General features: G+C 40.9%; 28 protein-coding genes and 1 non-coding gene across 29 annotated transcripts; 11 read left to right on the top strand and 18 right to left on the bottom strand.

The window, feature by feature from the left end:
- Positions 1 to 1094: 1094 nt before the first annotated feature.
- BCR41DRAFT_401653 (hypothetical protein) lies at positions 1095 to 1561 on the bottom strand (the record flags this gene model as incomplete). Its single annotated transcript, XM_022029236.1, has 2 exons — positions 1095 to 1238; positions 1313 to 1561. 2 exons carry the CDS (start codon positions 1559 to 1561, stop codon positions 1095 to 1097), a joined length of 393 nt encoding a protein of 130 aa, XP_021875929.1.
- A 3829-nt stretch (positions 1562 to 5390) lies between these two features.
- Positions 5391 to 8880, top strand: BCR41DRAFT_363765 (hypothetical protein). Its single transcript, XM_022025941.1, has one exon. The coding sequence runs from the start codon at positions 5581 to 5583 to the stop codon at positions 8833 to 8835; it is 3255 nt and encodes a 1084-aa protein (XP_021875930.1). The 5' UTR covers positions 5391 to 5580; the 3' UTR covers positions 8836 to 8880.
- Positions 8881 to 10906: 2026 nt separating this feature from the next.
- Positions 10907 to 12519, bottom strand: BCR41DRAFT_379252 (glycoside hydrolase; the record flags this gene model as incomplete). The annotated part of the gene is made up of 5 exons (XM_022027202.1): positions 10907 to 11044; positions 11147 to 11310; positions 11400 to 11504; positions 11608 to 12159; positions 12342 to 12519. 5 exons carry the CDS (start codon positions 12517 to 12519, stop codon positions 10907 to 10909), a joined length of 1137 nt encoding a protein of 378 aa, XP_021875931.1.
- Positions 12520 to 12860: 341 nt separating this feature from the next.
- On the bottom strand, positions 12861 to 14628 carry BCR41DRAFT_314085 (glutamate 5-kinase; the record flags this gene model as incomplete). Its single annotated transcript, XM_022021166.1, has 4 exons — positions 12861 to 13552; positions 13639 to 13909; positions 14029 to 14139; positions 14341 to 14628. 4 exons carry the CDS (start codon positions 14626 to 14628, stop codon positions 12861 to 12863), a joined length of 1362 nt encoding a protein of 453 aa, XP_021875932.1.
- A 1335-nt stretch (positions 14629 to 15963) lies between these two features.
- BCR41DRAFT_426381 (hypothetical protein) lies at positions 15964 to 18380 on the bottom strand. The gene is made up of 3 exons (XM_022030725.1): positions 18043 to 18380; positions 16727 to 17859; positions 15964 to 16590 (listed from the first exon to the last, which is right to left on the bottom strand). Exons 1-3 carry the CDS (start codon positions 18366 to 18368, stop codon positions 16040 to 16042), a joined length of 2010 nt encoding a protein of 669 aa, XP_021875933.1. The 5' UTR covers positions 18369 to 18380; the 3' UTR covers positions 15964 to 16039.
- A 729-nt stretch (positions 18381 to 19109) lies between these two features.
- Positions 19110 to 21412, bottom strand: BCR41DRAFT_363769 (mannose-1-phosphate guanyltransferase). The gene is made up of 6 exons (XM_022025942.1): positions 21265 to 21412; positions 21060 to 21163; positions 20567 to 20696; positions 20213 to 20355; positions 19477 to 20034; positions 19110 to 19357 (listed from the first exon to the last, which is right to left on the bottom strand). Exons 1-6 carry the CDS (start codon positions 21287 to 21289, stop codon positions 19226 to 19228), a joined length of 1092 nt encoding a protein of 363 aa, XP_021875934.1. The 5' UTR covers positions 21290 to 21412; the 3' UTR covers positions 19110 to 19225.
- Positions 21413 to 22694: 1282 nt separating this feature from the next.
- BCR41DRAFT_363772 (hypothetical protein) lies at positions 22695 to 23152 on the top strand. Its single transcript, XM_022025943.1, has one exon. The coding sequence runs from the start codon at positions 22822 to 22824 to the stop codon at positions 23011 to 23013; it is 192 nt and encodes a 63-aa protein (XP_021875935.1). The 5' UTR covers positions 22695 to 22821; the 3' UTR covers positions 23014 to 23152.
- Positions 23153 to 23346: 194 nt separating this feature from the next.
- BCR41DRAFT_214399 (hypothetical protein) lies at positions 23347 to 23821 on the bottom strand. Its single transcript, XM_022019974.1, has one exon. The coding sequence runs from the start codon at positions 23683 to 23685 to the stop codon at positions 23386 to 23388; it is 300 nt and encodes a 99-aa protein (XP_021875936.1). The 5' UTR covers positions 23686 to 23821; the 3' UTR covers positions 23347 to 23385.
- BCR41DRAFT_401659 (hypothetical protein) lies at positions 23792 to 26965 on the bottom strand (the record flags this gene model as incomplete). The annotated part of the gene is made up of 5 exons (XM_022029237.1): positions 23792 to 23806; positions 23934 to 24118; positions 24254 to 26071; positions 26282 to 26557; positions 26695 to 26965. The coding sequence occupies 5 exons, from the start codon at positions 26963 to 26965 to the stop codon at positions 23792 to 23794; spliced, it is 2565 nt and encodes an 854-aa protein (XP_021875937.1).
- A 2594-nt stretch (positions 26966 to 29559) lies between these two features.
- BCR41DRAFT_314023 (pseudouridine synthase) lies at positions 29560 to 31308 on the bottom strand (the record flags this gene model as incomplete). Its single annotated transcript, XM_022021165.1, has 5 exons — positions 29560 to 29829; positions 29953 to 30162; positions 30268 to 30804; positions 30895 to 30988; positions 31088 to 31308. The coding sequence occupies 5 exons, from the start codon at positions 31306 to 31308 to the stop codon at positions 29560 to 29562; spliced, it is 1332 nt and encodes a 443-aa protein (XP_021875938.1).
- A 942-nt stretch (positions 31309 to 32250) lies between these two features.
- BCR41DRAFT_363775 (hypothetical protein) lies at positions 32251 to 35429 on the bottom strand. The gene is made up of 7 exons (XM_022025944.1): positions 35183 to 35429; positions 34882 to 34996; positions 34290 to 34685; positions 33914 to 34188; positions 33520 to 33803; positions 33336 to 33397; positions 32251 to 33230 (listed from the first exon to the last, which is right to left on the bottom strand). The coding sequence occupies exons 1-7, from the start codon at positions 35324 to 35326 to the stop codon at positions 32395 to 32397; spliced, it is 2112 nt and encodes a 703-aa protein (XP_021875939.1). The 5' UTR covers positions 35327 to 35429; the 3' UTR covers positions 32251 to 32394.
- A 1721-nt stretch (positions 35430 to 37150) lies between these two features.
- On the top strand, positions 37151 to 39993 carry BCR41DRAFT_401662 (hypothetical protein; the record flags this gene model as incomplete). The annotated part of the gene is made up of 3 exons (XM_022029238.1): positions 37151 to 37201; positions 37299 to 37436; positions 37561 to 39993. 3 exons carry the CDS (start codon positions 37151 to 37153, stop codon positions 39991 to 39993), a joined length of 2622 nt encoding a protein of 873 aa, XP_021875940.1.
- Positions 39994 to 41300: 1307 nt separating this feature from the next.
- Positions 41301 to 41373, top strand: BCR41DRAFT_t150. The gene has a single exon. It is a non-coding gene; the product is annotated as a tRNA-Lys (tRNA).
- Positions 41374 to 42824: 1451 nt separating this feature from the next.
- On the bottom strand, positions 42825 to 44363 carry BCR41DRAFT_390386 (DDE superfamily endonuclease-domain-containing protein; the record flags this gene model as incomplete). The annotated part of the gene is made up of 2 exons (XM_022028217.1): positions 42825 to 44044; positions 44219 to 44363. 2 exons carry the CDS (start codon positions 44361 to 44363, stop codon positions 42828 to 42830), a joined length of 1362 nt encoding a protein of 453 aa, XP_021875941.1.
- An 878-nt stretch (positions 44364 to 45241) lies between these two features.
- BCR41DRAFT_314008 (NUDIX hydrolase domain-like protein) lies at positions 45242 to 45630 on the top strand (the record flags this gene model as incomplete). The annotated part of the gene is made up of 2 exons (XM_022021164.1): positions 45242 to 45304; positions 45472 to 45630. 2 exons carry the CDS (start codon positions 45242 to 45244, stop codon positions 45628 to 45630), a joined length of 222 nt encoding a protein of 73 aa, XP_021875942.1.
- Positions 45631 to 46413: 783 nt separating this feature from the next.
- On the top strand, positions 46414 to 48145 carry BCR41DRAFT_342748 (mRNA capping enzyme-domain-containing protein). Its single transcript, XM_022022304.1, has 5 exons — positions 46414 to 46903; positions 47042 to 47139; positions 47268 to 47446; positions 47573 to 47904; positions 48005 to 48145. Exons 1-5 carry the CDS (start codon positions 46429 to 46431, stop codon positions 48040 to 48042), a joined length of 1122 nt encoding a protein of 373 aa, XP_021875943.1. The 5' UTR covers positions 46414 to 46428; the 3' UTR covers positions 48043 to 48145.
- Positions 48146 to 48292: 147 nt separating this feature from the next.
- BCR41DRAFT_214495 (Fms-interacting protein-domain-containing protein) lies at positions 48293 to 50029 on the bottom strand. The gene is made up of 3 exons (XM_022019975.1): positions 49783 to 50029; positions 49279 to 49517; positions 48293 to 49125 (listed from the first exon to the last, which is right to left on the bottom strand). The coding sequence occupies exons 1-3, from the start codon at positions 49942 to 49944 to the stop codon at positions 48615 to 48617; spliced, it is 912 nt and encodes a 303-aa protein (XP_021875944.1). The 5' UTR covers positions 49945 to 50029; the 3' UTR covers positions 48293 to 48614.
- Positions 50030 to 51761, bottom strand: BCR41DRAFT_214497 (oxidative stress survival, Svf1-like protein). The gene is made up of 3 exons (XM_022019976.1): positions 51677 to 51761; positions 51153 to 51393; positions 50030 to 51004 (listed from the first exon to the last, which is right to left on the bottom strand). Exons 1-3 carry the CDS (start codon positions 51687 to 51689, stop codon positions 50116 to 50118), a joined length of 1143 nt encoding a protein of 380 aa, XP_021875945.1. The 5' UTR covers positions 51690 to 51761; the 3' UTR covers positions 50030 to 50115.
- A 284-nt stretch (positions 51762 to 52045) lies between these two features.
- On the top strand, positions 52046 to 53226 carry BCR41DRAFT_375386 (COQ9-domain-containing protein; the record flags this gene model as incomplete). The annotated part of the gene is made up of 4 exons (XM_022026946.1): positions 52046 to 52404; positions 52521 to 52707; positions 52850 to 53059; positions 53200 to 53226. 4 exons carry the CDS (start codon positions 52046 to 52048, stop codon positions 53224 to 53226), a joined length of 783 nt encoding a protein of 260 aa, XP_021875946.1.
- Positions 53227 to 53389: 163 nt separating this feature from the next.
- BCR41DRAFT_390391 (surfeit locus protein 6-domain-containing protein) lies at positions 53390 to 55712 on the bottom strand. Its single transcript, XM_022028218.1, has 6 exons — positions 55499 to 55712; positions 55243 to 55338; positions 55052 to 55135; positions 54144 to 54782; positions 53605 to 53961; positions 53390 to 53462 (listed from the first exon to the last, which is right to left on the bottom strand). Exons 1-6 carry the CDS (start codon positions 55529 to 55531, stop codon positions 53406 to 53408), a joined length of 1266 nt encoding a protein of 421 aa, XP_021875947.1. The 5' UTR covers positions 55532 to 55712; the 3' UTR covers positions 53390 to 53405.
- Positions 55713 to 58192: 2480 nt separating this feature from the next.
- BCR41DRAFT_363783 (hypothetical protein) lies at positions 58193 to 60887 on the bottom strand. Its single transcript, XM_022025945.1, has 8 exons — positions 60781 to 60887; positions 60117 to 60491; positions 59802 to 59962; positions 59564 to 59667; positions 59383 to 59453; positions 59061 to 59265; positions 58625 to 58933; positions 58193 to 58507 (listed from the first exon to the last, which is right to left on the bottom strand). The coding sequence occupies exons 2-8, from the start codon at positions 60447 to 60449 to the stop codon at positions 58266 to 58268; spliced, it is 1425 nt and encodes a 474-aa protein (XP_021875948.1). The 5' UTR covers positions 60450 to 60491; positions 60781 to 60887; the 3' UTR covers positions 58193 to 58265.
- A 358-nt stretch (positions 60888 to 61245) lies between these two features.
- BCR41DRAFT_390392 (hypothetical protein) lies at positions 61246 to 63584 on the bottom strand. The gene is made up of 5 exons (XM_022028219.1): positions 63234 to 63584; positions 62997 to 63068; positions 62732 to 62914; positions 62475 to 62587; positions 61246 to 62339 (listed from the first exon to the last, which is right to left on the bottom strand). Exons 1-5 carry the CDS (start codon positions 63354 to 63356, stop codon positions 61265 to 61267), a joined length of 1566 nt encoding a protein of 521 aa, XP_021875949.1. The 5' UTR covers positions 63357 to 63584; the 3' UTR covers positions 61246 to 61264.
- Positions 63585 to 67001: 3417 nt separating this feature from the next.
- Positions 67002 to 71341, top strand: BCR41DRAFT_329064 (hypothetical protein). Its single transcript, XM_022021718.1, has 7 exons — positions 67002 to 68007; positions 68353 to 68521; positions 68604 to 68720; positions 68861 to 69253; positions 69420 to 69847; positions 69980 to 70196; positions 70338 to 71341. Exons 1-7 carry the CDS (start codon positions 67168 to 67170, stop codon positions 71333 to 71335), a joined length of 3162 nt encoding a protein of 1053 aa, XP_021875950.1. The 5' UTR covers positions 67002 to 67167; the 3' UTR covers positions 71336 to 71341.
- Positions 71342 to 71696: 355 nt separating this feature from the next.
- BCR41DRAFT_363788 (WD40-repeat-containing domain protein) lies at positions 71697 to 74176 on the top strand. Its single transcript, XM_022025946.1, has 4 exons — positions 71697 to 71762; positions 72621 to 72692; positions 72883 to 73301; positions 73605 to 74176. Exons 1-4 carry the CDS (start codon positions 71726 to 71728, stop codon positions 74028 to 74030), a joined length of 954 nt encoding a protein of 317 aa, XP_021875951.1. The 5' UTR covers positions 71697 to 71725; the 3' UTR covers positions 74031 to 74176.
- Positions 74161 to 76948, bottom strand: BCR41DRAFT_363789 (hypothetical protein). Its single transcript, XM_022025947.1, has 5 exons — positions 76539 to 76948; positions 76366 to 76407; positions 75537 to 75845; positions 75084 to 75188; positions 74161 to 74958 (listed from the first exon to the last, which is right to left on the bottom strand). Exons 1-5 carry the CDS (start codon positions 76594 to 76596, stop codon positions 74285 to 74287), a joined length of 1188 nt encoding a protein of 395 aa, XP_021875952.1. The 5' UTR covers positions 76597 to 76948; the 3' UTR covers positions 74161 to 74284.
- A 536-nt stretch (positions 76949 to 77484) lies between these two features.
- Positions 77485 to 79085, top strand: BCR41DRAFT_363793 (hypothetical protein). Its single transcript, XM_022025948.1, has 3 exons — positions 77485 to 78486; positions 78581 to 78847; positions 79000 to 79085. The coding sequence occupies exons 1-3, from the start codon at positions 77672 to 77674 to the stop codon at positions 79025 to 79027; spliced, it is 1110 nt and encodes a 369-aa protein (XP_021875953.1). The 5' UTR covers positions 77485 to 77671; the 3' UTR covers positions 79028 to 79085.
- A 13002-nt stretch (positions 79086 to 92087) lies between these two features.
- Positions 92088 to 94407, bottom strand: BCR41DRAFT_363802 (Alpha/Beta hydrolase protein). Its single transcript, XM_022025949.1, has 4 exons — positions 93753 to 94407; positions 93402 to 93525; positions 92917 to 93010; positions 92088 to 92795 (listed from the first exon to the last, which is right to left on the bottom strand). Exons 1-4 carry the CDS (start codon positions 94090 to 94092, stop codon positions 92094 to 92096), a joined length of 1260 nt encoding a protein of 419 aa, XP_021875954.1. The 5' UTR covers positions 94093 to 94407; the 3' UTR covers positions 92088 to 92093.
- Positions 94408 to 95333: 926 nt separating this feature from the next.
- Positions 95334 to 104965, top strand: BCR41DRAFT_214877 (hypothetical protein). Its single transcript, XM_022019977.1, has 22 exons — positions 95334 to 95784; positions 95929 to 95967; positions 96099 to 96416; positions 96624 to 97201; positions 97319 to 97851; positions 97974 to 98202; positions 98304 to 98821; positions 98923 to 99126; positions 99241 to 99721; positions 100225 to 100317; positions 100439 to 100765; positions 100881 to 102080; positions 102194 to 102341; positions 102467 to 102535; positions 102694 to 102821; positions 102917 to 102985; positions 103098 to 103184; positions 103278 to 103346; positions 103466 to 103549; positions 103676 to 103948; positions 104065 to 104295; positions 104624 to 104965. The coding sequence occupies exons 1-22, from the start codon at positions 95616 to 95618 to the stop codon at positions 104855 to 104857; spliced, it is 6081 nt and encodes a 2026-aa protein (XP_021875955.1). The 5' UTR covers positions 95334 to 95615; the 3' UTR covers positions 104858 to 104965.
- A 126-nt stretch (positions 104966 to 105091) lies between these two features.
- BCR41DRAFT_363809 (60S ribosomal protein L2) lies at positions 105092 to 106679 on the bottom strand (the record flags this gene model as incomplete). The annotated part of the gene is made up of 4 exons (XM_022025950.1): positions 105092 to 105241; positions 105351 to 105729; positions 105876 to 105910; positions 106474 to 106679. 4 exons carry the CDS (start codon positions 106674 to 106676, stop codon positions 105094 to 105096), a joined length of 765 nt encoding a protein of 254 aa, XP_021875956.1.
- Positions 106680 to 112633: the final 5954 nt, after the last annotated feature.

The following is a 112633-nucleotide window of genomic DNA, read 5'->3' on the forward strand; positions in this document are numbered from 1 at the left end:
ACTGATCCTGAGCTTCATCCCCTTGGACATACTATCCAGACCAGGATATATCACATGCTAATGGAGAATATGCCAGATGACAGGTATCTATATTTCTGTATTTCACAAAACGGACAAGTATGCTTCGATCTGCCCCATTTCCCCGACTCCTCTCAAAATAAACTACTTGATTAATTCCATCAGTGTCTAAAAGTAAATCGCATCGTAAGATCATGATTTTGGGTGAAAATAAGATCTTTTAGAGTTCGTCTTCAGCTTGATCGATAACGCGTTATACGGCACACCGACGAGGGTGGAAGGGACGCGATGTCCAAGCAAAGGGGCGAAACAGGCAAACAAAAAGGGGGAGAAGTAATAAAGAGTTAGACAACGGACAAGAAGTAAAGATGACACTATTACAGGACAATCACCATATCCGCCATTTTGCGTAAGCAATAATTGGAATAGGATGTTTTCAGATGAACCAGATGAATACACATTTCTTGCAAGTTGCATTAGAAAATAAAAGTATATTTTTCTAGGATACTTCGGTGTGGCCTCAACCATTATGAAATTATAACTTGAGAGTCCCAGAAAGCTAGCCTTCGTGATAAGCTGGCTAGTGACTTCATCGCAGCAGACGACATTCATATCAAAGCATATTGGTCTTTCATGCGCCCGTTATAGCATTTTTGATGGTCTCAGGCTCGGGATTTCTTTCTTTCTTTCTTTCTTTCTTTTTTTTTTTTTTTATTCTAGAAATGGTTTTCAGATCTTCGAGTGATGGAGTAAGCGTTTCGCTGTTGGTTCGAGTGCACCAGCTAGGATTCCAAAAACTCTGTCGTCTGCTGTGGGGTTTTCGATGTCGTTTACCATCCTTAGATCACTTTTTTTTTTTTTTTTTTTTTTTTTTTTTTCGCGATGGTAATTTATGTACTTGTGTTTCAAATCCCTCGAACTGGTTTCATCGTTATTGGGTGCCTGGGCGCGCGGCGGGCTGACGACTTTGAGCGAGAGAATTTACCATTGACGTTAGAGTAAGGGTGATTGCCTTCAACGTCGGGGTTATTTCTTTATCGGGTCGTATTCGGCATAAAGCCTTAAATCGCTTCCTGTCACCATGAGATTCCAGTCTTGATATCTTTGGTGGTGGATTTGAGTGTATTCCAGTGCTCTTTCGAGATATATTTGGTCCGTGCAACATTAGATCTCTTACCAATAGAGATTGACAGTGTGGATAGCACAGAAGTTGTCGTGGACTGAGTAACCAGCTAATAGAAGGTGATACCCAAATGTGAAAACTAATCTTGCTCCTACACTCAAAATAACTTACGACGTGGGTATCATAGACATTCTCATAGATTTGTTTATAGCGCAACTTGTCCAGATAGGACTCCGAGATTGGCCGTTGTTCAATGTAACCGGAGAATTCATTCATTGCTACATCCTTGGACATATCATGAGGATCGGCCGTTTTGGCATCCATTGGATGGCGATAAAGGAAGGAAGGTAGGACTAGGCAGCCTATGTGGTGCAACGACAGCCGAAGGATGAATAAGGTCATCATGATCTGGGGTGTCATGAGAAGTTTGTTCAAATGGATACAGACATACATACACAAGAACAAATTGATCTTTGACATAGCATCTATTCCTATTTTTCCACTTTATTGTGACATTATCAAGCATAAAATACACACATGTCAAAAAGAGATTAGGGAGATATTGATACAGAAACGCAGCGTAATTGGGTCCATCTCCGGGAAAGATTGACAATGATGAGCAGGTGAAAATATATAACATACAGAAGCACGCGCTTCTGTTACTCTTTCCACAGACTTTGTTTTTCTTGACACCCGAGTACTAAAAAAGAAGAGTTCGAGCATTTCGCTGTTAACCCTGATAGCCATGACTACCATGGAAAGTCAAAAAAAAAAAAAAAAAAAAAAAAAAGAATCGGTGAATGGGCTAAATGAATAGAAAAAAGTTATATTGTAAAAAAACCAAGCGGCTGGAAGACAGAAGACAAAGAGTGGCAGGAGATTTCATAAACAAAAGACAAAAGTAGTCTGTTCATGTCGTCCTTCTTTTTGGATGTCCCAAGCGTCATAAAAATAAAAAAACAACGGGACGAAGATCCCTCCTTCCTCTGTCTCCTTCCCAGGCACACTCGACAAGCCTTTTGACACAATAGACACGCAAATACATCTTTCTCTCTCTCTTTTTTTTTTTTTTTTTTTTTTTTTTTTTTAAGACAAAAAGAAAAAAAGACTATATATTCATGTCATTGAACAATCGGCTATTCGGATGATGCTCAGAAGTGACTCCCACTAAAGGTGGTGAAGGCTCTTGAAATATATTCAATCATCTTATCTTCCTTATTGTCGTCCTTGAGAACAAAGCTATGATTAGTAACTTGGTTGGAGCATTCTTGACGCGTCTCATATACTGAATGACGTTTTCTCCTCTCGGCAAAAGATCAAATCGCAACTCTTTAACCTTGATGGCGTTCAGCTCAGGGTTGACAGCAATAAAATTGCTTCACTCTGCGGTCAACAACCTTTCGTTGTTGTGTAAAGATGCGGAATCCTCCAACTAGTGATGGCTGAGGCCTTTGGAACTTTAGGACAACAAAGACCTCTTGCTCTTTAGGCGGACGCGGTAGAACTCGATGCGGTTGGCCTTCTGGCGTGCACGATCGCAGTTGATAAGAGTATCCTTAGCAGCTCGAGTCGAACCTTAGAGTAACTGGATCAAGTTCAGCTTTGGCCTCCTGACGTGCGTGTTTGTATTTTCCAGCTCAATAGAGCTGCAGATAGGTCTGCTTGGGATCATTCTCGGCATCCAAAAGGTCCTGCTGTGTGTTTCTGAGCTCAAGCGTAAGAGCATCAAGCCTCGCTTGCACTCTCTCCATATCAGACTCCTGCGCTATTTCTGACAATAAAATGAAGTGACCAAAGGCCATGCCAAGTTGATTGGTTTTTTTTTTGTTATTAAACTGAACATATTGGTGAACCTGGTGGACTTGAAGGTCATGGTTCAGAATTCGTTTTTATAAAGGAAGGAAGGAAGTAAATTGGATGTGGATATAATTGCAAAAGGCCATGGTCTAACTCCCATGAAATTCGAAATATGATAAGGAAAAGTGACAAGATATGGTATGCTTTCAATGGATGAAATGAAAGCGGCATGACCCATGAAAGACTTTCCTGAAAGCGTTGAGGGATCTTTTTAATTTCCGGCCACGTGAAAGAGCCTTCCATCACGCTTGGCGCGCATCACTTTTTTTCTTTTCATCTTCACAACTTCCATTGAGTATTCAAAATTTGGAGCCAGCCAAATCAATTCAATACTAATATGCTTTAGAATATGTTCATGACCAAATGACGAGGACAATAGCATTGTCCCTAGTCTGAATCTTTTATAAAGTTCGCTTTTTTAAAAATACCATGCTGCGTGAGCATATCTATTTGCTGAAACGATGCCTACACCAGTGCCTGGGAGGCCATCATCTGCATCACAAAAGGTGCTATTTCAATCGCCATTGTCAACCCACTCAAGTTTCCATTCATTCATAGCTATGGGAGCTGTTCTGTTCAAAACTGTGAATCTATTTCATTGCTCCACCTGGATGTAAGACCATGCCCCTAGGTGAAATATTTATCGCTTTTCTATTGAATCAGACACTCCACAGTGGTCTAGAATTTTAGCAACCTCGTGTCCATGCTGCATTATCTCTGCCATGGTCTCACCCTGGTGTCTAATATGCTGGGCTGTGAAATAGGTGCATATGGAAATACCTCTTGTAGTTCCATGAATTAGTTTGACTTGATGCAGGGAGCTTCTCATAAGCAGCCTGATATTCATTACTGCCTGGGTTGTCAAATGTATCTTGCATCCTGGATATACGATGAAACTTATTGCTGGTCACGCCTCCTGGATAAACTTCCACTGGGCCTAACAAGGTGTGCATATTCCTCAGAAGCGGCACTCATATAGATTATACTCGAGACGCTATTAGATAGAAGCACTTTATCACAACTCTTCTTTATTATTCCATGTATTCACCTTATTTGAGGCCTATCTCTGTGTATGCCATAAATTCACTTCATTTGCAATCCATCTGAACATGACGACTGTCCGAATCTGAACACTACCACATGCTATTGACTATCCTGCGCTCCTTGAACAGTACTTTTAACATATTCCTGCGCTTCCCCAAGGGATGTTTCAGTGTTGACAAACATGTATCCTTTGATGGCTATGTCACAGCCCTTGGATCGAGAGAGTGCTGGGATTAAGAGAGTAGCGGGACAATATGTATTTACTTATAACTGGCGTAACTTCAAAAAGCTTAGCTCAAGGAATAAACTCTGCATCTTCCAGTATATTTAAGAGACGAGTATATCTATTCTGCGTCTCAGAAGCTGCTGTAATTATATTGAAGTGTCTTTAAGCGTTATTTTGCATCACATTTTGAGAGTTGGGCTAGCTACCAGTCGAATTTTATTCTTTGGACAATGGAGTGAGCTCCTGCGATTCTAACTAGTTGCTCTGGATGGTAGTCATTCAAGAGAAACCAAACAATTCTGCTAATTACTGCAAAGTTCAGGTAGATATGGCAATACAACAGGCACCAAGCAATCGCCGTTGTTTATAAAAATATACTTTTATTTTCCTAATGCTGTGCCAGGAACTAAAACACACAACACCAGGCTAGGGCTTATTGAGGGATCTAAAGAAAGGAGACAAAAGTTATAGAAATGAGGAGAGACTCTACCAGAAGAGTGAATAAGGGAGGGAAAGGAAGTATGTAAGGATATCCATTTTTTTTTTTAAAAAGAAAAAAAAAAGCGGAAGCGGTTATCATGGAATGATCTATTATAAGTTTGATTTTGAGAGAACCAAAAAAAAAAAAAAAAAAAAAAAAAAAAAGGTACTCCGAGGGCAAAGGTAGAAAAAAGAAACAAAGGGAAAGATAGCCATTGCAGATTGTTCAGGCCAATGCAGACCATGCAGACTTTTCCAACCATGGAAGCCATGCAAAGCTGAAAAAGTCCTTTGATCTATACTCACCAATTCATCCCAATCAATTAAAAATCACATCAACAGCATTTGCAATAATTTAGTCCGCATGGTCAATCTTTTTTTTTTTTTGTCCTCTTTTGGTTTCCCATTCTTTCTTAACCTTTGCAAAGTTGATATATTTGATCACTTTCACTTCTAGTGTGACATTGGTTACTCACAAAGAAAAGGAAAAAGCATTCAATCCTTTTCTTCATCTTTCTCCCACTCTCACCCATCTTCATTCATTCTCATTCTATTTTTTTTGTTTATTTATTCATCTTTTTTCTTTTTCTTCACTTGCTCTCTTTGTTCTCAACTCCTACAGGGGTGATATATAACCATAGGAAAAAAAAAAAAATACATAAAATAAAAAAATATCATTTTCACACCTCACATTCTCTCACACTGTCACACTCACACCCTCATACTCTATCCTCCAAAACACATTCTCTCCCTTTCCTCCCTCTCCTCTTTCATTCTTCACATCTTTGCATATCAAGTCTCTAATACCCCCGCGCACCTCGCGTCGACCGTAATGGTTACTACTTCTTTTACTTCCACTTCAGACACAATTTCTTCTTCAAAAGCCGCTACAGTCGATTCATCTGAGCACTCTGACCAAATTTTATCGCCTACAAAAGCACCATCATCATCAATGTCCTCAACGCCAGCCATGTCGACGATAACAACGCCTGCAACAACAGCAACAACCCCAACTGCCTTAATTCTTGCTCAGCACCCTAGAAATCTTATGTTATTACCACCCGAGTGTCTCGCATTAATAGTCCAATGGGTCGCTATTCCAACAATTCAAGAACTCTATCCTCTGATGTGTGTCAACAAAGCATTCTTTGGTCTTGTTGTACCACTGCTCTATCGAGACCCCTTCCGCCTGTCAGCCCGATGGGTTTGGAAACGATCAGTTTACAAAGGCGTGATCGAGCGTCAGACGAAGCTGATTCGGACTCTTCTTTTATGCTGTACCAGAACTATCAACAGGGTCACACCCATTGTTGATCCCCAGATGGAAAAAAAAAGGCATTCTAAATACAGCAATAGTGGTGATAATAATAACAGTAACAACAACAACAGTAGTGTCAGTCGAAAGCTTCCAGGACCATTGGGTCGAGCAATCACAGTAGTACGGCGTAGTGATAAAGACTTGCCAAACGATTCCATAGCAATAGCAACAGCAACAACAATGCCCACATCGACATCTATCATGAACAGAAATGACATATCCGTCGTTATCGCGGAGGCATCTGTAAACCAACAACAACAGACATATTCTTCTGATACATCTCTGCGAGTAGATGAAAGTGAAAGAGCTACTGTTTCTATTCTTCCCGTCATCCTTCCCAATCCTCGTATCAACGTCAGTGCACATCAATCCACCAGTGATCGCTCCATTCTCAAATCTCTTTTCCACAAACTAGGCAACAGCTGTAGTGGGGAGTTATCATCAACTTCCTATGCTAAAGGCAATAAGAGGCTATCAGCTCAACCACCATCATCAACACCTACCCAAACTCGGATCGAGCAAATTCCTATTGTTTGGGATGCTGAGAATCAACGACCGGAGACGCGAAAGATCCCGGGACTAGGGAGACCAAACACTTCCAAGCTCAAGTTCCCCCCTGAATTGGCCAAAACCGTCATCCGTCTCGCCAGTGAACCGCCGCCCATGGTCAATTATTTGTCGTACGTTACTCACACAGACGTACGCTCTTGGTCTGCAGCCTCCAACATGACTCTAGTCCATCAAATCCTTGGTGATGCACGACCGTCCTGGCATGCCCGTCTGCAAGATTTGGTCAAGAAGACATCAAAAAGAATCATGGGCAAACATCCTACTTTCAATCGACAAGGAGAGGCAGGAGACTTTGATCAAAATGGTGTCAATTCAACCTTTATATCCGACACTCGCCATGACTTGATGGATGACCTTGAAGATGATGATGAGGATGGAATCATGGACATGACCTTTAGCCTTCGACACGGTGGGAGTAACAACGGAACTGGCTCTAATGGTGGCAACACTGGTGGAGGGCGATTCCGACGGTGGAGACGAGGTCGTACCAAGCGAAACAGAAATCTTTGGGATCTTCAGGATGTTGATTTTCTGGAGTTGGTCTTGCTATTTTACACATCAGCCAAGATGGAGACACTTTCACTAGGTATGAATTGCTCGCACTGGTATCATCCATCACTCAATGTCCTCCTTCCGGGCATTCCAGAGAGACTTTCAGGTCTTAGAAGGATTGTGATTGATCATGCGGACACGATTATGCACAATACCGTGTCTGTGCCCCAAGTATTTATCCAACGCCACCAAAAGGCTTTCCCGGGTCAGTTGCGTGAGATTCAAGTCCGCCAATCGTACCATTACTCATACGACATGTCCAAGTCAGTGCTGCAGATCATCAAGACGATGGACCGGATCGAGGTGCTGGATCTTTCTATCTGGACAGGAGTCTTCTCAGGATTAGAGTCGATCTGCACAGATCATCTACGGAAACTCCTGATCTGCCATCATATGGATGTGCCTCGACCTGACATGTTTGACGAATTAGTGAAGCGATGTCCGGTTCTTGAGGAACTATCTATCATTGTGCCTCATCCAAAGTTGTTTTCCTGGGCTGTCGAGAGGCGAAATGCACTCATGGGTATCACAGGATCATCATTGCCAATGGCTTCGACCATGAACGACGCTTTCGTTCCAACAACAATGACTCGATCGCGAAAAAATTTGCTCTCGTCTCGGACAGCCTCACTTTGGTCAGATAGGCAAGCAGAAGGAGGTCATGGTGAGATTATCAATTTGCCTCCGTTGAAGAGCCTGACCTTGTTTGGCCATACACCCGATGTGGTCGCTGCTTTTAAAGATGTGATCTACGCTTTCCAGGATACATTGGAATCTATCCAAGTCTCCATGTATTCGGATATTACTAAGCCACCGGATGCTCATTTTGAGGTTCCTCCGCCACACTTTGCCATCACAGACGATCCTCCACAATCGACCTCGTTTTTTGGAATCAGCCTTATACAGGACCCTTTGCAGGTGAATCACTATAACACAGCACCCACAGGATCACAATCGACCCTCGATCCCTTCAATGCGCCCCCAGAGTTGTCTTCAATGTGGCATCAGGAGATTCTGACGGGCATCCATGGTGCAGGTGGTACAGGTGGTACTGGTAATAATAACCTTCAGGATTCAACATCTTTCTCTGGTCCTTCTGCTTCAGGTCATATGGTTTCAAACATTTGGACGACTCATTCACCTTCATTCCTAACTTGGAACTGGCCTTTGCCTCGCCTACGTACAATGTCGCTCCGAGGTCCAGTTGTAGCTTATTTTGACCTGCAGTTGCTCCGATTCTGTCCGCAACTCACGGATCTAGCTCTCTCATATCATTGTTCACGTCTCCCTCGTTTGGTTTACCCGGGTACAGTTGCTGTGGCCGCCGCAGCCGCAGCTGTATCCGCCACCGTATCCACCACCTCTGGCTCCACAGCGAGTCCCGGAACAGGATCATCATCGTCGCCATCATCATCTTCGGCTTTGAGCTTTGGAAGCCTGGCTGGGTCCAGAAGTAGAGGAGCGTCCTTATCAACAACTAATAGCCCATCTACTATGGCTACTGATTCCACCCTTATTCCCACTGCTACCGCCGTGACAATGACTCCGCCAGTTTCTCGATTCCCAAAGATCATGGTGTGTGATTCTTTGGCATACAAGTGGGGGATCCATCTTCAAGAGGAGCATCGCAGTCTTGTAATTGTTTAAATGCACTGAAAAAAGCTATTTTGTTTTTATTTTATTCTTTTTGTTGTTTATCTCTATTTCTGTAAATATATATATATCTATATAATAAAAAATTTGTACATATTCTCTTCAACAAAGTTTGACCTTTCCCCACATTGAAATATCATCTGCTTGTCCATCTCGGCGAACACCTTGAACCCATGCCCATAGTTCCTTCTTATCATCTTTCAAAGCAAGCAATGATTCACGGGTGTCTACAGAGGAACAATTGTCGTAGTTGAGAGCCAACTCGAAATTGGAAATCCGATACCGATTAGTGAAGGCCGTGCCCACGAATACCCAATGAATGGGCTCGTCCATGTTTGTACTTATGTAATCCGTTTCAACTTCATCCTTGGTTGTTTCAGCCACTGCAGCAGCGCTTGGGTTTGTAACAGGCTTTTCGGATATATTGTTGTTATTTTGATTTTTCTTCTTAATGTCATTCTTTGAAGGCTGCAGGGATAAATAAATACAGTAATGACTGTATTCGCCGGTCGAAATAGAATCGGCGTCTTCATTTGTTGCAAAAGTGGCGGTAGTGTTGAATATAGATGTGCGCGCGGACATTATAGTGCTGACTGTCTCCAAAGGATAGCTTTCGATTCCGAGGTCATTGCCTGCCATGCTACTAGATGAGCTTATTCGATAACCAATATCCCAGATGATTGCCGATGAGATCGAGATTAGAGGGGAAAGTTGAAGGGAGGATTCTTTGGCTTTATCGGGTACAACGACTGCTTGTTCTTGTCCTAGGACGCAGGATTTTGAACGCTCTATTGATTGAAGCTGAGTCTCCTCCGCTCTTACTCCTTGTATACATGATTCATTAAATCTACTTTTCAGTGTCGGCATCAATGAGAGCGACCCTAAAATGATCAGTGGGCGTGACTCTTCTTGCTTTTCTTCGAATGAAGCGCTTAAGGTTTCATCTCGTAATAGTGTGGATGATGAAGACGCTTTATAGTTGAGGGTAATGCCCAATTGGGACACAACAACAGACGAGGCTATTGTCTTGCTTTTATCCTGGCTTTCATTGTGAAGATCAAAAATGCCCGACATATGAAGTGTCAAACGCTGCCAACCCTCCTCAAGAGGCTCCACAGAGTACAACATGTCACTATCAGTACTGTTTCCAGAATTCAGAATAGAGGGTGGGGGCAATGCAATAGCGAATGCAGATTCAGGAGCGTCACTATCGGACTGTTCAGAATCATCTAAAGTCAACAGAGCTCCAAGTACTGTTCTGGTTGTTGATGACGATGGTGAGGATAATTCCGACGACACGTTTGAGGGAGTAGAGTGGCCTTGGCCGATAGCTTTTACTTCATGCTCCTTGACTTTAGGACGCAGTATGGGGTAGAGCTCGGATCTGGCGAGCTTGCGGCCGACTTTGATACTGGTTCTAGTTGGGATATCTTGCTGTTGGGCTTTCTTTGTACCACCACTTTCATCATCGTTACTATTTTCATCCTGTGCTATTACGGCTGAGAGACCTAAATGAATTCCGACTTGGAACGTGTCCAGACACGGCTTGTAAATCAACTCTACAGCTGAATATTGTGCATTAAGCAAGGGTATCTGAGTGTTGAAAAGTGGGACCAAGATGGTTCTTGATGATTCCTGCTGCTGTAACCTAGGGTTTACAGTCGAAAGTCCAGGTTTCACAGATGGCAGTAAGGATGGTGCTGGCGGATCCGGCAAAGTCGGGATGTTGCCAAAGGTAGTCAACTCTTGGATTAAGAGAGATGTCCCTCCATTATAGGCAAGCTCCGGTGACAGAGCCCAGCAAAGGATTTTACGGCTGGGATCCAACAATGGGGTAGCATGGATAATGTAATCCTCGCCAATTTCAAAGATACGTTTAGTCATGGATGGCGACAATGATTGATGCGACAAATGTGACCAAGGCTTATTCGAAACTTTCTAAATAGTTATGAAGGCAAAGGCAAAAGTATATACCGTCAATAATGGTACTGATGGTATAGCTACTGCTATTTTTGTATAAATGACAGGTTTTTTTTTTTTTTTTTTTTTTTTTTTTTTTTTTTTTTTAGATTCTCACCTTGCCGTTGACCCAGAAACCATGTCCAAAACCTCGATCAAAGTTGGAATAGAACCAGCTCGAACATCCGGAGGGTCTTGCTGGGATGTAGGCAGAGATTGGCAGGAACGCCTTATTATCCTTATCCTTATCTTTGTCATTAGGGTTTCGTCCAAGGTCACCAGACAATAATCGGTAACTGGCTTTGTAGAACGATGCCAGGGGCAGATTCTCAATATGATGGCCTGCCCCATGAAAGCCAGTCCAGAAAAGTCGATCGTTAGTCAGAAAGTCCTTTTTATCGAGGAACTCATAGGTCCAGGCTGGTGCAAATAAAGCACATGAGGTTTTGTCTCGTTGAATTACTTCCAGAGCTTTGTAAGCTGTGTATCCTCCACCACCGAATGTGTTGCCTATTATACATACAATATGTCAGCACGGGGATTTTTTTTTTTTTTGTCACACTGTACAGAAAAGAAAGTAAAAAATACAGATGACTTACGTCCCCAGATATCAATTCCTGTATAAACATCTCTATTCCGGGAGCCTGCCAAGGCAGCAGATTCGGCCACATAGCCTTCCTTCCACGTATAGTTGGTAAAAATGCCTATCAGAAAGGAATAGGATAAATAAAGATCGACTCAGCAATGATTCAGCTTGTTCACCTGCTTAATTTTTTTCCCTCCTAATGTTCCCACTTTCATCTTTACCATCGCTCTGTTCAAAGAATCTGTAATTCTCCGATGACAATTTGTCTTGCCAAGCGACTTCGCCTGTCGAAGAAATGACACTGTCATACCAAATCAACTCTCCACCATTGGGGATAGCCTCATGAAGTCGTTTTCTCAGATAAGCCAAAAAAGCATACATCTGCTCAGCTTGTTTGTTTCCACCTCTCAAAATGCTTTCAATGTTGATAAACCATCCATCAAACTTGAAATAGACTGCTAACTGGACCAACTTGTCTGCATAGGCCCGGCTGAAAAACCGACGGTCCACTATGTCGTTCCCTTCTTGGTCTACAAACGCTTGACCAGGCCCACTGACCATTTCATCGGTCACCAAGACACCAGGTAACCATTCTGTGATGATGGTACCTAAACAACGAACGCCATTTCTATGCGCTGCATTCGTCCATACTACAGGCGGGATCGTGATCAGGGAATGCGAAAAGTAAATGAACACGTCAACGTGGTTCCAGTATTGGATGCTGTATAGTGTGCTGTAACTGTTTCCCTGTGGTGATGCATCTTCCGCATATCCTGAAAGATTTATCAGATAACGTACATTCATGCACAGGTTTTCACACGCCAAAAAAAAAAAAAAAAAAAAAAAAAAAAAAAATGGAGGGAGGATTAGACGTTTAATTGCTTTTTTTTTTTTGTCTGTCCTGGAAACAGGCTTCGAAAAAAAAAAAAAAAAAAAAAAAAAAAAAAAAAATTACCTCCAGCCATATCGTGGCATACGATAACTCGACAATCAGAGTAAGGGCTGGCTGATAGTGTTGGTGAAGGCCGTAGATGCAAGGGCGTATTCGCAACATTGTATTCATCCTGTCCAGGCTGCCACGCCAACAGTTCTTTTAGGCTTTTGATGGGTTGACTCTTTGGTATGGACACCATTTTTTTTTTTTTTTTTTTTTTTTCACTTTAAGAGTTATTACCCTTGAAAATCAAGAAACAATATTAAGAAAGAAAAAAGAAGTGGGAAAGGATTGAAGAAAAGAGACAAGGAAGAGAGGAAGAAAGAAAGAAAGGAAGAAAAGACAGAACGAATGAGAATTAAAAGGTCGAATTGATTTCATGCATGAATGAACGCGCGTCTTCCTTTTTCTTCCTAAGAGCGTGATGTTAGTACAGGGTCTAATGTCAATTTTTAAATGCAATTTTTTTTTTTTTTTTAATAGTGTGTTCTCAATTTTTTCTATGGTTATAAATGAAATGCTGTTTTTTTTTTTTTTTTTTTAAGGCTTGGTGAGCTTGGTTCGCGTCATGTTCTCACGATGGATGACACATTCAGCATCTGCATATCCCAGACGCTCAATGATCTGACTGCTCTGGCATCCCATGATCCTCAGGATCTCGTGGCTGGCATAGTTGACTAAACCTTTGCCCACCTCAATTTCTTCAGGTTCATTGTGATCTCCTTCTGCTTCTGATCCTTCTGCTGTTGACAATCCATTACCTCCCCCATCTCTCTTGATAAAGTCTCTAGGTCTATAAACAATTCGAACACTTTGTTGAGCTACAAAGCTGCCTTTGCAGTCCACAATACCCGCTGCGAACAGTGACGACTTTTGAGTAGCCTTTGTGATGGCCTTGTAGGCTCCACTGTCAATGTAAATAGTGCCTGCAGCATGCAGTCCATGCAAGATCCACCATTTGCGGTCTACCAAAGGATTATCCTTGGCAAGGAATCGGGTATGAAGTGGAATGGTTGAATCATATGCTTGAGTGATTAATGAATCACCATCAAGCTTGGGCGATGCTGATCCTGTACGCTGAATAGGTAGAGTAATAATGTCAAAAATACGTTGAGGTGTGGATCCACGAGCGATCACAGTCGTCACTCCTGCTGCAGTCGCCAGTTCTGCTGCAATGAGCTTTGTAATCATTCCTCCTGTTCCAAGTGATGATCCTGGTGTAGTCACAGACACTAATATATATTTAAAACAAGTATTTTTAGTTAGGGATCAGTTTTTTTTTTTTTTTTTTTTTTTTCTTAAAAAAAAAAAAACTCACCTTTTTCCTTCAATGCTGCAATGTCATCAACAACCAAGACCGGCTTGGCATCTGGGTTGACACGAGGATTGTCTGTGTAGAGACAGTCAACATCTGTCATCAGGAACAGATAATCTGCATGAACCATACCCGCTGTGATCGCTGACAGCGTGTCGTTATCACCAAATCGAATCTCAGAAACACTGATCGTATCATTCTCATTCACAATTGGTACCACACCCATTTCCATCAAGGAATCCAATGTATTGCAGGCATTCAAGTACTGTGTTCGCTATTATGTTTGATAAAGAATAAGGATACAGAATTGTTTTTAGATCAAATGCAATAGTACATAATGAACAGCATAAAAACAACAATTTTTTTTTTTTTTTTTTTTTTTTTTTAACTTACGTCTGCAATGTCGTTCTTAGTCAACAAGATCTGGGCAATAGGCTGATTGAATTGGCTGAACAAGTCATCGTACATACTCATCAATCGTCCTTGACCTACAGCCGCAATAGCCTAAAAAATGAATAATATATTTTCGGTTAGGAAAAAAAAAAAAAAAAAAAAAAACCTCCCTCTTCCTCTTTTTTTTTTTTTTTTTTTTTTTTTTTTTCCCTATCCATTTACCCTCATTTATCATATCTTTAAGCTTCTTAAAAATATGCCTCCTTTTATGCATGACCATACTTCGTTAGCGCATACTTCACCATCCATTACCTGAACTTGGGCAAGATCCTTTGGTTTGGATGGCAAGTTCAGACGTCGTAGACCAACACCAATGGCACCACTGGTGACAAGAATCACTCGATGTCCCAATGATTTAAGTTTGAGGATCGTCTCGACGATCATTGAAAGGGTCGAGAGCAAAGGAAAATGTGTAACCTCATCGCAGATGGAAGATGTGCCCAGCTTGATAACAATGGTCAACGAGCCGTTTTTTTTGCATTGATTGTATACGGGCTTGATGCTGTTATTGGTTTGTTGTTGCTGCTGTTGTCTGGCCATGTTGCTAGCGAAGTTGTGATTGATATTATCAATGGGTTTCACTGTTTCCGTTGTTGATGCTGCGACTCCTGTTGTTGTTTCTACTTTGGCTGAGGACATATGACGCCTGGCTTTGAATGAGAAGGTGAGAAGATTTAAAGTCGAGTTTGAATGAGAAGAAAGTTGGGAAGAAAAACGCTGGGTTGCATCTCTTGCCCTTTTTATAAGAGATTTGGGACAGCAGTCCGAAAAGTCCAATGATCCAATAGGAGAATTTTCAACCCGGATGGATGGCAGTTGAGTCATTCTCTATTCAAAATGAATTGAATCAATAAATGGTATCCCAATTTGTCGATGTTTGATGATCATTTGTTTACATTAATCAATACAGTCCGTCTTTGTTCTAGACTGAGCTCTCCCTTCAGCGTTTATCATTGATATATGTCTAATCTACGATACATTCATTTACTATCCCCTTTACAGCAAGGCTGTTTGATCTCTGGAACCCTTTCGCGTCGTCCTGTCTGCCCTTATAGTCGAGTCTCTCTTTAACAGATAAAACATCTGTCTTGGAGAAGCAACATTTTTAAACTGGATAAGGTAAATTACTGTGCTTCTCAAACAGAGGCAAAACACCGCTCTTAGAGAGACATCACTGTACGTGATCTTCTACATCATTTCTTCACCAAGCCGGTCTACGGCTTAGTGAATCCACTTTGATTCAAAAATCATTAGTTCGTCTCCCATTACTGCTATTTCTTGATCTCTACTTCTGGTATCTGTGAGGGTAGCTGTGGCTACACTGTATATATACAATAGAGTATAGACTGGATACCTAATACAATACACTAACTGTACATCTGTACATTAATACTTACACGTGTATCTTGTTCCCCTCATCTGAAAAAGGAAAAAGGTAGTGTTTAGTTACTCTAGGCTTTTCCGGAAAAGAGCTAATTAGTAAAATGCTTTGAATATCACAGAGGATAGAAAGACTAAATATGTACGTGTCGTGTACATAAAAGGAGTCTGTACAATTGTGTATACATGTGCCTGTACTGGTACCCAGCCAGTTGCCATCATCCAAACAATTATGTGTTCCTGAGTCGGGACCATGAAAAAAATAGAAAATGTCATCACCTTTTGGAAGGTTATTCACTAAGGCTAAGGTATACATTTGCATCTCTATACACAAATGCACTAAAAAAAAAAAAGAAAGTGCATTAATATATATATATATATTTATATATTTATACCTATACACTACCGTTATCACAGCAGCATTGGCGCACATGGCGCTATAATATATGGTTAGTATAATTGACAATGGCATTCACATTGGCATTGTAAAACTATCAGTTGAATATCTTATCTCTTTATCTCTTTATCTCTTAATAATGAAAAATTATAAAATAGGTTTGTTAGAGTCTTTTTACAAGTAAAATCGTTCCGTATGAAGGTTCACGCGGCACCCGAAAAGTTCTTCTTTGGCTGCTACCGCATTGTGCAGCTCTGCCAACATCAAGGAGGGCCCGCACCCAACAATATCAATCGCTCGATCACGTGGAATACCCTCGATCTGCTTCTTGATATATGACTTCACATCCAATCGCGATCCCACCCACTTCACCCGGTCGTCCCCTGCAAACGGTACATTGAGCGATCCCCTGGTTGATGTTGCTAATGATGTCATCTGGCTTACATCTGAGACCTGTTGTTGACCTTGCTGTTCTTGTTGTTCTTGGTGCTCTTTCACATGGGATGTAGACGAGATAGGTGCGGGTACTACAAGCGATTCTTGATTACCAAATGCAACGGTTGTATAATGGATCACCATTCTCAACCGAATATCTATTGATCCTGCAGTTATCAAATCCACATCCTCATCCTCCACATCATCTTTCTCCTTATCTACATGATCGAAATGCCCTTGAGCAGCATCCAACGCCATCTCCAGTTCCGATTGAAACCACTGGACCTCGTCTATTAAGCATAAATAACCATAAGAGATAAATAAATGGTAATGCTTCTACTTTTTTTTTTTTTTTTAAAAAAAAAAAAAAAAAAATAGAAGGGGGTTTTTTTTCTTTTTTCTTTTTTTCTTTCATTCTTTCTTTACCTGGATCACGAACACACCAAATGATTTCAACGGAAGCATCATTGTTACTACTGCTGTCTCTTAGCCACTCCAGACGTTTTCTCCTTTGTAGCAGGTCCATCAGAATAGGGACAATGTAAGCCAAACCTGATCCAGCAGCCACAAAGACCACTTTAAATGTATCTTGCCCTTGACCTACGCTCACACTTTGACCATATGGCCCTGTCAAAATCACCCGTCGCTGTACATTCTCTGGCCAACGACATAGCTCTCGGGTGAAGCCACCCACGGCCCTGGCATGGATTGTCATCATGGTGGAGTCATCATTGAGAGTATCTGTATGACGACTATTACCAGCACTCGAGATCGTGAAGGGATGCCATTGAATCATGGATATCGATGGAACACAGACATAAATATGTTGGCCTGGACCATGGTTCACCACTCTATCCATCCTCAACCTTGTCAGTCGTCCTTGGAAGACTGTCGCTTGTGCTTGTGCCAAATGGGTCTTTATACACCACCCAGTAAGCCAATTCAGCACATAACAAATAATGCCCGCAGCCGTAAACCGCATCGCATAGGGCGTATGAAGTCCCACCAGGACCAAAAACACCAAGAACAACGTGTGGCTGACTATGAAGACTTCATAGGCCCATTGACGAACTGGCCATGCAGCTGTCACTACGATCAAACAGAGCGTTGTATACGTTGCAAGACCATACCGGACCCTTTCTGTCTCCAATTGCTGTTGCAACAGTATCTTCCAGGGCCACCACACATGAAACATGCATCCCATATGGACAGAGGCCAGGATAAAGAGACATAGGCCCAAGAACTGATGGACCTGGTTAATTCGGTGGTGTGACATTCCTGTTATCAAAGAGATGATCGAGTTCTTGCCCGTGAATGCAAATAGGAAAGGAATACAGGATAGGCCCAAATAACCTGCTCGGTTTGAATTCAACATCAGATCTCCATTGATCAGCAGCAAGACTGCTAGAATGGAGAGAAAGATCAGAGCCAGTAAGGTCGCACCAGCGACCAAATGAACAAATGATCCTAGGTATAATGTCGCAGAGGCCTTGTTGACTATCCAATTCTCTAAACGACTATAGGACCATCGTTTTGATGAGGTTGAGATGGATTGCTGGCTGTTATATTTCCAGGAACGGATGACAGTTACGACAGAAAAAAGAAATAAAATACAGTAGCAACGGAAGAGTGAGTATATTACAATATGGCGTATTTTTGTCGTCTGTGCGAAATGTTGTTTATTAATGCTTTATGTCTATTGGTTGTGAGGAAAAAAAAAAAAAAAAAAAAAAAAGATGTACCTTGTCGGTATGTCAACTCTTGGATCTAATTCCTGTGGCGTATGATGTGGTGGGTGTCTCATACGATGTTCAGCTGTCTCCTCCTCTGTATTATTATTATTATGACTATGATTATTATTATCACTACCATCACTTCTATTGCTGTCTTGTTGTCGTTGTTGTAGGCGTTGTCTTTGTCTATCAGTCGTCATATGTCCAAAGGTCTTGACCAGATGACGGCCTGTCAACAACACAATGGGTACACACATGACAATGGACCAGTCCAGTGCATAGGACAGATTTACATTCCATGGCGTGGCCGCTGATTTGTGATGGTTATGACTCATGACCAAAAAAAAAAAAAAAAAAAAAAAAAGATTGAAGTAGATTAGAGAGGGTTTAAAAGAAGAATGAGAGGGAAAAGAGGGAGAGAACTGCAGTGTTTGGAATTTGAATGATAATAGTAATTACAATTAATACTTAAAAAAAAGGGAGGTTGGGATATGAGAATGGTTGGGAACAGAGATGCGAGGACAGAGGGAGGAAAATTTTTCTTTGGGCAATTGACTTTTTCCAGATTGTCAAATCTGACAGGTCTCTCTAATTGATAATTGCACATTGTACATGTATTACTAGACTTTTTAGATTGACATGGGGTCGTTGTTCTTTCCCACTTTGCGACAACACAGCATTCGTAAAAATCCATAAACATATTCACGTATTCACATAAATATTCACAAATATACACTCATAAAATAAAAATTGAAAAGAATTAATTTTTAATAAGCTATGAAAGAAACACTAAGAAAAAAAAAAAGGCAAAGAACAAACATAAAAGTATGTGTAGTGCAGGTTGCTGTATGAAAAGAGTTGAAAAAAAAAACCCAGTGGAGAGAGAGGATTATGTCAGGCAAAACAATGAATAGCAATAAAACAGAACAACCTAAAAAAAAAAAAAAAAGACCCGCTTTTTTTTTCCTCTCCTTCAATGTCCTTTTCTTTTTTTTTTTTTTTTTTTTTTTTACAAGTAATAATAGTCTTGGTCGTGGTATTCGATATTAACGAAGAGGAAAACAAAAAAAAAAAAAAAAAAAAAAAGAGCTTGTATGTCTTGACTGTTCTGTGTCCTGGCTTGATTCGTTCTTCTCCACAGTTCATCTTTTCATTCTTTTGAAAGTGGCGTTTTGGATGTTGTTTTTCTTTTTTACATAATAATCTGAGGCTCGGTAATGTTGCTCGAGATTGACTTGTGTGGCAAGATGGATCCACCATTGATATAGACCTCATCTTTTACGGTGACATAGTCACCCAATACTGAAGTACCCTCCAAACGAGCCTGCGGTGACAACAAAATAGGATAAATTAGCATCTCATCTTGGAAGAGCACGTGCTCTATATTCCTTCATCACAAAAAATAAAAAAATAAAAAATAAAAGATAATCGATAAGGACATACCCAGCGACCAATGGTCGAATGCCAACCAACGATGGAGTTTTTGATCCATGCAAAGTCCTTAACAGATGAACCCTCGAGAAGGACACAGCGTTGGAGACGGACACCATCACCAATGACGACGCCAGGTCCAATGACGACGTTAGGTCCAATGCGACAGTCCTTTCCGATCTTGGCAGTAGGGTCAACAAGGACATTGCCACCATGAACGTAGCCGGAGTTGGGGTTGGCCAAAGCTCCTGGGTTAACCTTATTGACATTAGAGAGATACAAACACGTTCCGGTCAAGAAATCCTTGGGTTGACCAACATCCATCCAGAAACCTTCAAGAGTGAAGGAGTGAAGTTGGTTGTCGGCGGCCATCAAAGGGAAGGTCTCCTGTTCGATAGAGGTGGGCTTGAGCTCAATGCGGTCCAAAATGGCGGGGTTGAAGATGTAAATACCGGCGTTGATCTTGTTGCCAACAAACTCGACAGGCTTCTCAACGAAGCGATCAATCATAGAGCTCTCAGGCTTGTTCACAATAACACCATATTTGGAGGGCTCTTCAACCTTGGTGACCTGTTATGATAGCACACATCAGGAAAAAAAAAAAAAAAAAAAAAAAAAAAAAATTAGGATGAATATTCAAGTCCATCGAATTTTGATGATGAACATTAGAAAAAGATTTGAGCATTAAATGTAGCAAAAGAGGGATATAAGTGAGCAGGGGTATATATGTGATAAACCTGTTACTTACAACAATAGTTCCCTCATTTCCGTGAGCCTGGTGGAAAGCCTTGAGCTTCTGGAAGGGGAAGTCACAGATAACATCACTGTTGAGGACAAAGAACGGGGAGTCATCCTTTCCAAGAATATCACGAGCAAGAGCCAGAGGTCCAGCTATATTAGCATACCATCAATCCAGAGACCGGAAAAAAAAAAAAAAAAAAAAAGGAAATAAGCATTGTCCGGGATATTAAGGAAGATAAGGAGGAATGATAATCAGGTCAGTCTTGTGGAAGAATAGAAAGCAACTCCCTAAGAGCAAGAAATAGTTTAAACTAGAGATGATCGATTGATAATGCAAAGAAAAGAAGAAAAAAAAACTTGCCTGTGCCAAGGGGTTCAGTTTCGACAGAGAAGGTGATCTTGACATTGTACTGATCCTCATACTTTTGAAGAATTGAGACCATGACCTCAGGTCTGTAATTGACAGCCAAGACAATATCAGTAACACCAGCCTAAGTATATCCAATAATAGAGGAAAGAAAAACGCTTTTACATCAGTCTCTTAGTTCCTAATCTTTCAAATTCCACTATCTGACTTGGGAATTAAAACTGCCATGCATGCTCGTTTCCATTTCTCACGAGAAAATAAAAGGCAAAAAATAAAAAAATTAAAAAAAATACGCGTCTTGGTAGCTTTTTTTTTTTTTTTTTTTTTTTTTTTGGTTTTCTTTTGTCCATGCATCTCTCGGCTGATGAATTTTATGGAAATGTGTTCCATTCTCAAAGATGGTTCCTGAGAGATGAGAAAATAAAAAAAATCATGGGACGCATACACACGCACACGTTTAAATCTGATCGATCGAGTTGATGTTTACCTCAGCCAGAGCCTCGATTTGATGAAGAATCATGGGCTTGTTAGCAAACTCTACCAAAGGCTTGGGCATGGTCAGAGTCAAAGGGCGAAGACGGGTACCGAAACCTGAGATTATGTCAATAAAAAAAAAAAAAGACTTGTTAGATGAAGAACCTTTTTTTTTTTTCTCCATCTCGAATGCTTGTAATTCTTTTTTTTTTACTTACCACCGACGAGAATAAGGGCCTTCATGATGTATTATGTATAAGATGGAGTATAAATATAGACAGAGGTTGATGAGAGATAAAAGATGAATGCAAGATGAGAAGAAGAAAAGAAGAATGATGAGGAAAGAAGAGAAAAAATAGGAGGACGGGCGGAAGTTGAGAACATTTTATCAACGAATCAGTTTGATTTTGAGACAAGTCTTTATTCTTTATTATTCTGTATTGTTATTATTATTATTACTATTACTATTATTATTATTATTATATATATTATGTATTATATGTATATATTATATATATGTTATCACCATGGTTAGCGTGATTAGCATATGAAGCATATGTAATAGAGTAATAGAATGCTTGGAAACTCTAAATCCCCTGCCCCTGTCATAAAAACAAAAAAAAACAGATGCTTGGCTATGGGCGATGGTCTAAAAGAGGGTCTATCCGGAAAAGAAGGGGAGGGCTGTATTCGCATTCATGTTCGTTCTTTTTTTTTTTTTTTTTTTTTTTTTTTTTTCGGTTCAGTCAACGGGAGTAAAATCCATAAATTCATGCTTGTTCTGTGTACTTGTATATTTTATGCATGAATCGGATGAATGGACGTTCTCTTTCTCCTTTGTTCACACCCATCTCTTCTTTTTACACTTATCCTTTCTCTCCACGTTCTCTCCTTCATACTTGCTCTCATACCCCATACCCTTCCTCCTAACCATTCCCATACTCACCCTCGTATTCTTCTCTCGCCCTTCTCTTTTCCTTTTTTCTGCTCATTTGCTATATAGATTACCTAGGCTGAGTTAGGTGAGTTAGGCTGAACTGAGGCTAATGATCGAATCAGGTAGGCAACGGTATAATATAATATAATATGTTGATGTATTAAAACAGAATTTGAACACACGTTTTTTTCTTTCTTTTTTTTTCTTTTTCTTCTACATGTTATATACTGTACAGCACATTGGCCCTATTCGTTGTTTTGCTGGTTAATATTTATTCATCTAAAATTAAAATAAATAAAAGATGGGGATTGGGGAGCCATCAATTTAAGGTTTGAGGCACGAACAAGAATAGAATTTTTTTTTTTTTTTATCTCTGGGTTTTAGCATATGGATTTTGATCTAAAATCGACACAACTCAGGGCTGTAGTCCATTATATTATATATTATACACAGATGTTGAAAGGCAAATGCCCTTCCCATAGTTGATTCCATTTGCACCATTGCTAAAAAGAGCTCTGTCATCTAATTGTTCGTGTACAAGGCAAGGCGAGGAGCAAGTCTACTCTCATTCCACAGTGTGTTATATATTGTTCAACCTTGTGTCTGCTTGACAACGTTCCACGTTTTATTTTATTCTTTATTTTTTATTTTTTATTTTATTTTATTTTATTTTTTTTTTGCTTAATTTAATTTAACCTTTTTGGTTCCTCATTCACTGCCCTTTTGTGCTCATTTTTCAATAGTCTATCAATCAACATTCCTCTCCTCTTCATTTAGCTTTTTCTTTTTAAGCATTTACCCAAATTAACGCGCGTATCTATTTCTCATATACATCTACATGATCCCTCTTTCTACCTTTCTTTGCCAACTAAAAACTTCTCTAATCTCAAAGTGCTCTCAAAGATCTACAACATCCGACAATTCAATCAACGGTCCAACGAATAGACTGTATTTTATATTTCTATATTTCTATTCACCATCAACTCTTGAGAAACAATCGCCTGTTTGCGGATGCCTATGCTTAGAGTAAAGAACACATCCAATGCAATCCATATGAACTCATAAGATCAATGACCATGGTTCAACATTTAAACAGAACAATCTTAGTATTATATACAATTGCACACTTAAAACTCTACACATTTACTTATCATCTAAAAAGAAAGAGCTTCGTCTTCTTTGCTTTATCTCATATATACAAGAACAACACATCGTTTCTGCATTTCTCAGGAATGATAATAAAAAAAAAAAAAAAAACCCCTGAGGGAAAAGCATTGACCGACGCTGATAAAACTAACACTATTTCTTATAATAACAAAAGTTAACCATAAAAAAAAAAAAAAAAAAAAAAAAAGTATGAAACGGACGATACAGAGCACGCCTTCAAGTCATATCAGATGATTCACTTATTCTTCTGCCTCTTCCTCCTCCCCTTCCCCATCATATCCTTCGTCTTCATGCAATAAATAATAAACAGGTACGAAAAGATATAATAAAAATATAATAATAAAAAAAAAATCCGCCGGATCCTGTCCATGCGTGATCTCAGCTGGTTTACAGAGGACGGCGAAGGACGAAAGCCAACTCTTTCTCTCTTCTTGATATAAAACAAAGCAAACATAAAAAAATAAAACAAAAAAAAAAAAAAAAAAAAAAAAAAAAAAGGCATTCCTTGTCCTTGGCCTAGTCTCTGTATCCACATCTGCCCATCTTCCCTTTCACCTAATATAGCTCTGCTTTATGTCTTTCCTGCTGTTCATCCCATATCAACTATCCACATTCGACTCTTCAAGTGTCTCAGTGCCTTTTTAAACAACCATGCCCTATTCGTCATGTCATCATCAGCAATAGTGTTTAGGTTAAAAAAAAAAAAAAAAATCAGTATAGCCGTATCTGTCAGAGCTCTACTCCTAGAAAACAAAGTTCACCATTATGCACTATCATCCTTACCTGCAAAAGCATTTCCTTTCGAACCTGCTCAAAAACCTTCAACATCTTACGTCTGGCTCCCAGAGCCGCAACGCCTTTGTTGATCAAGTCGCCATCCGACAGGTTCACAATATCGCGCCATTGCATCCCTTCAAATATACTATTGTACTTGTGCAGTCTTAGTGATCGAAGCCATGCCGGGGTATCTAATTTTTTATTTTTATTTTTTTTTAAAAATAATAATAATAATAATAATAATAATAACTGGTCAGTTCGATGAACATTAAAATGAAAAAAGACAAAAAAAAAAAAAAAATCCTTGTATCCTTGTTTCACATTACCTTGTAAAAGTTCAAAATCAACACCCTCAGGCTGCTTTTTCTCCTTGTTACTGGCAGAACTACCTCGTCCACCATGATGGCTATTCATACCCAAACTCGAAATGTCGCTAGTGTCACTCAAATAATCGTCATCCAGTGACGAGTGATGGTTATGATAAGGATGATTGTGATAGTTGTTACTCTGTTGAAGCGGTCGTTGGTGCGTAGGAGGAGACAGATGACGCTTCTGATTATAATCTGTAGGAATAACTGTGGCGCTGCCATCAGCTGCCATCCCCAAATTGAGGTTATTTATATTACTATTATTGCCATTATTGCCCCCTCCGTTTGAACTCCATGCAGAAGAAGGATGCTGAGTGGCCGACAGACGTGGGGATGCGGGCCCCGAAACCGGCCGGGAGCGGAATCCAGACTTGACAGGCGAAGGAAGTGGAGACGCAAAAGGTGAAGACGCCCTTGAACGTGGCTGCTGAGTAGAGCGAGCCGTCACCGAGGGTTCAAGGTTAAGGTTTTGCAATTGCTGAACAGCCTGCTGTTGTTGTTGAGAAAAAGAATTTAAGGAGGGCTGCGAACCCGCATAGGAAAATCCTGAAGCATTGCCCTGCGATGCTGCAGGAGAGGAGGTTCCAGCCATACCCGTTAAATCAGACATGGGACCAAGTCCCGATTCAGATCCAGAACTAGAAGATTCATTAAACATTGTTGAAACAATGTTGATGGAGGACGTGTTGGCGCTCGCGCTCAACAGCTTTTCGTCGCCCTCCATCACCGTCACCGGGACGTTCGAGATAATGGCGCTTGGCCTGAGGAGGGTCCTGCGACGATTGTTCGCCTTCAGCTCATCAAGAGTTGAAGTCCGGTTACCAGCACCGTTGCCATTCGGAATATTATTGTTATTAATCCATTGAGAGATATTCAAATGTGCGAGATCAGCATCGGTCACAGACTTTGGCCGTTCAACAGCCAAGCCCGACCCTGATGAGAATCCACCTGCGCTCAGATTGTGTCCAGTGCCATTGGTACCATTGTGAAATCCACCCATGTTAGGTGGCGATACCATTAGAGGTGTCCACGATTTGTCCAGTCCCTCCGTCACCGAGCCTCGGTGACCAGTAGAGGAGCCACTCAAAATCCATTCAGCTCCACCGACAGATTTGGGGCGTCCAAAAGAGGTCCTATCACCAATGTTGCCTGGCGAACCTGACAGCGAGGACGAGCCTGCTCCAGCTGTCAGTGCATTGCCATTACCATTGGTGCTAGGAATAGGGTTTGCACCCAGTGAAGCAAAATTCCAGTTAGCAGAGAACATGGATGAGGCATCGCCCTCATGCACAGATTTAGGCCGGTTGCTAAACACATTTGGGGTGCTTATCCTGTTCAAAGACCCTTGACTAGGTTGTTTAAACTGATTCACGCGCGCAGAAATTGATTCTGATAACGCATTGCTGCCAATGACACCATTCACTTGTCCATTAGGATTACCATTCACATTGTTGGTACTATTGTTGACTGCGCCGTTGGGGCCGATACCACTATGAAACTGATTGGCAATGTTGGCCATGTTGGCATTGTTGGTATTATTAGTGACGGCGGGTCGACCTAAAAAGTCAATGCTATTTCTTTTGCCGTCTCGACTGCGGAATAGGCGACTATATTCATCGCTCTCTCCGATGGTGACTGAGTGGCGGTCATAGAGTCGTCGTTGACCAGGGCGGTCGATAGGCGCTGGAGGCTGGATTGGAAGGACATTCAGTAGCCGTTGGCTAGCCTCCATTTCAGCCTTGGCCATGGCACCGTGCAGCTGACTTTGTACAGGATCTAAAAAAGAGTTGCGCATCAAATAAAAAAGAAGGGGAAGGAGGTTTGTTCAGAAAATGATGGTCATCATGTGAGTGTACCCCCAACATAACAACAACAACATCATCATTGACAAAAAAAAAAAAAAAAAAAAAAAAAAAAGAGTCAGCATTCCAATAGATTTCGTAAGCTTTTGTCGAAGCCATTTAAAACTGTGTAAAGCTCCATTACCTTTGTCATTGTATGAAGGAGACAAGAGCGCGCCAACAGGATCTTTTTTGGCCATTTGCTGGAGTACCGTAATGAAAAAGCGGATCTGGACTTGCGAAGAATGTTGTAGAAGTGAATACAGCGCAGCTGTCCGTTCTGCCTCTGACAAGACCCTGAACCAAGACTCAATTGTCGAGAGTTCGTCCTTAAAGACTGTGTCAAGTGAAACGACAGCCATTTCTTCCAGAGTCTGTTCATAATTAGAAAGGTCCTCAAACCATTTATCGATCGCCTCAGCTAGACAAAAGGAAAAGATCGTTTTTGGATTGGTAAATCAGCTATCCAAACTAGGACTATGAATTCGATGATCCGCTGGTTCGCTATCGCAGCTTGTATTTTCTCTGTTGTGGGTTCCAGATTTTTGTCTTGCTTACCTTCTGGAGATTGGAAGTTATTACTTAAAAAAGGATGCTGATGATTCTGAGGCAAGATTTCAGAAGCCGGTCGAGCCGGCCGATGAAATTGTTGCTGTTTCTGATGCTGTTGCTGATGTCCAGATGCAAAATGTTGCTGTTGTTGCTGTTGCTGTTGCCGTTGCTGCTGCTGCTGTTGCTGCTGCTGTTGTTGAAGCATAGTGGGACTATAGTCGGACTGACGGAATGAGACCGTAGGATCAAATGACTGATTCCCCTGTTCTGACAGCATGGTGAAGGACTCTGAGACGGGACGTCGTGCCATTCACACTATGAAGAGATGAGAAGAAAAAAAAAGAAAGAAAGAAAGAAAATGGAGCAACAATGGAAAAAAATAACAATGTTAGAGAATTGTGAATGAGTCAGAGAGGATGAAGAAGAAGAAGTTGTTCGTGAAAGGGACAACCGGAAGGAAAGTAATATTAATAACTCTGTATTAAAAAAGTATGTTCAGTAAGAGAGAAGGGAATGAAGGATTGAGAAGTAGACCAGCCCAGTCGGTCATTTTGTTTCCATCCATTCAAGAAAAAAAAAAAAAAAAAAAAAGGCAGACCTGAACCAATTTTGGGCACATGGTATAGATACGACCACAACAATCATTCTCACGCACACTTTTATTTCCTTGGCGTGATATTCGATGTAGAAGTGGATTTGTTACATCTCAAAGCAAAAGAACTAAAGGGGCTCTGTGCTTGTTGCTTTGTTTTTCACCATCCACAACAACAACAACAACAACAACAACAACAGCAAAAACACGCACAAAGAAGCAATTAGCAAAAGGCTTTAGAGAAATAATCTCCCTTGGCCCGTGTTGAGAGGAAATCAAGGTCGGACATTTAGTTCCATGCTTCTGATTGGAAGAACATTCTTTTTTTTTTTTTTTTTCTTTTTTTTTTTTTTGAGGTTAGTCTAATTGTGGTTGTTGTGGTTTAATGTGTGGTGATTTTGTATATGAGTGTAGGTGAAATCTTACCACAGAAGAGAAGCCAGGCGGTGTACCTGGAAGGAAGGAAGGAAGAAAGTATGAAGAAGGTAGAGGAAGATGGAAGGGAAGAAAGAAGTATGTGTATATATGAGTGAGAGAGTGGGTGAGTGGATGAAGGTGGGGATGGGTGACGGTGAATGAAGAAGAAAAAAAAAAAAAAAAAAAAATTGGATGAAGGGTACTAGGAGAAAGAAGAAGACTAAAAAAGTTCGAAAGGGCAGTTTGTAGATACTAGAAGAGGGAGGCCAAGTGGGAAATTAACAGGGTTTTAGCTTTGATTGTTTGTTGTTGTGATCTTGTTCTTTGTATTGTAGACAAGATGGTGTAAAAAAGTGATGTGTGCAATCGTAGATGTGATCTAGCAAGACAACCCAGTCCAATCTATCACTTCTCCTCTTCTTCTTCCCCTTCTCCAGCTCTCTCGCACAGCAATCATGTGTAAATACAATAAAGCGACAAGAAGCAATCAACCATTCAACAATTGGCTGAATACCATAAACTACATGTATGCTAGCTATCCTTTAACATTAAGAATGGGTTATGAAAGTATGAATGAAAATAGGAATTGCATTAACTTTGAAGAGTATAATGCTATCAATTCCCAAGAGTCTTTCGGGAGGGGGGCTGATAGCGTATGTGCGCAAATGGAGGCATTCCTGTGTTTATTTAATACTGTTGACGCGATTCTCTTTTTTGTAAAGTTGCTGAGCTATGCTTATGAAGCAAGACATGTCAAAACAACTAAGGGGGTGGAAGGAATCCAATGGCCCCTGTCCTGTGTCCTGTCCCCGACTCTGAAACAGAAACAAGATTCAATTTTTTTTTTTATTAGCATGTCAGGTGCTTGTAAGAGGATTGCTCTTCCACACGATCCTTTACCATTTGCCCCATTATACAATTTAATGTATAAATATCTATCTCTAGACCACCGATGGTTTTCTTTTCGCTACAATGACTAATCCTTTCAACAACAAAAAGTTGTCATGCTTCTCATAAGAAAAGATAACAGTATTGGGGAAAAGATGACAGATCAATATTTGCTGTACATGTACTCGGTGTTTCGTGTGAAAAAAAAAAAAAAGAAAAAGAAAAAAGAAAAACGAAATGATTGTACCCGGTTACTTTCTTTCTCCGCTCTACAAATACTCTATATTTTATTCAAAGGAGCATGTATACATAAACTCTGTATCTGGCTCTTGTTCTTATCCAAAATGCATTGTACAAGGGCTCTTCAAATATCCCAAAAAACCATCAAAAAAAAAAAAAAAAAAAAAAAAAATTATTAAAGAACATTTGAGTACAGATAGCACATGTACCGCATAAAATACGAACTAGTTTGCATTTATACATCAATGGTGTTTATTGTAAGCTAAGCAGCAGTTTGGATTAGTGCATTATGTTCACAATCGAATGATCTTGTACAATCATACTTATAGCTGTTCGTTGGGTCCTTTACAGGAAATCATAAAAAAAAAAAAAAAAAGAACATCAGACGACCGTTTTATAATTGTTGGTTTGAAAAAAGGCCTATATCGATCAAAGAAGGTAGAGACACTAAAGTTTTTGGTGTATTGTAAAGTTGTACACAACGCGTCGCATATCGCGTGTTTGTTTATTTAACTCAAACACAAATCAGAAAACAAGTACCTTCTGGACTGTGCGCTAAGAAAGATTGACCGAGAGAAAGAGAGAAAGAGAAAAGGAAAGAGAAAGGGAAAAAAAAAGAAAGAAAGAAAAGCGAGGGTTGAAATACATCTTTACATCTTTTTTATTTTTATTTTTTATATATAGCGTGATTGATCTTTTTACATTAAAGAAGACTCGTCTAGACCTGTATCCGATCACTCAATATCTTCAAATGTATCGCCTCTTTTGATAATAGCTTCCTCAGGGATGATGCCTTCCTTATTCAGATAAGCAAAATTGTACCGATCAGCGTGTCCGTCCATAATTTGAAGATACTCGTCAAACCGATTGAACTCAAGCTCCTCCTTTATAATACCCTCGTAAATATACTTTTCCTTAAACGCCTCCATTTCTTCCTTAAACGGGTCAAATACTATTGGCTGATGCTTGCCTTGAAACTTGCGATTGTATGTATCGAACAGTGGCTGGAGAAGCGTAAAGACATGCACGCAAAATAAAGAGGGAAAAAATGGGTTAGTGATTAGTAATTTGCTCATTGAAATAGAACGGCTGAGCAAAGAACCTTGGCTGAGACATATCAATCTTACTCGCTCTAGTAACAGTCCAAGACTGGGTGCTTTCGGGATGTTGATTTTGTTAGATTTAAAAGTCTCGCTGATGAGCTTCAGAGGCGTGTCTGTCCGGATAATCATCACAATCAATCCGACCATCTTGCGAATCTGGTGTAGCATGAATGATTGGCCGTGAACTTTCAAACTAAGCCATTCCGTGCCTTGGATCATCTTTGGTTCACTCACCTGACCATCCAAAAGAAAAAAAAAAAAAAAAAAAAAAAAAAAAAAATTAGACAAGGTAAAGTCTTGAATTTTGATCGATAGGTACTAGAGGTATTTAGATCTTACATCAAACTTCATAATGTAGCGTTTGCAGGAATGGTCTTTGAAATCTTTTCCGATTGTATAGTTGTGGAAGTTCTTTGTGCCGACATACTCCGCAAATCCATCTCGCACTTTAGCCCATGTTTCTGGATCAATGCGATAGCTCCGCTTCACCGCCATCTCTTCTGGAGTGGAAATATGTACGTTCTGATCCCATGCTAAACTGCCCTCTGGTGCGTCCGTTCGTATAGATGACTTTGCTGGTTCAGTGGTAGAGGGTATTTCTGACTCTGCTGCAGATTTGGCTGGAAGTGGTGGCCGTGGCAAAAAGACATAGGTTGGCAGCAAATACTCATATACACGTGAGTCGCAGAGGACTTTGGGATTAAATGAGTTGATTGTGCGAATATATCCAAACAATCGGATCTGCGCAGGCAAAAGCGAGTTGACCTTGCTGACTATATCCGGAACATCCGGAACATCCAAAATCATCTTTAATGAGACCACATTCCCTGCCGCATGTACACCTTTATCTGTTCTGGCGGATCTCATTAAGCTGACCTGTTGATAGAAAAATAAAAGGTATAAACATTATTAGTTATACCTTGACTGGTTTTATACATGATACATTGAGGGGCTAAATGTACAAACCTTTTTGATGTCGTCAGCATTATCTTTAGATATAGCTCCAGCCTGGACTAAGGCTTTGAAAAGATCTCCTTCAATTGTCTTGACGTTATGGTTACTGATTCAGTTATCAATGTGAGAAAAAAAAAATCATTAGTTTATCCTAATTGATTATCCTTCATTGTCGTCAGACGTACATTGCATTGTATCCACTTACGCTTGCAAGCCCTGGTATCCAGTTCCGGAGTAGCCTATCAATAAAGCAACTTTACGCTTTGGAAGACGCGCTTCTTTCTCCCCTTCTTCTCCCGCTCCTTGATCATCATCACTCGCAGCAGCGGCAGCTTTGGCAGCATCCTCAGCATTGCGGGAACCGGCTCCCCAAGATCCTTTTTTCCCGCCTTTATGATTTCCTGCCCCCTGATTATTACCACCCATTTTGTTACGCTTTGGAGGTAAGTATTGGGACGTATCTTCCGCTTGGATCTGTCCCTTTCTCTTTTTGCTTTCACTAATTCCTTCATTTGTCGCTGTCTCTATCTCTGTGGATGGCTTTGAGCCGACTTCGGCTATTGCTTGCTCATTTTCGGAAAGCTCCCCAGACTCTCCTGTCACCATTTGTATAAATTCTTTGGCGCCCAAATTAGTAGTGAGGGAAGTATCTATAGTATCTGATACAGCAGAAGCTGCTGCAGTAGAAGCGGCATCACTTTGAGACATGGATGTGAAATTGGTCACTGCAAATCTGGTTCTGGAAAGCGGTCGAATGATTGCAGTAGCAAACGAAGGACTGAATGAGGTTGCGAACACCACTCGAGAAAGTATCATGCGAGAAAAAAAAAAAAAAAAAAAAAAAAAAAAACAAAGAGCTGCTGTGTGGCTGGAGATCAAAGCACCATCATTTTATCTTTTTTCTCACTCACCAAAGTTCAATAGAACCATAGTTGGTAACTAGAGAGGTGCTGCAAATCTGATAAACATTGCTCTCACGCGATTTCGACCAAAAAGGAATGAGTCATATCCACATGCTCACTTGTTACTTCTGATGAAGGATCTGTTTTTTAGCTCATGACTTCGACTCTGAGCCATAATGTCAAGTCATCTAACTTGGACTGACTATACCGATTTCTTGCTTCTTTGTAGTTTACTCATTTTCACCTTTTCATTCCACGCTATCTTTTCAAACAGATGCTCCTTTCCTTTTCTGAAAGGACAGACGACAGTATGAAGCATTATATCTTACCTGCTTTCTGAACAAGTCTCAGCTACTAAACATCCTCTCTGATTGTTCTCTTTTCTTTATGTTTGACAAAGGCACCATAACATCCAACACAAAAAAATATCAATTCAGAAAGCCAATGTTTTAAGAATGATCGTAGTTTTGTAGTGAAATCTGGATAACTTCATTTGTAGTTGACTATTGAAGATTCTGGTATGATGAAAGGCGATGATCTTACTATTGACAATAAGACGAAGCCCACAATATTCCTTTACTTCTGCGTTATCACGCCTTCAATGCCCACATCATTGCTTTCGCTCGACACCGAGTCGGCGTGAGACTTCGGCGAAAGGCTTGTCTCTAGGAAGACCCGTCATAGCCTCCAATTTGAAGCCTTCACCTAGTTGCCCTGATGTAAAGCTGCTAGTCCTGCTACGGCTTGTAGATCGCGATCTAGTTGACTCATTTTTATCAGAGGGTGTATGTGCCCCTTCTCCTCTCCAGGACGAGACTCTGGATCGTCCACGGATGCCTCCTCCAGGTTTAAGGAAGAAGAAAACATCATCCGCATCTGAATCCTCCGTACGCTCCCATTCAAATCGACCATCACTGCCCAACCATTTCGAAATTGGCTGTACTGCAGTGTCAAGGATAGTTTGAGTAAGACCAGCGCTTGAAGCGGGCTGACTTGGCTGACTTGGCTGACTTGGCTGGTCTGACTGCTCTGCTGTTTTGGGGTCCAGGATACGGAACGAGTCGAAATCAGGGAAAATCTCAGGCGCAAGCTCGTTGATTAACTCGTTGATGGTTTTTTGCAGTTCTGCACGAGCCTTACGAAGATCATTCACTACATCCTCCTCGCCTAAAACATAGAGGAACAATGGGCGGATCGATTGGAAAATATCAAGGCCCTGCTCACCAAATCGAATACTAGCATAGGTCACGAAGGGAATAAACGCCCAGGCAGCCCAGCTGATCAAAAAGCGTGTCTTGAGTGGGAGCTCGAATCGACCAGAGTAGATTAAAATGATGACTGCATACAAAAAATATAGGACCGGTGCCAGTCCAAGTGCGACGAGCAGTTTCCATGTAGCTAAAACATCCCTTCCGGCGATCTTGACAGTCGATGCAGCCAGCGCCTCTGTTATTAAGATTTATGAAATATACAATACGAATAAAGTTTGTCAGTCTGACATATTGAGGTAAGAGTCCATCCAAAAGAGTGAGTGCGATTCTATGCACAGACCTCTCGCTTTCTTTTCACTGATGACACGAGCAACGATAGCTATTGGAAGATTCATTAAAGCCCTATTTGAATCCAAGTCTGTGATTAGGATATATGTTTGCGTTTTCGCGTCATTTGAGGAGGTTTAACTCTATCAATGGCTCAATGTTAATTTGGTTTTGGCTTTGGGAAATCAAGAACCTACCCCGGAAGCGCAAGGCAGCTCAAAAAGACCATCTGAATAACCCTTGAAAGCAAAAGCATAAAGGCTTCTCTCCTTGTTCTATGTTTGCCGACCTGGTGATCCCGCAACCCATGATAGCGCAGCTGCGTATTGTAGTGGACAACTTTGTTTCTAACTTCAAGCACCTTTGGATTGTCCTTGAAATGCAGGAATCCGGCTACAAATCGACGATTCAATTCCACGATTTGTGAAAGCTGAAGCTTTTGATGGGGGGGTTTATACAAACGACGAGCTGCTTGGACAACCTATAGTGCACAACGAAGCCATTTTTTAGAAATAGAAATAGAAATAGAAATAGAAATAGAAATAGAAATAGAAATAGAAAATGAAATAAACAAAAGATACCTGACCTTACCATCAGTGTCTCGTAATCCGGTGCATTCAAAGTGACCTCACGGAGGCCTTCATAGACTGTGTCAAGCAACTTTCCACAGGCTTTGCGCTTATCAGGGCCACCCTTCCTGTACATCTCCACCAACTCTGGTGGGACTGTGATGGGCTCGCCAAACTCAACAACTGCACGAGATCGGAAACGGTGCGGATGAAAATAGTTAAGGCCACAGCAGATGATTTTGAGGTCAAGGGACGGGTTAGCATCCAAGGCACCCAATGCCATAATGGTCACTCCAGCTGTTGATGTGAGTTAATTGAGCAAAGATTAGTAACTCTATAGTTCGTCAGTATGCAAGATAATTAAATAAAATAAAATAAAATAAAAGATATAATCAAACCTTTCAATGGCAGCATCTCGGCACGATCATGTGAACCTCCTTCAGGAAAGATGCCAACGCAATGTCCTGCATTTAATTTATCAAAAACTGTCTTGTAGACTTTGGTCTGATCCATGTGGGGAAGGCATTTGTACTTGGATCCATCCTCACTAGTCAGTAGCTCCAGTGCTTTAAGTTCCTTAATTTCTTTTTTAAGGACTAACTCGGTATCAGAGATGATTTCCGCAACGGCAGAAGATCCAACGTCCTTTGGAAGTTGGATTGTATCTCCGACCAAGAGCTCTTTGGTAAATTTGGTGCCGACACCTGTAATACGAAGTGGATCACCATACCGATCTTGCAATTTGATGGTCCCTGAACCAGCTTTAGCTACATCCTGAGGGCGCTCCACAGGAACTATAGAAATTGTATAGAAAGAATATCTTGTTATTGATCTGCCCAGTCAAATAAAGGATGGTTAAAGCGCACAACATCAGTAATGAAACAAGATAGATCTGAGCTGGATTTGAAAAAAAAAATAATAAAAATAAAAAATAGAGATGTAGTCTGAAACTGAAAAAGTATTTATACAGTCGCATAACTGACAACTTACTTGCATTCATCGAACGGGCGAAAGCACCGATCCACGGACGATCCATTGACTTTTTGGCTGCAAGAAACGAGACACGTCGACCACATTCCTTCATTAACACGAGTGGATCGACAAACTGCAATAAAAAATATAAAATAAAATAAAATAAACAAAAAAATTCGTACACGAGTCTTGTAAGCATTACTTTTTTTTCCTTCAGTCTTATCTTTGTCGTGAATTATGTCAAAAGTGTTGGTCATTGTCATTCACCAGTGACATGACAATGCAGTAACTACTATGTGATGTGTATCTGTATGCTTACCTGGTTGGCATGAGGTGCAGCAACGAAAATCACAGGACCCTTCTTTGGGACCCGATGAACACCGCTTGGTCGAATCTCCCGGAAGAAGATAGCGAGGAGGATGGAGAAGACAAACGACACAATGTCGTAGATCTGAAGCCCCATGATTTAGGTAAAATCGGGTTTAATAAAAATGAATAGGAATGCAATTGAGGATTTGGAAGGGAAAATGAATGAGCAAAAAGAATCAAAGGATGGAAGGAAATGAATAAAAAAAAAACCCTGCAACAGAACATTAAAACAGTAAGCCAGTAAAGACTCGGACACTCTTTGTCTCCACTGCTGTGGCTGTTTGCAATAAAAAAAAGCTTTGGAACATGTCCAGTGTTAATTTACCGTCCTATCGTTGCCTGGGAAGATTGCTGGCCCATGAGGTCATGTTAAGAACACCAAACCTGCATTTTGCACCTTACGGTCAGATCACTTTACTCCAGAACACCATGCGAAAATACGAACAAGGAGGGACACAGCCACTTGATTTCGCCAAATCAACAAGCTCACGACGCCTCGCCATCATCTAAGCTTCTTTTTTCTTGACCCTCACGCGTCCAGGGATATGGTGGAAATGATCTTATTTGGCGTTGAGAGCATGAGAGCTTGGCACTGTTCTTACTAAAGTTGGAGACGTCCATGCTTCTTTGTTAAGGCTAAACTTTGTGTCCAACCCTGTGTTCGGCCAATGGACGAAGATTTGATAAACAGCTATCAGTGCCCCTATCAGAACGTCCATTGTCCAGTGTCCATTACCCATCGTTCTTTAGTCGTATAATACTATTGTATTTTCCTTTTCATTTATGTTTATGAAGGGAAACGCCACGATGCACTTTACATCATAGAATTGCCTAGGAGGCAGAATATTCCCTTCCTTACGCGAAAATTAAGAGTTACAGAGGTTTTTTAGGCAACACAAGTCAAGCTAAATAAGGCGAAGAAAAAAAAAAAAAAAAAAAAAAAAAAGACACGGAGATGTCCCTTAATAAAATAAAAAAAAAGACCAATGTAAAATACTCAGGAGTACAAAAAAAAAAATCAATTGTTTGCGCTCAAAATAAAGGGTGGGCAGGAAGGTGGAAACGGAATGATAATTAACACTAGCAGAGACAGTATATATTATGTTTTCTGTGGTTTTTATTTATCTTTCGACAGTGAAAGCAGCGAATACAAACTAGATGTTAAATGAAAGTTTCTCTGTATGGGGTCCCTGCATTCTGGATTTTTGGATTTTTTTTAGTGGACTTGTTGCTGTTTGTGCTCGATTCAGCTATGATAACAAAATAAATATTAGTGACAGTCTGTGTAAGCACATGATTTCATAGCTTGAAGCGTCCTTAAGATTTTCTATTATGTGGTGTCCCGTCAATTCTAAACACCCTCCTTGCAACCCCGTTCGCCTGCAACGATATATCTTCGCTTCCTTGTTCTTCTCTTTATTGCCTCTTTTCATTTCTTTCTTTCTTCTTTCTTTCCTCTTTCTTTTTTCTGCGTGCACGCACAAAGATGGGCTCAATTTATATCCTGATCTCTTTTACACGTAGCAGTGGGGCATTCATCATACAAGAAGCCTGCTTTGTGAATAGCCAAGCCTTCCTTTTATCCTCTTTTCTGTGCCTCTTCGTACATCCTGGATCAGCATCCCACTTCCTGAACATTTCACAGCTCCATGAGCCACAGCTTGTTTTAGATCACTCCTTTCCCATTTTTACTAAAAAAAAGTAAAAAAAAAAAAGGATCACATACTCTTACATCTATATCACCATTATCACGTATACCCGAGCAATCCACACGGCTTTGCAGTACTCTGTCCTACAATCACATTCAATCACACCACCTTCATTACCCTTACACACCTGTTATATAGGATCACTACCTCCGCCTTTTTTCTCCCTCCTGTGGAACCCCAGGAGTGCATCGGATACCCATTTACGCGCAATGGGAAATAATCTCACCAAGATCTTGAAAGGCGCACTCTGGATCCAGGCCGTGAGTTATCCATCTTTCTTCTTTTTTTTCTCGTCTTCATTGACAAAGACATAACCAATACCCTTTTTATACACCTATTTAATCGTCTATCAATCAGGCACTTTTACTTGTGTTGACATCGATCTTGGCTGATTCGGGTGCATGGATTGGATCAATCATAGCAGGTGTAGGCTTCTTTCTCGTTGTGGCTGGCATTGTTGCAGCGCATAAATGGCGCATTGGTTATCTTTACTGCGTAAGTGACCGGATATATAAGCCCATGATACCCTCTCATTTGTCGTATTCAAGTTTATTTTTTATTATTATTATCATCATCATCATTATCATTATTAACCTTTTGGTATTGAACAAAAAAAAAGTACGCAATCCTGGTGGGGCTTTGGCAAATACTGGCTTTAACGCACATCCTGACCATCTGTGGTGTTATCGCATTGCCCGCTTCGCTCGTGAACACTGCTGGCGTAGTTGGCCAGCGAGTTGCAAATAGTTCATCCAGTACCATAAAGATTCTGGCCCCTCTCCTCTATGGACTTCAATGGGTTGGCTGGTGTGCTTCATTGGTCTGCTTGCTGTCATTTCATCTAATCACCACGCCCGAGTCACCCATGGAGCCCCAGGCCCATGGTCTCAAGCAATCGTGTTCCACTGAATCTACTCCTAGTCGATGCAGTGCCAGCAATAACTCTAAGATGAATCAGCATCTCTTCAGTTTTCGTCAGTCCATCATATCTCCCGTCGGCGGAGCTTCTGGTGTGGGGACAGGACTTCTCGTCGATCCGGAAGGGAGGTTACTCTGCAATTTAACTAATGCGTCCAATTTAATCTCAGAGCCTGGATACAGTATTGCAAGCCATGGAGGGCCGCCAATAAAATATAAGGAAGGAAGGGAACCTGCTATGCACCGGTATTCCTACGACGCTGAATGGCCTGAGATGTCAGAGAGAATACGGTCTGAAGTTGAAAGGAGAGCCAATACGGATAGTAGCGCAGCTTACATTTCCAAAGGTCAAAGGATTTCTCAGGTTGTTATCTCCTCCAGAGGCGAAGAGAAGCCCAGCCAATATATAATCCCTTCACAGACTGGAAAGCCTAAGCAGTCGCCTGCAGAGCAATTCCCCTCCGATATCGCAAACCCAAGTCACTTGTCGAGCAAAGCGTCAACGAATCCTTATTTCAGCTATTACTGCTATGCCGACACCAGTAAGAGAAAAGGAAACTCGGCCTTTCATGGTACTGGCAGTGACAGTGGTAGCAGCAGTGGGAGTGACAAAGATAATTACGTGTTCGATTTTGCATCATCTGGAGAGCCACTTCCTGAGATGATCTTTAAACAGCCTCGGGAGCGTGTTCTCGCCCCATCAAAGAGGAAACCCACATCGGACTTTGTCCAACGTATAGAGAATCTAGGATTATCAGTAGAAGACAACACAGGGCCACAGTATTGTTCTGTAAAGGGCCCCCCCAGTTTCGCAAGAATAAGAGAGATAGGTACGAAAGCGTCACTAGCCCTCTCATCTGACTCATCTTCATCTGAGCTCTCGAATACGTCCAGCACTGACAGTGAAGAATTGGAAATTAATCGAATTATAGTGGAATCGGCTCCAGGAACAAGCTTAGAGGAGGTAATAGACCATAAGATGACAGTGACTCTTAGAGGATACCCATCGCAGGGGCAGCCCAATATGTCAGATTCCTCGCCATCACTCTCCTCATTATCTTCAGGATCTTTGTACTTCAAACACGGCCTTGACGCAATATCCCAGCGCCATGCCTACCTAGTTCCTCATACATCTCTTTCAGACGATTTAGCGGACACATATACATCAGAGGATGAATCTTCGCTCGCGACTCCCTCTTTCACAACAATGGCATTACCGTTATCATTCACTTCACCATCACCATCACCATCACCATCACCATCACCATCACCATCACCAAAAACACCCATGATGCAGCCATTATCATTATCACAAGGACAGACATGGCGGCCACATTCAGTGCCAGCACCTCCCACTACATCAGCATTGCCTTTTCTTTCATCCATTTTGACAAGCACATCGGCCTCGTTAGCCGCAGCCATATCCACTCCAGCCTCTAGACCTATATCCAGCACTGTCTCATCGCCGCTCCAGTACTGGCGGAACCGAACCTCGCCATCATCGACGTCGTCTCAAAGAGGAACTGATTCCCCAATCTCGCTAGCATCATCCTTTTCGCATAGCCGTCTTAGCAAGAAGTTTTCTAAAAAAAAGAAATTTATCGTCCCTACAATCGTCATTCATCCAGACGAAGAAGATGGTGGACCCCCACAAGAGCTGACACAAAAAGACATTGACTACCTCACAATGGCTCCTCCTCCACCGCTACGGCTTTTGGTACAGCCTCGAGATAGCTTTGTTGAAGAGTACGATTATAAAAATGAAGTAAAGGAGGACATGGTTCATTGCTCCGAAACACCCTGGTACGGCAAGTATGAGCCAGTGTATGACCAGCAGTATCAGCCCCAACCAGGACAGGTGCAGGAACAGGCGCAGGAACAGGGGCAAGGACAGGAACAGGGACTAGAAACTCAATATCGGTACCATCATATCCATCACCATTCATGTTGCAATAATGTCCTTGAAGGCAATAGAGATTATAGTCATGGCGAGGTAGGGACTCAAGAGACGCGTTTCTTTGAAGAATGTGGTTTAGGGTCCGAGAACGCCTTTAACCCGTTCATACTGGACATACCTCACGAATTTGGTATCGACCTACGCGATAACTTGGAGACAGGGTATGAATACAAATAATCAGCAATTTTTTTCTTTACTTTTGGACCGAGTATTTATTTTTATTTTATTATTATTTTACTTTACATTAAATTATACTAAATAATAATAAAAATAAAGCATGGTGACTAACATGTAAAAGGATAGAGCTGTGCTGTCTCCAATGTCTAGTGCATCGTCTTGGGAAACGATGTATAGAGCTTAAGCTGTGCTTGCCCCCCTTTGAGCGCTCCTGTCTGGCTTGGTTTGGTATGAATGGCTCTCTACTAAATCGCCAAATCGCTTTGGTTCCATAAAAGACTATAGCATTGGTTCCATATCTGGCTTTGATTCTGACAAGCAAGAGAAATATCTCGAAAAATCCCATGAAGCTGATACAGAGCTTTGTAAAGTCGGCGATAGAGGCAAAGATGACTAGCCTATTGAACCTTTCCTTCAGAAGCTCTTCACTAATGTTGCGAGCCTCCTATAAAAGCTAACGGATGCAACCTTTGCCAAAGCCTAGTACAAAATACTCTTTTAGCTGCTCAAGGAATGTGTTTGTATCGGGCTATTTGGGATTGTCATTGAAAAGTATTATGTCCCCTTTTACATCAGACTTATTCACCTCATGTGGAGATCCTTTCTCTTTTATTTTTGCTGTGGACTGTAGCAAAACTACTTGATTATGGAGGAGGGTCATTTGCGGGCCCATTTTTTGCTATTTGAGCCGCTGATTGTCCAATGCATGCATGCAAATAACCACTCTATTTTGTCATAAAAATAAGGCAACCATCATCTGGGTCGTTTTTATTAAATTCAAAAAAGTCCCAAGCATTGTTGAATTATTTTTAATAGCAAAATAAGAAGCTTAAATGAAATTAGCTGCCCCAGCTGGTGTAAAGCATTCTAGTAAACGAAAAGCGTACTCCAAGCAAAGAATCTTAGTGTCATTGGGCTAAAAGAGCGTATGGAATGACTCACGAAAGCAACCATCCTTTTAGTTTATTTTTTTTCCTATCCTCGTCTTCCTGGTCGTCAACGTTGCTGAGTTATTTTTGATTAGTCTTGAGGATACCGTTCCCTTAATCGTTGCGACAGAAGGAGATACCGTGCTTGCCATCTGATGGTATGGTTCTAATAAATGTGGCTAACAGAGCGCGTAGATTTTCTTTTTTTTTTTTTGATAACAAGGACCCTCAGCTCGTCAAGGTTGATACTCAGTTTTTTTTTTTTTTTTTTTTTTTTGATACCCTTAATAGGCCCAATGTTCCCGGTCACGTGGATAATTTAATTAAAGTTTAATAATAATCCAGAAATTCAGAAATTTCATCGAAAGAACTTGATAAGCCCGGTTAGCTCAATCGGTAGAGCGTGAGACTCTTAATCTCAAGGTTGTGGGTTCGACCCCCACATTGGGCGATACATTTTACTTCATCACTATTTTTTTTTTTTGGATTTTTCTAAGTGGCAGCCTAGCTGCTAAGGAACACCCTCATGATTTGCTTAGCAACTTACCTAGCGTTATTAGGCCTCTATTTCTTGTTTTATCTGTAAAAATTCTGTGTTGATGAGAAGCACAGGAACTCCTGTTGAGCTTGCTGACATCCAACAAAAAAAGGTTCACCACCATGCTTTTCGATTGTGTTTCTTGATTGTTCCTTGCAAAGGAACTACATAATATAAGCAGCCATCTCCGTAGTTTTAGTTAGGCTTCCTCAGCAATAAATTATTGGCTTTATACTGTAGCCTCAGTATCGCTAACTTTACTTTTGCAGTTCAGTGTACAAACAATCCATTGTCGTGAAATTTGTGATCTCCTAAGGTGTTTAGCATAAGTATCTATCATCCAAAAAAAGCATTACCATCAATATTATTTACAAGACGAATCACCATCAAAGCGGCATCAAAGCATTTTTGAGTGATCACTATTAATTCGGTTACCAACACGTTCGGGCCCTTTGTTCTAAAATAGCAGAAAGAATTTGAATACTTCATCAAAATAAATACTTTATCAATATAAATGCTATCATATTCAGCCATTAGCACTATTACTAACATTCTCGTAGAATTATAGCAGTTTTTCCCTGTCACTCTTAAATAAAGATTCTGTCCTATTTGGCCTCACAATCCATTTTGTGAAAAAAGATTTGTGATGCCAAATATTAAAATCGTGGCTTGGTGTCCGCTGTGTCCGCTGTGTCCGCTGTGTCCGCCTGTGTCCTATCCTAGATAGGTTCTAGGCTCGTCACCAGCCTGAGGACGAAGTTCATGTGCACATGCACGTGCTGGAAAGCAAACGTAGCTTGCTATTGCAGACACTTCTGGTGACGGGCCTACCTGTGTCCATCTTAGCGGACACAGGTGGGCAATTAAATTTATTTGTTTAAGACTTTTTAGTGAGGACTCCACTGAGACAAAGATCATTAGATATTTCCATGAGGAAAGGAAGGATATAACAAACGAATGTCAAAAAAGGCACGTCAAGTTATATTTTGCCGCCTACCATTCATTGATATCTTCACTGGAGACAGTTTGGTCTATAAGGGGGGGAAAGACTGTTCTATTTAATATCCTGAAGTATCACGTCAAGTGGATGTTCTTTGTTTTTTTAACCTTCAAGATACTTTAATAAAATGGTAAGATTTTAATTTGTGCAGACCGTAGATTTAATAGAACGGATACAACGTGTCATATATTCTCTTTATTAGACACAATCATCTCTACCTTCACAAAAGGAAGGCTTAATAAACAAAGGATGAAAATAAGAGATTCAAGAGTGTTAAAAAAACCAGACAGAATTGTGCAAAGTTAATTTTGCTTGTATCAGTTTTTTTTTTAATAACAGCAAGCCCGTTCATTCAAAATTGGTTGCTTTATTTCAGGCAGGTGCATTGCGGGTGCAGCTCCCTGTTTATACATTTAGGGAACAAGCATATTGAATGATCAACCCAGGCACCTAGGTCTTCCACAGTAACGTGACGTGAAGCCATGTCCACTCGAGATACTACACTCTCTTCACCAGCTACGCTTCGATCATAGCATGTCTCTAGCTTGGACCAGAATCTCTCGATCGGGTTTAAGAATGATGAACAGCGTGGTAAGTAAACGAGCTTGTAGCCACGGTCAGTGGCCATGTCCTTAATTTCGTTAATTTTGTGGACATGTTCGGGGTCAAGAACAATATTATAGCCTTGCATATCCATGCTATCCATCTTGTCCATCAGCTCAGCAAGAAATTGCTTAAAGTTCTTCAAGTTTACTATATCTCCATCAACAGGAGCGGGTGCGTTAGAAACCGGCGGTGCCTGGGATACTTGTGGTATCTTGACATAGAGGCCAAGGACGCCCATAGCACTAATGGCACCCATGACTGTAATGATGAATCCTTTGTTGGTAGGTTTGACTGACGCTGGCTCTCTTTTGCGAGACCAACCGTATCCACGATTTTTTTGGTGACTGAACCATGTTTCATCTACAAACACTGTATGGGATCTAAATTCCTCAGCGCGTGCTTGCCACTCCGTAGCCCAATTCATCCTCTCTTCAAGGATTTCAGAGTCAATTGGAGAGCTTTCGATTTGGCTTTTGACCCACTGGAAGGTGAATCTGTACTGCTCGTGCATGTGTTTCAGGATGGTTGTTTTGGAGATGTCAAGGCCATCAAAATGGTTGTGTAATGCCTCCCATACTTCACACACAGATAGCTGAGGTTGCTTCTCGATAGACTCGACTATAAACTTTATGTGTTCTGGATCCAGCTTTGGCTTACGGCCTCGCTTCCTATGAGTTGCCTTTGTAGGAATACGGCCCTCAGGATCCTGAAGGAATTTGCTGAAAATGGTGGAGGCTGTCCGAATGGAGACTCCTTCCAACCTTGCAGCTTCGGAAATGGACTTGTGATTATTAAGCCTATGAGCAATCATGTTATTCAACTGCTGTGTTGTATATTTTTGATATTTCCCACGAAGCTTTCGCTTCTTTACAACCTTGCCTTGGTCGCTGGAGTGACCTTCATCCTCGCCAGTAGGGGTCGTTTCAGAGGCTTCATAGTCCTGTTCGTTAGCAATCAAGACATCATCGTCGAGAGGAGCTGAAGGAGTCGAAGAGATTGGAGACCTTGGAGAATTTAAAGATGTGGAGGGAGAAAAGGATATTGAAGGAGTTAAAGATGTTGAAGGGACTGAAGGAGTTGAAGCCGAAGGGGAGCTGATTGTTTGACTCCTTGGATGCTCTTGAGTTTGTCGAGTAGAAAGAGGGGTCTCACCGCCTTTGGCAGCTATCGATTCCCAGTAGGACCGAAGACTTGTGAAGCCCTTCACCTTGATAGGACGCTGGCTTTTGAACTGACTTGAAACGATTGTTTTATTTCCAAGGCGATACGACCGGATTGGCTTGTTTTGGTCTGTCATTGGGTCAATGGTTCTCTGCTGTATGGTGAATTAGACTGAGTTTGCTGGAATGGTTGAATGGTGAACATGAGTTGAAAGTAGAGTAATAGTTTAGCATTTCATGTCTGCAAGATGGGTTAAAAAAAAAAAGATTACAGGCACTCAAAATATTCGCCAATGGTGTGACTCAATGTCAGCCAAAACCATCCATGCATATCCACTTCAGCTAATTTAGCGCTTGAAGATAGGCAAAATAAATTCCGGTATCGGCTAAAAAAAAAAATAAACATGTTCGGATGTATATGAACTTTTTCTAACAAGGTCATAATATGCTTCCCCTTGTTGGACAAGCTAGATCTCAATAGACCTCGAGTTCCTTATTGTGTTTTTCTTTGATATTACTCGTATTTTGGCTAACGTGTTATCTCGAAGCTTGAAAAGTGATGAAAGGATTTGTTACGGCCTATTTAGTGTGTGTGTGTAATGTGTATATTCATTTGGTGTGTTTCCCATCCTTCTGTCTATAAAAATAAAATAAAATAAAATATCGCCAATTTTATTTGGTCACGATACCTTATATTTTTAATCTAAAAACGATGATTGAATTGTTCTGGTGGCATCTCACTACGTGACGGACTTGCAACAATACTCGTAACAAGCGAGCTAATTGGCTGCCAATACACTCGAAAGTATTCAAAAAATATAAGGTATCGCGACCAAATGAAACGGGCTATATAATGTCTCTCATGCCCCTGGCGTCGCTCCTTGTCTTCTTACTTCTCTTCTCCTCCATCAGACTCCCCATCTGCAGCAACCTCATTCCTAACCAGCAGTTTTACCTCAAACCATTCTGTCTCAATCAGCAACAGCAACTTTCAAGTTATACCACTGTTACCACCATGCAGAGTTCACATGCTAGGCAAGGTCGCCAAAACCAATTGTACGACAATGGAGCTCGTCTTGTAAGTAAAAAAAAAAAAAAAAAGTTTATTGTATCAATAAAAAAAAAAAAAAATCATTATCTACAGCCGAATAGAATCGATTGTTGCATTGTAATCAGCCGGATATTCAGCGCAAAAGGTCTTTTGTTTTCCCTTTTTTTTCTTTTTTTCCTTTTTTATCTTTTAAGGTCGCAGGATGTGTTCCAGTCGATAAAAAAGGACGCCGTGTATTGTTAGTTGCCAGCAGTAAGAATGAGGGCGAGTGGGTATTACCAAAGGGTGGCTGGGAGAACGACGAAACACAGGAAGAGGCTGCTGCGCGTGAGACTTGGGAAGAAGGTATGTAAAACGAATCCTGTTTCGCTCTTTCCTCACTGAAGACAAGAGTTGGGCTAATACTGGGTTTGCTTTTTTTTATGACATAATTGGTACTTGTTCAACAGCCGGTGCCATTGGTAGGATTGTAGCCCATCTGGGTGAATTTGAGCATAAAATCAACAAACGTACAGGGGTTCCAGAGAACATCTTCATCTTCTTTGAAATGGAGGTTGAGAGGATAGAGGAACGCTGGCCTGAGATGAAAAAGCGCGAGCGTCGCTGGGTAAGTTTATTTTGTTTGTTTGTTTGCAAAAACGATACAAAATTTATAGTTTACAATGATCGACTGGATCCCTAATTTCCTTAATTTCCCCTAATTTCTGCTTCACTACACCTAGTTTTCATATGAGGATGCCAGAAACATCGTTTCAAAGAAGGTTATGAGGAAGGCATTGGAGCAATGCTCGCTTGCTAGAGGTTAAGCCAGGGGTTTTTTTTTTTTTTTTTTGGTCTTACTAAAACAATAATATGGTTTAGAAACGTCTGAGAAAAATAAAAAAGATAAAAATACTTTTTTATTCCTTGATTTATGGATGGAGGAAGATGTCAGTCAACTTTCCACCGCCTAGACCATTGAAGCAACCTTGATTATCAATGGCTCCACCTTCAATCCGATCATTCTAAACTTTTCTAGTTTTCAAGTTTAGGCACGAGATTTTTACGCGCTTTTCTATGCAATTGTTTCGTAGTGACTGTTTTCTAGAAACAAGTTGAAGAATGATGCTTTTCTCTTTTTTTATTCTTAATCATAAAAACCATCAAAGACCATGTCTGAACAAACTGTAGTAAATGAACCAACTGTCGAAACGCATTCATCCTTGAAGCAAGATTCGGAAGCTCAATCAGCATCAACAAAGGACCAGGAGCAGCCACGACAGGGACGAGAGCAAGAGCAAACGTCTAACCCCACAAAACGTGCTCGTTCTCCTTCAACTGAAGAGTCATCGAGAGCAGACTCTGGGAGTAATAAGCGCGCACGCTCACCTGGCCATGATACCAAAAGCACTGAGCCCAATGTTCATAAACAAGTCGCAGAGCATTATAATGCTCGACCAGACGTGGGTGTTGAAAAGCGTAAGGAATCAACGATATTTCGACTTAAAAGTTTCAATAACTGGCTGAAATCAGTCTTGATCGGAAGATATGCACGGCCTAGAGATAAGGTCTTGGACGTGGGCGTCGGTAAAGGAGGAGATCTGCTCAAGTGGTCAAAGGCCAAGATCCAGTATTTTGTTGGATGTGGTAAGAGCGCGTATAGGGGAAGCGGTCAAGGAGCATTGAAGGCCGAAGCGTTGATACTGACTGTTTCTGTTTTCAATTCCTCTTTATTCTCTTTTTTTTTTTTCTTAAAAAAAAAAAATACGACTTTGGATGTTGCAGATATTGCATCAAAGTCGATCGAGCAAGCACAAGAGCGATACAGAACTATGCGGAACCCACCTTTCGAGGCGCATTTCCATGCCATGGATTGCTACTCTGTATGTCATTACTGAAATTAAATCAGGAACATTATATATATATATATTTTTTTTTTCCTTTTTTTAAAATTCGGCTATCCGCACTACAGCATCTTTTTTTTTTTTTTTTTTTTTTTTGCTGAAAACAGGAGCCAATCTCAAAGGTAGTATCGCCAGACATTGTATTTGATATGGTATCGATGCAATTCTGTTTACATTATTCATTCGAGACCGAGGCCAAGGCTAGGATGATGCTTCACAATGTTACATCGCAACTCAAGCCTGGGGGCGTTTTTATTGGAACAATACCGGATGCATATTGGATTGTGTAGGAGCAGATTTTGTATCTCCAAAATATGTTTGAATCTCTTAGCCCTTGACTAATATCTAGTTTTATCCTTTTTTTTTTTTTTTTTTTTTTTTTTTTTTTATTTGTTAAATATATTTATTTAAGCAAAAAACTCAAGTCCGAATCCGATGAGGGCCTTCAGATCGGGAACTCGATCTATTCAATCAGATTTGAACGCCGAGACAGTTTTGAAAAGTTTGGAGCCAAATACTGGTTCCATCTCGAGGATGCTATTGATGATTGTCCAGAATACCTCGTTCATTTCCCAACATTTCAATCCCTGGCAGAAGAATATGGACTGGAATTGATTTATAATAAAAAGTTTCACCAAGTCTATGAGGAGGCATCCCAGGAACTAGACTTTAATCAACTATTGTACAGGATGAACGTTATCTCGGAGGATGGACATCTTTCTGCAGACGAATGGGAAGCAGCGAGTAAGTAAACTTTTTTTTCTTTAACTTTATCATTTTATCTAACTAGTTTTTAAATGTTATTTCGTCATCTCTCTCCTCTGTTATTTATCTTTTACTTTAGACATTTATCTCGCTTTTGCGTTTAGAAAGAGACAATAAAGCTAATATCTGAAGTGCTTACAAGGAAAAGAAAAAGATGGTTTATTATCAACAAAGTTATTCGTTTTACTACGATATTCTGGATTGTGGCGCTCCTCGACACTCAAAAATAAAAGGCTGCGCCTTTTTTTTTTTTTTTTTTTTTTTTTTGGAAGAAAGGGAAAACATAGGAAGCATAGGAAGCATACAAAATAAATTGCAAATCGAGAACGATGCCTGGACCAATAAATATTGATTTCTTTTCTATTGCCGTTGCTATTGTTATCTCTAGTTACTATTGAGCTATTGAGCGAATCTTCACATTTGGACCTCTCGACATACAGAGTGTTCCGAGATTCTCTCTTACTCGCCCTCCCGTCATATTCATTATTAAATGAATGAAACATAGCAGTCTGTGAAATGGGAAACACTAAAAAATTATGAAAAAAAAAAAAAAAAAGTGGACAGATCTCATTTATAAAAGACAGATCTAAATTATAGCCTTCAATGCCAAGTTCCGAGTTGTCAATCGCATACAGTATGCGGATCATATAGGCCATTCAAGAGGTGTAATATGCAACAGCACATTTGCTTTATAGAGGTTTTAATTGAGGAGGTTCAATCTCCATGGCTGAAGAGGATAATATAGATTCTTCATTAGATGACAAGTCTGTTGTTGTTGTGCTTGTCGTTGTCGTTGTTGCTGTTGCTGATGCCGGTACTGTGAGATTGTTTGCTGGTTCAGATCCAGAGGGCGTAAGTGTAGACGATGTGGTGGCTGTCAAGATCTCGTCCCTTGTAAGGATAGGGACGATCGGTTCTTGGAAAAGTGGTTCCAATGACTGACTGGATTTAATATATTCTTTCAGTTTTTCTTCCACCTTCTTAATCTGTAAGCCGCGAGCCTTATTAGCTTTTTTAAGTTGAACTTTGACAGCCAAAAGACGTCTTTTCTCTGCATCATATCGTTTCCGTTCATCGAGTTCGAATTGAAGGCGATTTAACATGAGTTGATGGTCATCTGTAGCGCTGGTGATGAGATGTTCTGGTGCAGTATTCCTGAATTCTTCTAGTGATACTAATGGTACATCCTGATAAAATGTTCTGTTCAAAAAAGGAAAAGGGAAAAGGGAAAAGGGAAAAAGACGATGAGTGCGTTATATCACACCAACTTTTTTTTTTTTTTTTTTTTTTTTTTTTTTTAAAGAAATACAATGAATGTAAAAAAAGCAAAATCAACAACAAGTATGATCGTACTCCATATCATGACAGCGTGCAATTTCATTCTTGAGGTATTTTCGTTGATAGTTAATATTCTGGTATCCAAGATCGATTTTACCGATACTCAGTTTTTGTTCTGCGAGATCATTGCGAAGGTTACGTTCCTGGTGGTGGACTTCACGGTTGAGCACCTTCAGAGACATGACCAGCCGACCTCCTGCGTGCACAGCTGCGTTGATCGTTTTTTGTAACTCTGGACCCAGCCTTGATACTGGCTATTATTGTTTCCCCCCGATTCATGACAAAGTAAGAATGATAAGATAAAGGAAAAAAAAAAAAAAAAAAAAAAAGAAGATTGCTTCTCTAATCAGCTTCAACTGTATATATATATATATATTTTTTTTTGGAATGCTTCAGAGATTGCCCTCCTGTCTCCTTGAATAATATTGTTCGCCCATGATAGTATTACTGATCTAGCAAGTCGATTGGTATATATCCATATTGATTTTTTTTTTTTCTTCCTTTTTACAAATCAATTACCTCGCCATCTTCACCAATGTCTACTCTAGCATCCTGTTCTGGCGTCACGTTTCTGGTACGCGCCTGAGCAATCTGTGCGGAGAGACGAGTCAACTCTGCAAGTAGCTTTTGAGTCGTTTGAGGAAGGCGACTAGCGCTCTCTGGAATGGCTTCTGGTGTCATGAATTCGATCAATGGAAACTGTGTGCAAGTTCAGTATGTTATTAAAGTTGTTAACAATGCTGTTTATTCAAACTCTGTCATTTTCAAGATTGGAAATATTTAGTATATGTGACTGCCAAACCATGGCAACAATGAATGATATAAAAGGTATAGCTAATTAATGTTACAATGTTACATGACAAAAGTTGCCTCATGATAGACATTGCCCGATATTCTATATTCTTCATCACCAATATTGATCACTGCGGTGGCTTCGTCGTACCACTGGTAAATGATGGGCTTGGCCACAAACGTTGATACAATTTTGCGGAGGGCCCAAGGGATTTCTGCCAATAAATCAACCTTTTGGCACAGACCCTTGGGCTTGACATTCAACACAGCCTTGAATGCCTTACCGCCCTCAATCGTTTTCCCTTGCCACTCATAGTTGACCTCTGTAGGTGGGTTGTATCCAGTCTCTTCATCATGCTCTGTCTTCACAAAGTCGGTCTTATTCTCAACTGCGACCCCGACCAACTGACCATCCAGCACAATCGATCCTTGCGTCACTGTAGCACTTCCATAATATTCAGGGGTCGTAAACTGGACCAAGGACAGCTTGACTTTGTGACCATTAACTGCGTCCTTGCCAGAGAAATCCACATAACTCCACTTGGATGCCACCAAATGAGGACGCATTCCTTGAATCGCATGCACAAATGTACATTCTCCTGTCATATCTTGGGCATTGCCGTTCACAATCATCATTCCAGTGACCTTGCAAGCCGGCCAGAACTTGTGTGAGACGTAACCATCACCAAAGAAACTCTTGCCCTCACCAACCTTATAACCTTTAGTCGTACGCTCCACAGTGAGGGAGACAATGAGCTCAGGAGGGTCTGTGACCTGGACAGTAAACTTTTTGCGGTCGGGTGACATAGTGATGGACATCAGGTTGGTCGAAGCAGAGAGCCTGTCAGCCGAAAGTGTAAAGTTGGTCAAATTGGTCGAGAAGAACTTGTTGATGCCATTGCCACGGAAACGGGCCGTCATCTGGACGGAAGCTGGAGCGCCCCAAATACTATATCAGAGAAAGAATAAAAGAAATGAAAATAGGGAGAATAAGTTTTGGCACTGCTATGTTAAATCGAACAAATTAAAGGCATTTGTGGTTGTTCATGCTGTCATAATCTTCAAGGGGATATTCGTAACGAATAATTTTTTATTACCCCAAATTAGAGTGAATCAGCTGAATGTGACCAAAGTGACCCTCATCGGTGATACAGTAAAAAGTTTGGGTTTCTGTGGAGGCAGTAGCAGCAATAGTCCATTCAAGATCTTTGGTGGTGAGCTCTGTGAAGTAGTTGCCATCCTTGACAAGCGAAGCGGCCGACTTGACACCCTCACCAGCATTAGGGATCTCTCCAGGTTTGGGTGATGAGCTCTGACCATACCCAGTCAAGTTGGAGACTAGGGTAAAAAAAAAAGGAGGAGAGCAGTTATTAGATCATCCTACATGAACTACATGAAGAGTAGATAGTCGGGTATCAATAGGGACGATTATTCCTTCAGGCTTTATTCTATCCTCCTGTCTCTCTTTCTCTTTCTGTCTTCATGTGTCTTTATGGTATGCCCCACCAAATGGGAATGAGATTCATGTTCCCTTTGTACTGTTTCTTTTGTATTTTCCCATTGAAAGGGTAGAGAGGATTGAAAGGGTGGCAGACAATCAAAAGGAATGTGAATGACTTACGAGAGGACCACATTACTATATTTTTTTTTAGGAAGAGAAGAGTAGTTGGGATGAGAGAGAATGAAATGAGAAAGGCCTAATGAAGTTTGTTGGGAATTAAAAAAATGCACTAGTAGAATACAGGTTTTTATACATAGTCCCTCTAAATGCACACGTGGTTTTTTCCACAATTGCACATTGTCTCTATTTTGTTTATCCGGGTTTTCTTCTATTTCCCAACAGGCCAGCAGGGCTCCCATTGCTTGTTTCGAGTTTTGGGCTTTTTAATATCTTTGAATCTTACTTTTTTTCACAGGAAGACTAAACAAAAAACACGTTATGACATCCGTCCTCCGCCGCGCAGGGACTACATTGCTCTCACGCCATGCCATGACTAGAACATGGATGGTTTCTTCAACAGCCATTGCACCCCGACGCTCTTTCTCTGCCTCAGTCTCTTGGCGCTCAGTTGAGACAAATACCCCCAGCAGCCATCACAGCCAAGGCTCACAGGATAATACTACAGCTTTTAATGCCAAGAGAAACCCAGAGGCAATTCTTAAGAAGGCTTTGACATTTGTGCCAGAGTATGGTTGGACAACTACCTCTATCACCAAGGCTGCAGAATCCTTGGGTTATCCTGCTATTGTCCATGGCATGTTCCCTAACGGAGGTGCAGATTTGATTAACTATTTCTTGGAGGACTGCCTCAATCGTCTTCCTCTTGAGCTGGAGGGTAGAATGGAAGGGTAAAGAAAAAAAAAAAAAATCGAAATACCATTTCATATTTCAACCCTTTTTCGTCGTCTTATTAAACGACTCTTTCTCTTTATTTTTTTTTTTTTCTTCTTCTTTGTTCCTATAGATTGGGAACGCAGGAAAAGATAAAATTGGGGACGCTGACAAGACTTGGAATGATCGCTCCCTATATTGACCGTTGGCATGAAGCCTTAGCTATCATGGGTCAGCCCAGCAACATCTCTATGTCCCTGACTCATTTAGGAAAAATTGTCGATGAAATCTGGCATCTTGCTGGTGACAAAAGTGCAGATGTAAAAAAAAAGGATTTTCACAGAGTTACCTTGACTTTATCTGATTGTATTCTATCATCCTATCTTGAGTGTTGACTTTTTTCTTTTTTTTTTTCTAATTAATCGTTTTAACCAACTGAAAAAAAAAAAAAAAAAAAAAAAGATGAACTGGTACACCAAGAGAGCATCTCTTGCTGGAATCTACACAACAACAGAGCTGTACATGACGACAGATAAGACACCCAACTACGAGGCTACTCAGAAATTCCTGGATCGCCGTTTTGAGGATGCTGCAACGTTAGGAAAGGCAACAAATGAAGTATTACAGATCGCAGAATTTGGCCTCAAATCCGTCGTTGGTATTATCTCTTCTGTAAGTTTTTTTTTTTTGTCTGATTAAAAATAAGAAAAGATAAAAAAATGTCATAGGCATGTTTACTACCTATATATCAATATGCGTAATCTCATCACCTTTTTTTTTTTATTTTTTATTATGTATTGATGAATAGAAAGGGCATCGCTTCTGATAGACAGATCTAATCCCATTCATCCACTCGGTATAACCAAAAAGACAAAGAAGAAGAGAAAAAGCATTCATTAAAAGCTGCATATATTCATGAAAGAGGTCGTGAGACACAGGTTAAATAAATAAGTTAATAAATAAATAAATAAAAAATAAAAAATTTAATAATGAAAATACAATGCAATAGTTTTATTTATTATTTCTTGGATGGTTTCGATGATTTTTTGGCGTTCTTTCCTTCAAAGCCGGCACGCTGATAGACCAAAAAAAAAAAAAAAAAAAAAAGAAAGAAAGAGAAGCGACGTTAGCGATAGAAAGCTTGATTAACTCAAGAAAAAAAAAAAAAATCCATGTTTAATAGATCAATAACTTTCGAATCATAGCATAGCACATACCGCTTTTGGTTTGCCATTCTTGTTGCCTTTGCCACCTTTAGGTGCTCCTTTACTACCCTTCTTGCCCTTGTTCTTGGCTGCGTCAATGCGTGCCTTAATATTCTCCTCACGTTTCTTCTGTTTCTGATCCTTGGTCTTCTTGACAGTTGCCTTGCGCTCACCCCATTCCTTCGCACTCTTCTTCTTAAAGACTTCTTCGCGTTTAATCGTCTTCTTCAGTAGCTTGACATCATCCTTAACCTTCTCACCCTGTGCCAACTGAAGTGCCTTCTTCCAAGTGTCCTTTTCCTTCATAGCATTGGCTTTTTCGGGATTGGCTGCCTCCAGCGCTGCTAACTTTTCTTTATGAGCCTCAACCTAGATAAAGAGAGGAATATATATATATATATATATATAGCGCGCAAGTATGTGCGATAACAGAGACAACCGTCAGTAAACGAAAACGATAAAAGAATATAAAAGAGCAAAAAAAAAAAAAAAAAAAAACTCTATAGACGGGTTTAACAAGGATTAAATATCTAATTGTTGCAGTATCTTACCATCTTGAGCTGTCCTTGTGCGTCAGTGGGTCCCTTCTTCTTCTTTTGGAGACCGGCAAATTCAAATTTGCTGAATCGGACTTCACCCTTATCATTAATGGATGATGCTGAAGGTCGGCCAGCATTTGTTGATGATGAGGCAGCAGGCTCTTTCACAACCAATCCTTCTGATCCGCCAGCGGCTCTCTTCTCCTTGGCCAATTTCTGTGATGCCTTCTTATCCTTTTTCCTCTTCAAACGGGCTTCCAGGATCGCCTGTCTGGATGTAGGTTTCGCTCCAGCGCCGTTCGCCTCAGCATTAGCACCACGGCGTCCACGAAGCTTGGCAAGACGCTCTTCAAGCTTTGCACGTAATTCCGTAATTGACTTGAGGGGTTGTGCCGGGGTCTGGGCTGCGGTCTGGACTTGAGCCAAGAGGCCATCAAAATTGTGTGTTGATGATTTAGCAATGACGGGTGCCTCACTATCATCCTCGATAATGTCGTTGTTTTCAGGACCATCCATTTCCACATCACTGTCATCGGCTTCTTCATTGTCATCATCGTCACTGTTGTCACTGTCATCATCAATGCTGTTGTTGGCTTTGGTGATCATCTCGGACTGGATCTCGGTTACTGATTTGTTGTTTTCAGGGTCAAGCTGAATCAATGTTTTTTCAATACCAAATATCCGGTTAAAATGGAGTGATATATATGTCAGTTATTGAAGGAGTAAAGAAATAGAGTATAGATCGTCATTGCTTTTTTTTTTTTTTTTTTTTTTTTTCTCTTCTAAGTTGATTTCCTTGCACAACTGATTAACCGCGCATGTTCTTCCAGATCATATGACGACAAGAAAAGTATCGGGTTGAATGAGAAAAAAAAAAAAAAAATGTCGACAAAAGCAAAGGTGGGGAACAAGGAACATACCTTGGCCTTCTTTGCCTTCTTTGTTCGTTCCTTGATCTCCTGCTTTGGAGCATTCCTCTTCTTGTTGTGCTGATATTTTGAGTTCTAGATAAAAAAGGCATGATGAGCATTGTATATTAGCTGATGAAAGCAGTATGGTCATAAGATCGAAGAAAAAAGAAAAAGAAAAAGAAAAAGAACTATGCTCATACCTGTTCCTCTTCTGAAAGTTCCTTTGTGATATAATACTGTGCAGGGATCAGCTTGAGCAAGCTATCAAAAGAGCTTCCATGCTCCTTAATCCTTTCCTGTTATATTCATCGCGCGCCATAATATGATAAAATATCCCAATTAGAACAAAAAAATAATAATAATAATAAACATTTTGCTTGTCCTGTTAGTTTGTTGCTGTTCTCCACAAAGCTTGGTGCTCCTGGATAAATAAGAACAAATGCAGGTTGAGCTCACCTCCAAACCGTCCAATTCAAAATGAGTGGACATTATAGAGGGATTGAGTCTATGGATGTGAAATTATAGATGTATAGGTGGGAATGCGTTGTGTATGAAAAAGCGTAGCAAATGAAAAGGAGTCTTTTGAATAGAATACTAGAGGTAAACACCAAGCTTAAACAAACAACAAACACAGGACCATAAACCACCTCAAGTCCAGAAGGAGACTGTCTATCAGGGCATTTTTTTTTTTTTTGCAAACATCAACACAAATACACAAATTCATTCTACAAGCCACTCTTTTTTTAATTTCTGAGCTTTATTTCCAGGAGAATTTCTCGCTAGTAAACAATTTGGTCATTATTTCCGATAAAAGATTAAACGCGTAAACAAAAGCAACACAGCCACATTTACGTTATTCATACAACGCATCCTCCCTAAAAATTCATTATAACCTTGTATCCCATGTATATATATATATATATATAAATACTCATATTAAGCTCCTACCGATATACCCTCCAGTGCTCTGATTACCTTTGCTCTATTTCTTTATTTGAACACTTTTACCATGTTCACATATCCTTCCCTCTCTATTTTGCTATCTCTCTATCTCATCTCGCTTGTCTATCAAAGAAAGTCAAGTCGTGTGAATTCCAAAAGGTCGATAAAATGTCTGCATCCTATTGGCCAGTTTTTATTGCTGCTGCACAGGGACACATGAGCATTTGCTTTTTGGTCTGTCCAAAACATTTGATGGAGGAACGATCGGGTAATGAACGAGAAGAAGATAAAAGAGTCAATGAAACTCTTATCGACGAAGAATAGCGATGTTATTAGTGTCAACAAAAAGGCCACAAAATAACCATGGGAAGAGATAGAAAGAAGAAAGAAAGAGGAGTGGATATGCACATTGTTACTAGCTTGAATTCCATGTGGTCATCTGGCTGTTGAAATAAAAGATTAAGCCCAGGGATAACAGAACAACAGTTACGGCCAAATGGGGTAGAGCATCTTAAAAAACATCAACGTTGGTAAAAAGGCCATGCCCGTGCACATTCCAGAGCATGTATGCACCACAGAGAAGCAAGCATTCATGCTATTTGCATATGTGAACATTTGAAAAACAAAATAGACCCGCTGAATAAAGGACTTTTTTTTTTTTTTTTTTTTTTCCTCTCTCATCTTTTCTTTTCTTTTCTTTTTCTCCTTGCCCTCAACCAACCTCAACTACCCTCACTGACTTCCATTGCCCCCACAAACAATATCTCCCTTGGCAATCCAACCCAGGCGCAATACAGGATCCAACTCCCATCGGTGTCGTCAAGTAAGTATGCAGCTTACGAACATATGTATTGCTTCCTGTGTGCCTTGTTTGCTACCCTGACCTCGAAGAATGAACTCAAAGGCTGGATCCAAAAAAAAAAAAAAAAAAAAAAAAAAAAAACGACAGCAGCTGCTCCAACCAAAGTCTTCCGAAGCCAAAGCTAAAGCCAATTCAAGGGGTCCAGCAAAACGAAAACTACAAAGGCTCTTAATAAATTTACACCTACCAACCGCACCAACTTCTAAAGAATAAATACAAATGTCTCTCGAGTAAGAGCTCGGACACCTTTAGATCAGGATATACGGAGCTTGGAAACAGTAGCGTAACGGACACCGAAAATAAATATAAGGGCACAGATCCAAATGTAATAACTCTATGTTCTATGTCTGGCATTTTGATAGATGTGTATTCGTGATCGGTGTGAATGCAGACGCCAGGTAAGGATGAAACTTAGTGATAACGATCATTACTAACCAAAACAGCCGCATGCATTCATTCATGGTTTTGGTCTTGGAGAGCAACCCCAATCGGTATCATAGGGGCTTTAGTGCTTTTGGTTTCTATGGTCATCCGATAAGGTCATACCATCAGCCTGTAAAATAAGTTGCACTGTCCCACAACATCCTGGTGACTTTTAGCTTATAAAGGTAGTTGCCGAGTATTTCCTTTTTGCACTGTCTCTTTGCAGACTGAGATGAAATATACGCTACTGTGTAATAATATCCCCACGTTTTCTACCAGCAACCTTTTTTTTTTTTTTTTTTTTTTAATTAAAATAGGTCCCCGTTGAGATGCGAATTAACGCTTCCAATGGCAAGGGTGACTTTCTGTTCTGTCAGGGCAGCACTGTTACTAGCGGAAGCTGCTAATTAAGAGAGCATGAGGAGGAGGAGGAGGAGGAGGAGGAGGAGGAGGAGGAGGAGGAGGAAAGGGAGAGGGAAGAAGGGGGCTATATAATCTATATCAATCAAGCTGCAATTTGATAAGAAAGTATGAAAGAGCACAGTAAAATAAAATAAAATAAAATAAAATAAAATAAAATAAAATAAAATAAAATAAAATAAAATAAAATAAAATAAAATAAAATAAAATAGAATAAAATAAAATAAAATAAAATAAAATAAAATAGAAAGTAAAAGTGAAAACAAAATAAAGAAAAACAAAAATAAAAAATTAAAAATTAAAAACAGATTTTAAATAAAAATAAAAATAGGACATAAAACTAAGATATAAAATAAAAATAAAAATCAAAGTAAGTTGCATACTTGTTTTCACTTATCAATTGTTATTTTTATCTCTTTATTTTATCCTATTACAGTATTTCTTTTTTTATTTTATTTTATTTTTTTTATTTGTATTGTCTAATAACGAAAACAAAACATAATGTCTATGATAAGTAATAAGAAGCAACAGCGTTTTTTTTTGCGGAGCAAATTAATAGACTATTAATAAAGGAGCTTACAGAACAGTGTTGCTATCCGAAAAGGGTGATTTTTTGGGTACCAAGTCATGAGTCTCCAAAATCTTTTGTAGCGCGTTCATTGTTTGCTGATTCTGCTTCAAGACCTGCGTCATCGTTTGAATTTGATCCATCATATCCTGTTGCCCTGGAATTGATCCGTTCGCTGACAATGAAGAGTACATTGGTCGCAATACATTGAATTGGTAAGAATGGCTGCTTTCAAAGCTTTCCCTTACGCCTAAAAAAAAAAAAAAAAAAAGAAAAAAAAAAAAAAAGCGTGCGTCAATATATATATATAAAAGAGCATAGTTATAATGAAAAAGAGATAGCGTATTAAAGCTGCATTTCCAGTTACCTTCACTAGGCGTATCGTCTGTTGTTGCACGACTGTTTGCCTCTGCTATTCGCTTGTACCGCTGCATAGTCTCCCAGACAAGAGTAAAATTGCGGCCGATAATGATGGATGGCAAGGTGATCAACAAGACACCGCACATCATGGCTGGGAATGAAATCAGTTTGCCCAAAAACGTTGTAGGTACCATGTCACCATATCCTGTAGTTGTGATCGTCACCATGACATACCAGAACGCTGCAGGGATACTGTCAAAAGTACTAGGGTTGTTGTTGGCATCCACAAACACCTGTCGTGCTTCATCCCATTCGCCTAGAAGAAAGAGGGAAGATGAAAGATGAAAGAGAAGAAACAAGGAAATTATTAGGGGATGGGAAGAGAGGGGCATTATATCACTGTCATACTAGAACTTCATTTCTATAATGATCATTAAACTTACCACGCTCAGTAAAATAAAGCAGTGTTGAAAAGAGCATGGTGCCAGTAATCAAGAAAAAGAATAGGGCGCTAAGTGCGTCCATACTTCTCTTGATAGCAACAATCATGACTTCAATTGTCATAACAATGGTCGAAGAATATTTAAATGTACGGAAGACTCGAAGCAGACGGAAGAGCCTCAAGATGGTGAATCGGAAGAAAACAGTCTGTTATACCCATGATCGAAGCCATAAAATTAAAATGATAATACATTAGTCCCAATTATTAAATATAAAGCGTAAAGGGCAATGGCTAGATCTAGAGTTCCTCAATGCAATCCATACCGTGTCCCGTGTGAGAGCCAGTTCAATGTAGTAAGGCATAATGGAAAGGATATCAATGATGGCGAGAGGAGCTACAAGAAACGAGATCAATAGGCGTTAGTGAGCTGGTATGAAGCTGTCATATTGCTCTTGAAATGTAAAAGTAAAAAGGCGCGTGTTGACGTATGGTGTGAGAACGTACAAAGGAGGAATCGTTTGAGTTGTTTGATAGAATCAGAATGAGCGATGATACGGGCAATAAACTCAATAGTGAAAAATGCGACCAAAACGGTCTCGAATTCGAACCTAAAAAAAAAAAAAAAAAAAAAAAAAAAAAAAGACACTCCGATCTCATTAGTCATTCTTCCTGTAGTAATGATGATTGCAGTGGAAAGGTGCTTCCTTCGGACTTGTTACAGATTATGTCTTGGACAGCTTACCAGATAGTTGAATCAGTGGATCGAAAGGAAGGAATGGTTTCAATAGTAGTGATGATGGTACTGAGAACGATGACAAACGAGACCCAGACATTGAGAGCAAATGCAGAACTGCCAGAGGAAGGATCTTCTAACAGGAGAAAAAGCTTTCTCTTGAAAGCACTCTGATCAGATCAAACAAGTGGTTTTGTCAGCAAAAAAAAAAAGAGAGAAAAAAAAAGGAGAAGAATGAGTACATAGTCAGATATGTGTGAATCTGTTAACTTTTCAAATAAAAATGAAGTGGCAGTAAAAAAGAAGAATAAAGAAAAACATTACCCTGATCGCATTGGCTTGTGAGTTTGAGCGGGTATTTGAATCATCATTTCCAGTCTGCATTTCACGAAGCTCTTGAGGGATATCGACCATAGGCCACTCCAATTCCAAATCGACTTGATGCATCGATCTCCGAGGCTGTGCTTCATGAGCAGGTCTTCCAGAAGAAGTGCTAGCTCTATCTGAAATAGGCGAAGCCACTGGACCACCTCCAGTCGCATGTCCATAACCATGACTACGGTGATGGTTGTTGGGTTCAGTCATCTCGATTTCATTTAAACTCGTATCAATGTCATCGGGTTGGTCCTGTAGACGCTTGAAGGGTCGTCTTGGCATCTTTTAATCTTCCACCAAACGTTATATTCCTTTTCTTGCACTCTTTTTTTTTGCCAATCGAAAACAAAAGCAAAAACAAAAAAAAAAAAAAATAGGACTTGAACAAAAGTGTATGTATTGCGAGGGAGAGTTGTAGTCTCTGATTGTGGGAGAGCCAAAAAATGTGTCCAGCTGGACTTCTAAGATTGAAAGTAGGATGATACTATTGGTCAGGCAAGAGATGGGTGCAAAGACAGAAAGGCAATCTGTGCTCCCACAAAAGAGCAAAAAGAGAAAGAGAAAAAGAGAGAGGAAGAGAGGAAGTGGATTTGCTGTGCAAAGTGAGACATACTTTGGATGAGATTGCTCTTTTGAGACTTGCAGATTATAAAGTTCGAGCCCTGAATGTAAGTCTCTTTTCAGAAGACAGAAGACAAGTTGTAAATGAGGATCACTGGAATGTAGAATGAGTATGCTTAAGGATGAGTGGAGAACTGGAGAAGTGGAGGAATGGAGAAGTGGAAATGAAATTCAAGAAAAGAGAAAAAGGAGAAAGAAGTAAGTGTATGGATGATGGAGCTAAAAAAAAAAAAAAAAAAGTGCTCAATATGCAAAATGTCTGTTCGTTTGTTTAGGTGTGTGTGTGTGCGAATGGGCCTCGAAGAGGGTCCTTCTGCGTGCAGGAAGAATCCTCAATGGTTCCTGAAAGATCCTTCAATTCGTTATCGCACGTGATGTAAGCCTCCTCTCCCTCTCATGCTCAAATCAGCAAGATGAATTAACCAACATAAAATTTAATTTGTATTTTTTATATTTGCTTTATTTTAGTTCATTTTCTACCAGATATATGAATCAATATGGTGGTCAACCTTGGGGAAAAGAGTTTCCAATAACGTACGAGTAGGGTTGTCTTTGATCAAGTTTTCACCGTTGGCCAACACCAGTTCTTCAACAGAATTCTTTCCTGTTATCAGTGAAGAGAACGTTAATGGCCCAAAGGAAGCAACATAGATCGTGGGTGCTTTGGTCCCTTGTGCCTTCCACTGCAATCTCTCTTCCAACAATTGTGCATCTGAAAGAGGGGCCCAGTTCTGGACATCCACAATCTTTCCCTTCTCCAAAAAGATTTGCAGACCCTTACAATCCTGACCTTCAACCCTACGGAAGAAGTTGAGACGCAATCGACCGCTGATACCAGCAATCACAGAGTCTGCAAGGCGCTTCTCCAACTCGGGAGTAATCTTTTGGATGAATCTTTTATAACTTGGGATACGAGCGTACAATAAGTAATCACAGATGTTGTTGGGTGCATCTTTGATCTTGTCGCTTACCAAGATTGACAGTGGGTGTTCCTTATTAAGTTGCAATCCAAAAGAGAACCGGATAGGTTTTGGCCCGTTAGTATCGTCCTCGGTCACAAGACCGATCTTCTTCTTGTATAGTTCATATTCCCTTGCTGCGATCTCTTGACGCTCCCTTGCATGCTGAAAGAGCTGTCTCAAAACAGAGTCCTTTGCATCTATATATTTAACAAGATCCTCCTCCAATGCCATGGCCTCTAGTTGTGGGCCTAGGTATCCATGTGAAACGACAGTGAAGCCGACATCCATTCCTGTTTTGACGTCAACAATAATCCTTGTATCACGATCGGCATCAAACCTATGCTGTTTATCCTCATATATATCGTGGACGGTGTATTGCCAGTATTCGGGTGTGTAATGAAGTCCGACTTGTGCAATCGCATGTCTCTTTTCTGGGTGACTCAACCGAATTAAGAGTGGTATATCATCTACAGTGGCTCGACGAAGATTATAGGGTTCAGTCTCTCCTTTAGCAAGAGCAGGAACTGCATCTGCATTTTCAAACCTGGTGCCAGGGCAAACGTACAGAGCATATTCGTAACCGAATTGACTATGAACATGTAATGATTAAAAATGATTAGAAAACTATGTTAGACCCTGCATGCAAGTGTAGAAAGAGCAATAATTACTATAGTTACACAAATTAGGGGAAAAAAAAAAAAAAGACATGTAGACATAGACATACCGGTAGAAATAGGGAATACCGCCGATGAACTGAAGATCATCTCCTCTGGCATCAGAAGCTGGATGAATCATCTCAAAAAGAAGCCTACGGATCAATCCTTTACCACGATATTCCTAGATAAAGCCAAATTATTTTTTAATTATTTATGTGTTTGTTAATCATTGTGAGTTCCCTTCTCAATATAATCCATAGTTTATTATTATTATTATTATTATTATTACTACAACAACAATAAAAAGATAGAGGTTAAGACTTACAGGGTCACATGCAATTAGTTCTGGCTTTCCGAATTGTAGATTAATAGATCCATAATAGGCTGGATGCTTATGAAGAGCTGCACAGGCAACAATGGGGTTTCTTCCCTTTGCCCGCTTAGTATCTTCCACCAAGGCATAGTCATGTCCGCTCATAGCCGCGTTTTTCCCGGACAACATCCGCCTCTAATAGAATATATATTTGGATTAGACATGTCTCAACCAATTAATGTACCATAGGGTAAAAAGAAACAAAAGTTATACTTACAGCGCCAGCCATAAAGTATTCATTAGGAGGTGGAACCATATTTTCTGGAAGTGGGTCACCATATGGAATCCACTATTATATTGCAGAAGAAAGAGAGAGAGAGAGAGAGAGTTAAGCAGTAAGAATCAAGAATTCTACAACTTTTTACAAAATACACACAGATATTGTAGAGTGGAGAGGGGATGAGAGTTTTTGATCATCACTAAAAAAAAAAAAAAAAAAGTAAATCTATCTTACTCTGAAGGCATCGCCGACGAGGTTGATAACATTATCAGTATCAGCTTTTGAAGACCAACGCATGATAAGTCCATCACCAATGTCGATGGTTGGACGTTCGAAAGATTGAGAGGATACGACCATTTTTGTTTGACTTGTTTGCAATACTTTAATTATATTATAAAGAATATTAGAAAAAGGGAAAAAACAAAAAGGTACTATGATGAAAAAGATTAAGATGGTTTTCTTCGAGGCTCAAGGTCCAGGGCTTGGTTAAAGAAGTTAAGAAGGAAGTATAAATGTTATGAGTGATTAATTGGTTGGTTGATTAATTGATTAATTAAGCTGTAAGCGTGAGTAGAGGGCTGGAGTTTAGAGGAGAAGAAAGAAGAGTCTACAGAAAGTAGGGCAACCTATTTATCCTTTTCACACTTCACGTGAAAGAGTGAAAGGGCGAAATGCCCATTTTCAATTAGGAACATTGATGAACCCTGAAAAGGAAGCACAAAGAAAGACGGTTCCAGTTCAAGATTTTTCATGTTTCTGTGTCACAGTCTACGGCCGTAATAAAAAAAGAACATTCTTAGTATGTCAGAGGAGACATCATTCGTCCGTTGTTGTAGTTTTGGCTATTCATTCGTTAGTCAATAGTTCCCTCCTCTGCCAATGTTATTAAACAATGATGACACCGAATCTTTTTCTAGATGTACACGTGCATCCAAAAGTATTCCGACTGGGTTTGTCCTGGGATCGGACCTTCTGGCCCATCATAGTGGCACAAGAAACAATTGTGTGAGTTGGTCCCGCTGTCTAACCTATTTGGGCAATCATTTTCTTTTTATTCTTCTCACTATACTGGATATAGACAAGCACCCCCCTCGTAAATGCACATTTGCATATATTCATATACACTTTGCATGGATATTTTTATTTATTAGACGACGTCTTTAGACTACATGTAGAAAAAAAGTGGCAATGAATAACATGTCTATCCTCTTCTGGTCAGTGCTGGTAAGCTTTAACGTCCGGTGTTGGATGTAGTCTTGGGATTCATCTACACATACAAAAGAGTTTCAAAATGGATATATAATACAAAGTCTGCCCATCCATTGACCGATCTCTGGAGCGAAAACAGGTACACTTTTCTTTAGTAGAAAGAATGACGTGCTTGCCTTGGCCCTTTCTAGAAATTCTAACGGAGGGGGACCGTCCACCAGGAGGGCGAATGGCTCCACATAGTATACATCATATTGTCATACAATTGTTCGTTGCTATGCCACAATGTGCAAGCGAGGAAAACTGCTACGCCTCTTTGTCCTGAAAGTTCCGGACTTTGAGCCGAAGGTTTGTACAACAGGAATATATACGTGAATAAGGCCCGACGATTAGAGATAATGGGTCCTTGCGCCCTAAAGGGGCTGAGCACTTGGGCAAAGTGGTAGGATAGGAATGACGTCGTGGAGAAACTACCGGAACAAGAAGGTTGAAGTCGGTCTGATTGAACAAAATTGAGCTCCTAGGACAAGTTACAGAGACTTGATTGGCCTAATTGATTTTTATTTTTTCTTTGGACGCAAAATTAAGCATTTCTGTGTAACTTTGCTTTGTTTCGCATTCGAGAGAACATGACATTGGTGGCGCTGTTGGGTAGAGAGACGAAACGTGCCATGTCCAAATAGTCATCGAGCAAAAGGTTCAGTTAGCCTATTAACATTGTAGATAGACAGAAAGATATTTGCTGTTTCATAGCTCATGGCTTTATCACTTTTGAACTCACATACTTGACATGTGCATATATTGCTCTTGAGGATCTTTTCCTTTCTTTTTTTTTTTTTTTTTTTTTTTTTTTTTTAGAATCTTGACTACATGTAGACTCTTTGTGATTTTTTATTTTTTATTTTTCACCATCTTTATGTATACAAGTTTTGAGGGAGGGAGAGAGAGAGAGGGGGGGGGAAAGGTTTGTTGCTGCTCTTAGGGACCATCCATGTTAATGAAAACGTCCTGTAACAAGCAGTAGCTTAAAAATACATGTTTATACTTGGTGGTCAAGGGAGGAAGTAAAGCTGACCACACAAGTACTCATGCTGAAGTACTATCCTTGGTGACAAAATAAGCATTTGAAAAGTCACCCCTTCGAAGCTTTTTCAGTACTTCATTTAACTCATCATTGCCCCACCCATCCATGCCCTTTTTTTTTCTATTGTGTCAATACGGCAGTAAGAGGGAGATGAGTTTTGGTAAATTAGTAAAAAAGAAATTATGGTATTAACAATGGTATTAATATTATTGAAGGGATTATGAGAGATAATAATAATAAAGCATTACGTTCGAGCGATCTACCAGGGATTGCTTAATGACGGTAATGAACAGTAGGGTCCCAACGTAAACGGCATTTGTATGATTAGTATTCGCCCTTCTGTTCAGTTCATTAATTGTTACGTACATCGGTTGAAACATCGTTTTGTCAATTGTCAATTATCAAAGAGGAACTTTGGCACACTAATTGATTACGACCATTAACAACAGAGAAGCAGAGAAAGTGTGAAGATGATATGCAGACGATACCGATCATAATAACAACAATAACAACAATAACAACAATAACAACAATAACAACAATAACAACAATAACAACAATAACAACAATAACAACAATAATGCTAATACGTATATATATAAATGTATAATAATAACAATAATAACAATAATAACAATCGCTCTTTATTTATTTTATTTTATTTTTTATTTTCCTGCGAGCGCGGTCAATTAACAAAAGGTCTTTCAGGAGCCCATTCAGATGAAGTCATATTAATAAAAAAGAAAAAGAAATAAGAAAGAAAAAGGTGGTTCTGTTACATCGTTACATACGAGATTGCAGTGACATGTAATATTCCATTCTCGTCCAACAGCAGTCCTTTTTTGGTCAACTTTGCAACAACGATCTCATCTGCACAAAGATGACTCTTGCACCGATCAATCGCATCTGTTGAACTTTTTTTTTTTTTTTTTTTTAAATTCTAGTTCTCTATTTTATTCCTTTTGTTCTTTACTGTGAATTAATGTCTTTGCGAATGAAGGATTATTTAAATATATGTTTTATAAAGAGAGATTGAAGGAGAGAGAGAGAGAGAGAGAGAGAGAGAGAGAGAGAGAGAGAGAGAGAGAGAGAGAGAGAGAGAGAGAGCGAGGGGAGCTCTGTTGTCACAGATATTTCTTAACGTATTTTTGAAGGTGGGAAATGTGCGTCTATTCGACATTTGGATTTTTTACTCTTTCCTTGTTGCTTATTGCTTATTGCTTATTGCTTATTGCTTATTGCTTATTCAATTGTCTCTGTTCTGTCTGTCTGTTCCATGCATAAACTCATTCATTCTCATTCACAAACTCACCAGGCACTCTTCTTCTCTCTCTGTTTCTCTCTTTCTGCCGTCATTACTTTCTCTCTCTCTCTCCCTCTCTCTTCCTCTCTTTCTCAACATCCTTCACCCTTTCACGCTTTCTCCATTCATTCATCATCTCCTTCCCCTCCTCTTTCTTTGCTATTGTTCAACTCCTCTGCTTGACCCTTTCCTCCCGTATCTGTTAGCTCAGACTCCCGCTCGGTTTGTCTGGGCGCAAGAGTAAATGACTCTTGAACTTTGAGCATTAAAGTATAATTAACACGCTCAAAAAAAACATCGTCCGTTTGCTTCATTCATTTTATTCAATTCACATTCAGGAACACTCCACACCAAAAGAATAAACCCAACCGAATCCTTTTTTTTTTTTTTTTTTTTTTTTTTTCTTCAATTCTTTCTACTTCAATCCACAGTTGACCTTCATTCAAGTGAAATTATATTAAAAAACAGAGCCCCTATAGAGCATAGAAAATAATAATAAAATAACCCCTACACTCACTCCTCCATCAACTCAAAGAAAAACAACGACACCAACGGCCACATTTCACACAACAATGAACATGCGGCCTGGACGAAGGACCTCTTTCGGTGGTCTGTCCAATACGTCTATAACAGACTATGAAGAAACTTTCTCGGATCCTGATTCCATTCATGATATCACCCTCTCACCCTCACACAGCCGCCAGAGTTCACGAACAACATCACCTGGGGATCACCTTGCTCCACCAAAGAAGAGCAAGATCTCGGGTTTACGACTCAGCCTGAAGAATCTACGCACCCCGAGATCCTCTATTATCATCCAAACAGATAGTGAGCATTCGCCCGACAATACATCCCCAACACGTCCATCCATTGATAGAGCCAGACTGTCTTATGGTCGTGGGTCTTCATTAGAGTTACTTCCTCACGATGCCAGGACATCGTTTGAGGATAACATTGGTACCAGCTTTGGAATTGGTATTGACCCTCGTCGCAGAGATCAACAACAACAACAACAACAACAACAACAACAACAACAGCAACAACAGCAACAACAGCTTCTTGGCTCTTCTCCTCAACTCTCAACATCAGTCCCAAAGGCATCGTCATCATCGCGTTTCTCCTTCCTTGGGTCCTCGACACCATCTACACCAACAATGCATCGATCATCGCACTATCGTAACTACACAACTCCAACAAATTCACCCAATCTATCCAGTTACGGCTCTTCACCACGGAGAACAATGGCTTCTCCATCACCCAAGCCCGTCAAAGAGACTCACATAATGATGAAGGATTATGATCCCATGACTGGCAACAAGATGATTAACAAGTACATGGTCGTAAAAGAGCTGGGTCGAGGTGTTCATGGTAAAGTCAAGTTGTGTCGCGATACGGAAACGAACGAATATTGTGTAAGTTCATTTTACTCTCTTTACTTTTCTTTCTCATAGTGTTTCTTAATGCGATCATTATGAAATAAGAAAAATAATAATAATAATAAAAAAAGAAAGGGGTGAAGGATGAAGAAGGGAGGGCAAAAAAAATAAATAAATAAATAAATAAATAATAAAAAGTCGCAAGAACCCATGTTCAGGGCGAGAAATGGAGGGGACCGTGGGAGAAACGTAAGAGGTGTAATATATGTCAATCGCCTCTTTTTTTTTATTACTTCTTTTACTTTTTTGTTACTAACCGTGGTATGGATGCTAACGATCTATTTATTTTTACCCTTCCCCCCCCTTTTTTTTTGGCATCAGGCAATCAAGATCGTAGACAAAACCACTCGAAGGCGTCTTGGGCGGGCCCAGATTTCTAACGAGCAAAAGATCCGTCGTGAGATTGCAATCATGAAGAAGTGTATCCACCCTAACGTCGTACGACTTATTGAAGTGATCGATGACCCGAGTGCAAGAAAGATTTACTTGGGTAACTGAAACTTGAAAAAGAGGCAATTTTTTTTTTTTACCTTCATTAATATTTACTTTTTGGTGTTTTGTTATTGTCATAGTATTGGAATACATGGAAGGAGGAGAGGTTCGGTGGAAGGATGCTGAAGATAGACCGATCTTACCCCTTGAAGACGCGCGGACCATTTTTCGTGATGTGGTTCTAGGACTAGAGTATCGTAAGTGCCAAGAGCAAGAAAAAAAAAAAAAAAAAAAAAAAAAAAGTATTTCTCCAAGTACTCATGTACACTTTTTTTTTTTTTTTCTTCTTCTTCTTCACCTATTAACTTTTTCACTTGTCGATACTTTTCTTCATCAGTTCATATCCAAGGTATCATTCACAGGGATATAAAGCCAGCTAATCTTTTGTTATCAGGTGATGGCACAGTCAAGATATCAGATTTTGGAGTGTCTCATTTCAGTGAGAAACATGCATCGGAACAGGATCTGGAAGGTTCGCACATCACAGAGAAAAACCCAGCAGGCCCCTCCCATGCAAATCCTTTTGAACAATTTTTCAGGCATAGTCATCATCAGCGCCATAACAACAACAGTCAGAATCAACGGCACCATCAGTCTTCTCAAAATCCTTTGTTTTCAGCTTATTTGCCCTTCTCCTCAAATTCTCAAGTTCATCAATGGGGTGATGATCTCGAGTTGGCAAAGACAGCGGGAAGCCCAGCATTTTTTGCACCCGAATTATGCTTCGTTAGTAAGTTTATTGTTCTTGTCATTATCATCATCATTATTCTCTAACGCCCGCATACGTCTCTTTTAATGCAGTGTTTTGCCGTAATTTGAATTTATGCTGTTTGATACTAACTTCATAGTTTATCGTTTTTTTTTTTTTTTTTTTTTTTTTTTTTTCCTCTCAACAGGCGAGTTCTCTCCTGCTCCGTCTTCAGCATCTCAAACATCATTTATTCTAACTCCTTCAACCTCAAAGACTAATCCTTCAACCCCCCCAGGAACTTTTTCCTCTGGATCAGGATCAGGATCTGGATCTGGATCAGGGTCTGGACAAGGACAAGGACAAGGATCTGGTCAAGGATCTGCACCCCGGCCTCCTATCACAAAAGCGATCGACATCTGGGCATTAGGCGTGACCCTCTATTGCTTTGTATATGGAAGATGCCCATTCATCGCAGAAACAGAGTTTGAGCTTTTCAACATCATCTCCAGAAAGCAACCAAGCTTACCGGATTCTGTACCAGGACGTGAGCACGTGAACGATTCTTTGAAAGATCTTCTTTCAAAGCTGTTGGAAAAGGATGTCTCCAAACGGATCACATTGAAGGAAGTGAAGGTAGCAAACTTTTTTCTTGACTTTCTTTACTTATTTCACTTTTTTTATTATTATTATTTTTTTTTTTTGACTTGTGTTTTTTTTTTGTGCCGAGTATATATTTTAACTCTCTTTCCTCTTTTTTTTTTGTAGGAGCATCCTTGGGTCATAGAAGATTTAAGAGACCCTGAGAGATGGAGAATTGAAACGGATCCGTGCAATTACCAACGCGTTCATATTACTGACGAGGACTTGAAGGGTGCTGTAACCCTTATAGACAAGATCAAAAACCGTATACGGAGACTCTCAGTATCACTTAGTAACTTTACACGGAGAAGGAGTAAATCAACTGCTTCAGTTAATACTCCAGGTAAAAAATTTTTTTTATACATCTATTTATTTTATTTTATTTTATTTAATTTTTATTTTATTTTTTTTTGACTATCCAAAAAAAAAAAAAAAAAAAAAAAAAAAGTTTCTAAAGCTTTCAAGATTATATATATTGTTATAGTATCTCCTAGTTGTCCACGCAGTCCAATTCCTATTATACGATCACCAGTGCCAACGACATCACCATCAATAGCCCATGCAGTGGCTCAACCCCATAGCTTTGTCAACCCAATGTCTCTTCCTGAACGGTTTCAACATTTTCATTCGTTTCAAAATTCTGGGCCGAATCAAAGCTACCGACGTTCTGAATTTCTCGATCGACCTAACAGTCTCTACAGCAATACTAGTAGTATGGACGAAATGGATGGAGGAGGAGGAGGAGGGGGAGGAGAGGATCATAGCGGCTCAGGATCATCAACGCAAAATAACTCGAGCTATATTGGGCGTAGACGGATCTACCGGATGTCTGGTTCTCAGGGTTGCAATAATTTATCTGGAATTTATTTCGACAACAAGCACAGAATCAATAGACCTCTATCAGCAGGTCCATTTCCATCGAGTGTGCTCTCTGGTCGCAATTATTCAGATGATATAATGGATCATCATCAACAACAACAACAACAACAACAGCAACAGCAACAACAACATAATCATTATGGGCTGTACGGGAACAACAACAGCAGGACTGCGACGGGTGGAGTGACGCTCAATCGAGCGAGTAGTGCGCGGGTCGTGCCTTCAAGTCACAGTAATTTATCCAAGAGCTGGGTTTATACACTGCCCATAGAACATGAATCTGCTGTTAGGGATAGCGGTGAATCCCTGTCAATGCAGAAACAGGGGTCATTACAACTAAGCCAACAACAACAACAACAACAGCAAGAACAGCAGCAACAACAGCAAGTGCATGAACAAGAAGAACAGCAACGACAACTCACACATAGGACTTCAACTCTTTCACCCTCCTCTACCTTGGTATCGAGTAGTCTGCAGGAACCATCCGAAGATGGGTTTTTAGAGGGAAGAGAAGGATCGAATGAGTCTCTTGTAAAGACCTCAGTGTCAGATAATGGTGGCTTTGGCAATTCACAAAACTTGGCGATCACCCAAGAACTGTAAATAGGCTCTTTTTTTTTTTTTTTTTTTTTTTATACTGGAAGCAAGAACAAAAGATGGGAAAGATTAGGCAAAAGGATATTTAATATACTATATACAGATATTTAACATAGAGATTAGTCCAGAAGAAGAAGAAGAAGAAGAAAGAAAAAAAAAGACAAGTAAAAAAATCAATCAATCCCTGCTATGGCAATTGACATAGACTGCTAGGAAGCGAGAGGCCGGGTAATTTTTTTTTAAGGTTATGTATCAAACTCTTCGTACCTTGTGGGGAGAGGGGTTTAAAAAAAATCAAAAAAAGTTTTACCCTTAAGTAGCAGAATGAATTAAGTGAGACTGCAGTCTACAGGCCACTGGCTCTTCCTTTTTTTGTTTCTCAAATTACATTCCAACATGGGTGATAGCCTCAACTACCGCGGTCAGCTTGTCGGTATGCATCCATTTGATATGCAAAGGCATTGATCAGGAAAACCAGGATAAGAGGAAGGAGGAGGATGAAGAAGGGAGAGAGGAGGAGAGAAGGAAGGGAGAGAAGGGAAGGTAGACTTGCAAGTTAAGACAGGACAGGATAGGATGGATGGATCGATGGGCTATCTTCTTTCAGGACGGATATATGTATATATATATATATTTTTTTTCCGCTCAAAAAAAAAAAAAAAAAAAAAAAGGATGATGATCGAATACATTACACGTTTACGACAGACATCTTGATCTTGCAACACCGATCACTCTTCGCGCGTCCTTTTTATATATTTATATACATTTGATTTACACGACCGAAAGCATCCTCAGTAGCAACAGACTGCTCATTCATACCGGCACCGCATATGAATTACTCCCATCGACTTTCTTTTTTTTTTTTTTTTTCTTCGATCAAGATTTCCTATTCATTCTATTTTTTTTTTATATTTTTTTATTTTTGATTCTATACATGGCTGGATGAGCTCACTTTCTTTTTAAACAGGAAGCAGGAACAAGATTGGAAGGACAGGATCATTTATTTATTTCAACAAAAAAAAAAAAAAAAAAAAAAAAACTTCTTTTCATTCCTATGACAAGATGGGGAAGGCTACGATCTATCGGAAGGGAAGCGTTTAAAGATGAAAAAAAAGATGGATGGTGTGATTGATTTCGAGAACAACAACAACAACAACAACAACGGGATCCAATGGATCGAGGAAAATAATAATAATAATAATAATAATAATTACTATTATTATTGTTATTATTTATTTACGGAATGAATGCTGATTTGAGATTTTTTGTGTGTTAAAAAATATTCTATTAGGTCACCGTGACTGGGTCACTGCCATTGCTACCACTACTGAGAACCCTGACATGATTTTGACTTCGTCTCGCGGTATGTTTTATTGTTTTAACAAATTTATCATGATTATTTATTTTATTATTATTATTATTATTATTATTTTTAACAAATAAAGCATGTCAAGGATATTACCGTCAATGCATTCTATATTGATATATTGATGATATTAATTGTGTACAAATATTTTTTTTTTTTCCCCCCCCTCCCCCCTACCTCCTCTTAGACAAGTCTATCATTGTCTGGAACTTGGTTCGTGACGACGAGGGCAACTTTGGTACCCCTCGCAAGTCCCTTCACGGACACAACTCTGCGGTTCAGGATGTGGTCATCTCGTCCGACGGTCAGTTCGCCTTGTCCGCCTCTTGGGACAAGACCCTCCGTCTCTGGGATCTCAACACTGGTATGACCACCCGTCGCTTCGTCGGTCACACCAACGATGTCCTCTCGGTCTCCTTCTCTGCTGATAACCGTCAGATCGTCTCCGGCTCCCGTGACAAGACCATCAAGTTGTGGAACACCCTTGGTGAATGCAAATTCACTATTCAGGAGGATGGTCACACCGAGTGGGTCTCTTGCGTCCGCTTCTCCCCTAACCCTGCCAATCCCGTCATTGTCTCCGGAGGCTGGGACAAGATTGTCAAGGTAAGAAAAAGAAAAAGAAAATATTTAAATGTTATACTTTAGGAGCAAACTTCATAATATCGGAAACGAACGGCAGCAGCATCATCAACAACTACTACAATAGCAGCGACGAAAACAACAATACGAATTACTAAAAAAAAAAAAAAAAAAAGGGATATTTCATGTGTTTATAGTCTCGACTCTCTCAACGCACAACCCCTCTTTCAGAAGAAAAACCAAACTGGGGATTTTTTTTTTGTTCGAATTGAATGAATTGAATTGTAGACTCTAATGCTGTAAAATATATTTATTCCCTTCCTCTAGGTCTGGGAGCTCACCAAGTGCAAGTTGCGCTCCAACCACATTGGACATACCGGCTACATCAACACCGTCACTGTCTCCCCCGATGGTTCTCTCTGCGCTTCCGGTGGACGTGATGGCATCACCATGCTCTGGGACCTTAACGAGGGCAAGCACTTGTACTCATTGGAGGGCAAGGGTGATGATATCATCAACGCCTTGGTCTTCTCACCCAACCGCTACTGGTTGTGCGCTGCTACCTCATCTTGCATCAAGATCTGGGACCTCGAGTCCAAGTCTGTTGTGGATGAGCTCAAGCCAGAGTTTGCTCACGTTGGCAAGAAGTCCCAACCTCCCCAGGCTGTCTCCTTGGCTTGGTCTGCTGATGGCCAGACTCTCTTTGCTGGTTACCAGGATGGCCTCGTCCGTGTCTGGACCGTTGGTTTCTAAGCTGTGCTCTTAACCCTTTCTTTTCCTTTTCTTTTTATCTAGTCTTTCACTTATCCTCTTTCTCCTTTATTAAAACAAGAATAGAAAAAGAAAAGAAAAGAAAAGAAAAAAGAAATGTAGAGAAAATTGAAGAGTATATATATAATGCTTTATTTTATTGTTATCATGTCATGGTTGTGATTATTATTATATATTATTTATATATATGACTTGTCGCACAATGATTGTATATAATATACCAATGGCGTTCCTTTTTATTGTGTGTAATTAGCAGGGAATGAACCTTCACGTCCATGGATCTTGCCTGTCCACCAGTCATTACGACTTTCAGTCTTCTTGATGACTGTAATGATATCACCCTTCTTGAATGATAAATCCGTAGGCTGCTCGCCTGCAAAGTCATACAGCGCTGTCACAATCTCGGGCTTGGCTCCAATCCTGGGCGGTACCCTGGGTCCTGTCGAGTTGGCAATGCTCTGGTTGGAACCATAGGGCTGATGTCCATAGCTGTTATCAGTTGAGACCCGTCCAGCGCCTAGTCCCATCACAGGCTTGCGTGCTGATGCTGCTGTGGGAGTGTAATGGGGAAGCTGATCGCCTTCTGCTTCTCGTGCCTTGTCATAGTTAGCAGCACTTGAAGCTGAGCGGCCGAGGTTGGACTGATAACGATTGCTACCAACGGATAGACTGGCACTGCGTGTAACGCCTGATGAATCTGAGCCGATCTCGGTGAGAGATGATCCTCCACGGTGAAGGCTGGTTAAATGACCCCCTGAGGCCTTTGTGTTGAGAGCTCTGTAAAGAATATCTGCCTGTGGTGGTGGTGTGATTGCGCCCGACAGAAGTTCTGCCGCCGATACTTTTTGACGATAGAATGTCTCGTTTGCATCCTTTCTTTCTACAATCACTGATCCTTCAATTGAAACACCTGTAATAATAAAAAATAAAGAAATAAATAAATAAATAAATAAATAAATAAATAAAATTGTTAGAATTTTTATTTGTCACGTTACAATGAAACGAAGGGTGGGTTGCTTTGTTTTCAATTATTACCTGCAAAAAGTCCCTTTGATTTACTGTAAGAATAGATGGCAGCAACGCTCTTCACACTTGCGGATGCAGCGGCCTCTGCAGTTCTTCCGATCGGGCCAGCAGCGACTATTACAAGTAGTATGAGGGATTTTTTTTTAATATAATATAAATAAAAAAAAAAAAAAAAAAGAGTGTTACAGGCACATGAAAGCAAACAGGTTTCTATTACAGTTGGGGCGGACAGTTTTTGTCCAAAAGTAATAAGAGGGGAACTCAGCAAGAGCTCAATCAAAAAATAAATAACAAGGGAAGGGAGTACAAAAAAGGGGTGGTGTATTGTTTTTCCTTGCATTATTTTTCCTATCATTCCTCCACAAGGTTCAGATTGTCGACCTTTGTGATTGAAATGTAACCCAAAAAAAAAAAAAAAAAAAAAAAAAAAATTGTTTTTTTTTTCTTTGGACGTAAACATACCTGAAAGATTTCCTCCAAGTGTAACGTTGCCTCCTGCGGCAAAAGACTTTACAGCCTGCTTGGTGTTGAGGACGACGACAAAGTCTGTGATTTCCGCTCCAATCTGACCTCCAAAGCCCATACCTCCAGTTCCGATGGCTGAAGGAGCTGACCAAGAACCATCCTCGAGTCGTGCAACAACGATTCCAGAACCTGCTCGACCTGAAAACAGGAATCCAGCCTTGATAACAGTAAAAATAGCGAGTCCCTGAGCTTTTGAGAGAATGTCGGGTGGAATAATGTTGTCTACTCCTTTGGCAGCAATTGGATCTGTATATTATATATGACAGGATGAAATAAAAAAAAATAAAAAAAAAAGAAATGTTAAAATATTGCAATCAATTAGTTGATGAAATGGTAAAAAAGAGAAAAAGGAAGCAAATAAACTCCGTCTATATTTTTTCAAAGTCCAGTGTAATTCTTCATTCACAAGTTGAGACATTTGGGAGTAGCTGGATGGACAAGATGTAAGAACTTTTCTGTGATATTCTGTCGACTCTTGTATCTCTGTCGTATTAATAGGAAGGGTGATACAGCTTTGCAAAGAAATTTCGCCACTTTTTTTTTTTTTTTTTTTTTTTCCTTGATAGATATCTCCCTTTATGCCACCACAATGGGAAAAAATATTGAGCCATGATGATATGAAGAGAGAGCACTGAACTGTTCCTTGATCCACTACTTTGCCTTGTCCTCTCCCTCTTCATTTGAAAAATATATATATGTATAAACGGACATTCAGGGGTGAGAAGAAAGTGAGGAAGAAAAAAAAAAAAAAAAAAACTTGACTTGCCTACAAAAGCATTGAGGATCTTGGCTGCTCGTTTGCATTCACCTAGATAATAAATAATAGTAATAACAATATTATTAATAATAATAATAATGAAATTAAAATAATTAAAGTCGTAAGTAGAGTGATCATAATATTAATTTAATGAACGAGACAAAGGAAAAGAGAGAGCGTACCAGCGAGGTCCTTGGGCAAAGGACTATTCATTTTCATGCCAGTCTTAATTGTAGTCATTGTGCTGTCTAATGTCTAATGTTTGTAATGAAGAAGGATGAATGTATGTGTGTATGTGAAGATATGAAGGGTTGTTTGTTTGTATGCGTGTAAGAGGAGAGGATGGCTAGAGGTCAATAGTGAGAAGAGAATGAGAGAATGAGAGAATGAGAGAATGAGAGAGCGAGTGAGCAAAGTAAGGAAAAGGTAAAAAAAGGGAATGAATGCGAATGAGTGAGAGAGAAAAGAGGAGTGATTGAGAAGAAGAAGAAGAAGAAGAAGAAGAAAAAGAAGAAAGAGGAGCTGTGGATAATAAAGACAAAGAGGATGATGGACACGAGACTAGGCCAGATTCAGCAGAGGTTTCATCATCACTGCTAATGGGTCTAATCATGTCAATCATGTCAATCATGTACAAACATAATTATACATGTATATATATTTGTACATTTATACACCATCACACACTCTTTTATGACGCTATTCGCTCACAGCCCACTTGCCATTTGCAGATCCGGGCTGTGTGTACGCCTGCCCAAAAGCGCGTTTTTTTTTTTTTTTTTTTTTTTTAAAAAAACCCCCTTTGGCTTTGGCAAGTAGATTAATGTGTGTAAAATGTACCCTTTCTTGCCAATACAACCCTCTTTACAATGTATGAACAAGGATTCAGCATTAAAGTGCTCTGTATTTGTCTCTGGTTCTCTTCCCCAAGGGATTCATCGTCAGAGTAAGGATGAGCAAAAGCTGTGAAGCCAGAGCTGCGGAATGTGGATATGAAATGCCTCTTTTTGTAAACATCCAGCGGAAAGAGCGGATAAAAAAATTCGCCGGGAGAAACTGAACTGAACTGGGAACAATTCTCACTCTCTTTCTTTCTCTCTCTCTCTCTCTCTCTCTCTCTCTTTTCTTTTCTCCTTCTCTTCCTTTCTCTTCCTCTCTCTTCCTCTCTCTCTCTTTTCTTTACTTCGCTCATCATCATCATCCCTCCCCGATTCCCCATCTTCCCGTTCGTGATCCTTCTCTTACTCTCTTTTTTTTTGATTTTATCCATCAACTCGCTCTTGAAAGAAAGTCAAAAAAGAAATTTCAGCTCACAATGAGTTTCTCTGTGCAACAGGTCCTAGCCCATAACAATGCAGACTCATGCTGGGTGATCCACAACAACAAGGTCTATGACATGACCTCGTTCGTTCAAGACCACCCTGGTGGAGAGGAATACATTCTCGACCACGCAGGAACTGACATCTCTCAACTCATGAACGACCCCCTCACCCATGCTCATTCCGATGGTGCATACGAAATGTTGGACGAATTCTTCATTGGAACTCTGGAAAACACCCAAACAACTACAACCACAACAACAGCCACAACAGCAGCAACGACAACAGCAGCAGAGGAGCCTCTTGGACTGCGCAAAAGAGCCAACAACGCGGCGGACCAACAACAGGAAACAAAAGAAGAAGCCGAGGATTACCTCAAGACCACCGATCTGGCAGCAGACAAAAAGTCAAAGTTCCTTGACTTGAGCCAACCTCTACTTTGGCAGCTTTGGAACAGCGACTTCTCCAAGGCATTCTATCTTGAGCAGGTCCATATTCCTCGTCATATCTCTGGCTCTGCCCGGATCTTTGGCTCTCCTTATCTTGAGGTCTTCACAAAGACCCCTTGGTACATCATCCCTATCTTCTGGCTACCCATCATCACCTACAATGCTCATAGAAGTCTGGAGACCGGACTCAGCCCAGACAACTTGGCTGCTCTCTTTGTCCTGGGCATGTTCCTCTGGACATTAGCAGAATATGTCATCCACAGATTCCTTTTTCATCTGGATGATCTCTTACCAGATTCAACCGTATGGCTCACCGCACACTTTTTGCTACATGGCATTCATCATTATTTGCCAATGGATAGGTAAAAAAAAATAAATAGGCCACTCCTTATTTTCTTCCCCACATCTAACCGCTTTTTTATTTTTTATTTTTTAATTTTTAATTTTTTTTTATAGATTGCGTCTAGTGATGCCTCCTGCTCTCGGAGTTGCCCTGGCTTTACCCCTCAACAAGCTAGGCCACACCCTTTTTGTAGAGCCCCAGGCCTATGCCGTCATGGCAGGAGCCTACCTTGGTTATGTCCTCTATGACATGACGCATTATTATCTTCATCACGCCAAGGTCTTTAAAATCCACTTTCGTGAAATGAAGACGTATCATCTTGCTCACCATTACAAGAATTATGAAGGTGGATACGGTATTACTTCCAAGATTTGGGATCGGTTAGTAAAAAAAAAAAAAAAAAAACCGCTTGTCTTTGACTGTCGAGGGGTTTGGTTTGTCCTGATTTTGGAATGTTTTAAATGTTATCTGATCATGCCATTTTTTTTTTTTTTTTTTTTTTTTTTTTCCTTGCATTACATCTGCGCAATAGGGTTTTCAACACGGAACTCCAGCTTTGAAAAACAACAGCAACAACAACAACAACAACAACAACAACAAAAAAAAAAAAAAGATTCAGCAAAATTGTTTCTCCAGAACTAATGTCTCAGCAATTAGAACCAGCGAACAATGACGCACAAACAACATGCTATCTTCTTTTGAACAACACTGGGACATGGCGAAAACTGCGCTGTTTATTATTACTCACTCCTAATTCAATAATATGTTACTCTCGCCTAAAAAAATCTCTCCTTCACTCTTTAAAGTATACATGCAACATGTACATGTACATGTACGCATTTATCATACATTGGTTCATGCACACTTCACTCCTAATAAATAAAAAACATAAATGTTTAAAAACATTGAGAATGGGTCATCTTTCATATCTTGTTCCTCAGAAAAAAAGAAAACGAGACGTTGTATTGTAGGCTGAAGATCCGATGGAAATGATCTTTTGTCAAAATATACCTTTTCTTCCACTCTCAAGCACATTTCGTAGCAAAGCAGCTGAATCCGATGCCAGAGACTAGTGTGATCCAGCCCTTCACTGCAGCAGAACGCTCTCAGCTTGCTTTGTAAGCAGTCGTCGGTGACTGTTCTCTCCAAATATCAAATAAGAAATCATAATCTTACAGAGGCTGTGTGATTGAGGCCCCTCTTCTTTGTTTCATCAATTGCTGTTCACAAGCAAGCATACCCTTCGCATCCTACGTACTCAAGCTAGATTTAGAATAGGGTACTTGGAACTTATTATAAGATGTTTATATCATGGACCAAGACAAGGTATCTAGAAAATACTAATCCACACACTTTATTGTAAAACAAATCAAACAGATGGTGATGATGATAGGATATCAATCTGCTAGATCGACATGCATGCTCTCTTCCTGATGATGCTGATCGGAACTGTCAATACCATTGTAAGAGCCATGTAGAACAAAATGCGCAACATCACACTCGTTACATTCACTACACTTGCTGCAAATGAATTGGTATCCTTTGGCTGCTTCACTTTTAGCCATCAATGATCTTGTTCTGCAACTGTCCTTCTTAAAGCTCGTATCCAAACCATCGCTTTGTGGTATCTCGAGTTCGGCTGACGCTGATTCCTCCGCTTCCTCATGACTTGCTCCTTGGGAGGTCTGTATTATATTGCCAACAGCTCCATGTTGCTCCAACAGTTTTCTATTCATTTCACTCAAGCCATAAACACCTTGAATCCTTGCATTGCTCGCATATAGACCTGTTTGCTTCGTGCTCCACTTCAGGCTAGCATAACACTGGCCATCCTCCTCTTTGGTGATCTGCCACATTCGAACAGACCCGGCCAAACATCCTGTCACTAGAAAGTATCCTTCTTCGGAAACATTCCAGTCAAGGCTTATAACATATGTCCCGACCAATGGGATAACAGTTAGGCACTTGGCTGACTCTGCATCCCACAGCCATACAGTCATATCAAGACTGGCAGAGGCAATATACTGGCCATCACCAGAATAAGACACGCCATTTATACTATTAATGTGACCTTCAAGCATATGTAACACCATCCCTGATTCAGTATCCACCACATTAATTTTCCCTTCATCACTTCCAACAACCATCTGTCGACAGGATGGTGAAAATGCAATCACTTTCTGAACCTCTTTGAAATCTATTTCGAAGCAGAGCTCTCCTGTATGTGCAGACCGTAGCTGTACCTTTTCTTTGTCCTGGATGAATGTTATCTTCTGGCTGTCAGGCGAATAAACACAGTATTCCTGGCCAGGCATGTAAGTCAAATCCAAACCCTCTAACTCATACAGTAGATCCCCTGAATGTGTTGTCCAGACTCTGATCCTCTTGCCTTGATCATATAAAGCAATTTGGTGACCATTAGGTGAGGATAACACTTGATTCACACTATTGCCATTTCCTTGTAGAGTGCGTATGAGTTGTCCTGTTTGTGTGTTCCACACACTCACATCTCCATTAGAGTGGCCACAGGCAATTTGATGGTCAATGGGTGAAATATCTAAGCTGGAGATGCTGCCATCCCAATTTGGAGCCTTCAAAGTATGAACAACTTTGCCTGATTGAGTATCCCAAAGGTTAACGCATAGATCATTGTCATAGCTACAATAGGCAAGCTGACCATCAGGTGAATACTCGATGCCACTTATTAAATGTTGTAGAGTATGAATACATTGCCCTGTTCGACTATCCCACACACGAACTGTATCATCCGAGCTCCAGGATACGATGTGCTGTCCGTCCCGTAAAAACTTTACTCGGAGGACTGATTTTGTATACCCATCTGAACCATGGCTAGACTGTTGTGATTGTGTGTCCCACAGGCGTATCGTTCCATCCAGGCTAAACGACGCAATCTGGTGGCCATTGGGTGAATATGCTATAGGGAATACAACCTTAGTGTGGCCATATAATGTGTTGATCAGTTGTCCGGAGCGAGCATCCCAAAGCTGCACTCTATTATCGGCACAACAAATGGCTATCTGTTCACCATTTGGTGAATAGCTTAAGTCATTGCCAAAAGCGGGATTGCCTATAATAGTATGGATGACCTTCCTTGTCTGCATGTTCCACTGATATGCCTCATTATTGGAAAGCGAAGTGGAGAATCTCCCACAAGGAGAGTACTGAATACCCTTGACTGCCTTCTCATGCTCTAAGACCCACTTCTTCTGGCCAGAACATGCATCCCATACATCCAATGAGCAAGACTCATCACCACGAATGATCATTTCCTGACTGTCAGGCGAATACACGATTTGTTCAACCTGAGACTCACAGTCTTGAAGCTTCCGTATCAGTTCTCCTGATGCCACATCCCATAATAGTACCGCCTTGTCTTCGCCTCCACTTGCAATCTGCTTTCCATCAGGTGAATGCACCACGCATGTTACACTGTCAGTATGCCCTTTTAATGTGTATTGGAGTATACCAGACTTGACATCCCACACATGCACTGATCCATCAGAACTAGCTGTGACGAGATGATCGCCGCTTGGCGAGTACACTACAGCACTAACATAGCCTGTATGCCCCTCTAACGTATGAACCAATGCACCTGATGTTGTATTGAGTACGCTAATCATATTGCTACCTCCAACAGCAATATGTTGACTGTCTGGAGAGTAGCAAAAGTACTTAATGCCTTCCAAAGTCAAACACTTCTCCCATGTCATTGTGTCATAGATACTGACATACCACCTCTTGGTATCTAGATTGACCACAGCTGCAGCTAATGTCTTGCCATCAGGTGAATATGACCCCTTCCATACTACTCCCTCTTCGCAAAGAAGTAGCCATTCTCCAAACTGTACTCCTGACATCTTGGCTTCACTCAGGTCTGCCTTCTGGAGCCAACAGCCATGAAGCTTAGTCTTCCTCAGATCTGCTCCTTGTAGTTGAGTACTATCGAATATACCATGGCTAAGATCGGCTCCAGGGATCTGAATGCCTCGCAAGTCTGCTCCACTGAATGTTTCTCTTGCTCGAACAAGGATCGTCATTGCATTGGCTGCTGCTATCCGCCACTTGCTATCGCTCTTCGACAGTTCTACATACTCGTACAACTGCTGTTTGAACTTCACTTCCAGCTGAATACGATCCACAAGGAACTGAAGAATAGATGGCTCCTCTACAAAACTTTTCCACATTAAGGGTGAGCTTTCGTCGGGGTCCATCCTAGCATTATCTTTCTCGACTATATTACTTTCTTCTGCCTCAAAGCTGTACACAGAGCTGGTACTCCCTCTTCGACACCAAGTTGGTGCTTCTGGTGCTTCTCTATCACTCACAATCACGCTCCTCTCTTTCTGTGGCTCAAACATCGCTCGCACCACACAGTACTCCAGGATAGACCGATGCACAAACCGATACTGGCTGCCTGTACGGTTTAGAGGTGATGCTTCTCGAAGGAGATCCTTCCTACTCTCTCTGCTAAAGTACTCCTCTTTCCATGTACCCTTGTCCTTCGATGGAGAATAGTCCACTACTGGATTGCCATCTTGGTGTCTGTAGATTGCCACAGCCAGCTCTGTCAAGTATCTGATCCCATTCTGTGCAAACCCTTCATCACACAATGTCCGGAACATCCTCTTATCTCCTGATATCATTATCTCGCTTAATCGCTTCTTGCCTCGTTCGAGCCACAACTCTACAAACTTGTCATACAGTGTGACGCGCTTGATCTGTGTTTTGGAAGCATCTTGGTGTGGGTCAATCATCCGCGGCAATACCTCCAGCGAGAGTGACAGTATGAATGGGTTCTTCACAAGCTCACTTAGACTAGGAATCATTTTGAGTGCTCGTTGATAGTCATCCAAACCCCACATTAGATCCATGGCACCGACATACTGTTTGATATAGTCATCGATCTGTGCCTCAGAGAATGGTACAATCACAGCTTCTTGAAACAATCCAGCGTCTGCTTGGTGGTTGCGATCCATAGGCTGGAACCGATCTCGATAGTCTATCCCAAGATACTCACTGCGACAACTGATCACTATCTGACATGTCCACTCACCAGGCTTGTTGAGACGGTTAGAAACATACAGGTTGCTGGTCTGCATGGACTCATCGTATCCATCACAGATCAAGATGAATGACCGAGTCAGCTTCAGTTCCTTGATCTGCGTCTCTGTGAAGCCGTATGCTTGTAGTTGATTTGCGACCATGTCCTTTGCAGGGTTATCAATGGATGGTAGATTGATAAACAATGGGATCCGACCGTGCTTCTTCCGATACACTTCCCACAGAGCTGACTCTAGAGTGTGATTGAATGTTGACTTGCCTGCTCCTGAATCACCTTGGACTAGGAACACTTTTTGATCGCTGTCCAAGAACTCTTTCACCTTATCCATTAGCAAGAACAAATCATCATCACTTGCTTGAGGGCTTGCTTTTGCATACTGTTGAACGTAAAAACCACGATCATCTCCAGTTTCCATCCGCTGTCGTTTGAGTAGGCGTAAGCTCTTCTCGACATCAGGTTTATTTTGTACATGATCGAGCAATGATGGAGAAGCAGGTGAGGGTGGTGTAGTGATGAAGGGATATTTTGCTAGTGGCTCGTTGAAACAGTTCATGTATAGCTGCTGTTTGTTGGTATCACCATCCATAGCAAGATCAGTCAGAAGTGACTCAGCGACTACAGAAGGATATGTAGGTAGAGCATATAGTGCATTATTAGCATCTTTGCTTCTCATAGTCCAATTGAAAATGTGATTCCATATCTATTTACCTTGTAGATGTTCGCTCGATAATGATACCAGGCTCTTTAGTATATTAATGACCCATTGCTTGATCTCCACATGATCACCCCAGTCTCTATCATTCTTGTAGATCTCTCCAAGGAAACTAACTGCATCTTGGCGTGCCTTCATGATCCACTCTGTACTGGCTGCAATCTCTCCTAGCCGCTGACATATTCCCCATTGGAATGCTACATCTCGTCGACAAGGTGCTTCACATACAAAAGTCTTGAGCTTGGTGAGCTCACCTGATTGGAGGAGTGCATCAGCTCCACGGAGTGCTGGATACCATGCACTCTTGCGACTAAAGGCGAGTCCTTCTTCCATGCTCTGTTTGAATGCTTCTCCACTTGTGTAGATTGATGTTGCACCTTTGTACATCCGTAAACTTTTATCTATAACATCAGTCACAGATGGAAGTTCTTTCTGGATATTGGACAGTTCACCCATGAAAGCATTGAGATCCCAATCCTTGACTGCACTCACTGCTCCAAACACTCCTCGAGTCACTGCTGATGTACGTCAAAGTATGGCTTGGATTATTGTTTCATCATTTGGGATATACAGTAGAGCTTGCGAAGCATAGGCTGCATGATAGATCAAGTAAGGATCCGAGCTATCTTTCAGTCCCTCTAAGTAGGCTGACAGTGGCTCATGGAGCTGTTCTCGCTTCAGACACTTGACTTGATTGTTCACCATGGCATCGAGTACATGTGAGACTGTAACACACAGCTGATAGATGTGACTGCCAGATTGTTCGTGTGTACCTTGTAAGCGAGAACTGAGAGTGTTGAGAATATGGACTAGATCGTCAGAGTCGAGATATCTAGGAGGAGCATGCTGGATCAGTTGAGTCAATCCTTCGAGTAAATGAGTCTCTAGTATGACGCTCTGCTTGACTCCATTGACCAAAGCCATGAGTAGTGTCCTGTATTGGTCATAGTCGAGGACTGGAGCTAGCATCACAACCTCAGCGACAGTAGCCTCAGCCTTGATATCATCATGGATGAACATACTAATCACATCAGATGCCAGGTTGCAAAGACGCTCTTGCTCATCATGATCATCCGATGTGGCCAAAGACCATTCTTGCTCTTGCTTACTGAGGTCTTTTCTTGGAATGGGAGCAGTAGGAAGCAATCCAAGACAATATGCAAGCTGTTGTGTATTGTTCAAGTGAGTATCTGGGTGAGGGAGGTTGTACTTGAAGATCACTTGAGGTACATCTTGGCTAAATATTTCTTTAGAGATAGTCGCAGAGCTGTGGATCAAGAGGGTCTTTAGTGTATTGTTGATATTGTCGGCTTTGCTACTGGTTGTGCTATCGCTTTCTTGACCAGTTCTGCTGTTACTTTGATTTTTGCTGCTGCTATTGCCATCGTCATTACCATCATTACCACTACCCTCACTGTCATCTTTGGCGGTGCTGCTGACTCGATAATATGCATGAGGGTTGCTTGGAGCTGGATTGGTTTGTTGAGGATGACCCCATTTGGCTGCATACTTGTAGCCTCTTTTAGAGTGATCTGGATGACCGAGATTGTCAAACAATGCACCGACACCATTCAGAGTAGCAGCAATTGCCTTGCATAGTACTTTGTTTGCATCGTCTGTTTTGTCTGCTGAGGCTTTGACAAGCAACTTCTGATCAGATTGTTGTATTCGATAAAGAGCATTCTCAGCATCCAAACATATCTCCAAAGCGAGCACAGGATCGTTTGTCTTGTGTGCTTGCTCCAAGTAGATGGTAGCGAGGTCTAAGGCTTTACGAGGCGGGAGTTGATTTCGTCTGGGTGTGGTTGGTAGCCACTTCATGCTTTCTTTTTTCTTTTTCGCTGTTTTTCAAAGTAAGAAACATCATTATTAGATTAACGGCATTTCATCAGCAAGATAATCATGTAGTAACGATATTGAAGGGGAACTCACAGCAGAAGACTTGGAATCAAGAAAAGTGTATGAATGGCCTAAAATGCAGCAATGAAGCCCAACAACGCAAAAGAAGAGAGTAGAGCTGAGGGTGGGCAATGAAATGTGTGGGTGAATAGAGTAGTAAGGGAAAGGAGAAAGAGGGTTGAATGATGAAAAGAGAGGAAAAAAGATAAATCACATGTGAGCAAGATGGCGAAGCAATGTTTCACAAAGATGGAGAAGATCGAGCCAGCATCGCCATTTGATTCCTGAAAGTGTCTCCATTCCCAGTATTCTTTGTTTGGAAGCGCCTCCTTTTGAAGCGACCCACAGCGGATAACCATAGTTTCCTGCAATATGCAAATAAGATATGCTCTTTGGATAGCGCTTTTGATGATCGCTTTGGATGAAAAGATAAAACAATAAAAAAGAGGAAAGGGTTTAGGTACAGCTATATTTCTTCCATTTCTTTCTTTATTTTTTATCTCCACTTGGGCATTATACTTCCGGCATGGCAATGGGATTTACCTCAGCTGCATTTATCAGACCTTACATCTCATTCTCAATAACATCTCATGTCTGCATAGACTTGACCCGCTTTACTGAGGCCATGCATTCATAAATTTTGTAATCAGCTTCAGTATTAGATATCAAGGCTCCGATGGTGTCCACTCCTTTGTCGGACCCAATTAATGCGAATACCGTGATCAAAGCAAATCCCTAAGCGTAACCTCAGAATGCATTGAAATCCTTTGTTCAACATTGCCTTACTATCTGGAATCACAATGCAAAGTTCACGAAGAGATTTGAACTTCGGCAGCCTAAAGAAATTGTTGTAAAAGGAGTACGAATAGACATCGATCTGAATTGGATCTACTACTAGCTGAACTGTGACAAAACTAGAGGATACAAGGAAGGAGAGCTAGGGAAGAAGAAAGCAGGAAAGAGGCAAAGGAATATTGAGATCAAACAGCAGTACCAAAAGGTCTTAGACTTTAGTATGGCTGGCACCCCATGCAACGCGCCATAACCAGCGTCCTGTTAAATATTAAATGCATAGTTTGATGTGTCTGTTACGACTAAAAAGGTTCATCAGTGTAATGCGGAGAAAGCCTCTTTTTTTGTTTTTTGTTTATTGGCTCTCCATCCTTCCTATTCCTTTGCACATCGTTCAAGCCTTTTATTTGATCTGATATTGGATACGCTTGTAAAAAAAAAAAAAAAAAAAAAAAAAAACTTCAAACGTGTCTACATGCTTTATATATAGGCATATGTACATGTATATCCGCGCTACAACATTTATGCTGTGCTGAAGAAAGGAATACCACTCACAATATACAGATTCTAACACAAAGCTTGTGTTATAATTCAAGCAGCTGTGTGTTACTGTACAAAGGGCAAGAGAGGAAAAGCCTTTTAAGGATTAATATCTTATTTATTTTTCTTCTTTTTATCGAATGCTTCCCATTCAGCACATTCCGTATGGTCTTTTGTAGGTGCATTTGCGACTGTTGATAATCTCATAAAAGTGCTTTATTCGTTTGCGAAACCTCTTTTTACAACTTTCAGAAGTACGATCAATTGAGCAATGGAAATAATATGTTCGCTGGCCTTGTGTACGAAGATAGAATTGCTATTGTTTTCTATCCCTTATAGCTAGGCTATTAGAATAAATACAAAGGACTTGATGCAGGGCCTCCGCGTTATTGAATAAGACTTGACAACTAAAAGGGTACCCCATGAAAGACTGGATGCTCACTTCAGTAAATCAGCATAGACAAACTCCTCCTTATGATACTGGTCAGTATTTTCATAAGACCCATTTAGGATAAAATGTGCAACTTCATACTCGCTACATGTACTACACTTGCTGCAAATGAATTGGTGCCCTTCGGTCCCTTCACTCTTAGCGAACAGTGATCCTGCTCTGGAATTGTCCCTCTTTGAGTTCGCATCTAAAACATCGCTTTCCGGTATTTTCAGTTCGGTTGACGTCAATTTCACTGTATCCTCATGACTTGCTCCTTGGAAGGTCGAATACTATGTTATATTGCCAACAGCCCCATGTTGCTCCAACAGTTTTCTATTCGTTTCGCTCAAACCAGAAATATCTTGAATCCTTGCATTGCTAGCATGAAGACCTGTTTGCTTCGTGCTCCACTTTAGACTGGCATAACACTGGCCATCCTCCTCTTTGGTAATCTGCCACATTCGAACAGAGCCGCTCCAACACCCTGTTGCTAGAAAGCATCCTTCTTCGGAAACATTCCAGTCAAGGGTTCTAACATGTGTTCCGACCAATGGGATAACAGTTAGGCACTTGGCTGACTCTGCATCCCACAGCCGTACAGTCATATCAAGACTGGCAGAGGCAATATACTGGCCATCACAAGAATAAGATATGTCATTTATACTCTCAATGTGGTCTTCAAGCATATGTAACACGATCCTTGATTCAGTATCCACCACACTAATTGTCCCTGCTTTACTTCCAACAACCATCTGTCGACTGGATGGTGAAAATACAATCTCTTCCTGAACCTTCTTGAAATCTATTTGGAAATAGAGCTCTCCTGTATGTGCAGACCGTAGCTGAACCTTTTCTTTGTCCTGGATGAATGCTATCTTCTGGCTGTCAGGCGAATAAACACGACATTTCTGGCCAAACGAGTCAGTCAAATCCAAACCTTCTAACTCATACAGTAGATCCCCTGAATGTGTTGTCCAGACTCTGATCCTCTTGCCTTCATCATATAAAGCAAATTGGTGACCATTAGGTGAGAATAACACTTGATTCACACTATTGCCATTTCCTTGTAGAGTGCGTATGAGTAGCCTTATTTGTGTGTTCCACACACCCACATCTCCATTAGAGTGGCCACAGATAATTTGATGATCAATGGATGAAATATCTAAATGGTAGATGCCGCCATCCCAATTTGGTGGCTTCAAAGTATGAACAACTTTGCCTGATTGAGTATCCCAAAGGTTAACGCATAGATCATTGTCATAGCTACAATAGGCAAGCTGACCATCAGGTGAATACTCGATGCCACTTATTAAATGTTGTAGAGTATGAATACATTGCCCTGTTCGACTATCCCACACACGAACTGTACAGTCCGAGCTCCAGGATACGATGTGCTGTCCGTTCCGTAAAAACTTTACTCGGAAGACAAAACCCGTATGCCCATATGAACCATTGCTAGACTGCTGTGGCTGTGTGTCCCACAGGTGTATCGTTCCATCTCTACTAAACGACGCAATCTGATGGCCATTGGGTGAATATGCTATAGGGAATACAACCTTAGTGTGGCCATATAACGTTGATCAGTTGTCCGGAGCGAGCATCCCAAAGTTGCACTCTATTGTCAAGGCAACAAATGGCTATCTGTTCACCATTTGGTGAATAGCTTAAATCATTGTCAAAAGCGGGATTGCCTAAAATAGTATGGATGACCTTCCTTGTCTGCATGTTCCACTGATATGCCTCATTATTGGTAAGCAAAGTGGCGAATTCCCCACAAGGAGAGTATTGAACACTCTTGACAGGCTCTTTATGCTCCAAGACCCACTTCTTCTGGTCAGACCAAGCATTCCATACACTCAGCGAGCAAGACTTTTCACCATGAATGATGATTTCCTGACTGTCAGGCGAATACAGGATTTGCTTAACCTTAGATTCAATGCCTTGGAGCTTCCGTATCAGTTCTCCTGATGCCACATCCCATAATAGTACCGCCTTGTCTTGGCCTCCACTTGCAATCTGCTTTCCATCAGGTGAATACACCACGCATGTCACGTCCCCAGTGTGCCCCTCTAATGTGTATTGGAGTATACCAGACCTGACATCCCACACATGCACTGATCCATCAGAACTAACTGTGACGAGATGATCGCCGCTTGGCGAGTACACTACAGTATTAACATAGTCTGTATGACTCTCCAAGGTATGAATCACTGCGTCTGATGCTATATCAAATATGTTAATCATACCGCCATATTTAACGGCTATATGTTGACTGTCTGGAGAGTAGCAAAAGTTGTCACCGCCTTCCAAAGTCAAACACTTCTCCCATGTCAATGTATCATACAAGCTAACCCAGGACTCTAGGGTTTGCGGATTGAGGACAGTTGCAACTAATGTCTTGCCATCAGGTGAATATGATCCCTTCCATATCCATCCTCCTTCACGAAGAAGTGGTCATTCTCCAAACTGTACTCCTGACATCTTGGCTTCACTCAGGTCTGCCTTCTGGAGCCAACAGCCATGAAGCTTAGTCTTCCTCAGATCTGCTCCTTGTAGTTGAGTACTATCGAATATACCATGGCTAAGATCGGCTCCAGGGATCTGAATGCCTCTCAAGTCTGCTCCACTGAATGTTTCTCTTGCTCGAACAAGGATCGTCATTGCATTGGCTGCTGCTATCCGCCACTTGCTATCGCTCTTCGACAGCTCTACATACTCGTACAACTGCTGTTTGAACTTCACTTCCAGCTGAATACGGTCCACAAGGAACTGAAGAATAGATGGCTCCTCTACAAAACTTTTCCACATTAAGGGTGAGCTTTCGTCGGGGTCCATCCTAGCATTATCTTTCTCGACTATATTACTTTCTTCTGCCTCAAAGCTGTACACAGAGCTGGTACTCCCTCTTCGACACCAAGTTGGTGCTTCTGGTGCTTCTCTATCACTCACAATCACGCTCCTCTCTTTCTGTGGCTCAAACATCGCTCGCACCACACAGTACTCCAGGATAGACCGATGCACAAACCGATACTGGCTGCCTGTACGGTTTAGAGGTGATGCTTCTCGAAGGAGATCCTTCCTACTCTCTCTGCTAAAGTACTCCTCTTTCCATGTACCCTTGTCCTTCGATGGAGAATAGTCCACTACTGGATTGCCATCTTGGTGTCTGTAGATTGCCACAGCCAGCTCTGTCAAGTATCTGATCCCATTCTGTGCAAACCCTTCATCACACAATGTCCGGAACATCCTCTTATCTCCTGATATTATTATCTCGCTTAGTCGCTTCTTGCCTCGTTCGAGCCACAACTCTACAAACTTGTCATACAGTGTGACGCGCTTGATCTGTGTTCTGGAAGCATCTTGATGCGGGTCAATCATCCGCGGCAATACTTCCAACGAGAGTGACAGTATGAATGGGTTCTTCACAAGCTCACTTAGGCTAGGAATCATTTTGAGTGCTCGTTGATAGTCATCCACACTCCACATTAGATCCATGGCACCGATATCATGATCGAATATTCCTTTAAGGTTATTTGCGATACTGTATGTTTCTGCGACCTTTAATACCATGATTGTATTATTTAATCTGTTAAGACTAGTGCCGTTGTTATCCTGGTTGTTGTTGCTGTTATTGCTATTTCTGGTAGAACTTCCGAATTGGGGCAACTCTTGGTGGACAGTGTTGCTTCCTTGGACATATCCCCACTTTCCTGCTTTTTTGTCGCTTCTTCCAACATTGCTTGGATGACCCAGTCGTTCGAATAAGCGAGCAAAGTCATAATAGGCGTAAGCGATACCTTGGCATAATGCCTTGTCCTCATTGGAAGTTGAAGTGGCAAGCCTTATCCTCTCCGACCGCTGGATTCGAGACAGTGCAAAGTCGGCATCAAGACACAGCTCCATGAGGATGTCACGATCATTTTGTGTTCTACGAGAAATAATCCATTTATACCATGATGAAGAGAGATGCTGAGCATAGGGTGGATAATGGTAATGGACATAAAGGCATTCATTTTCTGTCACCTTGATATTGCATTCTGACTTTGGTGAACAAAAAGACACGTTTTATTAGATCGACTTTATAATAAAATGAAGGAAGAAATAAATATTATTATGTATAAATATATACTAGTTTTTTTTTTTTTTTTTTTTTTGTTGATACTTGGATTAAAAACCATAGGTGTACAAACGATTCGCTAAAGTCATATAGAGGTCGACTGCGTCAAAAGATTTGTGGTTATATCCAATCTTCAATCGCCAGCGATTGTTAAGGTCCCAGTGATCGGCCTCGACAGTTTCCACATATTGCCCCCATTTTGCACTCTTGAGCGAGACCAAGCCATCGTTTTCTCCTTCTTTAGCCTTGATCACTTCCCAAGGAAACCCCAGGGGTTGCCATAACGGGATCTGAGGAACAGCGGCGCCATAAGAGAAATAGGAGACACGGGGATCATCAGGCGTATTAGGGTTGAAGACCTCGTTACAATAGGTTGTCGTCAAGTTGGCATATGCTGGTGTATCCAAGAATGGGATCAAGCGGTTCAACAAGGGACTGATAAAATTGACACGAGGGACTGCTCGGTCTCCAGATGACAAGACCCGTCCTGCGGCATCCTCCAGATATGAATGCAGAGCCTCTGAAACCTCCTGGGCCGCCTGCTGAGCTGCTTCCTTTGATATCTTTGCTGCCTCCCCAAGCTTACGCATGGCTTCTTCTTCAGATTGAAGCAAGAGCCCGACCCCAACGTTATCCCTGAACCAGTCCATCACGGGTGAACCTCTGTGGGGTGTTGATAGTGTGGTCAGGGACTGGACCGTATAGTTCTTGTTGTGAATATGACTGATCAAATAACGACAATCGAGCCCACCCTGGTTACCGATCAGAAAGAAAAAGAAAAGCATTGAGTAAATTTATATTAACATAATAATATAAAAAAAAGGATATATCGAAATAAAGAGGGAAAAAAAAAAAAAAAAAGTTGATAATTACCATCGAATGGGCAACAAAGTTAATGGGCATGCCTTCCATGTTTGTGGAAAGGAACTTGTGAAGATCCTCTGCACGCTCTTTGATTGAACCAGTCCTGTACGTTTTTAGTTTTTTATAAAGTAAAAATAAAAATAAAAAAGATAAAGATTAGAAGTAGAATCATGTTTTTTTTTTTAAAAAAAAAAAAACTTCGCCCAACAAATTTCCTGGATGGTCATGCAGAAAGGCATATGACCTTTTAAGCTTTCTTATTGACCCCACAATAATTCTTAGGAATGGTTCTCCTTTACATATCTTTTGCATGCATGCATGCTCAATATAGAAAGTTGAGAGCAAGAAGAGTAAGACAGGACCCATCCAATAATAATGATCAAGGTGAATCATGTCCATGTAAAGGTCATATGACATATGAACCCCAAAAATGTTTAAACGCGAATGTCTGGTGATCTTTTTTTTTTTTTTTTTTTTAAAAAAAAAAGTTATACCTTGGCACTCTGGCAACGACAACATTAGCACCAAGCTTGGTAAGAGCCTTTTGAATGCCCTTCCAGTAATGGATTTGCAGCTGTGGCAACGCTTCTGGCCCCATTTTGTCAAACCCAAAGAGGCCTAAATAATGACATAAATTGAAGTACATTCAGAATCATAAGCATATGTCTCTAATTCGATCCAAATGAAACACACGCACAAAAATACAGGATATGAAGGATATGACGCGCTTTTTTTTTTTTTTTTTTTTCCCTTCCCATGAGAAAAGGAAGAGAAGAGAGAGAAGGTGGAACCAGAGAATCAATAGGAACAAACAGATTCTGAACTTGACAAACTAATAACCGTACCATGACATAACACGATAGTATGACGAGGCGCTGTATAGTGGCTCACAACGGGTGCAGGAATGGCGTAGCCATAATTCTTTAGTCTGCGGTCAAGGGTCTTCCAGGGTTGCAGAGAAGGATATTGATTGTGGGGGAATGCAACCTGGGTCTTGTCAACGGCCTCTTTACTGTAGTAGACAGAGCCATCTTTTCTTTGTTCCTTTGAGGATTCCTTTGGGGCAGCAAGACTAAGACCGAGACTGGTTTTGAGGGAGGTGAGAATAGAATTGGTAGAGTGCACAGTCGCAGCAATAGAAGAACGAATGTGAGAAGTAAGAAATGAAGTTGTGCTCATCAGCATGGTTTTGGTGGATGGAGAAGAGTAATGGTGAACAGAATGTGTTTAGAGTAGGACCGAATGATCCTGTTCTGATCAATTATATAAGGAATTGCTTCTTCGAAAAGGTGAACCAGCCTTGACAGGGGAGAGAAATAGAAGCAAAAAGAAAGAAATGGAATTGGAATTGGAATTGGAATTGTAGACTGCAGACGAGGTTACTTTGATGAATCAATGTAAAGTGGAAAAGAAGGAAAGAGACAAGAGTGGTGAGTGAAAGAGAGCAAGGAGAAAGAGAAAGAGAGAAGGAAAGAGAGAGGTAAAGAAAGAAAGAAGAAAGATGGGAGAGAGAGAGGAGATTCCTTCCTCTTTACAGCACACAGCCAATCATTTTACTTTATTCATTTCATTAATATCACACATCCTGAAATCACAGCGTAAAATGGATAATTCGCGTTTCAATGTATTCATCACTGGGATCTCGCTTCTCATCCTGTGAGTGCCTTAGATATCGGAAAACTATTCAGTCATAAAAGTTCTTTCAGCCTTGATGGTTTTATATACATGGAACATGCCTATATACTTATATTAGAAATATCAGACCAGCCAGAAGCACAAAAAGACTTAGAAAGTATAGCATATACATTTATATACCAACGACTTGATATGATTACAACCTTCCTTGGCCTGACACTTCTGCTTCGCCCAAAAAAAAAAAAAAAAAAAAACATTTCCCTTCTTACTTTTATTACGTCGTTATAAAAAAAAAAGTTTAGGCAGAAGAATGGACAGTGAATAAACCTTTGTTTCTCTGTTTGTAAAAGACATAAAGACATGAGAACAAAACAAACACGCTGACAATGTGCAGAATGACATGCATTCATTAATTCCAAATAAGATAAATAAAAAATCGATTTTACTGCCTTCTCTGCTGACCTATTCCTTCAGCCATCCTATCTCAGGAGGGTACTATCGTCTGGCTCTATCGACTGCAGAGATGTGGATATGAATTCTCACTACGGCATCAAGGGTCAACATGACAGCATGGTCAGACCATGCGCATGCTCTCTTTTTTTTTGTGTTTGTTTATTATAGCCTTGTAAACGCAAGGGAGACAGGGATTTAAACTGATGAAAAAGAAAAAAAAGGAGAAAATAGGGGCAAACGAGGTCAGTCAGTCGGAACATGACTTCACCTGCTGCGAGTAATTTGTCATAATAGAAACCCTGCTGGACGCCTGTTCTCTTTCTCTTCTTCTTTCCATTCCTCCCCATTCATCTCTTCATTCTCCATTCACCTTTTTTTTTTTTTATCCACATTCTCCTTCCCTCTCCATTAAACACTTCACATTTCCGCAATTATTTCATTATACGCGCGTCACCCAAACGTGGAAAAACCCCGCAAACCTTAAATCGGAGTACCTGAAAAAAAAAATCGACAACGCTTCCAACCTCAGGAGGAAGGAAAGAGGGCGCTTACAAAGACAGGGGAGAGAAACAGGAAGGAGCCCCGGAAAGGCCCAATAAATAATAGACATATAGAGGAAAATGGGGAAGCAGGACATTATCCAGGTTCTCACACCTGATCACTCAGTCCAGGCAACATTTCTGGATGAGGAAGCAACCGTGAGAGATTTGCTGACTGCATTGGCTGAAGACAGCCCAGACTATGCAAATGAGGAGTGGGCTATTGTAGAGGTAGCTATGCCTCGAAAGAGTAAGTCAGTAGTCTCACAGAATCGTCTTTTTCTTTCGTAGTAGCTGTTTTTCATTGATGTTGCTTTGCTGCTTAATGACAAGTAAATAAAGAAATCGTATTCATCTGTCTTCGATATTACTACTGTCACCTCCCACTATCTAGCCTCGCTTTCATATCATGAGCTATTTGCTCTCGATCAAGGTAAAGGAGTGACTTTCAGCAGAAATGCTGCAACATAGTTATAAATGATGAGTAAGAGTTTTTGTTCAACTACAGGATACACCTAATATCATGTATTTTTGTTTTTTATTTTTTATTTTTCTGATCTCCAGGCGCACTTGCTCCAGAAACAAAAATCAAAGAAGTTCAGGAACGGCATCAGGAGTTATTACGTGGTCCAGACGCCTCAGTGTTCAAACTTATCAACCTTCAATACAGTTTACCAGTCATCTTCCGCCATGTACCAACAGTCCCAGAAGCCCACTATCGCCAAATTCATGTCTTACCCTCAATGACCGTTCGTCAGATCGTGGCTATTGTTACTGCGGAGATGGGGCTGAAGGCCCTTGATGCCTCATCCAATAGCAATGCACGGCAACCAGTTGATTATGTTTTTTCACAGCTCAAGGTTAACGAAGATGATACTGAAGGCAAGTATTTCTGTCTGTCCATCACAAACTTTTTTTTTTTTTTTTGCAAACCCTTTTTTTAGCGTTCAAGGCACAATGTTCCCCCCCCTATTCGACTTGTGATGTCAAACCAAAAAATAAGGAAGTCGGATTTGGATGACGCCATCTAACGAAAAGACCCATTATGGTCTCTCTCACTCCCCTTCCCAATAATTTACTGTACTTTAGAAGAGAGGCAATTGCTCGATGATGAGAGACCGTTTGATCTACTACAGGAGAACAGAGAACTACTTATGAATCGACAGATCAAGGATTATCATTTTCTATTCACAGTGCCGGATTCATGGCTTTCCAGAGTCGAGTCTGTCACCTCTCGTATTACCAAGGGTTGGACTGCGGCCCGTCCACTCTCTATGGCAGTCTATGGACTATTCGGGAGCGCTGGACAACCCACGACAACAGCAAGCACACGAGAGATTTCAGCGCCTATTCCCATTGCCACGACCTCGATTCATCATCCATCTTTTGGAGGAGAGATAATGACAGATCATCACAACACAGACAAGGCCAAAGATACACAGAGGCGGCGACAAAGTATGATCGCTGGCTCCAGATTGAGCTCGTTTTTTGATCCTACTTCATTGGGAGGTTGGCTCGCACCGGAAACCAAAAAACGGCACTCTATAGTTGTTGGACAAAGCGTACCGAATCTGATTTCTAAGCCGATAGGAATAGACAGTAGCGCTGCAGCAGAGATCCAAGACATGACCGACGAAGAACTTGATGAGGCATTCGCATCGCTTCTCGTAAGTCTCAACTTTTGTGTACCTTTTTTTTTTTTTTTAAAAAAAAAAAAAAAAAAAAAAAAAAAAAAAGCGATTGATATTAATCCCCCTAGTTGGTTGTTTGGCTTTTTCTATTAGACTGAACTTAACATTAAGGACACCTTACGCGAAAGCATGATGCAGTTCACTCGGGAAAAGAAAACCGCTTTGATACTTCAAAACCAGCAAGCACGACAGCAAAAGGAACGCGTCACCTCCCCAGACCCATACGCAACCGCTCAATCGGGCGGCGGTGGAGTTGCCAGCAAAATAATAGGCAATGCCGCAAGAAACAGCAGATTCATTGGCTCAATATCTTCAAGAGTATCGTTCATAGAGCCGGACAGCTCTGCGAATGCAAAATTACATTCAAGATACTCATCCTGGTCAAGCCTTGCAGGATCGTACGACAGCACTGCGGATGACCTTGCAGCAATGGGAGGCGGCCCAGGAGCGACGTCAACTTCATCCAAGCTAGCGGGCGCAGATCGCCCAATGTCACCAACAATGGCTGCCGCAGGTTCTCTTTGGTCAAGTTGGTTTGGTTCAACCACACCACAGCCAGACGGGGCTTCGACGGATGAGCCTACAGATGACTCGCCACAATTCTACATTGATCAGCTTTTGAGCAAGTATGTCCTTGAGGAGTAAAAACGATACGTTTTTTTTTTTTTTTTTTTTTTTTGTTGACGAATGCTACTCAATAACCATTAATACTGAATGGCTCTGTGATTTAATTCCCCTGCATTTCTAGAACAACAACTCAAAAGGCCCTTGCGAAACATCTGCTGAGCCTCCGTATTGCTTTAGCCACAGCCAAGTTGTCATGGATTAGACAATTTTTAGATGGTCGGGGGTTTAGAGCTCTCGAGAACGTCTTGGATAAGACTGCGATCAAGAAGCGTGGAGGCAAAGCCAGCGACCTAGATGAAACCTTACAGTCAGAATGTGTCCAATGTTTGCGTGTATTGATGAATACAGAGGTATGGAGAGTAGTTGTCGATGACTTAAACGTTGCAATGGTTTCTTTAGTTTTAACCTAAGGAAGAAACTAACATTGTATTTATTCCTTGGTGCTTATTAGCCTGGATTCACACAAGTGCTCAGATCTCCATCATTAGTAGCCCATATTTCGTATTGCCTCTACACGACAAACAGCAAGCTAAGGACCAAGGTCGCAGAGGTCCTTGCAGCGCTCTGCGTCATGTCACCAGAGTCACACCGACTAGTTTTGATGGCCCTCTCTGATTTCCGAGTTGCCCACGAAGAGCGCTTCCGGTTCGAATATCTAGTTCAAACATTAGCTGAGCCCATCTCTGATGACTCTGACGACGAAGGATTTGAATGGGAGTACAAGACCGCATGTCTAAGTCTGATGAATGCGCTTGCGAATTCGCCTGCAAGCCTGGACGACCGTATCTCGTTGAGGAATGAGCTGCGGAGACGTGGGCTGGAGGATGTTTTCCAGACATTGAAGATGCAGTCGCCTCCAGAGTCGCTCTTGATTCAGATTAATGTCTACGAAGATGAGCGGCATGAAGATTGGGTTGATCTTCAGGAACGTGCTTTTGAGATGGCGCAGATTAAAGCCGGACAGGACGGGTACCTTTTTTTTTTTTTTCTTTTTTTTTCTCTCTCTCCTTATGAGAGCTACCAGCAACAAGTGATCTTACTCGATTTTTTTTTCCTTTCCTCCAAAACAGCCCAAATTCAGAACTGGTCAAAACTATCTCATCTCTCGGACCAGCTGACGAAGAGCTCTATCCGCGTATTATCCAGACATTACAGCAGTATGCTGATGCAGCTGTATCAACTTTAGTACAGGAGGAATCAGATAGTGAGGAGCAAGAAGGAGAAGAAGAAGAGGAAGAAGAAGAAGCTACCGATACGATTTCAAGGCAGAGCCCGTAAGTTTGCTGTTATCTACACTAATGGTTTTTTCTTTTTTTGGATCTGTCACTTCCTAACAAAAAAAAAAAAAAAAAAAAAAAAAATCCTCCGCTTGCTTATATCCATTATAGTCAATTCAAAGAAGATCTATGGACGATTGTAGAAAAGTTTGGCGAACGAGTCTTTCAGATGCGGGATATTGAAAAGGATTGGCCCAGCTGTCATGATGAGTTTCTGGAAGGAATTCAACACATCGTCGGAAAACGAGGCATCATCTTGTCATTTTCAGACCCTCTCAACGGCAGTTCGTCCTCATCGTCCTCTTCTTCATCCTCTACATCCATGTCTTCGGCCTCTCTTTCGATGGCTTCTAGTCGTCGACATAGCTTCATTGACTTTGAACTCGACAACTTGAGACGTGATATGGAAGAGATGCGAGAGGAAGCAGACAAAATGCGTAAGGAGCTCATGGAGGCTAAACAGGAAGCTGAAGAAGCCAAACACCAACTGTTACAACTGCAACAATTGCAATCTAGATCAGGCCCACCCTCAAGCAATAGGGAAGGCACTGAAAATGAGCACTTGGTATCCTATGGCTTTGGCAAGCGAGAGGTAAAAACAACGTTAATATACAATCCACAGTACAGATATATAAACAAACACAGACACAAGTACAGGCATAGCCGTCGTGGTGCTGCCACTCTTTCTTCTGTTGCTGGGAATTGGCTGGCATACTTTCTGGGCGCTTTGACTGGTGTTCGCAAACGGTTTGTCTCATTCGTTGTATGTACACGTTTTTTGATTTTGAAAATTTTTTTTTTCTTTTCTGAATGATAGAACCACGCTGGTGTTGTTCAGAGGTTGGTTCAAAAGGAGAAGGAGGTTACCCAACTTCGCGAGACTATTGAAAGAATGGAGAAAAAGTACAAGGACAAGGCCGAGCTTGTCACTGTGAGTGTTGTTGGGCACCAAGTTCTTTTTTTTTAGGGAAAAGAAAGAAAGAAAAAGAAGAAGAGGAAGAGACCAAAAAAAAAAAAAAAAAAAGACATTGATCGACTGACAGACCAAATATCTCCCCTATATTTATATTTCATACTATTCCTAAATATCTCTAGGACGATGAGCCTCGTAGATCAGAGCGATCCAAGGAGATTGACAGTACTCGATGGAATGCAATGATGACAGAAGTCCAACTCCAAAAGAACAAAGTAAGAATCTCCTTGAAGATGACACTTACAAGCCTAAATCATGATTGAAGTAAAACTATGATCCTGTACTTACAGGGAGCTCTTTTTTTTTTTAAAAAAAAAAAAAAAAAAAAAAAAATAGACTGCAGAGGTTGCTAGTCTGGCAGATGAACGCCAAAAGGAAATCGCTTATCTTAAACGTGCCCTTCAAATTGTATGCACACGATATGAGAGCGCTATGGGCGAGCGTTTGCCTGCAGTTACTGAGGATGATCACACAAACCAGCCAACCCAAACTGAAGGCTCGATTCAGTTGTCAAAAACATTCGAAGCTCTTGCACGCAAGGATGAAGAACTCATAGAACTCAAGCAAGAAGTAGAGAAACTACGAAAGGAGTCTTCAGTTGGCCTCACACCTACAGAGGAAGTTCTTTCTCTCCGAGGAAGTCTCAAAGATGTCATGCAAAAGGTTTGTTTCTTTTTTTTTTTCCCTCTTTTGTGGCCATAAAAAAAATAAAAAAAAAAAATAAAAAAAGAAAAGAAAAGAAAAGAGTAAATGTTAATGTTTGCTTATACTTGAATAGGTCCAAGAACTTCAAGCACAGGTGCTTGATCGCGAAAGGACAATCAAAGGTTTAAAGGAGAGCCTGATCCATTTGGAGGCGGCAAAGACAGCTGATGAAAAGGACGGTGGCTCACAGCCCCAGAACGCTTCTGGACAAGATCAGATGACGAATGGTCGAGTCGAGCGGTCCAATTCGCGCAGTGCACTCAAGCTTCAAATCAAAGCTCTCTCGGCTAGAGGATGGCAAGGTGAAGAACTTAGTGAGGAGCAAGAGGATGCATCTTCTGTGGCTGATGTCAATGACTTGGGAGTAGCCAGCCCAGGGAGCTCCGCAGGGTCTCTCCTTTCTCCATTGACCTCACCCAAGCCTGGCAAACGGATCCTTGGTACTGGTGGCAGGCGACCTGCATTGCCCCCACCTCCTCCACCCCCTGGCCCGAAACATAAACTGTTTGCAGCAGTTAATGCATCCACCGCTACACCAGAGAATCTAACCCCAACTTCAGTTCCAGCTCCTGTGGAAGCTTCAGCACCGTCACCAACACCATCACCAGCGCCGCCTAGTGCATCAGTACCACCTCCACCCCCACCTCCGCCGCCACCACCACCACCTGCTCCATCACAGCTGCAATCAACAGTGCCTCTTCCCAATATTGCCTCACCCGAATCGATGAAAATTAACTCCTTTGCTCCACCTCCTCCACCTCCTCCTCCCCCACCACCACCACCACCACCACCGCCATCTGCTTACCCCGCTAACCTGGAGAAGACAAAGCCTCCAAGCCCTGCTCTTCAGAGCGTTCCTAGCTCATGCCCGCCTCCACCTCCCCCACCCCCTCCCCCACCCCCTCCACCGCCATTTGCAGCGAGTAGCGCTACCGGCTTGCCGCCTACACTTAATGCTTCGCCAGCTCCATCACAAGCATCCACCCTTTCACAGGGAATCCTTAAGCGCTCGGCAACTATGCCCGCACCAGACTCACAAGGATCTATTGCATCATCACCACCTCCTCCTCCACCACCACCACCACCCATGGCAGGAGGAAAGGCACCGTGTCCACCACCGCCACCACCGCCACCAGGCATGCATGGCGCAGCGCAGTTGGAAGGCGCCATCCCAACGTTACCAGTCTTCTTGGCAGGAAATCGACCATCCAATCCCTTGAAGCCACTGGGCATGGCCGTTCCACAAGTTGCCAAGCCTTCGCGCCCCATGAAGGTAATTTCATATGAAAGGGAGAATAATTAGTGCATATGCTCCGTATATTTACGAGTCATGAACACTTTATAACATTTTCCAATTTTTTTTTATATACATATAATATTTGATAGCAACTTTTCTGGAACAAGTTGCCTACAGGAACAATTACGCAAACAGTTTGGAAGGACATCTGTGACCCATCTTCGGATCTTGCAGTCATTGAACTGGACTATGCTGAGATTGATGAGCTCTTCTGCAAGAACCAAACTGTCGCTCCAAGTAAGTGTCTTTTTTTTTTTTTTTTTTTTTTCAGCTTTTCTGTCTTTCGGTTAATTAGATATCTTCCTAACAAACAAATTCGGCTACCCTCCTTGTTACTACCATATCACTCCTATTATCAATAGATCCAGCTGCGGCAGTAGAGAAGAAGAAGAATGTTAGCTTGTTCAACGTCAACCGTGCGAACAATATTGGTAATGATGCCCTCCTTGTATTGTTTCTGCTCTTTAGTCAATGTCAACATTATTTTCCAATATCTCTGTAATGATTTTATTATTACTATTATTACTATTATGATAATTATTATTATTTAACACGTTCCATTCATTATAATTGAATGTAAAATGTATAGCTATCATGCTTTCAAGAATCAAGTTGACCTATCCAGAAATCCGGGTGGCACTAATGGAGATTTTGGATGACAAGCTGAGTATTGAGAATCTCAAGGCCATCAAGCAATACGTTCCCACCAGTGACGAAGTAAGTTTTTTTTTTTTTTTTTTACTGCTTGAAGGAATATAGCAAAAAAAAAAAAAAAAAAACTAAACAACATTTATCTCTTTTTTTTTTTCTAGATCGAACTCATCAAGGACTATGACGGAGACTTTGAAAGTTTAGGAAATGCTGAAAAATTTTACAAAGAGGTAGAGTGAAAACGAACAAATTGAAAGCTGGTCAAAATGAAATATAGATATATATATATTTGTACTAACCCATTATTATTATTATTATTATTATTTTGTTATCTGATTTTAGATCATAGATATTCCTCGACTCTCAGAACGCGTCACTGCTATGATTTTCAGGCGTAGATTAGAAATTGAAGTTGGAGAGCTCAAACCGGTATGTAATATCTTGTCTTCGTTCTGGATTTGTCATGGCATGGTATAATATCCACACATATACTAAAACCCGTCTTATACAACACGTCGATAGGAAATGGACGTTCTCCGCCTGACAATTGACGAACTGCAAAACTCAAAGCGCCTAAAGAGTCTTCTTAAGGTAAAAAAAAAAAAAAAAAGTTTTGATATTGAAAAAAAAAAAAAAAAAAAAAAAAAAGACTGACTCCTGACATTGGGCCTTTGACAAAAAAAAAAAAAAAAAAAAAAAAAATGCAATAGACTGTCCTGTTGATGGGTAATCATTTGAATGCGACGAGCTTCCGTGGAAACGCATATGGATTCCAACTGGAGGCCTTGCTAAAGGTACTAAAGAAAGAAAACAAAAATCAATGCTTTCCTATTCGACTTGACACTATGAAATACTTTTTTATTTATTTCTAAGCACTCTTTTTTCTTTTCTTCTTTTTTTCTGTTCAACATCTTAATTAGATTCGCGACACTAAAGGTGTGGAAGGTGTTAAGCCTGGATCAAGTACACTCCTACATTATCTGGCTAAATCCATTAATGCTAAAGATCCAAACCTACTCAAGTTCTTGGATGAAGTGCCTCATCTTGAGGCTGCTGCCCGAATCTCAGTCCAGACGCTCATAAACTCTGTCAACAGCCTCGTTGCGGGCATGGGTCAGATTCGAGAGGAGGTTCGCATCCTACGCAAGATCAGAATCTCACCACCCAATGACTATTTTATCGAAGTCATGGAGGTAACTACTGAGAAGGAGAAAAAAAAAAAAAAAAAAAAAAAAAAACCTCCTTACTTTCTCATGATCAATTGATTACAAACAAAGAGAATAACCATTGCTGTCTTATGCTTTACTAGAAATTTGTTGATGCTAATGAGGAGGGTATTCAAAAGATCTTGGAGATTGGACAAGGATTAGAGAAGGATCTTAAACAACTCTTAATCTTTTATGGTGAGGATCCTGTTAACACCAAACCTGAGGAGTTCTTCGGCATGTTGGTCTCTTTCTCAACCATGCTTCAGAAATCACAATTGGAGAACGAGGCACTAGCCAAGCGGCTGGACAAGAGCCAACAGCTTGCAAACAAGGTAATAATCCCGAAGAAAAAGGAAAAAAAAAAAGAAAAACAACCCGACTAAAATGTAGAGCGCCCTTTTCCTAACATTTGACCTTTATTCTATGTGTCTTTTTTTTTTCTTTTTCTTTTTCTTTTTCTTTTTCTTTTTCTTTTTCTTTTTCCTTTTCTTTTTCCTTTTCTTTTTTTTTTCTTTTTCTTTTTCTTTTTCTTTTTCTTTTTCTTTTTCTTTTTCTTTTCTTTTTCTTTTTCTTTTTCTTTTTCTTTTTCCTTTTCTTTTTCCTTTTCTTTTTCTTTTTCTTTTTCTTTTTCTTTTTCTTTTTCTTTTTTTAATATTCCAGAATCGTCGACCTTCAGAAGCTGTGGGAACAGGCTTGTCTGTGGCAGCCATTCGGGACGGCCACCTGGACGACGCAATCCGTGGTCTACGATCTGGATTGAGACGTAATAGGCGAGATCGACCCATGTCACATTTGTACTCGGAACTTAGTATGGAAGCTCTCCAAGCGATCAATTCTGGTGTACCTCGAGCTGGTGCTCTAACTCACTCTCGACAAAGCAGTCGGCAGCAGTAATGGAGTTTAATATAATAGTCGTAGTGGTAGTTATTAGTTCTAATCCTACATTTTATATACTTTGTACAAACAAACCATTCATACATATATACATACACAAGACAAACAACAAAAAAAAAAAAAAAAATGAAAAATGAAAAATGAAAAGAAAAAAATAAAGATATAAATATAATTTATATAAAAAACAAATTCCAGCGTCATATATTTTATTAAAACCAATTGTATTTGCTGCTGCTTTACTCCTTGAGCTTCTTGGAACCGCGAAGCAAACCAGTACGGCGGGCAGCAATGAGACCAGCCTTCTGACCGGGGACAGCATCGCGGGCGATGGTTGAGGCGTGACCAATGTGCTGGTGGTTTCCTCCTCCGTGAGGGTGATCGACGCTGTAAAAATGGGATTTTAAAAAAGAAAAAGTGGGGTTGATTGTTAATTTCTTTTAGTATTATAAAAAGGAAATATAAAGATAAAAAAAATCCAGAGATAAAAACATACGGGTTCATAGCAACACCACGAGTCTTGGGCCAAGAGTTGCGCTTGACACGGAACTTGTGGAATGCACGACCGGCCTTCAAGAGAGGCTTGTCAATACGACCACCTCCAGCGACGATACCAACGGTGGCACGGGCGTTGGAGAAGACGACCTTCTTGGCACCAGATGGGAGCTTGATACGGGTCTTGCCATCATCGGGGTTGTGGCCAATGACAGTGGCGTAACCACCAGAGGTACGGGCAAGAGCACCGCGGTCACCAACGGTCTCTTCGACGTTGCAGACAACGGTACCCTCGGGCATGGAGCCCAAAGGAAGAACGTTACCAATGTTCAAGGCAGCCTTCTTACCGCAGTAGATGAACTGACCAGTGTAAGTTCCCTCTAAATCAGCCACAAAAAGAAAACAACAAAGTCAATTCTTGTAATGCCTAAATATCCAACATATTATTAAAAAAAAAACAGACCAGGATTGCCCTTTAAATATATACGAGCCTAGATATATATAGATATATAGATCATTAACTCACCAGTGGCAATGAAGGTCTCAGTGCGCATCTTGTATCTAAATGAACAGATGGTACAGCCAAACATCAAAGGTGTTGCAAAAAACGCATTAGATTATGAAATCAGAAAAGGTTCACAGTTGAAGAGAAAGAGAGAGGGTGAAAAGATGGTGAAGCTCAGCTTCACAGGAATGACGTCCATTTCTCCTGGTGGAGTTGTTTTGAGAATTACGACAGTAGTGGTTACTCAATTCAATGCTGTAGCTTTTTTTTTTTCTATCCGAGGCGATACGACTGAATGGACCGAGAAAATAACATTGATAAAAAAAGCGTTGAGTGTCCATGGTGGCATAGCGAAAAGAGCGTTGAGTACATGCAGACAGTTGGACTCTTTACTTATTTCTGTAGCCTCCATCCTCATGTCCAAACTGCTCTGTCCATGATATATACGTATTAGATTTGCTTCTTAGCCTTGGTATTCGTTTCAATCATTATTCCCTTGTCAAAATAGTCCATGTCCTGTTCATTTTTCTGTATCTGTAGAAGGGTTTTTTTTTTTCTTTTTTCCTTTTTGATTGTTTGCTTTTGCTGTTTGTAAAGCTCGGTATATTTTTTTTTTTACCTGTAGGGGTCACGGAACTGGACCTTGGCGAGGGGGGCGCCACGACCGGGGTCATGGATAACCTCCTTGACAATTCCACGAATGTAACCGGTACGCTCGGCGAAATCAAGGGAACGCAACTTGGCGGCACCCTTGCGCAGGCGGGTGTGCGACTTGAAGATTCCTCCAGGACCCTTACGCTGAGCACGAATGACACGACCCATTTTCTAAGGAAAAAAAAAATAATAATAATAATAAACGAGTTGTATCCATTAGTCCAGAGTCGTAAGTAGTAGCTGGAACGAGATTGAACAATCCAGTGCTAAAAGGGAAAAGGGAAAAGGGAAAAGGAATCAAAGGTTCTCCATGATCTGAATAACAAAAAGTAGTTGAATCCTGATAAAGTCTCTCATCGCTATTCAAGTTCATGAATGCATCGTTGTCTCCTGTTCCTTCTTAATGGCTCAAATAGCATCACTCTGAGCTGTTAAGAATTGACTATTGTCCGGTAGAGAAACAATTAGATCCCTCTCATCCAGGTCATACTTTCTTTTCCAGTAGTGATTAACAGCATCAACCACTCTAATCTTTTTTTCCCTTCAATCTCCTTTAGAAAATGCATTCATTGTCTCAAATTAGACGAAAAGGTGAATCCTGCATGAATCGATTGCAAAGCTGATGAAAATAGTAGATGGTTTTTTGACCGTGTGATATGGATGCTGAGATATGTGAGAGTCGTAAATGAATAATAGTGATATAGTGTATATATTGGATGGATCGATTCCGTTGAGGATTTATTGCATGGATGCGCCTCTGTATGACTCCTTCCTCCATGGGTCGATCGCCAAATTATTTTCTCCAAAGGCACTCACAATTAAAAATAATCGTGGAAAAAGAGAGGCTGTGATACGATTCACCTACAGTCAATTGATATTCCTTTACTTTCAGAAATCCAGTCATCACGTGCATTCCCTACCATCCCCACTTACCGCTTTGACTGAAGACTGTGATAACCTTCAACGCATTGAATAAAACCCACGCCTTGGATAACAAACATTCTTAAACTCCTCAATCGTCTGTCATGGCATATTTGCCTCCATTTTGCCCATCTCCATGTATTAGTAGACGCGTCTCCATGTTAATTTTAAACGGTTATCTTTGAGGAATTTTCGTCAGCCTAGCGTCTAACCATTTTGTAGTAGCACCTATTACATGAGCAGCTTAGTACTAAGCCCATCTTCTCTCAAAGAGGACAAGCCTTTTAGTAATTAATTTTCTACACATTTTTCTTCTTTTTACTTTTTTACTGAATGCCCTATTCAGCGCATTCCTCATGGTCTTTTTATGCGCTTTATTCGTTTGCGAAACCTTTTGTATAACTTCCAGAAGCCCCATCAATTGAGCGATGCAAATGATATGTTTGCTGAACTTGTCTACGATACTCCCTGATAATTCTTTATGAAGATAAAATTGCCTTTGTTTTCTATCGCTTATAGCTAGGCTATTAGAGTAAATACAATGGACTTGATGCGGGGTCTTTGCATTGCTGGATAAGGCCTGACAACTAAAAAGACGCCCATATCTCACGTCTTGAAAGTTGGACTTTATGAACTTTATGAAACATGGAGGAATTGGATGCCCAACTTCATTATCTCAGCACAGACAATCTCCTCCTAATGATGCTGATCAGTATTGTCATAAGATCCATTTAGGATAAAATATGCAACTTCGCACTCGCTACATGCACTACACTTGCTGCAAATGAACTGGTGTCCTTTGGCTGCTTCACTTTTAGCCATCAATGATCTTGTTCTGCAACTATTCTTCTTAAAGCTCGTATCCAAACCATCGCTTTCCGGTATTCTGAGTTCGGTTGACGTTGCTTTCTCCGCCTTCTCATGACTTGCTCCTTGGGAGGTCTGTATTATATTGCCAACAGCTCCATGTTGATCCAGCAGTTTTCTATTCATTTCACTCAAGCCATAAACACCTTGAATCCTTGCATTGTTCGCATATAGACCTGTTTGCTTCGTGCTCCACTTCAGGCTGGCATAGCACTGGCCATCTTCCTCTTTGGTGATCTGCCACATTCGAACAGAGCCGGCCAAACATCCCATTGCTAAAAAACATCCTTCTTCGGAAACATTCCAGTCAAGGCTTATAACATATGTCCCGACCAATGGGATAGCATTTAGGCACTTGGCTGACTCTGCATCCCACAGCCGTACAGTCATATCAAGACTGGCAGAGGCAATATACTGGCCATCACAAGAATAAGATATGTCATTTATATCCCTAATGTGGTCTCCAAGCACATGTAGCACGACTCCTGATTCAGTATCCACCACATTAATTTTCCCTTCATCACTTCCAACAACCATCTGTCGACAGGATGGTGAAAACGCAATCACTTTCTGAACCTCTTTGAAATCTATTTCGAAGCAGAGCTCTCCTGTATGTGCAGACCGTAGCTGCACCTTTTCTTTGTCCTGGATGAATGCTATCTTCTGGCTGTCAGGCGAATAAACACAACATTTCTGGCCAAACGAGTCAGTCAAATCCAAACCCTCTAACTCATACAGTAGATCCCCTGAATGTGTTGTCCAGACTCTGATCCTGTCGCCTTGATCATATAAAGCAATTTGGTGACCATTAGGTGAGAATAACAATTGCTTCGCTCTATTGCCATTTCCTTGTAGAGTGCGTATGAGTTGTCCTGTTTGTGTGTTCCACACACTCACATCTCCATTAAAGTGACCACAGGCAATTTGATGGTCAATGGGTGAAATATCTAAGTTGGAGATGCCGCCACCCGAATTTAGTAGCTTCAAAGCATGAATAGATTTGCCTGATTGAGTATCCCAAAGATAAATGCATGGATCATCGCCATAGCTACAATAGGCAAGCTGACCATCAGGTAAATACTTGATGTCACTTATTAATTGTTGTAAAGTATGAATACATTGCCCTGTTCGACTATCCCACACACGAACTGTACCGTCCGAGCTCCAGGATACGATGTGCTGTCCGTTCCGTAAAAACTTTACTCGGAGGACTGGTTTTGTATACCCATCTGAACCATGGCTAGACTGTTGTGATTGTGTGTCCCACAGGCGTATCGTTTTATCATCGCTAAACGACGCAATCTGGTGGCCGTTAGGTGAATATGCTATATGGCATATTCTATCAGTGTGGCCATATAATGTGTTGATCAGTTGTCCGGATCGAGCATCCCAAAGTTGCACTCTATTATCGACACAACAAATGGCTATCTGTTCACCATTTGGTGAATAGCTTAAATCATTGTCAAAAGCGGGATTGGCTATAATAGTATGGATGACCTTCCTTGTTTGCATGTTCCATTGATATGCCTCATTATCAGTAATCGAAGTGGCGAATCTCCCACAAGGAGAGTATTGAACACCCTTGGCAGGCTCCTTATGCTCCAAGACCCACTTCTTCTGGCCAGAACGTGCATCCCATACATCCAGCGAGCAAGACTCATCACCACGAATGATGATTTCCTGACTGTCAGGCGAATACACGATTTGTTCAACCTGAGACTCACAGTCTTGGAGCTTCTGTATCAGTTCTCCTGATGCCGCATCCCATAATAGTACCGCCTTATCTTTGCCTCCACTTGCAATCTGCTTTCCATCAGGTGAATACGCCACACATGTCATGTCCCCAGTGTGCCCCTTTAATGTGTGTTGGGGTATACCAGACCTAATATCCCACACATGCACTGATCCATCAGAACTAACTGTGACGAGATGATCACCGCTTGGTGAGTACACTACAGCATTAACATAGCCTGTATGACTCTTCAAGGTAGGAACCACTGCGTCTGATGTTACATCAGATACGCTAATCATATGGTCATTTACAGCAATTTGTTGACTGTCTGGAGAGTAGCAGAAGTTGTCAAAGCCTTCAAAATGCAAACAATCCTCCCATGTCAATGTGTCATAGATGCTGACATAGCGCCTCCCGGTATCTGAATTGAGCGCAACTACAGCTAATGTCTTGCCATCAGGTGAATATGATCCCTTCCATACTGCTTCCTCTTCGCAAAGAAGTGGCCATTCTCCAAACTGTACTCCTGACATCTTGACTTCACTCAGGTCTGCCTTCTGAAGCCAACAGCCATGGAGCTTAGTCTTCCTCAGATCTGCTCCTTGTAGTTGGGTACCATCGAATATACCATGGCTAAGGTCGGCTCCAGGGATCTGAATGCCTCGCAGGTCTGCTCCACTGAATGTTTCTCTTGCTCGAACAAGGATCGTCATTGCATTGGCTGCTGCTATTCGCCACTTGCTATCGCTCTTCGAGAGCTCTACATACTCGTACAACTGCTGTTTGAACTTTGCTTCCAGTTGGATACGGTCCACAAGGAACTGAAGAATAGATGGCTCCTCTACAAAACTTTTCCACATTAAGGGTGAGCTTTCGTCGGGGTCCATCCTAGCATTATCTTTCTCGACTATATTACTCTCTTCTGTCTCAAAGCTGTACACAGAGCTGGTACTCCCTCTTCGACACCAAGTTGGTGCTTCTGGTGCTTCTCTATCACTCACAATCACGCTCCTCTCTTTCTGTGGCTCAAACATCGCTCGTACCACACAGTACTCCAGAATAGACCGATGCACAAACCGATACTGGCTGCCTGTACGGTTTAGAGGTGATGCTTCTCGAAGGAGATCCTTCCTACTCTCTCTGCTAAAGTACTCCTCTTTCCATGTACCCTTGTCCTTCGATGGAGAATAGTCCACTACTGGATTGCCATCTTGGTGTCTGTAGACTGCCACAGCCAGCTCTGTCAAATATCTGATCCCATTCTGTGCAAACCCTTCATCACACAATGTCCGGAACATCCTCTTATCTCCTGATATCATTATCTCGCTTAATCGCTTCTTGCCTCGTTCGAGCCACAACTCTACAAACTTGTCATACAGTGTGACGCGCTTGACCTGTGTTTTGGAAGCATCTTGGTGTGGGTCAATCATCCGTGGCAATACTTCAAGCGAGAGTGACAGTATGAATGGGTTCTTCACAAGCTCATTTAGGCTAGGAATCATTTTGAGTGCTCGTTGATAGTCTTCCACACTCCACATTAGATCCATGGCACCGACATACTGTTTGATATAGTCATCGATCTGTGCCTCAGAGAATGGTACAATCACAGCTTCTTGAAACAATCCAGCGTCTGCTTGGTGGTTGCGATCCATAGGCTGGAACCGATCTCGATAGTCTATCCCAAGATACTCACTGCGACAATTGATCACTATCTGACACATCCACTCACCAGGCTTGTTGAGACGGTTAGAAACATACAGGTTGCTGGTCTGCATGGACTCATCGTATCCATCACAGATCAAGATGAATGACCGAGTCAGCTTCAGTTCCTTGGTCTGCGTCTCTGTGAAGCCGTATGCTTGTAGTTGCTTTGCGACCATGTCCTTTGCAGGGTTATCAATGGATGGTAGATTGATAAACAATGGGATCCGACCGTGCTTCTTCCGATACACTTCCCACAGAGCTGACTCTAGAGTGTGATTGAATGTTGACTTGCCTGCTCCTGAATCACCTTGGACTAGGAACACTTTTTGATCGCTGTCCAAGAACTCTTTCACCTTATCCATTAGCAAGAACAAATCATCATCACTTGCTTGAGGGCTTGCTTTTGCATACTGTTGAACGTAAAAACCACGATCATCTCCAGTTTCCATCCGCTGTCGTTTGAGTAGGCGTAAGCTCTTCTCGACATCAGGTTTATTTTGTACATGATCGAGCAATGATGGAGAAGCAGGTGAGGGTGGTGTAGTGATGAAGGGATATTTTGCTAGTGGCTCGTTGAAACAGTTCATGTATAGCTGCTGTTTGTTGGTATCACCATCCATAGCAAGATCAGTCAGAAGTGACTCAGCGACTACAGAAGGATATGTAAGTAGAGCATATAGTGCATTATTAGCACCTTTGTTTCTCATAGTCCAACTGAATATGTGGTTCCATATCTATTTACCTTGTAGATGTTCGCTCGATAATGACACCAGGCTCTTTAGTATATTAATGACCCATTGCTTGATCTCCACATGGCCACCCCAGTCTCTGTCATTCTTGTAGATCTCTCCAAGGAAACTAACTGCATCTTGGCGTGCCTTCATGATCCACTCTGTACTGG

This window comes from Lobosporangium transversale, assembly GCF_002105155.1.
Source record: "Lobosporangium transversale strain NRRL 3116 chromosome Unknown BCR41scaffold_66, whole genome shotgun sequence".
Lineage (NCBI taxonomy): Eukaryota > Fungi > Mortierellomycota > Mortierellomycetes > Mortierellales > Mortierellaceae > Lobosporangium > Lobosporangium transversale.

Excerpts from the sequence above, each read along its gene's own strand:
- BCR41DRAFT_363765 (XM_022025941.1), top strand. The coding sequence starts at position 5,581 with ATGGTTACTACTTCTTTTACTTCCACTTCAGACACAATTTCTTCTTCA.
- BCR41DRAFT_426381 (XM_022030725.1), bottom strand. The coding sequence starts at position 18,368 with ATGAGTCATAACCATCACAAATCAGCGGCCACGCCATGGAATGTAAAT. Across the intron at positions 17,860-18,042 it reads AGAGTTGACATACCGACAAG|CCAGCAATCCATCTCAACCT; the intron begins GTACATCTTTTT and ends GAAATATAACAG. Across the intron at positions 16,591-16,726 it reads TTGGTGTGTTCGTGATCCAG|ACGAGGTCCAGTGGTTTCAA; the intron begins GTAAAGAAAGAA and ends TATGCTTAATAG.
- BCR41DRAFT_363769 (XM_022025942.1), bottom strand. The coding sequence starts at position 21,289 with ATGAAGGCCCTTATTCTCGTCGGTG. Across the intron at positions 20,697-21,059 it reads AAATCGAGGCTCTGGCTGAG|GCTGGTGTTACTGATATTGT; the intron begins GTAAACATCAAC and ends GGATATACTTAG. Across the intron at positions 19,358-19,476 it reads ATTCGACCATTGGTCGCTGG|GCTCGTTTGGAGGGTACTTC; the intron begins GTATGTCCTTAT and ends TTGTCACCGCAG.
- BCR41DRAFT_363772 (XM_022025943.1), top strand. The coding sequence starts at position 22,822 with ATGATCCCTCTTTCTACCTTTCTTTGCCAACTAAAAACTTCTCTAATC.
- BCR41DRAFT_214399 (XM_022019974.1), bottom strand. The coding sequence starts at position 23,685 with ATGTGGATACAGAGACTAGGCCAAGGACAAGGAATGCCTTTTTTTTTT.
- BCR41DRAFT_363775 (XM_022025944.1), bottom strand. The coding sequence starts at position 35,326 with ATGGGGCTTCAGATCTACGACATTGTGTCGTTTGTCTTCTCCATCCTC. Across the intron at positions 34,686-34,881 it reads CGCCCGTTCGATGAATGCAA|TTCCTGTGGAGCGCCCTCAG; the intron begins GTAAGTTGTCAG and ends CAATTTCTATAG. Across the intron at positions 34,189-34,289 it reads CGAGATGCTGCCATTGAAAG|CTGGAGTGACCATTATGGCA; the intron begins GTTTGATTATAT and ends TCACATCAACAG.
- BCR41DRAFT_342748 (XM_022022304.1), top strand. The coding sequence starts at position 46,429 with ATGTCTGAACAAACTGTAGTAAATGAACCAACTGTCGAAACGCATTCA. Across the intron at positions 46,904-47,041 it reads CCAGTATTTTGTTGGATGTG|ATATTGCATCAAAGTCGATC; the intron begins GTAAGAGCGCGT and ends TGGATGTTGCAG. Across the intron at positions 47,140-47,267 it reads ATGCCATGGATTGCTACTCT|GAGCCAATCTCAAAGGTAGT; the intron begins GTATGTCATTAC and ends TGCTGAAAACAG.
- BCR41DRAFT_214495 (XM_022019975.1), bottom strand. The coding sequence starts at position 49,944 with ATGACACCAGAAGCCATTCCAGAGAGCGCTAGTCGCCTTCCTCAAACG. Across the intron at positions 49,518-49,782 it reads ACATTGGTGAAGATGGCGAG|CCAGTATCAAGGCTGGGTCC; the intron begins GTAATTGATTTG and ends AAACAATAATAG. Across the intron at positions 49,126-49,278 it reads GCACGCTGTCATGATATGGA|AACATTTTATCAGGATGTAC; the intron begins GTACGATCATAC and ends TTTTTTGAACAG.
- BCR41DRAFT_214497 (XM_022019976.1), bottom strand. Across the intron at positions 51,005-51,152 it reads CTGATTCACTCTAATTTGGG|TATTTGGGGCGCTCCAGCTT; the intron begins GTAATAAAAAAT and ends TCTCTGATATAG.
- BCR41DRAFT_390391 (XM_022028218.1), bottom strand. The coding sequence starts at position 55,531 with ATGTCCACTCATTTTGAATTGGACGGTTTGGAG. Across the intron at positions 55,339-55,498 it reads TTGAATTGGACGGTTTGGAG|GAAAGGATTAAGGAGCATGG; the intron begins GTGAGCTCAACC and ends TGAATATAACAG. Across the intron at positions 53,463-53,604 it reads AGAATGGCAAACCAAAAGCG|CGTGCCGGCTTTGAAGGAAA; the intron begins GTATGTGCTATG and ends TTGGTCTATCAG.
- BCR41DRAFT_363783 (XM_022025945.1), bottom strand. The coding sequence starts at position 60,449 with ATGCCAAGACGACCCTTCAAGCGTCTACAGGACCAACCCGATGACATT. Across the intron at positions 59,454-59,563 it reads ACTCAAACGATTCCTCCTTT|CTCCTCTCGCCATCATTGAT; the intron begins GTACGTTCTCAC and ends CGTTTCTTGTAG. Across the intron at positions 58,508-58,624 it reads AGACGATACGCCTAGTGAAG|GCGTAAGGGAAAGCTTTGAA; the intron begins GTAACTGGAAAT and ends TTTTTTTTTTAG.
- BCR41DRAFT_390392 (XM_022028219.1), bottom strand. The coding sequence starts at position 63,356 with ATGGTCGTATCCTCTCAATCTTTCGAACGTCCAACCATCGACATTGGT. Across the intron at positions 63,069-63,233 it reads TCGTCGGCGATGCCTTCAGA|TGGATTCCATATGGTGACCC; the intron begins GTAAGATAGATT and ends GCAATATAATAG. Across the intron at positions 62,588-62,731 it reads AACTAATTGCATGTGACCCT|GAATATCGTGGTAAAGGATT; the intron begins GTAAGTCTTAAC and ends GGCTTTATCTAG.
- BCR41DRAFT_329064 (XM_022021718.1), top strand. The coding sequence starts at position 67,168 with ATGAACATGCGGCCTGGACGAAGGACCTCTTTCGGTGGTCTGTCCAAT. Across the intron at positions 68,522-68,603 it reads TGCAAGAAAGATTTACTTGG|TATTGGAATACATGGAAGGA; the intron begins GTAACTGAAACT and ends TTATTGTCATAG. Across the intron at positions 69,254-69,419 it reads ACCCGAATTATGCTTCGTTA|GCGAGTTCTCTCCTGCTCCG; the intron begins GTAAGTTTATTG and ends TCCTCTCAACAG.
- BCR41DRAFT_363788 (XM_022025946.1), top strand. The coding sequence starts at position 71,726 with ATGGGTGATAGCCTCAACTACCGCGGTCAGCTTGTCG. Across the intron at positions 72,693-72,882 it reads GATTTTGACTTCGTCTCGCG|ACAAGTCTATCATTGTCTGG; the intron begins GTATGTTTTATT and ends ACCTCCTCTTAG. Across the intron at positions 73,302-73,604 it reads GCTGGGACAAGATTGTCAAG|GTCTGGGAGCTCACCAAGTG; the intron begins GTAAGAAAAAGA and ends CCCTTCCTCTAG.
- BCR41DRAFT_363789 (XM_022025947.1), bottom strand. The coding sequence starts at position 76,596 with ATGACTACAATTAAGACTGGCATGAAAATGAATAGTCCTTTGCCCAAG. Across the intron at positions 76,408-76,538 it reads TTTGCCCAAGGACCTCGCTG|GTGAATGCAAACGAGCAGCC; the intron begins GTACGCTCTCTC and ends TTTATTATCTAG. Across the intron at positions 75,846-76,365 it reads GATCCTCAATGCTTTTGTAG|ATCCAATTGCTGCCAAAGGA; the intron begins GCAAGTCAAGTT and ends TATAATATACAG.
- BCR41DRAFT_363793 (XM_022025948.1), top strand. The coding sequence starts at position 77,672 with ATGAGTTTCTCTGTGCAACAGGTCCTAGCCCATAACAATGCAGACTCA. Across the intron at positions 78,487-78,580 it reads CATTATTTGCCAATGGATAG|ATTGCGTCTAGTGATGCCTC; the intron begins GTAAAAAAAAAT and ends TTTTTTTTATAG. Across the intron at positions 78,848-78,999 it reads ACTTCCAAGATTTGGGATCG|GGTTTTCAACACGGAACTCC; the intron begins GTTAGTAAAAAA and ends TCTGCGCAATAG.
- BCR41DRAFT_363802 (XM_022025949.1), bottom strand. The coding sequence starts at position 94,092 with ATGCTGATGAGCACAACTTCATTTCTTACTTCTCACATTCGTTCTTCT. Across the intron at positions 93,526-93,752 it reads TACTATCGTGTTATGTCATG|GCCTCTTTGGGTTTGACAAA; the intron begins GTACGGTTATTA and ends GTCATTATTTAG. Across the intron at positions 92,796-92,916 it reads ACTTTGTTGCCCATTCGATG|GGTGGGCTCGATTGTCGTTA; the intron begins GTAATTATCAAC and ends ATCGGTAACCAG.
- BCR41DRAFT_214877 (XM_022019977.1), top strand. The coding sequence starts at position 95,616 with ATGGGGAAGCAGGACATTATCCAGGTTCTCACACCTGATCACTCAGTC. Across the intron at positions 97,852-97,973 it reads ATTGATCAGCTTTTGAGCAA|AACAACAACTCAAAAGGCCC; the intron begins GTATGTCCTTGA and ends CTGCATTTCTAG. Across the intron at positions 104,296-104,623 it reads GCCAACAGCTTGCAAACAAG|AATCGTCGACCTTCAGAAGC; the intron begins GTAATAATCCCG and ends TTAATATTCCAG.